The sequence below is a fragment of the Heterodontus francisci genome, chromosome 40 (assembly GCF_036365525.1).
Source record: "Heterodontus francisci isolate sHetFra1 chromosome 40, sHetFra1.hap1, whole genome shotgun sequence".
NCBI lineage: Eukaryota > Metazoa > Chordata > Chondrichthyes > Heterodontiformes > Heterodontidae > Heterodontus > Heterodontus francisci.
The window spans coordinates 12,354,829-12,499,007 of record NC_090410.1 but is presented as its reverse complement, the minus strand read 5'-3'; the positions used below and the strand labels follow the sequence as shown (position 1 = coordinate 12,499,007).

The window sequence follows — 144,179 nt, the reverse complement described above, 5'->3', positions numbered from 1 at the left end:
GGGCCTGTTTCCGTGCTGTATCTCGAAACTAAAACTAAACTACTGAACCCTGGGGAACTTCACGATGAACAACCATTCACCACAACTATTTTTTTATCCCTTAACCAATTTTGTATCCATCCTGCTACTGCCCCTTTTAGCCCCGTGGGCTAAAACTTTGCCAACAAGACTAATATGTGGTGTTTTATCAAACACTTTTGGAAAGTCCATATGCACAACATCAACTGCACTGCCCTCATCCACTCTCTCTGTTACCTCATCAAAAACTCAATCAAATTAATCAAACGTGATTTGTCCATAACAAATCCTTGCCGTCTCTCCGTTACTAGTCCACGCTTGTCCAAGTGGCTGTTAATTTTCTCCAGGATTATTGTTTCTAAAAGCTTCCCCACCCCCGATTTGCTGGCCTGTAATTACCAGATTTATCTTCCCTTTTTTCGAACAAGGGTGTAACATTTGCAATCCTCCAGTCCTCTGGCACCACCCCTGTGTCCAAGTTGGATTGGAAGATTGTGACCAGCACCGCAGCAATTTCCACCCTTACTTCCCTCAGAAAACTAGGGTGCATCCCATCCAGAGTAGGTGACTTATCCACTTTAAAAACTGTCAGTCTTTCTAGTGCCTCCTTTTTATATATTTATACCTCATCCAGTATCCCAACAACATCCTGATTTACCGTAGCTTTGACAAAGTCCTCTTCCTTTTTAAACAGCGATGCAAAATACTCATTTAGTATCTCAGTCGTGCCTTCTGCCTCCAGCAATAGATCTCCTGCTTCTCCTACTCTTCAGAATTTTTGAGAACGGAAATCGCGACTGATGCACCAGAGCCACAGTTTCTGGGTACGGTAGCACGTGTTAATATGAGAGTTTAAGTGCTTGTTCTGAATCATCAGATTCTTGGTAATCCAGGGAGCTCTGGCTTTGGATGCCCTCCCTTTCCCCCCTTGTGTGAATGTACCTAGACTACACCATAACCAGTTCCTCCTTAAAAACTGTCCATTGCTCCATTACATTTCTGCCTGACAGTCTTTGATTCCAATTTACCAAGATCCCTCCTCAGTTCTCTGCAATTAGCCCTCCTCTAGATTGCTCCTTCTCCTGAACTAACCTAAATCTTACGATAAGATCACTCTTCCCAAGATGCTCCCCGACTGTGAAATTCTCCACTTGACCCACTTCATTCCCTAGATCTAGATCCAGCAATGCCTCCTTCATCATTTGGCAAGAAACATACTTATCAAGAAAATTCTCCTGCACGCATTTCTGAAATTCCTCTTCTTTTCTGTCCTTAACACAAATCACTACCCCATTCAATATTGGGGTAGTTAAGATCTTCCATTATCACAACTCTATCGTTCTTCTACCTCCCAGTAATTTCTCCTCTCACTCCTTCCCATTATGTGTTGCTTGAGGGATAAATATTGGCCGGGACACCTTGGAGAATCCCCCTGCTTGACTTTGAATTGTATCATGGGATCTTTTGCATCCACCTGAGAGGGAGGATGGGGCCCCGGTTTATCCGAAAGACACCACCTCCAACAGTGCAGCACTCCCTCAGTACTGCACTGGAGTGTCAACCCTAATAATGTGCTCGAGCCCCCGGAGTGGGACTTGAATGCACAATTTTCTGACTGGGGTGAGTGTTCGACCCACTGAGCTACAACTGACTAGAAGTATCAAATAGACTGAAAGAAAGAACTCGCATTTATGTAGCACCTTTCACGACCTCAGAATGTTTCAAAGTGCTTATGAAGTGTAGGAAACACGGCAGCCAATTTGATCATAGCAAGCTCCCACAAACAGGGATGAGGGAGAAGGAGGAAATGGAGGGGTCCAGCTCAGGAGAAATAGAGAGCGAGGAAGACAAACAGAGCAGTCAGACACAAACTCATGCTTGTTTTTCACAGTCACTCAGTTTACTCAGCTATACACACTGGGTCTCCCACTGGTTTCACATTGTTGACCTCAGTCCTCTCATTCCTTATTTTTGATTTTCCACAATGATGTAATCCTTTGTGGCTGGTGAGATAATACAGGCTGTTGGAGAGCTCGAAGGAGTTGGAAAAAGATTAGTGTGTTGTCCTGACGTGTGGTAGCACAGTGGGTGGCGATGGTATGTTGGCCAAAATCCAGAAGCGTTTAGTGGTTTGTTTCGCAGTCTCTGTGAGCAGTCACTGTTCTGCTCCTGCAGCCCGTGTGAAGCAGTCGAGGGGAAACACAGTCACACTTCAGCGAATTGCACGTAAAGTGGGTCAGTGGCAGGTGTTAACTGCATGCCTCTGTGGACACTGACCTGTGAAAATTGACAACCGTTCATACTGGAGTAACTCTTGTACATGGGGGATGTTGACCGGGTACCTGACTGTTTCCCCATCATGGCCTCTACTCTGCCCATTTCATCTCCTTGCACAGCCCACATTCCTTAGAAACCTCCCCATGAACAGATTGAGGCACCTGCCTCTCCCCCGGTCACCCCGTCACTCTCACTACCTCTCAGCAGCCATATCAACAGCCTAAGCAGCAGAAGCCTGGGGATGAACTGCCTGGTCTACAGCACTGGGCACAGGTATGTAAACTGGGAGGCAAAGCCAACACGTGCAATGTGAAGAGTTTAGCTCAACTAAACACATACTGTTCTCTAGTGATAACAGGGAGCCATTGGAGTCCCTCGATGGGTGTGGAAAAAGGGGAGGCACCTCAACACTGTCCCATCAAACACTCCCAGGGCAGGTACAGCATGGGGTTAGATACAGAGTAAAGCTCCCTCTACACTGTCCCCCATCAAACACTCCCAGGACAGGTATAGCACTGGGTTGGCTGTTCTGTCAAAAAAAAAAAAACGGGGGTTAGATACAGAGAAAAGCTCCCTCTGCACTGTCCCATCAAACACTCCCAGGACAGGTACAGCATGGGGTTAGATACAGAGTAAAGCTCCCTCTACACTGTCCCATCAAACACTCCCAGGACAGGTACAGCACGGGGGTTAGATACAGAGAAAAGCTCCCTCTACACTGTCCCCATCAAACACTCCCAGGACAGGTACAGCATGGGGTTAGATACTGAGTCTCCCGATCGAGGAGGGCGTCTGTCGCTGGTGTGCGTCCGCACCCAGGCTGCGACTCTCCGCCTTCGGACCCTGCAGAGATACCTGTACGTCGAGCGTCCTCCCAGATGGTGTGCGCTGGCGACGTATTTTTTCCGCCAGTGTCACTGCCTTCAAGACGACACGCAGCTCCCGGTGGAGTCCGTTAGCCGCGCCTCTCTGAGGGAGTTGCCTGTCTTTTACCGGGATCTTTTCCGAGTCTGGAACATGGTCGCCTCCAGTCAGGGCGCTCCCCCGCCGGCGGAGGAGAGCGCCTCGGCTGTCCGGGCGGCCGACTCCGGGGACGGTCCGGCGGGCGGAGGAGTAGCCGAAACCCCCGGGACGCCCCTCACTGCGGGTGGCCAGGGGGCTCGGGAGTGCGGAGCGATCCCGGCCGAGCTGACCACTGCTCGGCCGGAACTGCTCATCAGACCCAGGCCCCGAAACCCTCCTCGGGAGCAGGACCCGCACAACCCGAGCCGCCTCTCGGAAATGCCCTCCGTGCCATTCCAATCGGCGCGGAGGGGTTTCCTGTACGGGCTGCTCCTGCACACTCTCCACTTCCTCGCCCTCGTCAGCCGGCCGGACACGCCCTGGCGGTCCGCGTTGCCATCTGGCGGCGAGGGGAAACCCCGATGGAGGTCTCTCTACGCGGGAGTCTTCCCCCTTTACATCGGGGACCTGGGGTGGAGGGTGCTGCACAGAGCAGTCCCGTGCAATAGGCTTTTAAGTAGGTTCACGGACTCCCAGGCCACCTGTACTTTCTGCGGCCTGGACGAGTCCGTGTTCCACATTTATACGGAGTGTGCGAGGTTGCAGCCCCTATTTGAGTATCTGAAGGGGCTGCTCCTCAAATTCTGGCTGCACTTCAGTCCCACGCTCCTGATCTTTGGGCACCCGGTGCGGAGGGGCTTGGGCCGGGAGGAGGATCTCCTCGTCGGTCTGCTCCTGGGCCTGGCCAAGGTGGCAATTCACAGGTCCAGGTTGCGGGCCGTCGGGGGGTCCGTCCTCCCCGATTGCCTGCCCCTCTTCCGCGGTTACGTTCGCGCCCGGGTGTCCCTGGAAAAGGAGCATGCGGTGTCCGCCGGTACGCTTGAGGCCTTCCGCGACCGGTGGGCACCGCAAGGACTGGAGTGCATCGTCGACGCCGAGAATGGCATTTTAATTTGAGTTTTTTGTTTATTTATCTGGTTTTAATAAAGTTATTTTAAAACTGTAAATATGTACATAAAGGGGGCCTGAGGAATAAAGGCCCCCTCGACGTGAAAAATATAAAAGGGGCCTGGGGTATAAAGGTCACCTTATATAAAAAAAAAAATGGGGTTAGATACTGAGTCTCCCGATCGAGGAGGGCGGTCAGTCGCTGGTGTGCGACATAAAAAAAAAGAAAAAAAAAAAAAATGGGGTTAGATACAGAGAAAAGCTCCCTCTGCACTGTCCCATCAAACACTTCCAGGACAGGTACAGCACTGGGATTGGCTGCTCACTGATTTGGGAGCCTGAGTGCATCAACGAGGTGCAGCTGACTGTGGCTGTGTGCACAGGTTGGAGGCTGCAGGCTGTGTGACTGCTGCAAGAGGGAGATTCAAACTGAAACAAAAGTTTGTTCCAAATTTCAACAAAGGAAGGAAGGCAGAGAACTGGAAGCTCTTTTGTGAGTTTGTTTTATCCTGAAGTCTTTTTCATTGATTGTTGGGGGTGGGGAAAGAAGAGACCTGAAGACCTTGGGTGGGGCTGCATTGTTCAATAGGGAGCTCCTGTGTTTAATATCTTTGGATAGGGAGCTCCCTCCCCATCCCAACTACTAAGCCTGGGACAGCTGGAGCTGCCCAGGTGAAGAGAATTCTCTTCTCTTTTCTCTTATCTGAACATCGAAGGAGGCGTGTGCCTTGGCAGCTTACAGCTGACCCAGGTGAAGACATCACCCCACCCTCCCAACTGGAAGACCAGCTACTTTAAAATACCAACAAAGACTGATTCCTCCTGGCCTTCCTCTCCCTCAGCCTCTTCCCCTGTGCTACATCCTTTAAATGTTGCTTTTTTGATTTATTGTATTTGCTGGGTTTTTTTTCTCTCAGCAAAGTGCCTGTAACTCTTCTACCCCATGACTTCTCAGTCCTCTCCGGTGGCGGGGCCCTCCTATGCTGCAGCAGCTGCGACAGCTGCTCCTGTGGCCCCGTCACCATTTAAAATCTTAACATCAAAGCATGGGGTGAAGAGTTACACTCATCCTAATATGACTATTGAGGCTTGTGTTAAGGCAATGGCTGTGTTTGTCGGTCCCTCGGCCATTGTTGCAGCCTCAAAGATGTATGGGAAGGCTGTGTTCTTCCTGAAGACCGAGCGGGCTGTGTCCCTCGCCCTAAGTACGGGGCTCACAGTGGGTGGGATTTTCCTGCCAGTGGACCCTCTGGGGGCCACTGCACATCGGGTAACCTTGTCGAACGTCCCACCCTTCATTCCTGATGAGCTCCTCCTCCCCCACCTACACCATCTGGGGGAGGTGAGGTCAGGGATCACCCCAGTCCCGCTCGGTCTTCGGGAGCACAGCCTCCGACATGTGTACTCCTTCCACCGCCAGCTATTCATGCAGCTGGCGCGGGAGGAGGTCTTGGAGGGCCACTTCGGTATAGAGTTTCAGGGGATGGCCTACTGTGTCTTCTGGACATCGGATGGGGCACGGTGCCACGTCTGCAAGGGGGTGGAGCATGTTCGTAAGAACTGCCCCAACCTCCCGGCCGCCAGCTCCACCTCGGCGGCCCAGAGTGGTTCCACAGCACCTCCTCCCACTCCCCCCACACATCCACTAGACGCCGCTCAGTCGGTTCCGGAGGCTGTGGTTTTCACAGCCTCAGGCGGGGAGGGGAGCGTCCGTCCGAGCAGAAGGAAGACGCGGGGAAAAAAGAAACATCATGAGGCGCGCCCCCTGGACACTTTGACTCAACCCGAGCCTGAGCTCAGCCCAAAGCCCATTCCCATGGAATCCACCTGTCCCAGGGCTGGGCTCAGGCCCAGGGTGACTAAAAAGGAAAAAAAGGGTGCGGAGGCGGAGGCCTCTGATGACATGGAGGTCTCTGAGCCTCCGCGCCCTAGTGGGAAAAAGAGAAGGCACCCCTCCACAGAAATAACACAGGGCCATGAGGTGCAGGGCTCATCTGTTGGAGGGGAGCTGTCACCTGTTTCGGATCCTCAGGTTCCCCCTACCGCCACCACCAAGGCTACAAAGTCCGGGCAGGAGCTCCCTATTCCTCAGGATGGAGGGGAGGGGAAGGCCCCGGTACATGAGGCCCCTCCTGAAGGAGTAAGTGGGGCCCTGCTTGTGGTGGGGGAGCCTGGGGACGCCGCCCATTCCGCCACTGCTACTGGGTCGGGTGCCCTGAATGAAGGGGAGGGCGACGCCCCAGAGGGTGAGCCCTCCCAGCCGGAGTCCACCACCAACCAGGAGACACCCGACCTGGCGAAAACTGAGAATGCTGCCCCATCTGCTGGACCTGTGGGTGCTGGCAGAGCGGGAGATGGCCTCCTCTCTCCGCCTCCGGTCTCGGCTCCGGCTGGATTTCCGGAGTCTGGATCTTATGTCTCCCCTGGACCACTCGTTGGCCTGGGGACGGAGGTTTGATTAGAGATACAGCACTGAAACAGGCCCTTCGGCCCACCGAGTCTGTGCCGAACATCAACCACCCATTTATACTAATCCTACACTAATCCCATATTCCTACCAAACATCCCCACCTGTCCCTATATTTCCCTACCACCTACCTATACTAGTGACAATTTAGAATGGTCAATTTACCTATCAATCTGCAAGTCTTTTGGCTTGTGGGAGGAAACCGGAGCACCCGGAGAAAACCCACGCAGACACAGGGAGAACTTGCAAACTCCACACAGGCAGTACCCGGAATCGAACCCGGGTCCCTGGAGCTATGAGGCTGCGGTGCTAACCACTGCATCACTGTGCCGCCCTCCAGGTGGAGGGGGGTCCTGGGCTGCTGGCGCCCACAGGCTCCAGTTTCACAGTAGAACCCAGAGAGGACTCCTACGCCATCGATCCTGGGGGTGGGATCGTGACGGAGGTGGGACCAGCTGGCGCGGCCGGGACATCCGCCCCACAGTGTGTGGTGGATGTGTCGGCCGCTGGCGGTGACGACCCGGAGGAGGATGGGGATTCGCTGTGGGGCACGGAGGATGATCTTGATTCCATCGCCAGTGAGGTGGTGGAGTCCCTCGTGCCTCCCACCGAATCTCCTCTCATCCCCAGGGCGGAACTCCGGGATTTCCTCGCGGTTTGCAGGGGCTGCCGCAATAAAGTTCAGCTGGCCCTCGACCGCTGGTTGAATCTGGCGCTGATCATCCAGTCCATCCGTGCTGCCCTGAAGATAACGGGCAAGTGCGCGGGCGTGAAACTGGTTGAGAGGCGCCGGTTTAATGTGTTCCTCAATGGGTTGCTGGGGGAGTGGAAGGCCAGGTGCACTTCCACTCCCTCCTCACAGTGAGCTGTTGGTGACGGGTTTTAAGTACCTTTGACATGAAGATAACCATAGCCAGCCTCAACATCAACGGCAGCAGGGGGGCTCACCGCAGATTTCACAATCTCTCAGTCCTTAGGGAAGGGAGATACGCGGTGAGCTTTCTTCAGGAAACCCACACCGTTCCGGGAGACGAAGCCACCTGGGTCCTGGAGTGGCAGGGTGGGGTCTACATGAGTCACCTCACCCCTATTTCTAGTGGGGTGGCTATCTTGTTGGCCCCAACTTTTCAGCCGGAGATCTTGGGGGTCAAGGAGCTAGTGCCGGGCCACTTGCTCCACCTTGCCGTTCGCCTGGGTAGCGTGCCGCTCCACTTTGTGAACGTGTACGCGCCCAGGCCCGGCGCTTTGCAAGCGCGCTTCTTTGAAGAAGTGTCCGCTCTCTTGAGCTCCATCGATAGCGGTGAGTGCATCATCCTCGGGGGGGATTTTAACTGCACCCTCGAGGTGGTGGATCGCTCCGGTCCCCAGCGCAGCCAAGCATCGGTGGAGAAGTTGAGGGGACCGATCAGCTCCCTTAACTTTGTTGATGTCTGGCGGAATCTCCATCCCGACTCCAGCGCCTTCACGTAGAGGTCTGGAGGAGGAGGGTCGCGTATCGACCGCCTCTACATTTCGCAGGCGTACGTCTCCCGCGTCTCGGCGGCCTCCATGCGGCTGGTGCCGTGCTCGGACCACCGCTTGGTGTGGGCGGAGTTCACTCTGCTCCGCACGCGGGCGGGGTCCGCGTACTGGCACTTTAACAACCGGCTGCTGGAGGACGAGCGATTTCGGGACTCATTCTGTCGATTCTGGGCCGACTGGAGAAGGAAGCAGGGGGGCTTCCCCTCCTTGAGGCTATGGTGGGATGTGGGCAAGACTCACATCCACGTCTTCTGTCAGGAGTATGCGAAGGGGTCGACCAAGAGGCGGGAAGCCGAGATCGGGCGCCTTGAGAGGGAGGTGCTCGACTTGGAGTCCCGCCTTGGCCATGCCGTCGTGGACCCGGCCCTGTGGCAGGCGTACAAAGAGAAGAAGGGCGCGCTGAGGGACCTGCAGCTCATAGGGTCCCGAGGCGTGTACGTGAGGTCGCGGATCCAGATCCTGGAAGATTTGGACCGCACCTCACGCTTCTTCTACTCGCTGGAAAAATGGCGGGGGGTCCGTAAGCAGCTCGTTGAGCTGCTGGCCGACGACGGATCCTCCATCACGGATCCGGAGGGAATGGGCCTCCTGGTCCGTACTTATTACAGTGCGTTGTTCTCTCCGGATCCGTCCAGCGAGGATGCGCGCAGAGTTTTGTGGGAGGACCTGCTGCAGGTCAGCCCGGAGGGCGCCGAAGGATTGGAGGCTCCGCTCACGTTGGCGGAGCTGACTGATGCCCTCCACCGGCTCTCTAGGGGCAAATCCCCAGGGCTGGATGGGTTGACCGTGGAGTTCCTCAGGGCGTTCTGGGACGTCCTGGGGGATGATTACGCACGGGTCCTGGGGGAAAGCCTGGCGACCGGGGAGATGCCCCTCTCGTGGCGCAGGGCGGTCATCGTCCTGCTGCCGAAGAGGGCGATCTCCGCCTGCTTAAAAACTGGCGTCAGGTCTCCCTCCTCAGCACGGATTATAAGATCTTTGCCCGGGCTATGTCTACCCGCCTGGGCTCCGTGCTGGCCCACATGATCCACCCCGACCAGTCCTACACGGTCCCGGGCCGGTCCATACAGGACAACATCCACCTGGTCCGGGACCTGATCCATCTTTTCCAGAGGACTGGTCAGTCGGTCGCCTTTCTCTCCCTCGATCAGGAGAAGGCGTTCAACAGGGTGGATCACGATTACCTTTTCGGGACTCTGCGCGCTTTCAGACTCGGGCCGCATTTTGTGGCCCGGGTCCGACTTTTATACGCCGCCGCAGAGTGTCTAGTCAAAGTTAACGGGTCTTTGACGGCGCCCCTTCGCTTTGGGAGAGGAGTGCATCAGGAATGCCCCATGTCCGGCCAATTGTATACCATCTGCGTGGAGCCCTTCCTGTGCCTGCTTCGCAGGAGGTTGACGGGATTGGCTCTGCGCGAGCCGTCCATGCGGGTCGTCCTCTCGGGTTACGCCGACGACGTGCTCCTCGCAATCACAGATCCCGTTGACTTGCGGAGGATGCGCGACTGCCAGCAGACCTTTTCTGCCGCGTCCTCCGCGAGGATCAATTGGGAGAAATGTTCTGGACTCCTGGTTGGTCAGTGGCGGGTGGACTCCCTGCCGGAAGAGATGACACCTTTTTCGTGGAGCACCACGCACCTCCTCTATCTGGGAGTCCACCTTAGCCCCGCTGAGGAAGCCTGGCCGGCAAACTGGCAGGAGTTGGAGGCGAAAGTCACCGCTCGGCTGGGGCGCTGGACAGGACTGCTCCGAGTGCTTTCCTACAGGGGCCGAGCGTTGGTCATAAACCAACTGGTGGCCTCCTTGTTGTGGTACCGGTTGGTCACTTTGGCCCCGCCCCCTGTATTTGCCACCAAGATCCAGAAGAAACTCGTCAATTTCTTCTGGGGCAAGAGGAAACACTGGGTCTCTGCCACGGTCCTGAGTCTCCCGATTGAGGAGGGCGGTCAGTCGCTGGTGTGCGTCCGCACCCAGGCTGCGACTCTCCGCCTTCGGACCCTGCAGAGATACTTGTATGTCGAGCGTCCTCCCAGATGGTGTGCGCTGGCGACGTATTTTTTCCGCCAGTGTCACTGCCTTCAAGACGACACGCAGCTCCCGGTGGAGTCCGTTAGCCGCGCCTGTCTTTTACCGGGATCTATTCCGAGTCTGGAACATGGTCACCTCCAGTCAGGGCGCTCCCCCGCCGGCGGAGGAGAGCGCCTCGGCTGTCCGACTCCGGGGACGGTCCGGCGGGCGGAGGAGTAGCCGAAACCCCCGGGACGCCCCTCACTGCGGGTGGCGAGGGGGCTCGGGAGTGCGGAGCGATCCCAGCCGAGCTGACGCCCGCTCGGCCGGAACTGCTCATCGGACCTAGGCCCCGAAACCCTCCTCGGGAGCCGGTCCCTCACAACCCGAGCCGCCCCTCGGAAATGCCCTCCGTGCCATTCCAATCGGTGCGGAGGGGTTTCCTGTACGGGCTGCTCCTGCACACTCTCCACTTCCTCGCCCTCGTCAGCCGGCCGGACACGCCCTGGCGGTCCGCGTTTCCATCTGGCGGCGAGGGGAAACCCCAATGGAGGTCTCTCTACGCGGGAGTCTTCCCCCTTTACATCGGGGACCTGGGGTGGAGGGTGCTGCACAGAGCAGTCCCGTGCAATAGACTTTTAAGTAGGTTCACGGACTCCCAGGCCGCCTGTACTTTCTGCGGCCTGGACGAGTCCGTGTTCCATGTTTATACGGAGTGTGCGAGGTTGCAGCCCCTCTTTGAGTATCTGAAGGGGCTGCTCCTCAAATTCTGGCTGCACTTCAGTCCCACGCTCCTGATCTTTGGGCACCCGGAGCGGAGGGGCTTGGGCCGGGAGGAGGATCTCCTCGTCAGTCTGCTCCTGGGCCTGGCCAAGGTGGCAATTCACAGGTCCAGGTTGCGGGCCGTCGGGGGTTCCGTCCTCCCCTATTGCCTGCCCCTCTTCCGCGGTTACGTTCGCGCCCGGGTGTCCCTGGAGAAGGAGCATGCGGTGTCCGCCGGTACGCTTGAGGCCTTCCGCGACCGGTGGGCACCGCAGGGACTGGAGTGCATCATTGACGCTGAAAATGGCATTTTAATTTGAGTTTTTGTTTATTTCTGTTTTTAATAAAGTTATTTTAAAAATATAAGTGTGTATATAAAGGGGGCCTGAGGAATAAAGGCCCCCTCGACATAAAATATATAAAAGGGGCCTGGGGTATAAAGGCCACCTAAAAAAAAAAAACGGGATTGGCTGGGCAGTTTGTGGAGCAATCAGGGGGAGCAGCTGCAACTGCAGAGTGGAGAAAAAAAAAGGGAAAAAATGGGTTAGATACAGAGTGAAGCTCTTCCTACACTGTTCCATTAATGCACCTCAATAACTGCAAAAGAATGGCCCCTCTAGTTCAGTGTGACGTTAAGATTTCCTATGCTATCTATTCCCGTAGCCTCTCCGAGAGAGAGAGAGAGAGAGAGAGTGATCGCTAATGACCAACCCTGAAACATAGCCTTCCAGTGTGTCGCTGCCTTCTGGCTGGAAAGGGTTCACAAGAAGGCCAGACACACCCAGTTCTCAGACATTGAATATGAACCCAAATAAAATATAAGCATGTTAATCTTCCAAGAATTGTATCTGAAACGTCCGCCAGTGGACGTTAGAGTGTTGAGGGGATATTAGGGATGATGGGCTGATGCAACATGGAAGTTGGAATGCCATCACTCCAGGATTGCCCTGGGGTCTCCAGGAATTAAAGACTAAACTCCTGCACACTGCAGCAAGCAAAACACAGGAGAAAAGTAGTAGAGGCTTTCGAAAATCTGTGCACGCTTCTCATTTGCTATGAACACTTTGGTTTGTCAGTTATAGAGATATTGGAAATGGGGAGGAAGGACTACTTGATCAGGAGGGGTGGTTGGAGATGGGAGGTCATGTGAAGAAACCTTTCAGAATGTGTCCAGAGTGTGTAACCCTATTTAAAATCATAGAATGAAATAGCTCAGAAGGCGGCCATTCGGCCCATCGTGCCTGTGCTGGTTCTTTGAAATACCTACCCAATTAGTTCCACTCCCCTTGCTCTTTCCCCAAAGTCCCACAGATTCACCCCCTTCCGGTATTCATCCAGTTCCTTTCAGAAAGTTGCTACTAAATCTGCTTTTACCCCCGCCCCCCCCTCTTTCAGGCAGCACATTCCTGAACACAACAACTCTTTGTCACCTCTAGTTCTTATGCCTGTGGGAGGCATCGCCAGACCATATTATGAAATAAAATGATTTCTCTGAATTGAGCAGTTTAAGTCTGAGCTAATTGAACACATTTAGCTGGATGAGGTATGACAGGAGCCTTAGCTCCTGTTCCTTGAGGCTAAGGTTGGACTTGTCCTGCGTGTGGTGAGATTAGGGGCCTCGTCATGAATTTTCCAGCTGGCATGCCCAGTTTAGGAGAGCCTAGGAAACAGTGCCAAAACGGCCAGGCCTTGCTGATGTGGTGAAAAGAATGGGCTTACTCCTGGCAGGTAAAGCAGGTAGGCCCAACATTCTCAGTACGTTTATTATGAATAGCCAGCATCTCCCGTAGCAACCAACTGAATGTAGAAGAAAACAGCCTGAACCACTACCCAGCTTTTGTTTCACATTTTCCTTCCCCGTGTGCATTTGTTCCAGTTATTAAACACAGTGCTGTCCACAAATAGACAGTCTGAGATTCCAGCTACAAGAATGTCTTGTCCTGAACATTATGTTAGAGGAGCCTTGTTGTGCGTTTCCCAAACTTCCTGGTGCCCATTGCTCCAGGTTGAGGGAGTTGTGCTGCTACCTGTAGGTCACCCTTTACCAATGACATTAGTACTTCCCAGAAAGGTGCTCCCCGTCAACATTTCTGTCAAATGAGGTTCCGACCTCTTCCACCAGGAAGTGTTGGCCAAGCTTGCAGCATTCCCTCTTAGTTGGACCATTGTGTGGCAACATTGGCAGATCAACAGCATTCAAAGAATGGGAGTGAACTGGTGATGGATGTTGATGTGGGTCAGTGGGTAACACTCTCACCCCCAAGTCAAACGGTTGTGGGTTCAAATCCCACTCCAGAGATATAAACACAAAAATCCAGGTTAACACTCCCTGTGCAGTAGTGAGGGAGTGCTGCATTGTCAGAAGTGCTATCTCAGATGATCCCTTAAACTGAAGTGCTATGTGCTCTGTCAAGTAGGCACAGAAAAGCAGATCTGAAGATTTTTTTTGCCTGGTGTGCTAGCCAACATTTATCCCTCGACCAACATCACTGGCTTATGTGGTGATTATCACGTTGCTATTTACCTCTTCACAGAGGAAACACACTTTGATTGACCTCATTTGCTCAGGTCTTTCATTGAACAATTAAACTCTGACTGACCTCACCTGCATCGTTCTTTTGTAGAACAATTAAACTTTGCTCGACTTCACCTATATAACTCTTTAGCTGAACAATTAAACTCTGAATAGCCGGAGGGTCTGCTTACTTAACAGCAAGGAAACTTTAAAGGGCCTCAACCTAGCAGCAGAATAATACCTTGTGATTGTATCATCTAATATTCTTTTCCTAACATAAACCGCATATCATCTGACTAACTGCAAGCAATGTCACAGGATATTCTCCAGAGTCTATGGTGATATATTAAATATCTTGCAACTGTTGGGTCACCTTTTTCATTACACCTTTGTCATCACTCTGGGAAGTAAAGCAGCCACCAATCAGAACTGAGAAGTAGAGTCATAATGGCACAGAAGGAGGCCATTTGGCCCATTGAGTCCATGCCGGCTCTCTGTGGGGCAATCCAGTCAGTTCCCTGCTCTATCCCCGTAGCCCTGCACGTTTATTTCCCTCCAGCGCCCATCCAATTTCCATTTGAAATCATTCATCGTCTTCAGTTCCACCACCCTCAGAGACAGCGGGTTCCAGGCCATTACCACTCGCTGCATAAAAAAGTTCTTCCTCGCATCCCCTCTGCATCTCTTGCCCAAAATCTTAAATCTGTGTTCCCCTAGGCCTTGTACCATCAGCTAATGGGAACAGCTTTTCTTTGTCTACCTTATCTAAACTTGCCACAACCTTGTACATCTCTATCAAATGTTCCCTCAACCTCCTTTGCTCCAAGGAGAACAACCCCAGCTTCTCCAACCTACCCTTGTAGCTAATCCTCCATCCCTGGAACCACCCTAGTAAATCTTTTCTGCACCTTCTCAAAGACCCTCACATCCTTCCTAAAGTATGGTGACCACAACTGGATGCAATACTCCAGTTGGGACCTAACCAGAGCTTTATACAAGTGCAACATAACTTCCCTGCTTTTGTACTCAATACCTCTATTTATGAAACCCAAGATCCCATATGCTTTACTAACCACTCTCTCAAAATGTCCTACCACCATTAAAGATCGATGCACACGCACCCCCAGGTCCCTCTGTTCCTACACAGTCTTTAGAACTGCGCCATTAAGTCTATGTTGCCTTTTGTTATCCCTTCTGCCAAAATGCATCATCTCAGTCGGGAATATGCAAATCAAAATCTACCAATGAGATGCTATGAATGAAATCAACCAATCCTGAATGACCAACCTGAAGACTCTTCATTAATTAATGGACACTGGATGTGTGCCAATGTTACCTGTATGGGCCGGTCAGTGAAACTATCCAGATTCCAGATATTTTCACATATCCCAGTGGTGGAACATTTGGCTGGATTGCAGAGAAGCTTTTCCCTACTTCCCACACATGAGTCAGGCAGGAACGGAAATCCTGCCTCTGGAGAAAGTGTGGGGGTAATGAATAAACCAGCAGCTTCTGGAAGATTCTCTTCTTAAATAATATTCTGACGTGCTTTAATAAATTATTGTTTATCCTGCATGCATTTCAAGGTCACCTACTTGATGTCTCCATTGGCACGATACTCACTCCCCTCACCTGGCAGCAACAGGCCACTAACAGCATCAAAATGGCGTCAGTGGCCTCACCACTCCGTTACCACCGGCGACGCTGCCTCTGCCATTTTGAAAGGGGCCTACCACCCGGGGTGTCCAACGTGCCTGCCTGTTTCAGGCGACCTGGACTTACATAGCCTCACAGCCTCTAGGATCGCCCCTGCACCCCTCTGCCCAGAACTATTATCTTCATGAACCTCGATGAGTTCCGCAGGTTCCCAGGCCAAAAGGACTCCAGATGCCCCAGGCTTTCCCCATAACTCTGTCCCCCAATGCTTGACATCATCTCATGGTTCCCTTCTGTCCTGCCCGCAATGTGACCATAACTGGATGCAGTACTGAAGTGTGGTCTGACCAAAGCACTCTACAGATAGGCTGTAGACTTCCGCTATTCCCGTAAGCTGCTGACCAACCTAAGCATTCAATGTGCCTTGTTAATACCAGCTCCTCTGTGATGGTCATTCTCCAGTATGAACTATATTAACACCCCTTGATTTCTTTAAATCCACACTCAGATATTTCAACACCTTTCATGGAAGCATAGGGCTTGCATTTTCCTTACCATGGTCACATCTGCCTGGATCAGATCCATACACATGGGCGTCAAGCTTTCTGTCGCTCGTTGGCTGTTATTCCAGGAATTGTCTGAACAGTTCAGCTCCGAGTTCCTACTGAGTAACAATTTTATAAGAAGCAATTAAATATGACACCCAACTTATTTTTCTGCACAATGTTCCTTTTCTGAGTTGCAATGAATGTTCTATTCATAGACTAAGCCAGTTACGAAAGCTACATTATATTCATTAATATCATCACTACATCGCAGTTCTGAATTCCAAATTGAAAACTTCAAAACATTTAATACACACACAAAGATGCTCACACATGTAGAATTACATATAATATATTAATGACTTGGATGTGAATGTAAGGGGCATGATTAGTAAGTTTGCAGATGACACCAAAATTGGTGGTATAGTGGACAGTGAAGAAGGTTGTCTAAGGTTACAACAGGATATAGATCAACTGGGAAAGTGGGCAAGGGATTGGCAAATGGAATATAACGCAGACTAGTATGAAGTGATGCATTTTGGGAAGTTAAACCAGGGCAGGACATATACAGTGAATGGCAGGGCCCTGGGGAGTGTTGTTGAGCAGAGGGACCTTGGGGTGCAAGTACATAGTTCCCCGAAAGTGGCAACACAAGTAGACAGGGTGGTGAAGAAGGCGTATGGCATGCTTGCCTTCATCGGCCGAGGCATTGAGTACAAGAGTTGGGACATCATGTTACAGTTGTACATAACATTGGTTAGGCCGCATTTGGAGTACTGTGTGCAGCTCTGGTCGCCGCACTACAGGAAGAATGTGATTAAGCTAGAGAGGGTGCAGAAAAGATTCACAAGGATGTTGCCTGGTTTGGAGGGCTTGAGTTATAAAGAGAGATTGGATAGGCTGGGTCTGTTTTCCCTGGAGCAAAGGAGGCTGAGAGGGGACATGATAGAGGTATATAAAATTATGAGAGGCATAGATAGGGTAGATAGCCAGAGTCTGTTTCCCATGGTAGGGGTGACTAAAACTAGAGGGCATAGATTTAAGGTGAGAGGGAGGAGGTTTAAAGGGGATCAAAGGGGTAAATTTTTCACACAAAGAATAGTGGGTATCTGGAATGAGCTGCCTGAGGAGGTGGTGGAGGCAGGAACAGTAGCGACATTTAAGAGGCATCTGGACAGGTACTTGAATGAGCAAGGTATAGAGGGATATGGAATTAATGCAGGCAGGTGGGATTAGTATAGATAGGCATTATGGTCGGCATGGACGCGGTGGGCTGAAGGGCCTGTTTCTATGTTGTACGCCTCTATGACTCGATATACAGCACAGAAACAGGCCATTCAGCCCAATCAGCTTTTATGCTGTACTCAAGCCTCCTCCTATCCTTCCTCATTTAACTCTTTTAGCATAACCTTCTATCCCTTTCTCCCTCATGTGCAACTCTAGGTTCTCCTTAAAAGCATCTGAACCATTCCCTTTGGTAGCGAGTTCCACATTCTCAGCCATCTCTGGGTAAACAACAACAACTTATATTTATATAGCACCTTTAACATAACAAAATATCTCAAGGCACGTCACAGGAGCATTATAAAACAAAATATTACACTGAGCCACATACGGAGATATTAGGACAGATGACCAAGAGCTTGGTCAAAGAGGTTTCAAGAAGAGTCTGAAATGAGGAAAGTGAGGTAGAGAGGCGGAGGGAATTTCAGAGTTTGGGGCCCAGGCAGCTGAAGGCACGGCCGCTAATGGTGGTGCGATTAAAATCGGGGATGCGTAAGAGTCCAGAATTAGAGGAGCCCAGATATTGTTTAGAGATACAGCACTGAAACAGGCCCTTCGGCCCACTGAGTCTGTGCCGACCATCAACCACCCATTTATACTAATCCTACATTCCTACCACATCCCCACCTGTCCCTATATTTCCCTACCACCTACCTATACTAGGGGCAATTTATAATGGCCAATTAACCTATCAACCTGCAAGTCTTTGGCATGTGGGAGGAAACCGGAGCACCCGGAGGAAACCCACGCAGACACAGGGAGAACTTGCAAACTCCACACAGGCAGTACCCAGAATTGAACCCGGGTCGCTGGAGCTGAGTGGCTGCGGTGCTAACCACTGCGCCACTGTGCCGCCCTATATCTCGGAGGATTGTGGGGCTGGAGGAGATCACAGAGATAGGGAAGGGGATGAGGCCATGGAGGAATTTGAAAACAAGGACGAGAAATTTAAAATCAAGAAATTGCTTGACCGGGATTTAAGAAATGGGCAGCAAATTTTTGGATGACCTCAAGTTTACGGAGGGCAGAATGTGGGAGACCAGCCAGGAGTTGGAATAGTCAAGTCTAAAGGTAATGAAGGCAAGAATGAGGGTTTCAGCAGCAGGTGAGCTGAGGCAGGGGCAGAGTCGGGCGATTCTATAGAGGTGATGGTGCAGATAGAAGGTCGGAAGCTCATCTCAGGGTCAAACGTCACACCAAGGTTGCAAACAGACTGGCTTAATCTCAGGCTGTTGCCGGGGAGAGGGAAGGAGTCGGTAGCTAGGGAACAGAGTTTGGAGCGGGGACCGAAAACGATGGCTTCAGTCTTCCTAATATTTAATTGGTGGAAATTTCTGCTCATCCAGTGGTGGATGTCAGATAATCAATCTGATAGTTTAGCAACAGTGGAGGAGTCGAGAGAGGCGGGGGTGAGGTCGAGCTGGCTGTCACCAGCGCACATGTGAAAACTAACACTATGCTTTTGGATGATGTCGCCGAGGGACAGCACGTAGATGAGAAATGGGAGGGGGCCAAGGATGACCCTTAGGGGACACCAGAGGTAACAGTGCAGGAGCAGGAAGGGAAGCCATTGCAAGTGATTCCCTGGCTACGATTAGACAGACAAGAATGGAACCAGGTGAGAGTAGTCCCACCCAGCTGTTAGACAGTGGAGAGGCATTGGAGCAGGATGGTGTGGTCAGCTGTGTCAAAGGTTGCAGACAGAACCTTCTTCTGAATTCCTTATTTGATTTCTCGGTGTCTCTCCTATCAAAACCTTTCATAATTTTAAAGCCCTCTATATGGTCACCCCTCAGCCTTCTCTTTTAAAGAGAAAAGTGACTTAGCTTGTTCATTCTTTCTTGATCTGTATAACCTCGCATTTCTGGTATCATCCTTTTCAATTGTTTTTGCATCCACTTCAGGGCGTCTATATCCTTTTTATAATATGGCGACGCAGTCTTTCAAGACTCGATACAAGTTCAGCATAACTTCCTTACTTTTCAATTCTATCCCTCTACAAATAAAGCCGAGTGCTTGGTTTGCTTTTGTCAAGGCCCTCCTTAACCATATCGCAACCGTTAGTGATCGCGTATTTGCATTCTTTGTTCCTCTTTCTCATTTAGATTCCTATTTTTCTTACCAATATGTAATACCTCACACTTATGCATGTTGAAATTGATCTTCCAATTATATGCCCATTCTGCAAGGGTCTTAATGCCTTCTTGTAACTTGTTGCAGTCACAGAGTCATTACAACACGGAAGGGGGCCATTCAGCCCATCGGGTCCGTGCTGGCTCTCTGTAAAGCAATCCAGTCACTCCTATTCTCCCACTCTATCTCCGCAGCCCTGCAAGTTTATTTCCCTCAAGTGCCCATCCAATTCCCTTTTGAAAGCATTGTGTCTGCTTCCACCACCCACGTAGGCAGTGATTTCTTCCTCACATACCCCTGTACCTCTTTCTGTAAACCTATAATCAGTGTCCCCTAGTCCTTGTACCATCAGCTAATGAAAACAACTTTCTTTGTCTGCCTTATCTAAACCAGTCCAAATCTTGTACATCTCTATCAAATCTCCCCTCACAATCTCCTTTGCCCCAGAGAGAACAACCCCAGCTTCTCCAACCTAACCTAGTAGTTAAAATCCCCCATCCCTGAAACCATTCTGTTAACTCTCCTCTGCACCCTCTTAAGGACCCCTCACATCCTTCCGAAAGCACTGAACACAATACTGCGGTTGGGGCCTAACCAGAACTTTATAAAGGTTCAGCATAACTTCCCTGCTTTTGTACTCAATGCCTCTATTTATGAAGCCCAAGATCCCACATGCTTTGCTAACTACTCTCTCAATATGTACAGTCACCTTGAAAGATGGGTGCACATGAACTCCCAGGTCCCTCTGTCCCTGCACACTCTTTAGAACTGTGCCATTTAGTCTATATTGCCTCTCCCTATGCCTCTGCCAAAATGCATCACCTCACACTTCTCTGTATTAAATTCCAGCTGCCACTTGTCTGCCCACTCTGCCAGCCTATCTATGTCCTGTTGCAGTCAACTGGTATTTCCACTGTCGGCCACACCTACAAGTTTATCACCAGCAGATTTTGAACAGTCCTGCTCAGTATTGATTATTGTCCCCAATTTGGTGTCGTCTGCGAATTTAGAAATAATGTTTTTGATTCCCAAGTCTATATCATTAATATAAATTGTGGACAGCAGTACTGATCCTTGTGGAACATCACTGCCCACCTTCTGCCACTCTAAATAACTACCCTTTACCCTTACTCTCTGCTTTCTGCCTTGAAGCCACAATTCGGCTGCACGTCCCCAGACTCTGCATGTTCTGACCTTATTCATTAGTTTGTTATGTGCTTCAGGTAGATGGAGCTCATTAGCAATGGTTGGCAGTCCATCTACGAGAGGGAAAACTCTGAGTTCAAACCGACCTGTGCCTCCGGGTGGGGCGTTTTAGCCAGAGGCTTGGGGAAGGAAACTCCAATGGAAAACCTACAGCTTTGTGGTTGCCACGGTCACCTCAGCCCCGCTGAGCCACTGCGGAGAAACCCTTAGCCTGAAGCGTGAGATCAGTCAGCGCTAGCTGCTCTTCACTTTAAACCAACTAAGCGCAGGCGGGAAGAATAAGGCCCATAGCGATGGGGGAGAAGCAATGATGGCAGGTGTAAGATGGTACTGGCAGACGCAGATTCAATCCTGCATGGAGGTGGCTCAGAAGCATGGGTGTCGCCTGACTGTTGACCTGGAGACATCATCATCATTCGGTGGCACTCCAAGCGACCAAGCAGCCATTTCTAGGGATCGCTCTGCTTGCTCCAAATGCAGATGAGTCTAGAAAAGGTAACCCAAATATTTGCTCAAGAGCTTGCAGATCTAGAATTGGACTGTTTAGCCACCAGCCAGTGTGGCAGTAGCCATACATAGCCCACTCTTCCCTTGATCTTCGTCTGTGAAGAACTACCAATTATCATTATGTGGTACCTTATCGAAGGCCTTTTGAAAATAGAGACACTCACACTCACACACACATGGAGACACATGCAGACACGCACACACATAGACACAAATCATAGACGGCCCATTTACAATTCTCATCCTCATGTTTAAATCTCTTCCAGCCCTCACCTCTCCCTGTCCCTGCAGTCTCCGTCAGCCCGACAAGCCTCCGAACCCTCCATTCCTTTGATCCTGACCTCTTGTGCATCCTCTGCCTTCACCCCAGCATTGGCAGTCGTTAAAGGCCGGCTCGGGTCTGCAAATGAAACTGATTGCTCCATCTTGGAGACCCACAACTGTAGTTGAGCGGGGAAAGGTGAAGGAACTGCTTGCCCTCGAGTCAGGACCGCATGTGCTCAGAGCATGTCCCCCAGCTGATTGGCAAAGGGCAAACGCAAGAAACTGCCATGTGTATAATCATAGGCACAACTCCAGTTCACCATGACATAGTCTTGATCATCTGGAGTAGGAAAGTAATTGTGGTGTTGTTCAAATTGGCAGTACGGTAGTCACACTCACCAACAGGTTCAGGTGACGCCTAAATGTGTATACATTTAGTCCTTTCATTTTTTCCCACGCCCAACCCAACCCGACCATCAGTTATCCGAGCTTCCGTTTTTCACTTTGTTTCTTATCTGCACAAGCTTAAAAAAAAAACTGTTCGTAAACCACCTTCCAAGTCCAAAAAATACTTTAACATTGGAGCCACTTACCGGAGGTGGGGATAGAGGGTGTCCGATCCGATCCGATCCGAGCCCGAATGCCGGACCCGGAAGAGCGACCCAACGGGACCCGAACCCGATACGTTATCGGGTCCCGTCGGGTTCGGGTCGGGTAGCCATGCTTTAGCAGCTGTGCAGCTTTTGTCTCCTTATTTAAGGATGTAAATGTGTTGGAGGCAGTTCAGAGGAGGTTTACTAGATTGATACCTGGAATGAGCGGGTTGTCTTAAGAGGAAAGGTTGGACAGACCGGGCTCGTTTTCACTGGAGTTTAGATGAGTGAGGGGAGACTTGATTGACGTTTATAAGATCTTGAACGGTCTTGACAAGGTGGATGTAGAATGGATGTTTCCTCTTGTGGGGGAGTCCAGAACTGGGGGGCACTGTTTTAAAATTAGGGGTCGCCCTTTTAGGACAGAGATGAGAATTTTTTTTTCTCAGAGGGTTGTGCGACTTTGGAACTCTCTGCCTCAGAAGCTGGTGGAGGTGGGGTCATTGAATATTTTTAAGACTGAGGCAGATAGATTTTTGTTAAGCATGGGAATCAAAGGTTATTGGGAAGGTAGATGGGAGTGTGGAATTTGAGACACACACAGATCAGCCATGATCTTATTGAATGACGGGGCAGGCTCAAGGGGCCGAATGGCCTATTTCTGCTCCTAATTCATATGTTCGTATGTGTCTTCAGTTGTCTGGAACCTGAGAGAGCAGACCACAGCCTCAGGGTCTCATCTGAAAGACGGCACCTCCAACAGTGCAGCACTCCCTTAGTATCGCACTGGAAGTGTCGATCTGGGTTTTGTGCTCAGGTCTCTGGAGTGGGATTTGAACACACGACCGTCTGGCTCAGAGGTAAGACTGCCACCCACAGCTGACACAAAACAGGAAAGTATGGGCCCCGGCTTTTAAACTCACCCCCACTTCCAATAAGAAACAGGAAGAAGGAATAAAGAAAAACACCTGCATTGAAATAGCGCCTTACAGCAAATGAGGCACTTTTGCAGTGTAGTAACTGTTGTCATGTTGGAAACGTGGCAGACACTTTGTGCACAGCAAGCTCCCACAAACAGCAATGCGACAATGATCAAATAATCAGTTTTTGTGATGTTGACTGAGGGGTAAATATTGGCCAGGACACCGGGGAGAATTCCCCTGCTCTTCTTCAAAATAGTGCCATGGGATCTTTTACATCCACCTGAGAGAGCAGACGGGGCCTCAGTATAACATCTCTTTCAAAAGATGGCACCTCTGACAGTGCTGCACTCCCTCAGTACTGCATTGGAGTGTCAGCCTTGATTTTTCTGCTCAAGTCCTGAACTGGGACTTGAACCCAAAAATTGCATGACTTAAAAGTAAGAGAGCCACCCACCGAGCCACGATGAAAAAGTGAAAGGTTGAAAAAAAGGTAAGTTAGATAGAAAAATGGGATAAAAATTTATATTAAATAAATGCATGGGGGATTGCTCCAAAGGAGTTTAAACAGGGCTAAATTTGAATGAACTTTCTACCTGAACAGGTCTGCCCTGGAACAGTTGTAGCTGGGTTTGAACCATCTGTTCCTTTGCTATTTCTGAATGCTGGATTCATGTAGAACTAATCAGCTTTGTTTCAAGCGCAGTTTCAAGTTATGAGGAGACTATCAACATCCAGTTACAGATTGTTCAATTCTTGGGCTTTTGCTCCTCTCGATCGTTGCGCATCCCATAATTCCAGTTGCCCTCATGCAATAAGTCCCAGCTCCCCTGCTTCCAGGGAGATTAACACCAAGTGTGCCCCCAGTCCCAATTATATTAGAGAAAAAGTTGCAGGACTGTGGGGAAAGGGTGGAGGAGTGTGATCAATTGGATAGCTCTTCCAAAGAGCACAGGCAGGATGGGCTGAAAGGCCTCCTTCTGTGCCGTATGAATCTATAATTCTTGGCTTGTCTAAGACAATACCCATATTCTACAGCTTATGAGCTGGTTCATATCCAGGACTGTAAAGTTGCTCAACTTACAAGCATTCTGGGAATTTTTGGTTTGACTTATTTCCAGGTTAGCTCAGTCAGTGATTCCTCAGAACTGGGGCCTGGCCTCTGACTAACTATAGAGGGCAAATTAAATTGTTCCTCTCACAGCCCGAATCAGGCTGTCTCATTCTTTCAAGTCTCTGCTAATAGTGTTTTTTTTAAATTCTTTTTCATGGGATGTGGGCGTCACTGGCAAGGCCAGCATTTGTTGCCCATATCTAATTGCCCTCCAACTGAGTGGCTTGCCCGGCCATTTCAGAGGGTAGTTAAGAGTCAACCACATTGCTGTGGGTCTGGAGTCACATGTAGGCCAGATCAGGTAAAGACGGCAGATTTCCTTCCTTAAAGGGCATTGGTGAACCAGATGGGTTTTTACCAGGTTTTATCCAGGCCAAGAATCGATGATAGACTCATGGCACCATTACTGAGACTGGCTTTCAATTCCACATTTAAAAAAATTAATTAATTGAATTTATATTCCACCAGCTGGCGTGGTGGGATTTGACCTCATGCCCCCAGGGCATTAGCCTGCAGATCTGGATTACTAGCTCAGTGACATTAACCCTGCACCACCATCTGCCCCGCAGGGAGTAACGCTTCACTAACTCCCATCGGTTAATGGTTCCCTGACCTGATGTTTAGACTCTGAAGATTGGAACCAGTTTCCATCCTGAGAAGAGCAGAACAAGTCCTTTCCCTCGACTTCTCCAAAAAAAAACTAATTTAACCCTGAGTCTGCCGAGAGCAACTTCGTTTCTCCGCACAGCTGAGGTCCCAGAAGCAGTGGAGAGACTACGGTTAAATGACGTGAGAATCCTCCACACGCCCAGGAATGGTGTAAATCCGACAATGGACTGGGTCCAACAGCCCGAGACGTGCAAAGTGTACCCACTCCAAACGAAAATAAGAGCGTGTGTTACAACTTGTAATTATACAGCACAGTTAATGTAGTCCAAACAACCCAGGAGCATTGCCAAAGTATGATATTGAGCCACATAAGGAGGTATTGGGGCCGATGACCAAAATGTCGGTCAAAGAGGTTTTAAGGTGCATCTTAAAGGAGTGAGATAGAGAGGCGGAGGGATTTAGGGAGGGAATTCCAGAGCTTCGGGTCCAGGCTGTTGAAGGCACAGCCGCCAATGGTGGAGCAATCAAAACCGGGGATGCGCAAGAGGCCAGAATTGGAGAAGAACAGATATCTCAGAGGGTTGTGGGGGCTGGGTGAGATTACGGAGATAGGGAAAGGGGATGAGGCCATGGAGGGATCGGAAAATGAGGATGAGAATTTTTAAATCGCGGCATTGCTTAACCAGGAGCCAATATAGGTCAGTGAGCATAGGGGTGATGGGTGAAAGGGACTTGGTGCGAGTTAAGACGGCAGTGGTTACTCACCACTTCCTGACCAGCTGATGTGGGCCCATCTGATACAGGTGCAATGAGCATCTGTCATGGTGGTTGGGGTGCACCGTTGTGGTCGTATTGACCTGGGAAGATTAACAAATCAGTCAGTCTGAACTCCCTCGCTGGATCTCTCTATGTCATCAATAACTAAGCAACACATCATTGCACATTGACCAGAAGCATCCTCAGCAACAAGGACCGCAGTGGACTTAAGGAGTAGGCTCACCAACTCCTTCTCAGGGCAACGAGGGATGGGTAATCAACACCTGCCTTGCCAGTGACACCTAGAGCCCGAGAATGAATTTTTAAAAATGGCTTCAGGTAACCTATAAGGAAGTTTGAGATCCTGTTTCCCCTTCCTGCTCTTAGTTCCTCTTTCCTCTGTTACCCTCTCTCTGTCTGTCTCAGTCTCTGTATTTGTCTCATTCTTTACCTGTCTGTCTCTCCCTACCTTTCTTTTAATATTCGTTCCTGGGATGTGGGCATAATTGGCAAGGCCAGCATTTATTGCCTTTCCCTAATTGCCCTTGAGAAGGTGGTGGTGAGCTGCCTTCTTGAATCACTGCTGTCCTTGGGGTGTAGGTACGCCCACAGTGCTGTTAGGAAGGGAGTTCCAGGATTTTGACCCAGCGACAGTGAAGGAACGGTGATTATAGTTCCAAGTCAGGATGGTGTGTGGCTTGCAGGGGAACACGCAGGTGGTGGTGTTCCCATGCTTCTGCTGCCCTTGTCCTTTTAGGTGGTAGAGGTCGCGGGCTTGGAAGGGGAGCCTTTGTGAGTTGCTGCAGCGTATCTTGTAGATGGTACACACTGCTGCCACTGTGCGTCGGTGGTGGAGGGAGTGAATGTTTAAGATTGTAGATGGGGTGCCAATCAAGTCTCTCTTTGTGTCTATCTGTCCCCCTCTTTCTCCGTCTGCCTGTCTCTCTGTCTATCTGGTGTCTGTCTCTCCCTGTCTCTGTACATCTCCCTGTCTGTCTCTATCTCTGTTTCTCTGTCTGCTGTCTCTCCTAATATCTGTCCCTCTATCTGTCTCTCTCTGTCTGCTATCTGTTTCTCACTTTATTTGTCTCTCTGTGTTTCTGTCTGTCTTTCACTTTCTTTCTCTCTTTCACTCTTCCTAACTCTCTCCTTCAATTGACCTTGAAAATCAGGCAAACACATAAACCCTGAACATCAACTGTATAAAACGCTGGTTAGGCCACAGCTGGAGTATTGCGTACAGTTCTGGTCACCACATTACAGGAAGGACTGTGGGGTGGCACAGTGGCGCAGTGGTTAGCACCGCAGCCTCACAGCTCTAGGGTTCGATTCTGGGTACTGCCTGTGCAGAGTTTGCAAGTTCTCCCTGTAACAGCATGGGTTTTCGCCGGGTGCTCCAGTTTCCTCCCACAGCCAAAGACTTGCAGGTGATAGGTAAATTGCCCATTGTAAATTGCCCCTAGTGTAGGTAGGTGATCGGGAATATGGGATTACTGTAGGGTTAGTATAAATGGGTGGTTGTTGGTCGGCACAGACTCGGTGGGCCGAAGGGCCTGTTTCAGTGCTGTATCTCTAAAATAAAAGAAAATAATAATTGCTCAGGAGAGAGTACAGAGGAGATTTACAAGAATGTTGCCAGGGCTTGAAAATTACAACTATGAGAAAGGATTGGATAGGCTAGGGTTGTTTTCCTTAGAACAGAGGAGGCTGAGTGGTGACTTAATTGAGGTGTACAAAATAATGAGGGGCCTAGATAGACAGGAAGGAGCTGTTTCCCCTCGCAAAGAGATCAATTACCGGGGGCACAGATTTAAGGTGATTGGTAGAAGGATTAGAGGGGACATGAGGAAAAACTTTTTCACCCAGAGGGTGGTGGGTGTCTGGAATTCACTGCCCAGATTGGTGGTGGAGGCAGAAACCCTCAACTCATTTAAGAGTTACCTGAACATGCATCTGAAGTGCTGTAACCGGCAAGGCTATCGACCAGGTACTGGAAGGTGAGATTAGATTGGACGGCTAGTTTTTCAGCCAGCGCAGACAGGATGGGCTGAATGGCCTCTTTCTGTGCCGTAACTTTTCTATGGTTCTATCCAGGGGTGTAACTCAGTGGCTGCACCTCCACTGGAGTTTGCCGGGTGTGTGCACAGTGCCTAATTTGCATGGGTCCCCAAGTCTCAAGCACTATAGAAACGCATCTAAAGCACTCGCCTGCCACATGCAACAGGGAAATTCCATGCGTTCCTGCAGCAGGGGAGGTGTTGATCAACTTTTCCCCAGGCTCCACTGACGCCCCCTTCACCCACAAGGGCCGATCAAGAAATCCTACAAGTTCGAGGGTTCGACCCTTGCCTGGAGCACCTATTTCTTCCCCCATCCCTGGGCGGAGGCCCACCTTGAGCCGGTACACTTCATCCCGCTCAGCCCCGGTACCGCACTGAGCCAGACTGAGCCGGAGAAGCAGGGATTAGCGAGGGAATCCCCATCCCAGCCTCTGTGCCCTATTCATCCCTTATATGGTGTGACTGAAAATCCCATTGAGGCTCTGGTTCTGTGGCCCTGGACTCCGGCTAGTCCTCTAGTTGGGCCTGTGGCTGGGCCTTGAGGCGTTTGTTTCCACAGTAGAATAAACACTGAAGACTGAACAACATGAAAATGTCACAAACAGGTACAAAAAATATTCAAAAAAGGCAAATGGAATACTGATCTTTATACTTAAAGAACTTGAATACAAAGAGGTAGACGTCATGCTTCAGCTATACAAAGCCCTGGTTAGACCACATCTGGAGTTGCTGAGCAGTTCTGGAAGGATATAAGGGCCTTGGAGGGAGTGCAGTGTAGATTTACCACAATACCTGGGACTCCAAAGGTTAAATTATGAGCAGAGATTACACAAACTAGACTGGTGTGCTCTGGAATTTAGAAGATTAAGAGGTAATTTGATCAAATTTTTCAGGATGTTAAGGGGAACAGATAGGGTAGATGGAGAGAAACTATTTTCACTATTTGGGGAGTCTAGGATTAGAGGGCATAGTCTAATAATTAGAGCCAGACCTTACAAGAATGAAATTAGGAAACACTTCTACACATGAAAGGTGGTAGAAGTTTGGAACTCTCTTCATACAAATGGTGCTAGATCAATTGTTAAATTTAAATCAGAGATTGGTGGATTTTTGTTCACCAGAGGTATTAAGGGATATGGGCAAAGGTGGGGATCTGGAATCAGGTTGCAGATCAAGCCTAGTTGATTGAATGGTGGAACAGGCTGAAGGGGCTGAATGGTCTGTTCCTCTATCAGTGCCTGGCATGACTTTTAACAGAAACACAACGCTAAAACAAACTACATCACCTTTAGCAACATGTTAACAGCTGCGCTGAGTGTTCGGGCATTATTCTGGGGCCTGGCATTGGAAAGCAGATGTAAGTCATCAAATTAAGTGACAGGAAACTGAGGCAGGAAATTAAACTGGGATATCAGCAGCATGTTTAACATTAGGATCAAGTTCCATGCTCAATCATTTCCTGCTGTTTGGCAGGTTGCAGAGGATGTTTGACACTGATATTTATTAAGATTAAACTATCTTTTACAAGCCTTTCAACAGAAGAGCATGAGAAATACCAGGCCTTCAGTCCTTGGAAGCTTATGCCTCCAGCTCCCTCATTATCTCTTCATAGCCACAACTTGCATTTATGTAGCGCCTTTCTCGTAGTAAAACATCCCAAGGCGCTTCACGGGAGCGTTATCAAAGAACATTTGATGCCAAGCCATTTAAGAGATATTAGGACAGGTCGTTTAAAGAGGTAGGTTTTAATTTCTTTTATTCTTTCATGGGATGTGGGCGTCGCTGGCCAGGCCAGCATTTATTGCCCATCCCTAATTGCCCTCGAGAAGGTGGTGGTGAGCTGCCTTCTTGAACTGCTGCAGTCCATGTGGGGTAGGTACACTTGCAGTGCTGTTAGGGAGGGAGTTCCAGGACTTTGACCCAGCGACAGTGAAGGAACGGCGATGTGGTTCCAAGTCAGGATGGTGTGTGACTTGGAGGGGAACTTACAGGTGGTGGTGTTCCCATGCATTTGTTGCCCTTGTCCTTCTAGTTGGTAGAGGTCGCGGGTTTGGAAGGTGCTGTCGAAGGAGCCTTGGTGAGTTTCTGCAGTGCATCTTGCAGATGGTACACACTGCTGCCACTGTGCGTCAGCGGTGGAGGGAGTGAATGCTGAAGAAGGTGGACAGGGTGCCAATCAAGCGGGCTTCTTTGTCCTGGATGATGTTGAGCTTCTTGAGTGTTGTTGGAGCTGCACCCATCCAGGCAAGTGGGGAGTATTCCATCACACTCCTGACTTGTGTCTTGTAGATGGTGGACAGGCTTTGGGGAGTCAGGTGGTGAGTTACTCGCCATAGAATTCCCAGCCTCTGACCTGTTCTTGTAGCTACGGTATTTATGTGGCTGGTCCAGTTAAGTTTCTGACCAATGGTAACCCCCAGGATGTTGATGATGGGAGGAATCAGTGATGGTAATGCTGTTTAATGTCGAGGGGAGATGGTCACTTGAGTGTCTTAAAGGAAGAGAGAGGTGGACAGGCAGAGAAGTTTAGAGAATAAATTCAGAGCTACGGGCCCAAGCAGCTGAAGGCACAGCTGCCAATGGTGGGATGAAGGAAATCGGGGATGCGCAAGAGCCCAGAATTGGAGCAGCACAAAGTTCTCGGATGGTCGAAGGGCTGGAGGATGTTACAGAGATAGGGAGGGGAGAGGATATGGAGGAATTTGAAAACAAGAATGAGCATTTTAAAATTGAGACATTGCTGGATCCGGGAGATGACTGTGTAACCCAGGTTGAGTATATTTTACCTTCTTGACAATGGTGACAGTGGGGGTTAGGAAGGGTATTCAAGAGTTTAGGGCCAAGGAGGCTGAAAGCAGAGCCACCAACGGCATTCAGCCTGAATCTTTGGGTTTAACTTTGTCCTGGATTACCCTCAGTTTAAGTGTTGGAAGTTTTTTAGTGCTTTGGTTCACATCCTACTATTCTGCTCCTTTTTAATCACTTTACAAAGAGGAGCAGGGGAGCTTTCCTAGTGCCCTGGGCAGAGATAGGCAGTTAATAGCTCGAGTGACTGGCGAACAGACATGATTCAGTGACCATAAAACACTCCATCCTTTATTAAAATGCTTTTAAAGGTTAACGTGCGGGACCTCACTTGCTTCCTCCCATTTATTTGGGATGTCACCTTCTCAAACATGTTAGCCAGGAAAACCGTGTCCGGGATATCCTTGGTGTTCCCGCACCGCTTAGCAAATCTCTTCTTTCACCGCTCTCAGTATTCTAGGCATTACTCCAGCGGTCATGGGGTTTTTTTCATGTCTTCTGCCGATCTAAACCTTCTGGTGTTTTAACATCACCGTCCCGGAGCGCATAAGACACACTTTTGATTTGCATGGTGCAATTGAGTTAAGTATTACCACGAGGCAGTCAGTTAACCATTTGCGTGCATCCTCATGTTTCGGTTCAGTTCTGGGTTTAGCTTTGTCTTGGATTATTTGTCTTTTTGTTTGAGTGTTGGAAGTTCTTCACCTTTACACAATATACCAGCTGCTGTGCCTTCCCAATTTTCTCATTGCCCCTAAATAATTTTTTCACTTACATTTGTACACGGCCTTCTCCCTATAACTATCACCTATTCTCCCCTTTAATTTTCCCTAGTGAACCATTTAGCTTCCTTTGCTTTCGGTATGCTCAGCGTATATTGGACCTGCTTGCACCATGCAATATGTTTCAAGGACGTCCATTTATCCATGGACAGATTTATTCTTGTTTTAGGGTCACCCGTCTATATTGCTAAGCCAGAAGAGCTCAGGCTTACACTGAGGTGAGATATTGAATTGGTTGGTTAGCACTGACACCACTGTAGATCGAATCGCAACCTCAACGTTAGGTACTTAATAGCTCCTTGGCAGGAGGTCAGGGCAGTCCCTGCCAGATCACCCAGAATCAGGGACATATATGTGTGAGGGGAACTAGGGTAGCAGGCATACGGGGACACCACCATCTGCAAGTTCCCCTCCAAACCACACACCATCCTGACTTGCAACCACATCGCCGTTCCTTGACTGTCGCTGGGTCAAAATCCAGGAACTCCCTTCCCACCAGCACTGTGGGTGTACCTTACCCCAACACGGGCTGCAGCAGTTCAAGAAGGCGGCTCACCACCACCTTAAGGGCAACTAGGGACGGGCAAGAAATGCTGGCGTTGCCAGCGATGCCCACATCCAGCGAACAAGCACAATTTATAAAAGAGGGAGGAGTCCCACCAGATGGAAAATATGCACCAAATACAAAACCGTGGACGGTCTGAGGTCCGTCCTCTAGATCCACCTGCCCGACATATTGTTCCCTTTGTGTATGACGTTTTCACCAGTTGGCTCAACTCATGTTGGACTCTGAGCCAATGCCTCCTCTCCAATTCCAGCTACTGGAATTGTATAGTCAGTAATTGAAATGTTACTGCAATCAAGAGCTTTGTGGTCAGCTTGGCCCCTTCACACATGACCCTGCTGAATTTCCTGGATTATGCAACATGATCCATGGATGATGCCTCAACCACGATCACCCAGAAACCAGCCATGTCGCCGAGCCTACATCATCAACATTCTGGGCAGAGCTGACTCTGACAAGATGAACAAGGCACTTGTTGACCTTCCCTAGTTGGCACACTCACTGAACGAATGTATTCTGTGAATATCCTGACCGTAGCTGGAACAAACAGAAGTTTGATTCATTTTAGTGGGATGTGTGCAGTTCAGTCGAGAACCCAGTTCTGTCAATTTACCACTCACCTCACCATAAAGCACTCTTATTGAGCAAAGGAGAGAAAGACTTACATTTCTATAGCGCCTTTCATGGCCTCAAGACGTCCCAAAGCACTTTACAGCCAATGAAGTACTTTTTCTTTTCAAAGTGTAGTCACTGTTGTAAGGTAGGAAAGGCAGCAGCCAATTTGCGCACAGCAAGATCCCACAAACAGCAGTGTGATAACAACCAGATCATCCAGTTTTGCGATGGTGATTGAGGGATAAATATTGGCCAGGACGCCATGGAGAACTCTCCTGCTCGTCTTCAAAGTAGTGCCATGGGATCTTTGGTGTCCAGCTGACAGGGGCCTCTCGGTTTAATATCGCTTTCAGAGGACAGCACCTCCGACAGTGCAGCACTCCCTCAGTACTGCACTGCACTGCGAGTTTCAGCTTTGAGCTTTGTGTTTAAGTCTCTGGAGTAGGGCTTGAACTTCCAACCTTCAGACTCAGAGGCAAGAGTGCTACCCATTGAGCTGCAGCTAACACAAGGCATCAAAAAACCTGATAGAAACTTCTTTATCCAGCAAACTCGCTACCACCTGGAGTAGTTAAGATGAATCATTTAGAAGCATTTAAGGGAAAGCTGGATTAGTACATGCGGGAGAAGGGAATAGAAAGTGATGCTAAGGTTGGATAAAAAAAAGGTGGAAGGAAGCTTGTGTGGAGCATAAACATCAGCATGGACTTGTTGGGCCGAATGGCCTGTTTCTGTGCCGTACATTTTATGTAATTCGCTGCTGTTAATAATCTTTCACATTTGCTTGGCTTGTCACTGTTACAGTCAGAGAAGTCCTCAAGCAGCTGTTCCACCATGGCGTGCAGCACCTGGATGGGGCAGGGTTAATGGGCCTGCTCGCCTTTTCTCACCCGTCTATTGTCTGTTTGCATTCATCAGTGCGCGGCTGAATTAGGAATTCATAGCTAGCCCTGCGGATTTGGGAAACCGACTAAAATCATTAATAAAGGACAGAATAATTTGCAGAGCGCTGGTTAATTCTCTGAGAGAGGGGCTGCTGAGAAGGTGATGCTCACAGAGGGTCATACCTGGTCTCCGTGTAACTGATGGCATGAAGCCAATGGAAGTAAAATGCAGGGGAGATGTAAAACAGATTGCAATTCACTGCTGGCTGACTTACACTATTGAACAAAGTCAAGATCTACCCCTTTGTGTGAATTATGAGTTGACATTTTGACTGTACAGTGATGTTCTACCTCCTGACTGGCCCTATTGAAGTGAAGTTTCAACATCAACTACTCCTTCACAAACACACTAGTGGAAATCTGGGCCTCGCACCTTAGGAAGGATACACTACCTGGAGGGAGTGCAGTGCAGATTTACCAGAAAGATACCTGGACTCTAAGGGTTAAATTACAAGGAAAGATTCCACAAACTCGGGTTGCACTTCCTGGAATTTAGAAGGCTAAGGGGTGATCTGATTGAATTTTTCAAGATATTAAGGGGAACAAATAGGGTAAATAAAGAGGAAATATTTCTGCTGGTTGAGGAGTCTAGGATTAGGTGGGGGGGATAGCCTAAAAGCTACAACCAGACCTTTCCGGAGTGAAATTAGGAAATACACAAAGGGTGCTAGAAGTTTGTTTATTTTAAATCTGGGATCTGTAGATTTTTGTTAACCAAAGGTATTAAGTGATATGGGGTAAAGGCAGGTTTATGGAGTTAGGTCGCAGATCAGCCACGATCTCATTGGATGATGGAACAGGCTTGAGGGGCTGAATGGCCTCCTCCTGTTGCAATGTTCTGATGGAACTCTCTCCTTCAAAAGGCTTGTACGGCTTAAAGGGTTAAATTGAGAAAACAGGTTGGAGAAACGATGGGGTAGATGCGATTTCCTGTGGTGGAGGAGTGCAGAACAAGGGGACCCAATATTAAAATCAGAGCCAGGCCGTTCAAGGGTGACGTCAGGAAGCACCTCCTCACATAAAGGGTAGTGGAAATCAAGAAATCTATTCCCCCGCCAGCCCCCCCCACCCAAAAAAAAAATTATGAAGTATTACAAAATACGTAAAGCACAGAAACAGGCCATTGAACCCAACAAGTACAGCCAGTGTTTATGCTGCCTCACTCTGGTCTTGCCCACAATCTTTTCCATACCCTTCCCTATCAAACCCTTTCATAACTTGGAAGACCTCTATCAGTTGACAGCTCAGTCTTCTCTTTTCCTAATATGTATAACCTCTCAGTTCTGCTTGTGGACCAATTGGCTGGGGCAATTGAACATTTTAAGACTGGCATCTATAGATTTTTGTTAAGTCAAGTTCTTAAAGAAACATAGAAAATAGGGCAGGAGTAGGCCATTCAGCCCTTCAGGCCATGCTCCGCCATTCAAAAAAGATCATGGCCGATCATCTAATTCAGTACCCTGTTCCCGCTTTCTCCCCATATCCCTTGATCCCTTTGGCATTAAGAAATATATCTATCTCCTTCTTGAATATATTTAATGACTTGGCCTCCACTGCCTTCTGCGGTAGAGAATTCCACAGGTTCACCATCCTCTGAGTGAAGAAATTTCTCCTCATCTCGGTTCTAAATGGCATACCCCGTATCCTAAGATTGTGACCCCTGGTTCTGGACTCCCCAGCCATCGGCAACATCCTACCTGCATCTAGTCTGTCTAGTCCTGTTAGAATTTTATAGGTTTCTATGAGATCCCCTCTCATTCTTCTAAACTCTAGTGAATATAGGCCTAGTCAACCCAATCTCTCCTCATACATCAATCTTGCCATCCCAGGAATCAGCCTAGTAAATCATCTTTGCACTCCCTCCATGGCAAAAAACATCCTTCCTCAGATAAGGAGACCAAAACTGCATACAATACTCTAGATGTGGTCTCACCAAGGCTCTGCATAACTGCAGTAAGACATCCTTGCTCCTGTACTCAAATCCTCTTGCAATGAAGGCCAACATACCATTCGCCTTCCTAACTACTTGAATATGGAGTGAAGTTGGAGTTGAGGTACAGATCAGTCATGATCTTACTGAATGGCAGAATGCCAGACCTGTTTACAGTTTTGATCTCCTCACCAAAGTAAGGATATACCTGCCTTGGAGGGAGTGCATGAAGGTTCACTGGACTGACTCCTGGGATGAGAGGGCTGTCCCTTATGAGGACAGATTGAGTAGAATGGGCCTATATTCTCCAGAGTTTAGAAAAATGAGAGATGATCTCATTGAAATGTAAAAAATTCTTGAGAGCTAGAGTAGATGCTGACAGTCTCTGTTTCCCCTGACTGCAGAGTCCAGAACTAGGGGTTAGAGACTCAGGGTGGGAGGTCAGCCATTTTAGACTATGAAAAGAAATATCTTCACTCAGTGGTTTGCCAATCTTTGGAATTCTCTACCCGAGGGGGCTACGGCTCAGTCACTGACTATATTCAAGACTGAGTGACAGATTTTTGGGCATGATGTGACTTGAGGCATCTGGGGATAGGGCATGAAAGTGGAGGTGAAATAGGTCAGCCATGTTCTCATTGAATGACGGAGTAGGCCCGAGGGGCTGTATGGCCTGTTCTACTTCCTATTTCCTATGTTCTTACCACCAGGTTGGAGGGGCTGAATGGACTCCCCCCTGTTTCTGTTGTTCTGAAAGGTGGACTTTGTAACATGATTACGTTTTTAAAAATTGTGAGTTTTAAAAGTTTAAGATGGAGTCTGGAAGATCAGGTGACCTCATATCCAATCTGCTAAAGGACAAGATAGATCAAAGCCTTTTTTTTGGAAAAAAAAGAGACGGCAGGGGTAACACCTGAAGAACAATGGGTTTCGCCCTCCCAGACTTTCAGGTCAGAAAACTAGGAGTCAGTGATTCTGAAGATGTAAATGTACTGGGCAGCTGTTAACACTTGGGAACAATGGAAGGCCCAGGCGGCTCTGTGAAACCAGACTTCTGGGCTTTGCATATTGGAACAGGACAATAAGTTATTGGCTTTTGAGTCCAAATAAATTTAACAGACTTTCTGAAGGCAGACAGGCTGTAAGAAAGACAACCAACAGCTGCACCCTCAAGAGCGAAAGAGGGGGGGGCTACCTGCTCTCGGAAGCCTGATACAGCAAAAGGCTGCAAAGATTTGAACCTGTTTGAAAGTTGAAGCTTGCGGAGCTTGCTACAATTGTACAGAGCCTTGGTGAGATTGTACCTGGAGTAGTGTGTACAGTTTTGGTCTCCTTATCCAAGGAAGGATATACTTGCCATAGAAGGAATGCAACAGAGGTTCACCAGACTAATCCCTGGGATGGTGGGATTGTCTTGAGAGATTGAGGAAACTGGTTCGGTATTCTCTAGAGTTTCGAAGAATGAGAGCTGATCTCACTGAAACTTATAAAGTTCTTACAGGGCGGGATTAGGTGGACGTAGATAGGATGTTTCCCTTGGCTGGTGAGTCTAGAACCAGGGGACACAGTCTCCAGAATAAGGGGTAGACCATTTAAGACTGAGATGAGGAGGAATATCTACCCCAGAGGGCTGTGGAAGCTCAATCACTGAGCACGTTCAAGACAGAAATCGCTAGATATCTGGATACTAATGACATCAAGGGATATCAGGATAACGCGGGAAAGTGGCATTGAGGTAGATGATCAGTCATGATATAATTGAACAGTACAGCAGGCTCGATGGGCTGAATGGCCTATCGCTCCTAAGTTCCGATGTGAGGTAGAAGACAGGATGACCACCGGGAATCACCTTATTCGGGGACGTCCAGGTCGAAAGTGCTCGGAGAAGTAAGCAAAGAGGACACTGATTTTTTGAAAAGGTCTGGGAGATCCAACCCATTGCAACTGGGAGGAGTTTGGGACTTTTAACCGCAAAGGATTTCACCATCAGAAAGGACTATGAACGTATAATTGTGGTGTGAGGTTTTGAAGTAATTTCATAAGTAAAGAAAATACCTTTCTTTGTCATCTGGGGTGTCAGCTACTTATAAAGTGCTATTTAGTTAATAGAGATGTATTTTTGTTTAGTCGTTATAATAAAGATTGTAAAATGTGAAATCTTGTGTAATTCTTTAAATTGGTCTCGGGTTTCATATCCTGTGTTTTAACTTTAATGATCTCACTGAGGTCGTAACACTGTAGAACCACTGAGAAAAGCAGCATAACTCCCAAGTACCAACCTGATTTCCAACCCTCCACAGAGATTTACCAGAAAGACACCAGGGATGAGGGTTTTCAGTCACGTGAAGCGACTGGAGAGGGCGGGGTTGTTTTCCTAAGAACAAAGATCAAGAGATGGTTTAATAGAGGTGTTCAAAACCATGAATGGTTTTGATAGCATAAATAAGGAGAAACTGTTTCCAGTGGCAGAAGTGTTGGTAACCAGGGTAGTCGGCAAAAGAACCAGAGGGGACAGGAGGAAACCTTTTTTTTTAAACAGTGAATTATGATCTGGAATGCATTGCCTAAAAGGAAGCAGATTCAACAGTAACTTTCAAAAGGGATGCATTTTTAAAATTTGTTTTGTGGGCATCGCTGGCTAGGCCAGCATTTGTTGCCCATCCCTAAATGCCCTTGAAGTATGTGGCTTGCTAGGCCATTTCAAAGGGCAGTTAAGAGTCAACCACATTGCTGTGGGTCTGGAGTCACATGTAGGCCAGACCAGGTAAGGACGGCAGATTTCCTTCCCTGAAGAACAGTGACTGAACCAGATGGGTTTTTTACAACAAATGACAATGGTTTCATGGTCACCATTAAGCTAGCTTTTAAATTCCAGATTTATTAGTTGAATTCAAATTTCACCAGCTGCTGTGGTGGGATTCGAACCCATGTCCCCAGAGCATTGGCCTGGGCTCTGGATTACTAGTCCAGCGACATTACCACTATGCCACCACCTCCTGAGAAGGAAAGATTTGCAGGGTTGGAGGGAAAGAGCAGGGGAATAGGATTAATTGAATAGCTCTACCAAAGAGCCAGCACAGGCACGATGGGCTGCATGGCCTCCTTCAGTACTGTACGATTCTACAAGTCTGTAATAGCGAACTGCAAGAAGCCTGAGAGTCATATCGGTGTGAACTGTGTCATTTATTCAAGGGTTTGGGAATCTTAAGGAGGAGTGTCACACCGTTCAAAATGCTGGGCTTGATCAGCTGAATGTTGTTGAGTATGTTCCATTGTCACAGTTTGGGGCCACACACAGAAACTCTAACGGAGCAGGGCTCGGCATTCCAATCTGAAAGATGTTCCATCGCCTGGGGGGGCGGGGGGCGGGGGGATAAAGCATTCGGAAGCCCCTGTCACCGGGCACATGGGTGGCATGTTGCAACAGGCAATTCCAAATCATCCTGGCGTCTCACTTAACCAGTTGGCTTCAACTGAGTGAGACGATTAAGGCAAGGGAAAAATTCCGGCATCCTTAATTTACGAAGTAGGCATGTAATTTTTCTCACTTAATGATACCTTTAAGCAGGCTGAACAGGTTATTGAAATGCACAATAATTATGCAACCATAACTTATCAGTGCTTTGATACTCAGCCCAAGAGGTTTCAGTTAAGCTCCTGATGAGGCACCTTACTCGTATCAAAGACAGAAACTCCACTATCCAGGGATCTGTGAAAAAGCAAATAGTTCCTAAGAAACTTAGCTTTCCTGCTGTGTTCAACTTAACTGCTAGGCAGAGAAAGACCTGCATTTCTATAGCGCCTTTCACATCCTTAAGATGTCTCAAATTGTTTTACAGCCAAAGAAGTGCTTTTAAAATGTAGTCACTGTTGTAATGTAGGAAACACGACAGCCATTTTGTGCACCGCAAGCTCCCACAATGTGATATAAAAACAAGAAAGGCTGGAAATACTCAGCAAGTCTGGCAGCATCGGTGGAGAGAGAAGCAGAGTTAACGTTTCAGGCCAGTGACCCTTCATCAGAATTGAAGGAGGTCAGTGATGTAAATCAGCTGACTTACACCCCACCTATTTTCGGTTGGCAAACCATTGTAATTATATGTGCAGAGTACGGCAAGAGAGAGGGGATACAAAGCTCCTCGTTGCATTTGTTTTGGTGTAAATCAATGACAGGAGACTTTGTCGAGTCGTGCCAGGCTCGTCCCCGAGACCTATCCAAAGACAATCTGATGCCTCCGTATGAAGTTGGCAAAGTTTTAAGCCCGGTTGGTTCCGCAATCGGGTCTCAGAAAGTTCAGCCAGTGGCCACAATCCTGGGCTGCCTCGTGGAGGAAGCAGGATACAAGACCAACGTGCAAGACACAGCTTAGACCCTCTGAGCAGCAGAAAAACATTTTGCCAGCTTCTCACGCTCCTCTGTTGGTTGACGCTTTTCCCCCTCCTTTCCTGAAGGTGGTGGCTCTTACTGAGGTACAGCTCAGCGGGGTGCAAGCAATGTCCATCAGTGTCCATTCTTCCTTGGCCATCCCAGTGAAACCCAGAGTTTCCAATATTTCCAGTATTGCCACTTCCCAAATCTAGGTCCATTTTTCCCACTATTCATTCGAGCCTGCTCCACCATTCATGGCGGATCTGAGTGCAACCTCAACTCCACATTCCCGCTTACCCCAGATAACCTTTCACCACTTTGCTTATCAAGAATCTATCTCTGCCTTAATCTATTCAAAGACTCTGCTTCCACCACCTTTTGAGGAAGAGAGTTCCGAATACTCACGATCCTCTGAGAAAAAATTTCTCCTCATCTCTTCCTTAAATGGGCAACCCCTTATTTTTAAACAGCAACCCCCCCGTTCTAGATTCTCCCACAAGAGAAAACACCCCCTTTCCACATCTACCCTGTCAAGAACCCTCAGGATTTTATATGTTTCAATCAAGTCATCTCTTGCTCTTCGCTAACATCATACCAGAAATGTTGGGGAACACAGGGTTTAGTGAGAGGGAGGAATGGAAGGAAATCAGTATTAGTGGGGAAATTGATGGGATTGAAGGGCGATAAATCCCCAGGGCCTGATAATCTACATCCCAGAGTACTTAAGGAAGTGGCCCTAGAAATTGGTGGTCATCTTCCAAGATTCTATTGACTCTGGAACAGTTCCCACAGATTGGAGGGTAGCTAATGTAACCCCACTATTTAAAAAGGAGGTAGAGAGAAAACGGGGAATTATAGACCAGTCAGCTTGATGTCAGTAGTGGGGAAAATTCTAGAGTCCATTATCAATGATTTTATAGCAGAGCACTTAGAGAACAGTAGTAGAATCGGATAGAGTCAGCATGGATTTACGAAAGGGAAATCATGCTTGACAAATCTACTAGAATTCTTTGAGGATGTAACTAGTAGAGTTGATGAGGGGGAGCCAGTGGATGTGGTTTATTTGGACTTTCAGAAGGCTTTCGACAAAGTCCCACATAAGAGGTTAGTGTGTAAAATTAAAGCACATGGGATTGGGGGTAGTGTATTGCGATGGATAGAAAATTGGTTGGCAGACAAGAAACAAAGAGGACGACTAAATGGGTCTTTTTCTGAATGGCAGGCAGTGACTAGTGGGGTACCACAGGGATCGGTGCTAGGACCCCAGCTATTCACAATATATATTAATGATTTAGATGAGGGGGAACTATATGTAATATCTCCAAATTTGCAGGTGACATAAAACTGTGTGGGAGAGTGAGTTGTGAGGAAGATGCAGAGAGGCTTCAGGGTGATTTGGAAAAGTTGAGTGAGTGGGCAAATGCAGGGCAGATGCAGTATAATATGGATAAAAGTGAGGTTATCCACTTTGGTAGCAAAAACAGGAAGGCAGGTTATCTGAATAACTATAAACTGAGAGGGGAATATGCAACGAGACCTGGGTGTTCTCGTACACCAGTCACTGAAGGTAAGCATGCAGGTGTAACAGGCAGTAAAAAAGGCAAATGGTATGTTGGCCTAATAGCGAGAGGATTAGAGTACAGGAGCAGGGATGTCTTACTGCAATTATACAGGGCCTTGGTGAGGCCACACCTGGAATAGTGCACGCAGTTTTGGTCTCTTTATCTGAGGAAGGATGTTCTTGCTATGGAGGGAGTGCAGCGAAGGTTTACCAGACTGATTCCTGGGATGGAGGGACCGACATATGAGGAGAGATGGAGTCAGTTAGGATTATATTCACTGGAGTTCAGAAGAGTGAGGGGGAATCTCATAGAAACCTATAAAATTCTAACGGGACTTGACAGGGTAGATGCAGGAAGGATATTCCCGATGGTGGGGGAGTCCAGAACCAGGGGTCATAGTCTAAAGATACGGGGTAAGTCTTTCAGGACTGAGATGAGGAGAAATTACTTCACTCAGAGAGTGGTGAGCCTGTGGAATTCGCTACCACAGAAAGCAGTTGAGGCCAAAACATTGTATGTTTTCAAGAAGGAGCTAGATATAGCTCTTGGGGCGAAATGGATCAAAGGATATGGGGGGGGAAAGTGGGAACAGGTTACAGAGTTGGATGATCAGCCATGATCATAATGAATGGCGGAGCAGGCTCGAAGGGCCGAATGGCCTACTCCTGCTCTAAACTCCAGCAGATACAAGCCTAGCCTGTCCAACCTTTCCTCATAAGACAACCCGCGCATTCCAGGCATTTGTCTTGTAAAACCTGCTTCGAACTCCTTCCAATACATTTACATTCTTCCTTAAATACGGTGACCAATACTGTACACAGTGCTCCAGATGTGGTGTCACCAATGCCCTGTTTAACTGAAGCATAACTTCCCTACTTTTGTATTCAATTCCCCTCGCAATAAACGATAACATTCTATTAGCTTTCATAATTACTTGCTGTACCTGTATACTAACCTTTTGCAATTCACACACGAGGGACACCCAGATCCCTCTGCACCTCAGAGCTCTGCAATCTCTCACCATTTCGATAATATGCTTCTTTTTTATTCTTCCTGCCAAAATGGACAATTTCACATTTTCCCACTTATGCTCCATTTGCCAGATCTTTGCACTCACTTAACCTATCTATATTTCTTTGTAGCCTCCTTATGTGCTCATCACAAATTACTGTCCTACCTATCTTTGTGTCATCAGCAAATTTAGCAACCATACCTTTGGTCCCTTCATCCAAGTCATTTATAGAAAATTGTAAAAAGTTGAAGCCCCAGCACAGATCCCTGCAGCACACCACTTGTTACATCTTGCCAACAAGAAAATTACCCATTTATGCCTACTCTGTTTCCTGTGAGCTAGCCAAACTTCTATCCATGCCAAAATGTTACCCCAGTCCACCACAAGCTTTTATTTTCCAGAATAACTTTTGATGTGCACCTTATCAAATGCTTTCTGGAAATCCAAATACAGTACATCCACCAGTTCCCCTTTATCCACAGCACATGTTACTTCTTCAATGAATTCCAATAAATTGGTCAAACATGATTTCCCTTTTACAAAACCATGTTGACTCTACCAGATTACCTTGAATTTTTCCAAGTGCCCTGCTATAACATCTTTTAACAATAGCTTCTATGACAGATTCCATATATAAATCTCTCCAGCCAAGTTTCCATCCCTGCTGCAGCACTGAAACACCCCTAAATTACATCAGCTGTGACTGTGACCAGGGTGGGTATTCCCTCCCCATCTTGCTCGACGGCTTTTGACTTGTTTGGCCACATCAACCTCCTCCAGCATGTCCTTCCTTCTCTAACTCAATGGAATGGCCCTCATTTGTTTAGTTTAGAGATACAGCACTGAAACAGGCCCTTCGGCCCACCAAGTCTGTGCCGACCATCAACCACCCATTTATACTAATCCTACATTAATCCCATATTCCTACCACATCCCCACCTGTCCCTATATTTCCCGACCACCTACCTATTTTAGGGGCAATTTATAATGGCCAATTTACCTACCAACCTGCAAGTCTTTTGGCTTGTGGGAGGAAACCGGAGCACCCGAAGAAAACCCATGCAGACACAGGGAGAACTTGCAAACTCCACACAGGCAGTACCCAGAATTGAACCCGGGTCGCTGGAGCTGTGAGGCTGCGGTGCTAACCACTGCACCGCCCTACTTTTTGGTTCCACTTTTACCCATCAGTGATAGAATCTCCAGCAATGACATCTCTTCCTGACCCAGTAATATTATCTCTGGAGTCCCTCAAGGATTTATTCTTGGCCCTCTCTACTTCTTCCTTTACTTGTTTGGCGACATTATCTGAAGGCATGACTTCAGGTTCCACAGGTATGCTGACAACAGCCAGCTTGATCTCTACACCACCTTGTGACCCCCTCCACTGCTTTGGTCCAACAGAACATCTTTACAACTACAATGTCCTCCATTTAAATATTAGGAACATAGGAACAGGAGGCCACTCAGCCCCTCGAACCTGTTCTGCCCCCATTCAGATCAGTCATGTCCTATCTGCATCTTAACTCTATCTACCCAGCCGTGGTTCTGTAACCCTTAATACCTTTACCCAATAAACATCTATCAATCCCAGTTTTAAAAGTTTCAATTGACCACCCAGACTCCACTGGCTTTTTGGGGCAAAGAGAGTTCTAGATTTCCACTAACCTTTGTGTGATGAAGTGCTTTCTGACATCACCCCTGAACAGCCTGTCTCTAATTTTAAGGTTTAAGCTTCTAACCCATTTCCTCTCCTTCACAAAGACCACCTACTTCCATCACCTGCTCTGTAAAGTTGGGAGTGAGAGAGAGAGAGAGAGTCAGGAGGTCCCAGAGCAAGACAGCAAATTGTGGCATGTATAAGCGGAGAAAGAAACCATCAGCAGAACGGGAAGTGTGTGTCTGGGGATGTTCTTTCTGTCGAGTTCAGAGTACAATGCAGGACAGATGTAGATCTGCCACTGCGCATCACAAACACAACAGACTAGGGGTATCAACGCTCGAGGATTGGTTGGGAAGCTCAACACAGTTGGCTCAACGTCACCTCCTCTTTATCCTTTCATTGTATATTGTGATCAGACATAGTTTGTCATTGCCCTCTGTAATAATGCGCCCACACTGCCCTCTGGTGTCATAGTTTCTGCCACAAAATCGCAGCCTTTGGGGACATCTAGTGGTCATCTGTTACCTGACTTCTGATCAACCTGCACCAGGCAGATTTCAGTTCCCATGTTCCTGATGTTTAAATGGAGGACATTGTAGTTGTGAAGATGTCCTGTTGGTCAAAGGCAGTGGAGGGAGTCACGAGGTGGTGTAGAGATAAAGCTGGTTGTTGTCAGCATACGTGTGGAACCTGAAGTCATGCACAGGTTTGTGCATTTTAGCGATGAAGCCTTGAAGCAAGTGTTTTGACTCCCCCTTTTCCTCAATGTCTAAAGTTCCTCACCGGCATAAGATGAAGCTGAAGTAAGCATCCCAGCGTCCAGGACAACAGCATTAGCCAGGCTTCTCATTTGGTACTGGGCATGTCCACTCTCTGGTTGCCAACCCTCCAGGGAGTGGGGGAAAAGGCTAACTGACCGACAGTCAAGAATCATCCAATCACAATGAAGAGTCTAATCACTTTCCAATTGGCGGGGTGCCACGAGGATGGATGCGTTGGGCGACCAATGGCGGGAGTGTGGGTGAGGGGCAGTTGGAGGCACGAGGTCAAGTGATGACATCACCAGGCAAAGGTGCAACCAAAGTTGGCAACACTAACATCCATTGAACTGTGGGGACAGATCTCTGGCTAGCAGGCAAGTGATTGTTTGCCCCTGGGTTTTCTCAATCTAACCTCCCAGAATATTGATGTTGGACAAGCAGATTGGAGTCCACAGCCTCTAGAACAGCAACGTTGGATTCAGTGAGATGCTCACAGTGGAATCAGGACTGGTGGCAATGAAAGAATACAGCAAGGCACCATTCGCACTCATTACTTTTCCCGAGCCCCCGCACACACATTATAGATGATTTAGATCATGACAGAGGGTGGGACTTTGGATTCAATAATTCAGAGAAACTATGAACCGCAGAGAGTTGGGTGTCCAGATACCTTAATCACTGGACTGGAACACAAAGGAGAGGAAGTTAAGTTTCAGCTGTACAGAGCCTTGGTCAGACACCATCTGGTGTATTATGTTTAGCCCCAAGCACTGCACCTTAGGAAGGATATACTGGTCACAGCCCATGGATCATAGGAGGGTAAACGGAGTCGAGATACAGAGCAGCCATCATCTAACCGAATGGCGAAACAGGCTCTTCCTGCTCCTATACACTGACTGCAACACAGTGAGAACCAAGTAACTAAGCCCAGTCTCTGCCAGTCATGGATGAGCTGGATGTACAGCCAACAAAATTGGAACTCAGTGATGCCATTGATTCTCTAGCCAGCAAAAAAGCTGCTAGGAAGGACGGCAATACCCCTGAAATTATCAAGAGTGCCAAGCCTGCTATACTTTCAGCACTGCACGAACTGCTTTGCCAGTGCTGGGACGAGGGAGCAGTACCACAGGACATGCGCGATGCCAATATCATCACCCTCGAGAAGAACAAGGGTGACCGCGGTGATTGCAACAACTACCGTGGAATCTCCCTGCTCAGCACAGTGGGGAAAGTCTTCGCTCGAGTCGCTTTAAACAGGCTCCAGAAGCTGGCCGTGCGCGTCTACCCTGTGGCACAGTGTGGCTTTCGAGCAGAGAGATCCACCATTGACATGTTGTTCTCCCTTCGCCAGCTACAGGAGAAATGCCGTGAACAACAGATGCCCCTCTACGTTGCTTTCATTGATCTCACCAAAGCCTTTGACCTCATCAGCAGACGTGGTCTCTTCAGACTACTAGAAAAGATTGGATGCCCACCAAAGCTACTAAGTATCATCACCTCATTCCATGACAATATGAAAGGCACAATTCAGCATAGCGGCACCTTATCAGACCCCTTTCCTATCCTGAGTGGCGTGAAACAGGGCTGTGTTCTCGCACCTACACTGTTTGGGATCTTCTTCTCCCTGCTGCTCTCACACGCGTTCAAGTCTTCAGAAGAAGGAATTTTCCTCCACACAAGATCAGGTGGCAGGTTGTTCAACCTTGCCCGTCTAAGAGCGAAGACCAAAGTACAGAAAGTCCTCATCAGGGAACTCCTCTTTGCTGACGATGCTGCATTAACATCTCACACTGAAGAGTGTCTGCAGAGTCTCATCAACAGGTTTGCGGCTGCCTGCACCGAATTTGGCCTAACCATCAGCCTCAAGAAAATGAACATCATGGGACAGGACATCAGAAATGCCCCATCCATAAATATTGGCAACCACACTCTGGAAGTGGTTCAAGAGTTCACCTACCTAGGCTCAACTATTATCACCTGTCTCTCGATGCAGAATTCAACAAGTGCATGGGAAAGGTTTCCTCTGCTAAGTCCAGACTGGCCAAGAGAGTGCGGGAAAATGGCGCACTGACAGAACACAAAAGTCCGAGTGTATCAAGCCTGTGTCCTCAGTACCTTGCTCTACGGCAGCGAGGCCTGGACAATGCACGTCAGCCAAGAGCGACATCTCAATTCATTCCATCGTCGCTGCCTCTGGAGAATCCTTGGCATCAGGTGGTAGGACCGTATGTCCAACACAGAAGTCCTCGAGGCGGCCAACATCCCCAGCATATACACCCTACTGAGCCAGAGGCGCCTGAGATGGCCATGTGAGCCGCATGGAAGATGGCAGGATCCCCAAGGACACATTGTACAGCGAGTTAGTCACTGGTATCAGACCCACTGACCGTCCTTGTCTCCGCTTTAAAGACGTCTGCAAACGCAACATGAAATCCTGTAACATTGATCACAAGTCGTGGGAGTCAGTTGCCAGTGATCGCCAGAGCTGGCGGGCAACCATAAAGGCGGGGCTAAAGTGTGGCAAGTCGAAGAGACTTAGCAGTTGGCAGGAAAAAAGACAGAAGCGCAAGGAGAGAGCCAACTGTGTAACAGCCCCGAAAACCAATTTTATCTGCAGCACCTGTGGAAGAGTCTGTCACTCTAGAATTGGCGTTTATAGCCACTCCAGGCGCTGCTTCACAAACCACTGACCACTTCCAGGCGCTTACCCATTGTCTCTCGAGACAAGGAGGCCAAAAACAATACTGACTGCATCACAGTGAGAACTAAGTAACATTCATGCCACACAAGTGCCAGGCAATGACCGTCTCAAACAAGAGGATCTAACCATCTCCTCTTGATGTTCAATGGCTGAATCCCCCACTATTAACATCCTGGGGGTTACTATTGACTGAACTGGGCTAGCCACATAAATACTGTGGCTACAAGAGCAGGCTGGGAATTCTGCAGCAAGTAACTCACCTCCTGACTCCCAAATGCCTATTCACCATCTACAAGGCACAAGTCAGGAGTGTGGTGGAATACTCTCCACTTGCCTGGATGGGTGCAGCTCCAACAATACTCAAGAAGCTCAACACCATCCAGGACAAAGCATCCCGCTCGATTGGCACCCCACCCACCAACATTCACTCCCTCCACCACTGATGCACAGTGGCAGCAGTGTGTACCATCTACAAGATACACTGCAGCAGCCCACCAAAGATCTTTCGACAGCACCTTCCAAACCCGCGACCTCTACCACCTAAAGGACCAGAACAGCAGACATATGGGAACACCACCACCTGCAAGTTCCCCTCCAAACCACACACCATTCCTTCACTGTCGCTGGGTCAAAATCCTAGAACTCCCTTCCTAACAGCACTATGGATGTACCTACATCCCAAGGACTGCAGTGGTTCAAGAAGGTAGCTCACCACCGCCTTCCCAGGGCAATAAATGCCGGCCTCACCAGAGACGCTCACAACCCATGAACGAATAAAAAAAAAGTGTTGGCGTTAGCTGAGGAATGGGTATCTATTGCCCAGGCAGATTCAAGATCACAGGGCCTGCTTATATAAGATGTCTACAAGTCATTTGGATCGAAATTAAATACCCTTCGAAGTCTGAAGAGTGTGGAAGAGTCCATTAGCAGAATCATAGATGATCAGTAAGCTGCACCACATTCTCCCCAAGGGTATGGGGCCACTCCCATGTAAACTTCAGTGGCACCTGTCCTAATCCCAATGAAATTATCTCACTGCTCCAATCCACAAGAGAGCAACTTTAATATTCTCGGAGATGAAATTGAGAGAATCCAAGAGCAAGGATTTGCCAAATACTGCAATCTATGTGAAACAGGGAACTACAGGCCAGTAAGTTGTTGGAAAGATTCTGGAATCCATTGAGAAACTGGTAAAAGTGCACTTAGAAAACATGATTAGGCACAGCCACTATGGTTCTATGAAAGAGACATCATGTCTTGTACATCTATTAGAGCTTTTTCAGGATATAGCTAACAGTAGATAAGGGGGACCCAGTGAATGTAGTATATTTGGATTTTCAAAAGGCATTCGGTAAGTGCCACACAAAAAGTTGCACAAGATAAAGGTTTACGGAGTTGGAGGATAATATATTCGCATGGATAGAGGATTGGTTAAAGAACAAAAAAAAGAGGAAAACTGGTCAGAGTTATGCAGCACAAACAGGCCCTTCGGCCCACCGTGTCCACGCCGGACATCAACCTTATCTATTGTAATCTCATTTTCCAGCACTTGGCCCTTAGCCTTGTATGCTATAGCATTTCAGGTGCTCATCTAAATACTTCTTAAATGTTGTGAGGGTTCCTGCCTCTACCACCCCTTCAGGTAGTGTGTTCCAGTTTCCAACCACCCTCTGGGTGAAAAGATTCCTCCTCAAATCCCTTCTGAACCTTACCTTAAATCGATATCTCCTGGTTATTGACACCTCCGCTAAAGAAAAATTTTCAGGTTGGCAGGCTGTTTAGTGGGGTGCTGCAAGGATCAGTGCTGGGCTTCAACTATTTACAATCTATATTAATGGCTTAGATGAAGGGACAGATGTGTAATGCATCCAACTTTGATGATACAAAGCTAGGTAGAACAGTAAGCTGTGAGGTGGACACAAAGGGATATAGACAGGTTAAGTGAGTGAGCTAGAAGGTGGCATATGGAATATAATGTGGGGAAATCGGAGGTTATTCACTTTGGCAAGAATAGAAAATAATTTTTTTTAAATGGTGAGAAACTATTAAATGTAGGTATTGAGGGATTTTTTTTTGGGGGGGGGGGGGAGGGGTGGGGGTGGTCCTTGTACAAGAAACACAAAGTTAACATGCAGGTACAGCAAGCAATTTGGAAGACAGATGATAGGTTGGCCTTTATTGCAAGGGGGTTGAAGTACAAGATTAAGGAAGGGCTTTGGTGAGAACACACCTGGAATGGAATGTACAATTTTGGTCTCTGTACCAAAGGATGCACATACCTAAGAAGGGGTACAACAAAGGTTGATTGATTCCTGGGATCAGAGGGCTGTCCTATGAGGAGAGATCGAGCAGATTGGGTCTATACTCTGTGGAGTATAGAATGAGAGGTGAACTCATTGAAACATGGATTCCAAGGGGAATTGACAGGGTAAATGCGGAGAGGCTGTTGCCCCTGGTTAGAGAGTCTAGAACTAGGAGGGGCAGTCTCAGGATAAGGGATCAGTCATTTAGGACTGAGATGAGAAGAAATTTCTTCACTCAGAGGGTTGTGAATCTTTGGAATTCCCTACCCTCATGTGCTGTGGCTGCTCAGCTGTTGAGCATATTCAAGAGTGAGATGAACAGATTTTTGGATTCTAAGGGATGTGATATGAGGATAGGGCAGGAAAATGGACTTGAGGTTGAGGAACAGCCATGATTTGGTTAAATGGTGGAGCAGGGGCCATATGGCCTATTCCTGCTCCTATTTCCTGCAAGACTCTCCCACAGGCAGGGAATTCTGAGTGATGACAGAATGGAAATATATGTCCATGGTGAATGACTTGGAGGTTCCAGTCCAGCAACGCCTGACATTTAAGCTCTCAAGTTCAAATACCTCCATGGCCTCGCCATCACCATCTCAGTAACTTCTGCAAGCCCTACAACTCCAAGAACACTGCGCTCTTCCATTTCAGTCCCCTTGTGCATCCCCGATTTCCTTTCCCTTGGTGGTCCTGCCTTCAGTTGTTTAAACTCTAACCTCAAATTCCTTCCCTGAACCCCTCTAACCCCTTGCTGCTCTTTCAAGATGCTCCTTAAAACCTAAGCTTTTGGTCACCTGTCTGAATGTATCGGTGTTAAATTATATACAACATAGCTGTGACGAGCCACGTGACATTGTTAAAGTTTGATGATGATACCCCTTATACACCTCATGCCTGTTCTTCTCGGTGGCAGAGATGGCACTCTTGCAAGGTGCTTTTGAAGAAACCTCAGCACCCTGTAGAGGACACACATGGCAGTCATGGTACATCAGTGGTAGTAGAGTGGGTCACAAATCAGGGTAAGCAAGTGAGCAATTGCATCTGGAGCTGCATCACAATTAGGGTGACCAGTGAGGTATCAGCACTCAACCCCAGAGGGCTTTATTGTTTATAGAACAGTGGAACAATTTGAACTTGGGAAACAAAACAGAAGCTGAAACAAAACTGGGGGAGCACAAATGGAGAAAACTGGAGAATAATATGGATGAATAAGAGATTGAAAGCGGGGGAAAATAAACGTTAAATCAATCATTCAGAAGGCACAACGCAGGAGAGTAATCTGGCAAGCCTATTGGATGGAGCGCTGAAGCTAATCAGCAGTGTGGCATTGGTAAAGAGTGACCAAACGTGAGCTGCAGTGTCAAGAGTACAAGTTCCAGGAGCAATACAGAGTTCGCACATGAATCAGTCAAGGTTTTCTTTTCCACTATGTAGTGGTTATGTTACACCGCTAGTCATCCAAAGGCCTGGCTTACTAATTCTGTGAACATGAGTCCAAATCCCACCTTAGCAGTTTGAGAATTTGATCTTTTTTTAAATAAAATCTGGCAATAAAATGCTGGTATCAGTAAAAGTGACCATGAAGTTGTTGGATTGTCATAAATTAAAACCCAACTGGTTCATTAATGTCCTTTAGGAAAGGATATCTGCCGTCCTCATCCATTCTGGGCCTCTACGTGACTCCACTCCCACACCAACGTGGCTGATTAACTCTTAACTGCCGGCCAAGTAAACCACTCAGTTGCAACGCTCCCTCCAATTCTCCTTCATCGTGCTCGGCCTATTTATTGTACAGTGGAGTACATTCAGATTGCTAGGCACCCTCGCTGCTTACAGGGAAAATGGCTCAGTTGTACCAAACTACCAGCCCATCGCCACTTTCACAAGGGCAACTAGAGGTGGACAAGAAATGCCAGCTTTGCCAACGATGCCCACATCCCGAATACGGGGAAAAAAAAAATCCTCCAGTAACTCCAACCCCAATCATTTTAGGATTCCAAACTGTGCGGCCCAAATCAAGCTATGGCACTGAATCGAAGAATTTGCTGAAATGTAACTGGGAGCCTGCCTTGTACAACTCCATTAGATCTTTGTGAAAGCCCAACCTCTTCCAGCTGGATGTAGGCACACTCACTGAGAGCTACAACTTCACTGAGCCTTGGGTGGGGAGTGGAGACTCTTGAGAAGACACCACAACCAAACATTGGAGCAGTGAGGTTTCACTAAAATTCACTTTTTTTTTATTTAAAAATCATTGCATTCAGAAATTTTACATTGAGTGTCTTTTTTTTTTATACGTTTTAAACATAATTTAAGAGGAGCTGCCTGATAGAGAAACATGTTCAGGAACCAGCTCTCCAACAGAAAAAAAGTCACGATTTGTGTGTTACCACAAACACATTTTCTGTAAGGGGGGGGGGGGGAAAAGAAAAAAAAAAAAAGATTAAAATGACACACTGTTTTGATAAACTCCAGGCTGTTCAAACTTTTCTGTTCCTCTGCCCTCAATGCTGTTGGCATATATTCAGAATCTCTTTCCCCTCAAAACATAGCAAAGATGCACTAACAAATACAGGATATTGTTCCCTACAAGCTATCTCACCAAGTTGCATTCAGTAAAACATTAGCCTCACACAAATCAGGACACAACAGCTCCAATTCATTATTAGAAAAAAAAAGTAACAGGAAACTGGAGTATACTCAGTAAAGAATTGAGAGAAGGTGGGCAGTGAGCACATCAAAACAAATCTTTAAAAAAAATTAAGAAAAAACACTTTACATATCCACATCATTCAAAATTACATTTTCATGATTCCAATTGTGTTGCCTGGAACAGAATGCACCCCCCACCCTCCCCAAATTGTTCAATGGGTTGGGTTGTGGGAAGGGAGTGAAGACGGCAGGGGTGGGGGTTGGAGGAAGAGTGGGGCGGTTGGTAAGGGATTGGGGGAGTTAGGCAAACCTGCCAGGGAAATGTTGCAGTCATCCAGTGATAGGCCGCATTGATCCAGTTATGGAAGGCTATCCAAGGTGACGGCGAGAGTGTGTATCGGCTTGTAGTGATTTGGTTTGAAGATCTTGTACAGCCTTCCCCCACTCCCACACCCCTCAAAGTACAAATCACATAGTAAATCCTTGCTCCCCCATGTCTTCCGCACTTTGACCTGTACAAATTTTTATTTAAGTGCGAAGAGGCGGGAAGGGAAAAGATGCAAAGGAATACAAAACCAATCTGAACAGTGGGCTTGTTGAACAGTTAATACAACACGAATCATACAGTGCCTTGAAGGCCTACCCTCTCCCCGATTCAACTCAGCTGCCAACAACCATGGCATTACAACAGTCAGTACATGTTAAAGTGTCAAACTGTTTTATAATCTGAAACCCTCAAAAGACAAGTGTGGGTTCAACACGCTACACTTCAGCAGGTCCTATTCCAGTAGGGAGCTATCACGGTACTTGCGTCACACTGAGGAGATACACAACTACTTTCAAGAGAAACCTTCTTGGAAAAAAAACAAAAGTCATAAATACAGTTATGGATACAGGCCCACTCTGATCAGCAGGCACTAAGAGCAAATTACTGCGGATGCTGGAACTCTGAAATGAGAACAGAAAGTGCCGGAAATGTTCAGCAGGTCTGGCAGCATCTGTGTAAAGAGAAACAGAGTTGACATCAGAATTAATGAAGGGTCACAGACCTGAAACGTTAACTCTGTTTCTCTGGACACAGATGCTGCCAGACCTGCTGAGTTTTTCCCAGCACTTTCTGTTCTGATCAGCAGGCAGCTGGTTTATTACATGTTTTGGGAGAGGGGGGTGGTGTTGGGAGGGTCTCAGGGCATTTAGTGGTGTTTTGACATTCTGTCCATTTCATGTTGGCCTTGCCAATCCACGACAGCTTATACAACAAGTGCAAAACCCCAGGCACATAGTGCTGAGATAAATGATACTGGCACAGTGCAGCCGTGTTACAATTGACAACACTGCACCCAAGACCAGGTATTTCAATCAATGCATTAGAATATCATGGAGAGTCTGCTGCCTCCAGAGAGGCTTTTCGCCCCATGGTTTGGAAGGAGTGATCATTACAGGCAATAGGTTTGTGCACTGCCCTGCCGAGCCAGACTAGCCCCTTGGAGCTCACTGGGGAAACGGGAGAACAGAGGAAGAAGGCATGGAGACAAGGTCCAGGTGAGCTCAGTCCCCAAAAATAGCTGAAGGAGCAATTGACAGAGCCTATAGTATAAGACCACCAGAAAATGACTATTAACAGACTAGAGCAACAGACCAGACCATTGTTAGTAATCTAGGTCACTGCTAGCATTATGAATCAGCACCTGGTAGTAAACATGACTTTGGCCTCTGCGACAACCAAGCCTCGTTCTTGCTTCTCTGTCAAGCTCCAGATTACTCTGATTGGATCCATGATAGAACAGCTATTGTGTGGTGTGAATGAAGATTGGAGCCATTACATGCACCAGTTCTGGGCTATTTCCCAAAGCAAACCCTAGGAGTCTAACTGGTGATGTTGGGAGCACAAATATCTAAATAGCTGTGCCAGGCACCCTGGTATGTTCTCCAGAAGGCAACATGTGGTCAGTTCCCTGCCCTCTCAAAGCTAGAGCCCTTTCACATCATTTCCAATCTCCACGTGTTCAGCGAAGGACACTTTAGAAGAGGTAATAGGCATTTGTGTACTTTTTTCCTACATTACAAAGGACATGGTCATTTGTTCAATCAAGGCCTCAAATAAGTGGTCCTCAAATTAGTATTAGGATTGGAGGGTGGGCAAGAGGACACGAGGGGAGAACCAAGAGACATTAACCAGAGGTCTCACCGATCAATAGTCAAAGAACTGCCGGCTCTTCTCATTGTAAAAGTTTTAGTAACTGTGTACAAGAGGGGCGACTAGAAGTTACATCAGGTCTTTCGCATAATTATCTGAACATATTTCAATGCAAAAGACACAGTACACCCCTGTTGGATTCTATATTAACTGCATTTCCAAACAACCAGAGTTAGTGCAGTTGACTGCTGTTGGGAGGGGTGGTGGGAGGATAGAACATTGGAGATAACGGGACTCTCAGTTGGGAGACCCAAGCAACGACCTCAGTGTTGAATAGCATGAAAATCCTGGGTTCCTTCAGGTCAAAGGGGGGAAAGTGGGGGGCAAAGAAAAAGGGCAAGAGACACAGGAAGTAAAAGAAATATTAGCAATTCACCCCTTCCCACATGCCCCATAAACTCATCACTTGAGCATTTCACTAAGGTGGTGTACTAACAGCACCTGTGTCTGATTGGGCAGTTGCTATTGGGGTGCAGGTGGGAAAAACAGCAGTGGTGACTTGCCCACCTTCTTAACTCGTTGTGCAGGTGCGAATTTCTTTCTGGGGAGAAGCAGCAAAGAAGAAATATAACTAACGAAAAATAAGAGGATGGTGAGGGGGGATGGGCATAGGAGAAGAGGCCATGTGGCAAGGTGCAGGAGGAGCCCCAGAACTGGACTTGTAGGTGATTCGATCTTGTCTGTTTTGACATACAGGATGAGCTTCTCTCAGCTCTAAGTGTCATTGGGCAGAGTACTCCTGGTCCAGGATTACTACTGTTACACAATTTGAAGGTTCTGAATCACACTTGTTTTTAAGAAACATCGTTTCAGTCTATAAATGTCCTATATTAGAAATTACTAACGATTTTTTTTTTTGAGTGCTCCCAAAAGAAAAACAAATTTTAACAAACAGTATTAAAAAGGAAAACAAACCATTGCTTCCCGGAGCTGGGACTCCATATTCCTCAATGAAAAGCACTGGAGAATCACCATTAAATGATGCTTAAAAATGCCACCTTCCATAAATTGCCAATAGCAAAATGGTATCTTGCGAGCACCAGATCATGAGTATGCCTTTCATGCATACGTCCCCAAATTGGAGGCATCTCGAACTCACTCCCACTCCTTCCAACATGGCCTTCCCTGCCTCATCCAGCCACCAGTGACTGGCTCAACCCAGTGGATTCCCATTAGGTTCTCGACTTGGGTCAGTACTGGTAGAGCTGTCCCTGCTCTTGTGGTCGCTGGTGCAGCCCATCTGGTTACAAGGCCTCTATTCAAATAGACCCAGGTCCACAGTGCAACAGAGGAACAGGCCTTCTAACTCCAGGAGGCTGCCCTTTTGGCCAGTTCTGGTCTCAAAAGAGTGGGAGGTGATTAATACAGGGTATGTACAAGTCAAAGATTGGGGGAGGGAGGCAGGGGATGCGGGGTTGGGAGTCTGAGCCTCCGGGTCTGCCATCCCACCCTCGTGTTATCAAAGTTCTTGCACCCTTCCATCTCTGGAGAGCTTCGCTCGTCTTTGCTTGACTTGGACTTTGAGGTCTCTGCACATTCTAAATGTACATCTGTAAGTTCGGGGTTCAATAAGAACACAAAACCCTCATCGCCCTTCACATTATCAGAAGTGAGTATGACTGGCAGACAGGTTTCCGCTTGTCCCCAGCACGCCCCAAACCCAATCATTAGTTCATTAGTATGTACCAATTCTTTTCAATAAAATCTGCTTTAACACTGTTGACTTCTTGACTAATTCACTACAGTACCTTCAATAAATATTGTTCCGTACCTAACACAGAACAAACAAAATTAACATTGAACAGTCCCCACGCATTTACTAAGCTGCTGCTAGTTAATATCCTCACAATCAACAACCCCCCCCCCACCCCAAAAACCCCAGAGTACAGCCCACAGCCAATTTTCTGCCTCACAGTAACAGATGTGCCAGGTACCCTGGCATGACTGAAAGCACAGACCAAGCTTTGAAAACCTTCAAATGGTTACCAGCCCCTAAATTTCACTGCCATTCCAGGAACCAAATGTGGTTTCCTGGAACTGGGAGTTTTCTTTCCAGGGCACCCCTGATGAAATCTGATGACAAACTAGGTCAATTAGTTCCAGGTATTTGGATAGCAAATCAGCAGCTCAAAGAATCAATTGGGGTTCCAATCAACTGCCAACTTCCTAAGCTTCATTGCCGATTGCTCCTGATCGTGAGGAATTCATGCAGATCTTAAGAGTTTACTTTCACGTCTGGCTCATGAAGTGTCTGCAGATGTCCAAACACGCCCATAAACAGATGTGGGCCCCGATCAGTCAGATCACAGTCACAATACTGAGAAAGCCACTGAGCCCCTCTGAGTCAGCCTTGAAGGTGCGAGTTACAGAGCTCTTTTACACATGGGTAAAGAAACATCTATGTTCACCCTCAGGGTGTTGGCTGAAGGGTTGACTCTCGTTTACATACAAACTTATTTTCTATCCCAGCCAAATGTGTGAAATGTCACTGGCTAAAAATCTGCCAGATGTTAGCAAGACAGAGCCTGTGCAAGTGTCAGTAATGCTGGTTACTAACTATACTCACAAAGTGAGGGCAAGAGCTTGACCAAATGGGGGACATTTTTATATGAAACTTATGTAACTAAAACCCCCAGTATTGGGTTATGTTTCACTACAGTAGGGATTTGGCATCATTTATATTAAAATGTTGTTAGAGTTACATTTAGCTGACAAAAGGGGTTAAAATTCAGACAGGTCAGAGCAATTGGGGCAAAAGGGGAGAAAAAAAATAGTTAGAGTTCTCCTGAACAATAAAAGCCAGCCATGAAAGGCCATTATATCTAATGCTCTCAGACAATAGGCGAATTGTCATATTTATAATACTTTGAGGGATTTGCACAGGATGTCAGGAGGGACCAAGTTAAGTCATACGTTGGCTGGAACCCATATCTCTATTGGGGTGGGATAGATGGCAGTTGGTGTAATTGGTAACCCTGATGGGAAAGCTCCAGAAAGAGGGGGCTGGGAGAAAGGTCAGAGGTCAAGCAACTGGCTTCTGGCCCAGCCAAGGAAAGAAAAAGGGACAATCGGCCTTAATAGTTAAAGGCTAGTTGGGGTTAGCAGGGGAGTGAGGCACAGGGAGCGAGAAACTTCTCGTTCAGTTCATTGCTGACCAGTTTCATATTCAAATAAAAACATTTAGCTCACTACCGGGGACAGCGTGGTATCTATATTGAAGGCGGCATGCTGAATTTAATGTGTGGCTTCACGCCGCTCGTTCGTCTAGAGACTGCAAAATAAACAGAGCTGTGTAACATTTGAGCACGTGAATCAGCCTGTCTTTTGCAGAGAATTGAGAGACACACACGTGGAAGGACCTGGACAATTACAGTATCCAGTTCAGTTAACCAGGGGATTTCCAACCATGACATTATGGGTTGCATATTACTGTGAGACTAGCTATGCAGCAAATAACTGATCGTAAGGGTTGGGTGGCAGGAGGGGGGTAATACAACATAATGCTCAGCCCAAGCATAGAACTCAAATTTGTAACAGTTATAATATAGTTAGGTTATTCGGCATGTGATAAGATGGTTTTGTATTCTGCAACGAGAGCATACAAATTGGCCATTGTAACAATGGGGTTCCACTGCTTCGCACTCACTGCAGTCAATATGGGTACAGACCGTTCTGGAAACCTGGCAGATGTTTGGATGAAGACTTCCCTGAGGAAGGATATGTTCCTCTCATCTCCCTTGGCACACGAGCTGTGACCACTGCCAGGCCTTCACGGGACTTTGTAGCTGTAGCGCCGCTAGTGCCCAATCGCGGCTGGCACGAGGAGCGGACTGGTCCACGTACGCGGGACACCAGACCCCTAATCCCTAATGCACCAGCCCAGCAGGCACAAGGCAGCTCACTGGCAGTGTACGGGGGATTTCACGATTGTCAGAACGTTAACACCAACATTTAATTTTTTTAAAACTCGGCTGAACTGTTCGCAACCAAGCGTTGGTCTACTCTATGGTGTCACCGGGAACGTTCATTTTGTAAAAAAATATAACCAATTGGAAGTTCACCTGCCAGCCTAACCAGAGCAGTAACACTGCAGCAAAATATGATTTTCCCCTCTCTAAACTTCAGCCGTGTCTTCCCCCCCCCCCCCCCCCCCCACTCTATTTAACCCAGAGCTGATCCTGGAGTTGAACCAGTGATCTCTGCTCTGGGTCATTCACTCACCGACTTTAACACCTGAGCCACAGTGCAGTTGCTAGGGGAAAAAAAAAATTCTGACTTCCCGTCAACAGCAATATTAACAGCACTGCTCGATCTCCCTGCCAACTTGAGCTGTAGAGGGCCCAGGCTGCCTGATCCACAAACGCTATTGGCTGCAGGCTGCAACAGTGAGAGAATAAAATGGCAGAAATACCTGGGGGGCCAATCATTAAATCTACAATCTCTATCTTGCACTGATATAGAAATGAACTGCAATATCCAGGATCCCTCTCCACCCCACCAACAGCACTACTCTTTCAACTCTCCAACAAAGTAGTGCCGGCCAAATATTTAGCCTTAACTCTGCCATTTGTTCAAACCACTTTTGGTGTGCGTACGTGCCTGCGAAGAGTGCACCCGTCGGATATCTGTGTGCGTCTGCCAGCACCCAAATGATTTTTGTGTGTGTCTCCAATGGAACAATAAGACGATATAGAAATTATTCTTTAAAAAAAAGTGAAACGTGACGTGAAGCGAGCGGTGTCAGCAGTCCGTGACCTCACTCTGCATGGATGGCACTGGGTGAGGGGAGGCCCACCCTCACTGTACAGATGTCTCTTTAAAATATGCACAAACGTCCCAAGCCGTGGCTTTTACAGCAGTGGAACAATCACTGCGAGTTTGTTGTTTGCTATGTACATATTATATAAAAAACCCAATTTCTAGAATGAAAGTGAACCGGTAGTGAAATTCCAAACAGCGGTGCCTGCAGATCCTGGGAGTCCGAGTTTGCAGCTGAAGACCGATGATGGAAAAGGGTGGAGTTTTGGGATAATGTGGAATTGTCTTCTCCGGATCAGGAAGAGAAAGTCCTGGGTGTTTTATTCTTTTTGGTATCATTGCAGGGTTTATTCTCGCACGCTTGCTGAGTAAGAGAACTGGGGAAAGTGTGCTTTCTGATCACTCTCCATCAGGTCCAAGTTATCAACTGTAGAGAGAGAGAAAAGAAAAACTGTCAGCGACGACGAGGGGAAAGCGACAGAGCACGTACGGGAGAGAATGCTTCTGGGCCCTCAATCATGCTATCGGCCTGAATGTGGCCAGGGACCATCTCCGAGCCCCGTGGCAAATAGATAACTGCCGGCTGCGATATGACTGATCATGGAATATGTGGCCTGAGAGCCACTGGGAGTTCCAAATAAACCACAGGTTTAGAAACTGGCAGTGTGGTAGAGTTGGGGTCCTCCTCCGCAAACTCAGCACCACATCCTGAAGCCAATTCGACAAACATAACCTCTGCTCACTCGAGTTGAGTTTTGAATATGTTTTAAAGATCTTGGGTATTGCTTGAACTTATATTTCAGTGGAAAGTTCAAATTTAAATCTGGTTATAACGCCTCATTTAAATGCGTCAACATTTCATTGCAGCATTTTGACACTTTGTTGAACCAACTGAATCACAAGCAGCATTTTTTTCCTCTCAGTAACTGATTTTTCTGATGTCCAAAATAAGTTTTTAAAACAAAAATAACGCTTAAAAAAAGTTCACATTCCGCAATACGATTTAATTTGTCTGAACAGTAACTTCTGCCTTTCAAATACCTTCCTTGTAAAGTTTTTACTTCAAGGCCTCAGTTTATCTCAACAACCTCCACTATCAAAAAGAAATTTCAACTAATCTGCATTAAAGAGTCAGGTGCCCTCCCCCTGTGAGGATCTGAAAAGGTTATTTGGATTCCCCCCGCAAGGAACTTTCAAAACAAACTCGTGACTGAATTCAACAACTTTCACCTGAGGCAAGACATTTATTTAAAAATGCATTTTTCTACCACGATGACCAGATCATCGACAGAAAACATCCGATTCGCAGTTTCTACTATTGCGGCTGCTCAGTTTTTCTTTATCAATAGAGAGATTGCTTATTGAGAATAGATTATATTTTAAATCTATCTCCTTTATTTCAGATGAAAAATTCAAGGTAATAATGCATCTTATGAGGACAAAATAATCCAGGCAGGGGCAATCACCTAAAAGGAAAATGAAATATCTGGGGGTCTTTGTATATGAGCAAACAATAATGGTTCTGCACCCCCACTCATCGTTCCAGCTGGCCAGAACCACAACCCCAACCCTCCAAATGGTTCTGGTTTTGCTTTTGCCTTTATAAAGAGCTAATCTAGAGGAAGAACCTCAAAACAGAAATGGAACAAATCAAACTGTTCCTTGCTCATCCACATGGGACTTTAATACTCACATTTATCTGGGGGGGTGACCGTTATCGACTCTGCTGTGAATTCATCATCAAAATATCGCGTATCTGTCTCAGAGGACACTTGGGGTTTGAACGGGGGCACAAGCTGTTGCACAGAAAGGGAATGGAGGACAGAGGAATTAGCTTAGTCCCAATACAATCACTGCACCATCCAAACTCCCTCTTCGTTCGAAGCAGGAGATCAGAATAAGCTCTACCCTGGGTTACACCGGCCCACAGATACCTCATCCACCCGCCCAGGTTGTTGGCAGCTGCCCACACCAATGACACCCGCCCCCCCCCCCCACCCCGACCCCAGGCAGTGCACCACCACTCCCCCAACCACCATGTCCTGGGCTGCACCCACTCTCACATACCCTGCATCATGTTCCCTCCACCACAATGGGTGGAAACTGACTGCACCCCTGCGCATTTCTTGGGTGGCACCCGTCCTGCATCTGTAACCCCAAGCAGCATTCACCCATACCCTGGTAGCACCCACCCACATATATTGCACCACTCTTATCACCCCCCCGCCCCCACAACCCCTATCCTGTGGAGCAATCACCAGTGCTATTGGCAAGATTTAGTGGTGTACAGATTAGTTGCCTGAACGTCAAAGCAATCCAGTTGAGCGTGAAGTGCTTTGAGATGCTGGTGTGACAGTATTAGGCACTGTGGAGCACATTACTGGTAAGTAAAACTGGTGAGAAAGATCCCATTCAGACTGTTCCAAAGCAGCTCTTGTCCATCCTGTTTTTTTTTTTTAAAAACGAGCTATTTCTTAACAATAAATGAGGTCCGTCAAATACTTTGGTTCTCTCACCCGCTTCTCTACGACATCCTGCCAGTTAACCGGGACAAAGAATTTGTGGTGCATGACTTCCTTGGCATCTTCAGGACCACCGCCCAACCTTGAGATGAGAGCAGAGGTGAATAAAACACTGACTATCCAATCCACACCAAGAACCGCTCCCCCCTTCATCCTCTCCAGCTCCCTAACCCCCAACGTGGCAATTTCAGAATCCTTGCCCTCAGCTTTTAAGTCATTCCTCCCAAGGGATCATCCATTCTGACCTCTGCAACCTGTTTCAGCCTCGTTTCGATACACATCTCTGCTCTTCCGAGTGGCCTCCATTGCAGCCCCTCCCTTCCTCTTTTCACTACTTGGACTTCGTCCTTGGTGGACAAATCAGAACATCTTATGAACCCCTCTCCCTGGCTACAACTCTCTCCTCCTTCTCAATACTTCTCTTTGGTCACCTACCTTGAACCCTTCTCCCAGCTCTGTTCAGTGTCTGGTTATTTCTACCAGTGTTTTGGATGCTTTATTTCATTGAAAGGCTAAAGGCAAAGCATTGTTGCTAGAGAAGATTTCCAACAGAGTTGGTGGAACACGTAACCATCTGACACTATATGAAGGGCGAGGACCTCAAAAAGCAAACCTCGAAAGACACGATATATGACAAATTGGGGGGGGGCGGGGGTAGGGCAGCATGCTTGAGAGCGAGGGGTGATCTTTGACCAATGCTTCCCAAAGCTCTCCACCACTGGGGGGTTTTCCTCACCACGTCAGGGACTAACTGATAAGAGATTGATTGGAATGATAGCCCACAACTCCCTTAGCCTCGTATTATCCGACTACAAAGATGGTGCAAGGCAAACTAGTTGGAAGTTTGTCTTTCTTCCCGTTGAAATTCATATATGCACATTGCCAACATTTTTACACCACGTCCATAGACTGACGACTCCACCTGCACTTACTGACTGGGTCCCTGTAAGAATGTCTTTAGCTTACTGCCTGAACACTGACGGTGCAAGGGGAAACTCAGACCTATTGCTGGAATTAAATTCTTATTAGCACATACAGCAGGATTGAGATCGACTCTTTTCATCTACATAAAACAGGCAGTTTCCCCGATGACAAAGTACCAGCACAGCCTCTGTACTGAGAGACACAATCAGTGATCATCAGTACACTGCATTTGATGCACCTTTGATTGCTTGCTCTTCATAGCAGGCCTCCCTTCAAATACTTTATCAGCTGGATTTCTGGGTACCCAGATAGGACCACCTGACCCACTGTGGGAAGAACCTCAGCCCCAAGGCCGATTCCTCCAGGTTTAACCTGGTCAATCATCAATGGAATACCGCAGACCAATCGGGCTTGTGCATTGCATAACCGAGCCTGCCACACAGATTTGGCTCAGTTCCAATTTCTCCATCGCCAAGTCCATCATCCTGCAGCCTCAGTAACCGGACTTAACCCCACCTCCCGTGGGAGATAATTATTTGGTTGTGAGGCAGTTGGCAGTAGAGAGTCGAAGCGCTCACCACATAGACAGCAGGTGCCAGGAACATCGGAACAGAAGTAGGCCAATTAGCCCAATAAGCCTGCACTGCCATTCAATGAGATCATGGCTGATCTGCAAACTAATTCCATACCCTAACCCTTAACCACCATATGGGCCTTTTCCCCATATCTCTCAATATCTAAAGCTATCAAACTCAGTCTCAATTGCCAGCTGTGGCAGACAGTGCCAAACGTCTACCACCCTGTGTGTAGAAGTGTTTCCAAACTTCGTTCTTGAAAGGCCAGCTCTAATTTCTAAACTATGCTCCCGAGCCCTGGACTTCCCGGCCATCAGAAAAAGTTTCTCTCTATTCAATCAGTCCCCCTTATTATCTTGAAAACGTCAACCAAATCACCCTTAACCTTCTGAACTCGAGAATATAAACCCTAGTTTGTGCGACCTTGCCTTGTAATTTAACCTACAGTTCTTCACAAAATAGGCCCGTACTTCACCATCCTCCTGCCCACATTCGGACACACCCCACCCATTTATCCAACACTAGCCCCACCAGTTGCACACAGGAACACGAATAGCAACTGCCCATCTAACTGCAACCCAACTTGGGACCACTAAATGATAATAAAAGGTACTACTAGCCCATCCAAGCAATTCCTTTTCAAAAAAAAAAAACAGTCCAAGGATCTGCCACGTCCCGTGGTGGTAAAGCTGAACACTCCCAGACCAGATGCAGCATGGACAAGTACAAAGCAAAGGTCCCTCTAGTTTGCCCCAAGAACCAGCACCATTGAAATCTTGCTGAGTGAGACAAATATCAAGCAAGGTTAGCTTTGTGCAATGGGCCAACTGTCATCAGGAAATCGTGCACCCTCTCTACACAGTTGAATAGTCAGTGGCTAGCCCTCCCTCCCAGCAGTCTGACTGGATTACAGTCCATACTGGAGAAGTGCATAGTATCTAATCCACTGCAACTCCGTTTTCCCACCCTCTGCTCCATCTCAAAGGCACTGATTGATTCCATGGATATTGGCCACCTTTCACTGGAGAGTTCAGACAGTGTCGGAGGCCCCTCACCCAGAGGGGACTGGTAATCATAACTGTATTTTTCCCTAGTGCTGCCTGAAGGAATCAATTGATTCACCAATGACCAGCGGTCAAACCTGGGACCATCCTGGTCCACGGAGAGTCAGTCATTAGGGCAATAAAGAGGCCATTCGGCCCATCGAATTCATGCTGGGGCATAATTCAGCTTACAGCCTTAATTGCACGAGCCACTCATTATTTCTTGGACACTTGGCATGCAATTAGGCAGCGATGTTAACAATTTGCAATTATACAGTGCCTTTAACATAGTCGAAAGTTACAAGGCACTTCACAGGAGTGTCTTAAAGGAGGAGAGAGGTGGCGAGGTTCAGGGAGGGAATTCCAGAGTTTAGGGCCTAGACGGTTGAAGGCATGGCCACCAATGGTGGAGCAAAGGAAATGGGGGAAGTGCATGAGATTTCAATCCCGCACCAGGAAAAGGCATCAAGGCACAGCCAATCAGCAAGCACAAGATAAAAAGAAACTACGGCAGGTCACAGTAATGAAAAAAGATTAGTCTCACTATTGTGAGCGAGTTCCCCATTAAAATTAAAAGAACAAATGGTGCAATACTGGAATGATGACAATGCTGGCCATAATTCCCTTTTAACCGTTCCCTCATAATGCAGTGCTGCTCCAGACTTGTTTTTGTGAATTTAGTTTTGTGCAGAATGGAGAAGAGGGAAGGTGCAGGCAGAGGTAGGGGGTGAAGGGGAGGGGGGGGGGGGGGGGGAGAAAGAGGAGAAAGAATGAGCAAGAACAGCTTACTTCAACAAACTTCACATGGCAGGGTTGGTTTCACTGAGCTGGGGCCTTGGAGTGGTTGGGGGATGAGATTTGAAAGGCATTCACTCGAGCGACTTAGCATGTCTTACCTCTGTTTGGGATCTTTCTTTAAGAGTCCCGAGAGAAGGGATTTGGCTTCGGGAGACAAGGTGCGAGGAAACCGAATTTCTTCCATGAGGATCAGCTCAAACAGTTTCTCGTGGTCCTGGTTGTAGAAGGGCAGTCGCCCGCACATCATCTCGTACATCACAACGCCGAGGCCCCACCAGTCTACAGCTCGGCCATAGTCATTGTCCTCCAGCACCTGGCGTGCGACAAGAGCAGCAATCAGGGTAATGCTGGGTCAGTCCCCGTTCAAAAAACACCAAGTAAATTCACTCCACCCACTGCCACCGTGGCCTAGTGGATTACTAAATACTGGGTATGGAAGAGCCTGCACGGTCTCACCACTTCTCAACACTGCAGCTATTTCCACGCATGGTTAGCTCCAGTGATCAAGAATATTTACAACCACCCAACTTGCAACCCAAGTCAGCAAAGGCCAGAGAACATTCCCTTTCTTGATATGGTACAGCTAGGGGCTGTGCTCTTAGTCTGCTCCTTAAAGAACTGAAAGATTGCATTTGGACGGAGGAGATTGTGCAGCAGTGCTGTGGAGGGAGGGGAGAAAGAAAGACCACCATCACTCCATACCCCATCCCCACCAAGTTCAAAAGCCATGAATCTCCTGCCTCAAGGGGTCAGGGCCTACGGACAGAAGCCACTCTGCAGATGGCGTAGCTGGTCAAAGCGCAAATCAGCAGCCTCACAAATTCAACCAGTGTGCTGCAGCACTGGCAGGAGGCCAGCTATCCTCAAGGATAAAGGGTGGTGGAATCGGAAAGAGTTCCTCCACTGGTCATCTATAAACCCTCACCACACTCTGCCACAAGAGACCCTTGGGGGCAGGAAGGCCAAATAAGAGCACAATGTGTCTGAGGTGAAAAGAATCAGCAAATGAGCAAAGAGTCAGAGAATAGCAAGCACCTGAAAAAAAAAATTAACCAAGATCTTTTTACGAATGTCATTCCAATTTTGTGGCATGTTCTATTATGTTTCATAAGATTTATCGCTGACAGAAAATGAGAGGTTGGAAATACTCACCTCAGGTGCCAGATACTCTGGGGTCCCACAGAAGGTCTTCATAGTGGCTCCATCTGTTATCCCCTCTTTACAAAGGCCAAAGTCCGTGATCTTGATATGTCCATCTTTATCCAACATGAGGTTTTCCAGCTGAAATGTAAACAAGGGGTTTCCCCAGAATTCAATGCTGGTGTTAATATTGTCATCACTTTGTCATAGGTGGCCATACCTTCAACTGTCTGGGCCCTAAGCTCTGGAATTCCTGTCCTAAACCTCTCTGTCTCTCTCCTCCTTTAAGACACTCCTTAAAACGCTCCTTTGATCAAGCTTCTTGGTCACCCCTCCTAATTTTTCCATTTGCTCAGTGTTCAACTTTGTTCCTTTGGCCCCCGTGAAGGGCTTTGAAGAGTTTTTCCAAGTTAAAAGATTAAGGGATACAGGGAGAAAGCGGGATCAGGGTACTGAGTTTGGATGATCAGCCATGATCATATTGAATGGCAAAGCAGGCTCGAAGGGCCGAATGGCCTACTCCTGCTCCTATGTTTCTATGTAAAGATGACCTCAATTCCTCCTCACTCCGTCCCCTCATCCAAACTCCCAACTATTTGCACAGAATGGAAACTCTGGTGAATCGGAAGCTGCTGCACCCCATGGCCAAATACCAACCTTCAGATCTCTGTAGACTACGTTCTTATCATGGAGGTAATCCAGAGCGGATACAATCTCAGCCCCGTAAAAGCGTGCGCGATCCTCGGTAAAAACACGCTCTCTCGAAAGGTGGAAGAAGAGCTGGGGAAGAAGCAAGAGGGGGAGCGTAAGCATCAGATATACACAGGAACAGGAGGAGGCCATTCAGCCCCTCAAGTCTATTCCAATCAATTATTCTAAAATCCATTTACCCGGCATGGTTTCAGAACACAAGTGCCCTTGCCTAACAAAAATCCATCAATCTTAACTTTGAAATATTCAACTGACCTCTGGCCTCAACAACCTCTTATGGTAGAATGTTCGAGATTTCCACTACTCCGTGTGAAGTGCTTCCTGACATCACCCCTGAATGGCCCAGCTCTAATTTTAAGGTTGTTCTGGACTCCCCCACCACAACAAATAGGATTTGATAGGGTAGATAGAGAGAAATTATCATTTTAAGCACTTCAATTAGATTACCCCTCAATCTTCCAAATAAGTGAATAAAAGCCTAATCTATGCAAGCTGTCCTCAATTTAACCAGTTTAGTTCCAGTATCTTTCTGGTGAATTGACATTGCTAATCTATTCTTCCTGAGATGTAGTGGTGCCCAGAACTAATGTGGGTTAAAGGAAATGCCGAGCATTTCCCCAGGTAACACTTTCCCCGTCCAGCCCCTCACCAGACCATTGGTATAAAAATAGCTGTTACTTCTATAACATGCCACTGGAGGCCCCAGGGAGGAGTTCCCTACAGCACAAAAGGGGTCCAAGGCACAGGGGCATGTGTAAGAACCATCATTGAGGGTGGTGGGGTGGGAGGTGGGGTCTCCCTCTCATTTCCCCTCCCCATGCAGGGAAGCACAGCGACTGTAGGTAATTCTCAGAGGCCAGGGAAGGGACACAAACCAATGAAACCTTCGGGCTCCCCAGTTTGAGCCCCGAGTCAGTGCCAAGTTATGTGATCTCAGCTCTCTAGTCCTGGAAGGGCAGGGTGGAAACATGCCACAGCACTAAATATACACAGAAATTTAGAGGCCCCAGGTTCAATCACCCTCTCTGCTGAGAAAGCTGATCTCAGTCGGCATGACAACAGAGTGGCTCTAGCAGGTGCTTCAGCAAGACCTCTCAGTCAACCACCCAGCGTGTGGGACGGGCGTCACAAGTGGGTCAGACTGGCTCAGGGAGGTAACTGCGGGCCAGTTTACGTTTTTATAACAATCCAGCAGTTTGAGGTAATTATATTCTGGTGCCCGCCCACAGATTACTAGATTTATTCCATGCAAATTCACAACCTGACGTCGTGGGATGTGAACTCTCAACCTTTGGGTTGCTCATCCAGTCGTCATCACCACGCACTACTTTACACACAGCTGGGAGGAGAGGGGTGCGACAACTAGCCTCAGTGCCCCGAGCTAGAACTGAGCCCAGATTCCTGCCCCTGACCGCTGTACGGAGAATCCAAATGGAAAGTTCAACTGCGTGGACGAGGAATGAGACCAGGTATGGGCTACTTAGCGGAAGAGTCAGCTGCCCTACACGCAGTTGAGGGAACAAGAGGAGACGACACTTGGGCAAGATATCAGAGACTGATGGCACTGGAACAACAATCCAGCCCGACAGAGCAGCTTCAGCCAAGGACAGGTACCGCCGACACCAGCCAAACAGAGGGGAGAAAACAACAAACCTACCTCTCCACCATTCGCATACTCCATGACAAAGCATAATCGATCACTTGTCTGAAACGCATACTTTAATGTCTGTGGGGAGGGAGAAGAGGAATCATTGCAAAATATTACTGAAAACATGCCCAGGAACCAGCATCTTCAATAGAAAAAAAACATAAGGACTTGCATTTATTAGCGCCTTTTATGACCACTGGACTTCTCAAAGCACTTTGGTGAATGAAGTAATTTTGAAATGTAGTCACTGTTACAATGTCGGAAACATGGCAACCAATTTGTGCACAGCAAGCTCCCACAAACAGCAATGTGACGACTAGATAACCTGTTTTCGCGATGTTGATTAAGATATAAATATTGGTCAGTACACCAGGGATAACTCCCCTTGTTCTTCTTTGAAATAGTGCCATGGGATCTTTTACATCGACCCGGTATTTAACATCCAAAAGACAGCACTTCAGACAGTGCAGCAGTCCAGATTTTTTTGAACTCAAGTCCTGGAGTGGGACTTGAACCCAGAACCTTTTGATTCAGAAACAAGACTGCTAACAACTGACTCACAGCTGACAATAGTACAGATCAGAAAAAAAAAAGCAGTTCATGTGTATATGGACGTTCAAAAGGTGTTTGATAAAGTATAGACTTGTTAGCAAAGAGGAAGCCCATGGGATTAAAGTGGCAGTGACAGAGTGGATATGAAACTGGCTCAGAGACAGAAAGCCAAGAATAGTGACGAATGGTTGATCTTTTAGACTGGACGGAAGAATACATTGGTGCCCCCCCACAGGGATCTTTGATAAACATTAGTGAACCGGACTTGGGCACATTTGAATATACAATTGCAAAGTTTGCCGACAACACAGAACTTGGAATTGTAGTAAACAGTGAGGACAACTTCAGGTTGCCAGAATGGCTGGCGAAATAGGCAGACATGTGGCAGCCGAAACTTAATGCAGAGAAGTGTGAAGTGATGCATTTTGGAAGAATGAGGAGAAGCAATATAAATTAAATGGCACAATTTTAAAGTAGACAGAGACACCTGGGAGTTCACAAATATAAATCTTGAAAGGTGGCAGGACAACGTGAGAAGGTCGTTAAAAATGCATATGGGATCCTGGACTTTATAAACAGAGGCATAGAGTACAAAAGCAAGGAAGTCATGCCAAGTTTTAAAAAAAAAAATCACTAGTCAGACCTCAACTGGAGTGTGCGACTAGTTCTGGCCAGCACACTTTGTGAAGGATGTCAAGACCTTGGAGATTTACTAAAATGGTACCAGGGATGAGGGACCTCAGTTATGTGCAGAGACTGGAGAAGTTGGGTTGTTCTCCTTAGGAGAAAAGGTTAAGGGGAGATTTAAAAGAGGTGTTCAAAATCAGGAATGGTAAATGAGAAACTGTTTCCACTACGAGGACTGTTAGTAACCAGAGGACACAGATTTAGGGTAATCGGCAAACAAACCAGAGGGTAGGTGAGAATTTTTTTTTTTAATCCAAGCGAGTTATGTTCTGGAATGCACTGTCTGAAAGGGCGGTGGAAGCAGATTCAATAGTAACTTTCAGAAGGAAACTGGATAAATATTTGAAAAGGAAAGACTTCCAGGTTATGGGGAAAGAGGGGGAATGGGATTAATTACATAGCTCTTTCAAAGAGCCTGCACAGGCATGATGGGCTGAATGGCCTCTTTCTGTGCTGTATGATTCCATGACTCTGACAACTTGTTCCAATGTTAATAGTCTTGATAAAACACTACAAAATATATAAAAGACGTACGGTGTCGAAAGTTGTTACCTAATTGGGGGTATATCTGATAATTTGGAAGACTGCACCAAAATACAGCAAGATTCAACCAGGTTTGCACAGAGTGGGCAGATAAATGGCAAATTAAATTCAATATACAGAAGTGTGAGGGCATTCATTTCAGTAAGAATACAGAGGCCTGAAATTCCATGGAAAGCAAGAAACTAAATGGGGTAGAGGAGCAACTAGAATGCAGATACATAAATCATCAAAAGCAGCTCGAGAAGGCTGTACTGGGGTTCATTTCTAAAGAAATAGAATACAACAGTAAAATGCAAATGTTAAATATATATTAGAACCTTGGTTAGACCAGACTTGGATTACAGTGTACAGCTCTGGTTTAGAAAAAGGATTTTGAAGCATTGAGAAACGTGCAGGCAAGATTTACAAGGATATTATCAGGATTGAGGGGATAGGCTATCAGGAAAGATTGAGCAGCTGGGGCTCTTTTCCAGAGAAGACAGCCTCAGAGTGGGGGACTGAGAGGTCTTTAAAATTATGAAGCAGTTCTATTGGGTGGATGTGGAGAAACTGTTTCCACTTGTGGATGAGTCCAAAACAATGAGGCACAAATAGAAGAGCCACTAACTGAACAAATAAAGTATTTGGGAAGAATATCTTTATGCAAATTTAAAAAAAGATTTGCATTTATAAAGCGCTTTTTAAGACCAGATGTCTCAAAGCGCTTTACAGCCAATGTGGTACTTTTGAAGTGCAGTCATTAGTGTAATGTAGGAAACGCTAATTTACACACGGCAAGTTCCCACAAACACCAATCATATTGACCAGATAATCTCTTTTGTGATGTTGATTGAGGGATAAATATTAGCCAGGAGACTAGGGAGAACTCCCCTGCTCTTCTTTGAAATAGTACCATGGGCTCTTTCACATTCACCCGAGAAGGCAGACAGGGCCTCGGTTTAATGTCTCATCCAAAAGACGGCACCACTGACAGTGCGTTGCACTGGAGTGTCAGCCTTGATTTTTTTGTGCTCAAGTCCAGGAGTGGGACTTGAAGCTACAACCTTCTGACTCAGAGGCGAGAGTGCTACTAGATGAGCCACGGCTGAAATAAATGAGAATGCGCAACTCACTGCCAAATAGAGTGACTGAAGCAAATTGCATTGATGCATATAAGGGGAGGCTTGATACGTACACGAGGGAGTAGGTAATAGAGGGACATTGGGAAGAGTGGGAAGAGGTCATTTAAGGGGGCGCAGGATCTTGTAGAGTATAAACACTGGAACAGAGGAGGTGGGGGGGGGGGCGAATAGCCTGTTTGTGCTATAAATTCTACGTAATGCCAAATATCAGGCAGACAACACTGCCCCCGATGAATTTCATTGAGCAGCATAAATCCCACATGTCCTCTGATTGTGAGAGTTCCACCTGCATAAGCAGCAAGGCTGAGGTAATGTTCGAGTCACATTACATGTAATCTAATGCCGTGTTTTAGTGACCTGCAAGATCCTTTGACACAGTATAAACAAGCTGAAGGGCTTCACACATGGTATTGCAATCTGGAAAGCAATGCAGAGTCAGGGCTTCAGTCGATACCAGAAAAGGTGCTGCATGGAACAGGCCGAGACAGTGAAAGGAGAAATCAGCAAGCAATGGCAACTGCAAGGACAAGATAGGCGTCTTCAATCCTGAAAGCGCCAACTCTCATGTCGTACAGCTCCCTGGGCAAGGGTAGAAAAAGAGGAGACTTGCAAACCTATAGTACCTTTCATGGCCTCGTGACATCCCAAAGCACTTTACAGATGAAATACTTTGAGAAGTGCAGTCACTGTTGTAATGTGGGATAGAGCATAGCTACCCGACCTGAACCTGACTGGGCCCGTGACATGTGTCGGGTTCGGGTTGGGTCAGGTCGCTCTTCCGGGTCCAGCATTCAGGCTCGGATCGGACACACTATCACCACCTCCGATACGTGGCTCCAATCTTAATGTACTTTTCAAAACAACCTTTCATGTCCAGTTACAGTTTTTGTTGCTGATCTACACAAGCTTAAGTAGTGAAAAACAGAAGCTAGGTTAACTGAATGCTCCGGGGGTCGGGTCGAGAAAAAATGAAAAGACTCGAGCCGGGTCAGATGTGGTTCTGTCGGGCTTGGGTCGGAATTCATTTGCAGACCCAAGCAAGCCTTTATTGTAGGAAATACGGCAGCCAATTTGCACACAGCAAGCTCCCACAAGTAGCAATGCAATAATCGTCAGATAACATGCTGTGTTTTTTGTTCAGTGATGCTGGTTGAGAGATAAATATTGGCCTGGACATCGGGGAGAACTCCCTTGCTTCTCTTTGAAATAGCATTATGGGATCTTTTACATCCACTGTCGGGGTGAAAACAGGGCCTCACTAACATCTCACATGAAAGATGGCACGCCTAAGAGTGCAGAATTCCCTTAGGGCTTCACTGGGAGCGTCAGCCTGGATTTTGTAACAAGGGAACTGAAAAATCTTCTATCGGCACGTAAATAGTCAGCGGCTAGTAAGAGGCAGGGTGGGTCCTATTTGGGACAAAGAGGGTGATGCATGTTTAGAGATGCAGGACAAGGCTAGAATACGTAATGAGTACTTTGTATCGGTGTTTACCAAGGAAAAGGATGCTGACAAAATATTGGTAAAAGCGGAGGTGGTAACGAATGGGATGAAAATTGTACTGGATGTACTGGAAAGGCTGGCTATGCTTAAAGTGGATAAGTCACCTGGTCCGAAAGGCTTGCATCCCAGTTTGCTAAAGAAGTGGGAATGGAGATAGCAGAAGGGCTTGCCATAATCTTCCAGTCTTTCCAGATATAGGGGAAGTGACAGATGATTGGAAAATAGCAAATGTGACCCCCCCTTATTCAAAGGTGTAAGGATATTCCTTGCCAACTACAGACCAGTCAATTTAACATCAATGGTGGTAAAGTTTTAGAAATAAATCAGCAAAAAAAGTCAACAGGCACTTGGAGGGGTTTGAGTGAATTAAGGACAGCTAGCACGGATTTATAAAAGGAAGACCATGCTTGACTAATCTAATTGAATTTTTTGATGAAGTAAGGGCGAAGGTTGATGAAGGGAATGCAGTGGATGTTGAGATGGACTTTAAGAAAGACAGTGGCGTTGCCCACGATTCAGTGCTAGGACTGGATATTGGAATGCAGAATAAAATTTCAAAATATGCTGATGACACCCAACTTGGAGGTGTGGCAGACAGTGAGGATATTAGTAAACTGCAACAGGACACAGACTAGCAAAATGGGCAGACAAGTAGATGAAATTTAATACAGAGAAGTGTGAGCTGATGTGTTTTGGCAAAAGGGATAGGGAGAGACAATATTGAGTAAATGGCACAATTCGAAAGAATGTGCAGGAACAGAGGGTCCTGGGGGTTCATGTGCACAGATCTTAAAAGGTGACAGGACATATTGAGAGAGTAGTTAGCAAAACATATGGAATCTTGGGCTTCAAAAACTCAAGTATTGAGTTCAGAGCAGGAGGTTATGCTGAACCTTTATAAAGCTCTGGTTAAGCCCCAACTAGAGTACTGCATCCAGCGCTGGTTACCAGACTTTAGGAAGGATGTGAAGGTCCTAGAAGGTGCATCGGAGATTTACCAGAATGGTTCCAGCAATAAGGGATTTTAGCTACAAAGTTAGGTTGCAGAAGCTGGGTTGTTCTCCTTGGAGCAAAGGAGATTGAGGGGAGACTTGATAAGAGGTGTAAAAATGATGACAGGTTTAGATAAGGTAGACAAAGAAAAGCTGTTCCCATTAGCTGACGGCACAAGGACTAGGGGACACAGATTTAAGGTTTTGAGCAAGAGATGCAGGGGGATGTGAGGAAGAACTTTTTTACGCAGCGAGTGGTAATGACCTGGAACTCGCTGCCTATGAGGGTGGTGGAAGCGGAGACAATCAACGATTTCAAAAGGAAATTGGATGGGCAGTTGAGGGAAACAAGCTTACAGGGCTACGAGGATAGAGTGGGGGAATGGGACAGACTGGATTGCTCTACAGAGTGCCAGCATGGATTTGATGAGCTAAATGACCTCATTCAGTGCTGTGATGACTATGACACTAAGTCTGCAGCAGGATTTGAACCCACAATCTTCTGACTCAGAGGCAAGAGTGGTATCCACTGAGCCATGAGCGACATGACTCCACTACTTTCCCAGGCTGCCATTATTCCTGCTCCAGCTTAAACAGCAAGGGCCATGGACTGTTCATCTGATCAGAGCATTACAGAAATCTGACCAACGTTGCGCCTCTTCCCTGACCCAACCATCATCTGACTGAACTCAGACGGAGGGGGCGACGCTGGGGAGCTCTGCTCTGAACAGTAAAGCTACACACTTCAACCAAGCCTCTGGGTGGAGATGGCACACCCTTTACCAGTAGTGACTAAGCAAACATCTACTCACTGAAATGGCCAGCATAGAGTGGGAAAAAAAAACTAAACCATCCCATCACATGGGAGCTGCTTTTACTGTAAATACCGCACTGCCCTGTGCCAAATATATATTTTCGTATAAACAGAAAGCCACACAGGACAGACCTGTACCCAGGATATTATAGATTAAGTCAAACTCAAGCCAACGCTTCAGCACTTACTGTTAAAAATGGATGTCGTGTGTTCTGCAAGACTCTGCTCTCTGTAACGGTATGGGCTACTTCATCCTGCAATAAGCAAGAAACAAGGATTCATGTTTAGGTAAAGTTCCTATTTTCTCCAGCGGGCACCGACTCTCCCTGGGGCACTGAGGACAGAAATTTAAGATCACTGGCAAAAAAGCCAGCGTGGAGATGGCGATTTTTTTTCTTTCAAAAAAGTGAATCGTTACCATCTGGAATGCACTGCCTGAAAGGGAGATGTTAGCAGATCCAATAATAGCTTACAAAAGGGAATTGGATAAATAATTGAAGAAAAATCTGCAGGGCAATGGTGAAAGGGCAGAGGAGTGGGAATAACTGGAGAGCTTTTTCAAAGGGCCAGCATAGGCATGATAGGCTGAACGGTCTCCTTCTGCGCTTTAATGTATGATTTTAAACATTGAATGTAGATTATGTTTGTGACATTGGCAAAGCATCAACGAGTGAAGGAAGAAACCTTCACGCAGTCTGACTGCCATTCGAAAAAATCATGGGGGCATTATTGAACATTTTGGTTTACTAGTTATAGAAATATTGGACATGGGGGAGAAAAGGCAGTTTGACTGATAGCCAAGAACCATCTAAGCTGGCACTGAAGAGTCTGCACACTTTCCGATTGGCAGGGATGGACGTGTCAGGTGACGAATGGGATGAGTGTGACGGTGGGGCGAGTGGGATAAGGAGGTCGAGTGATGACACTTCCAGGAATCTATGCCCAGAGTCGGCAACCCTGGTTGTGGGGAGAGGAGGTGGAAGGAAAGGGACAAAGAGAGCAGTGGGTTGAACAAAAATCTGACTTTTCTGTCTACGTAGGCGTGAAATGACATGGAGCCAACCACTGAGACACAATGATAGAAACGGCCAAAGCTTTCTTCACTAAATGAACCTCAAAAGCAAATAAATACTCACTTTAGCGATAATTACTTCTTTCCGTAGAATTTTCATGGCATAATACCGCCCCGTGGCCTTCTCTTTAACCAGGATAACTTTGCCGAAGGTGCCCTTCCCCAGTAACTTTAAATAGTCAAAATCATTCATAGTCTGGAATCAGAAAAGGAGAGCAACTAATTTAGTCACATCATTTATTCATTCAGATGCCAGGAGGTGAGATTGAACCCAATGGGGGCCTGGACTAAAGTTCAAACGGTGACATTATGTTTAACCAGCCCTGTAACATGAAACCATCTTCGCCATTCGGTAATGGCACTGCAACCTCTGCAGAACTAAACAGCATGAAAGAGATGGCACAGGTTATTCCTGTGCCAATGGGCGCCTTGGCACGTGGCAAAACAGTGACGCGGACACACTTTCCCAGTTGGCATTGCCCAATTCTGCCGCGGTTACAAAGCAGATATCATTCAATCATCCCTGCTCCCAATCCCAGGAGCACCAGCAATACACAAAATCCCATTTGATTGGAAATGCAAATCTTAAACCAAATATTTAGATCTGAAGAATCCAAATTGGACTGTATGTCATGAACTAAAAATGAGGGGGGGGGGGGGGGGCGGGGGGGGCCACTGGCGGCTCAGAGCATGAAGCCTCATCTTGAGTGGAAAAAAAGCACGACACACACCATTCCCAATGCGTTTAGGCATTCCTCTGCCAAATGAGTCCTCGTACTAACCACTTTATTCCTTGACTTCAAAATCGACACCTCCATCGCTTCCATGCCCGAGCTGTCACTGGGTGAGCCACACTTGACGTCCATAGCATCATCGCCTGGCTCCTGGTGTTTTAAACTGTTTGCAACAGTCTGGATGGCTCTTGTCCACTCCTCCCTAGAAAGTGACATGTATGGTCAGTGACAGCTGTCCTTTTGCAGTCAGAACCTACCCAGCCTGCAGGAAGAAATGTGGTTCATTTCTTTCATGACTGAACACCCAACTGGATTGAGGCTCACAAGTGAAACTGTGAAAGCCCAGAGTAGCATTCCCCTTTAAAGGTAATGCCACCCCAATTAAAGGGCTTGTTCTGAACAGATGGGCTTCTACTCAGCTGGATCCTTCATGCTTTTTTTTTTTAGGAAAACGAAGAAACCAGTCATCTCACTGATTTGCAGTTAGATACATCTTTTCCCACAAAGGGTAGTGGAACAAAGGAAATTCACCCCACCCCCCAAACCCAGTTGAGGTTGGGGGGTCAATTTAAATGGTCAATGCTGAAATTGTTAGGCGAGGGTATTATGGGGATATGGAATCAAAGCAGGTAGATGGAGTAAAGATACAAATTAGTCATGATCCAACAGACTTGACAGGTTGAATGGCCTCCTCCTGTTCCTGTAGGCTGCTCCATGTCAAGTTCCATCGAACATTCGTGCCTCACAAGTGCCAGGAAATGACAATCTCCAAAAACGGAGAATCTAACATCTCCCCTTGACATTCAAAGGCATTACCATCGCTGACTCCCCCACCATCAACATCCTGGGGGTTACCATTGACCAGAAACTTAACTGGACCAGCCATATAAATAGTGTGGCTACAAGAGCAGGTCAGAGGCTGGGGATTCTGCAGTGAGTAACTCACCTCCTGACTCCCCCAAGCCATCGATAAGGCACAAGTCAGGAGTGTGATGGAATACTCTCCACTTGACTGGATGGATGCAGCGCCAACACTCAAGAAGCACAACACCATCCAAGACAAAGCAGCCCGCTTGATTGGCAACCCATCCACGAACATTCACTCCCTCCACCACCAGTGCACAGTAGCAGCAGTGTGTACCATCTACCAGATGCACTGCAGCAGTTCACTAAGGCTCCTCTGGCAGCAACTTCCAAATCCGCAACCTCCACCACTGAGAAGGACAAGGGAAACAGACGCATGATGGGTCCACCACCACCTGCAAGTTCTCCCTCAAGCCACATACCATCATAACTTGGAAATACATCACTGTTCCTTCACTGTCGCTGCGTCAAAAGCCTGGAACTCCCTCCCTAACACTGTGGGTGTACCTACACCACACGGACTGCAACAGTTCAAGGTGGTGGCTCAACATCATCTTCTCAAGGACAATTAGGGATGGGCAACAAATGCTGGCTTTGCCAGTGATGCCCACATCCCATGAAAAAAGCCTGACACTCTACACTAATGTTAGCAGGCACTGGATTCAGATGTGAACACCTGTACGCTCTCATGCTCCATCCTGGAGCTTCGCCCACCTTGGGTGGACCTTATGAGGAAACCACTGATCAAAGACCACGGATTAAAGACAAGACATTCCCCAAATAGCACAAGTGGCCTCCTGGTTTAGGGTCATTTTAAGTGTGGACACAAGATTCTACCAGACAGTTGGAAAATCTATCCTGAAATTAGAATTAGAATTAGAACATTACAGCGCAGTACAGGCCCTTCGGCCCTCGATGTTGCGCCGACCTGTGAAACCATCTGACCTACACTATTCCATTTTCATCCATATGTCTATCCAATGACCACTTAAATGCCCTTAAAGTTGGCGAGTCTACTACTGTTGCAGGCTGGGCGTTCCACGCCCCTACTACTCTCTGAGTAAAGAAACTACCTCTAACATCTGTCCTATATCTATCACCCCTCAACTTAATGCTATGTCCCCTCGTGTTTGCCATCACCATCCGAGGAAAAAGACTCTCACTATCCACCCTATCCAACCCTCTGATTATCTTATATGTCTCTATTAAGTCACCTCTCCTCCTCCTTCTCTCCAACGAAAACAACCTCAAGTCCCTCAGCCTTTCCTCGTAAGACTTTCCCTCAATACCAGGCAACATCCTAGTAAATCTCCTCTGCACCCTTTCCATGGCTTATGACTGCAAAATGGAAAAATAGTAAAACAATGAATAGGAAAGTAACGGGATACTGTATCAAATTCCACTTACTTTTTATAATGAGGTCAGAGACTGACAGCTGCTGTGGGATCCATGCTGCTTTCTTGGCCGACAGTGCCTGCACGAAACTTCATCACAGCCCACCATGCCCTCACTCAATAGAACTGGCTGCTGTCTGGTTGAAATGTGCTTTCACTAGAGTGGCATGTGGGTATCATCCACAGTGCCAAAGGCTACAAAGGCGGACGGCCATTTACTGGGACGAGCAGGGAAAACATCAACACAGCTTCCCACCAGCTGTCCATCCATACGGGGCTCCTGCCCCTTCCTGCTGCACAGTGGATAGTCACTTACACAAGGAGCACCCCTCTCCCGTACACCCAGTAAAAGGGGCAGGGTGCCAGGTCAAGCAGGGCAAATTCAACCCCCTTCCCGCCCCCCGACCGCTATTGTTGCATCTTGAAGGAGCCAAGGGGTCCAGCAGAAAGTGAGCTGTGCCCCTGCAAAGCACATCATTAAACCAAGTTTTCCCCACTCTCCCCACAGCACCAGCCTCACCTTTCATCTGGTGTATCAACGTGGAAGGTCCTCTCAATCACCGTCGTCCACTGCAGGCACCGAATGATAAATGTGTTGGGCCTTGGCCGCTCAGTCTTCATTAGCTGGCATTCTAGTCGGAAGGGAGAAACGGAGAGAATTTACAGTCCGCAGGAGGATTCAATATTCCATAAAATACACAGCACAGAAACAGGCCATTCAGCACAACCTGCCCATGCTGGCGTTTATGCTCCACACTTTACCTCATCTCACTATCAGCATATCCTTCAATTTCTTGTGTTTATCTAGCTTCCTCTTAAATGCATCTATGCTATTCGCCTCAGCCACTCCATATGACAGCAAGCACCACATTATCACCACTCTCCGGGAAAAGTTCCTCCTGAATTCCCTCTTGGATTTATTAGTGATTATCTTACATTAATGACCTCTAGTTCTAGTCTCTCCTCCAAGTGGAAATGTTATCTCTAATTTTACTTCACCAAACTCCTTCATAATTTTGAAGATCTCTCGAGAAAAAGAGTTCCAGCCTGTTCAGTCTTTTCCTGATTGTTATAACCGGTCAGTATAATCCCCTTGCTCAGAGACGTGCCATATTTTTGTCCCCCCTCTCTCCTGGAGGGTCCAATTCTACACCTTCCCCATTCTATATACATGCACTGATACAGCGAGCACTGGAAAGATATTTGACTGGAGAGATGATCACTGCACAGCTCAGCCCTAATCTCCCCAGGCACTTCCCAGCACTGGACCATTACCAAGGCCAAGAATTGTTGACCAATTCATTTTCCCCCTCCTCCATCCCAAAGGATAACTGGAGTGGCCCCAAATCACTGCAATCACAGCAGAGACTAGGGAACACAGGGTGTCCCTGGTCTGTATGATTCATTTACTTGCTGGGGCGAATGACTAACCCTTGATTCTTGAAAGTATCTGACATTAAGTCACGAAGAATGAACTTGCATTCGTACTGCACCTTTCATGAAGGGCGGCACAGTGGCGAGCACCGCAGCCTCACTGTTGTAATGTAGGAAACAGCAGCCAAGTGGTGTACAGCAAGCTCCTACAAACAGCAGAGTGATAGTGGCTAGATAATGTGTTCTTACCGGCTTGCTTTTCTACTCCTGTGGGTAATTCGGCTGCTCTAAGAGTACAAAAGCAAGCTGATAAGAACAGATAATCTGGTCATTAAATCGCATTGCTGTTTGCTGGAGCTCACTATGCTTAAATTGGCTGCCGCATTTCTCACATTACAACAGTGATTACACTTCAAAAGTACTTCATCAGCCACAAATCGCTTTGAAATGCCCCGAGATCATGAAAGGTGCTATAGTAGTGCAAGTTCGTTCTTTCTTTACTTCCCGTCTGTATGTTGCCACAGAACATGACTCACAGGGTTAATTTTAAGGGAGCCATTTCCCAAATGCTCCCCTGTCCTTGCTTAATGCTACATCAAGCCTGAAACGAGTTTAGAGGCCAAAATCTTTCCACAAGAACAATGAAAATTTGACATTCACATGGACTGGAAGGCACCCCAGTCAGGAATCGGCTACATCAAGCCCTTGTGCTGATTGACCACAGTGCAGAAGGGCACGACAAGATGACCACTGGAACACAAGGAGAGCAGGAAGAGACGAGATGGCCACCGAAAAAGACTCATGCCATTTGACACTCAACAAATGGCTGGGGTTCACCAGTGGGACTGCAAATCACAGCAGAATTACTGAGGAAACTTACAAGTCAAAATCCAGCAGTTTGATAAAACTCTGAAGGAGATTCCACTCTTTAAGACCTGGGACTGTAGGACCCAGAGACAAAAAAAAATTAAACTTCTGGGAGAGAAGGGTTCGGGGTGGAAAATGAAGCCGTGATTTGAATAAAAGGTCAATTGGATGGAGTGCAGCACAAAGAACCCATCCCTCAGAGCATTCTGGAGGGTCAGATTGTCCAAGTCATATTCATCACAAGGTAAACGAATATTCGGTTTGTGGATACTGGAAGAATTGTGGAAATCACAGCACACGGAGGCCATTCAGCCCATCGTGCTTGTGCCGCTGCTAGCTCTTGAATGGAAGTGATTCATTAAATCCACTCCTTAACCTTTCATATTCTTTTAGCGAGAATAATCCATCACTCTACAGCCCTGCAGATTCAGTCTGCTTTAACCTTCTCTAATGGATAGATACACAATATAGCATTTTATAAATGGTGAGAAACTAAATATTGGTGCTCAGAGAAATTTGGACGTCTTTGTGCACAAAACAAAGTAACGTGCATGTGCAGCAAGCAATTAGGAAGCCAAATAACATGTTGACCTTTTTTGCAATGGGACTGGAATACAAGAATAAGGAAGTCTTGCTGCAATTGTACAAAGCTTTGGTGAGACTATACCTGGAGTACTGTGTACAGTTTTGGTCTCTATCAAAGGAAGGGTGCTTTGCCTCGAGACAGTGCAACATGGGATGAAAGGATTGTCTGATGAGGAGAGACAGAGTAGAATGGGCCCACATACTCTAGAGTTTAGCAGAGAGGTGATCTCATTGAAATGTACAAAATTCTCAGAGCTTGAAAAGGTAGAGGCTGAAAGGTCGTTTCCCCTGGCTGGATAATCTAGAATTAGGGGTCATAGTTTCAGGATAAGGGGTCGGCCATTTAGGAGGGTTTTGTCAGGATTGCGAATCTTGTGAATTCGCTACCCTGGACAGCCGCGGATGCTCAGTTGTCGAGTATATCCAGGACTAAGATCGATAGATTTTTGGATGCTAAGGGAATCAAGAGCTAAGAGCAGGGCAGGTAAGTGGAGTTGAGGCTGAAAATCAGCCATAATTTTACTTGCAGAGTGGACTTGAGGGACTTCAAGGCCTACTTCTATTTATGTTCTTCTGGTAAGTTTTTAATTTTTTGAGCCTCACCCATCACCTCTGATTCCTGGCATGACTTACAAATCCTAGTTGTCCCCTCATACAAATTAGGAGTAGGAGTAGGCCACTCAGCCCATCCAGCCTGGGTGATCTGATTGCAGCCTCAACTCCACATTTGCGCCTATCCCCAATAACCTTTCACCCCCTTGCTCATCAAGAATCTACCTACCTCTGCCTTAAAAATAGTCAAAGATTCTGCTTCCACCACCTTTTGAGGAAGAGAATTCCAAAGACTCACGACCCTCAGAGAAACAATTTCTCATCTGTGTTAAATGGGTGACCCCTTATTTTTAAACAGTGACCCCTAGTTCTAGATTCTCCCAAGAGTAAACGTCCTTTCCGCATTCATCCTGGCAAGACCCCTCAGGATCTTATATGTTTCCATCAAGTCACCTCTTACTCTTCTAAACTCCAGCGGATACAAGCCTAACCTGTCCAACCTTTCCTCTTAAGAAAACCCACCCATTCCAATTATTAGTCTAGTAAACCTCTCTGAACTGCTTCCAATGCTTTTACATCCTTCCTTAAAGACTAATACTGTACACAGTACTTCAGTTGTGTTCTCAACAATGCCCTGCATAACGGAAGCATAACCTCCCTACTTGTGTATTCAATTCCCCTCGCAATAAACAACATTCTATTAGCCTTCCTAATTACTAGCCCTCACAATGGCTCTAATGTCCTGCTTATAATCGAGTGCCAGACCCGCATGCAACACTCAAACTGTAGTCTAACCAATATCTTGTATTAATTTCTTGCTTTTGTATTCAATGCCCCAGCTTCCTATCTGCCTTTTCATGGCCTTTTCCACCTGCACCTCCATCTCTAAAGACCTCTATTTTATATCTGTGATCTCTCTGCCTCGCCATTAAGAATTGGATAGAACCATGGAATCTTACAACACAGAAGACCATTCGCCCAACCTGCCTTTTCCCACTCCCCTCGTCCTTTCCAAATAGTCCTGAAAAATTGCCCCCTTTAAGTATTTGTTAAATTTTCTTAAGTATATGAAGGTATTTTACTTTTTGCTGGTCTTTTTCTCAAAATGTACCACTACACATTTCTCCACATTGAACTGCATCTGTCGCCTATCTGCTCACTTCAGAAACAGATGGCCTGTGCAATTCAAGCATAAAGCCAGAGCGGCCAAACCACACAGCGATTTCGGAAGCTCCTGATTTGAGCAAACCACCCCATACTGGAGCACCTCTAGAAGATTTTTAGTCCCAGCACTATGCTGGGCAGTAGAGGATATGGTCCAAAGGCATCGAGAAACTTTAGATGTCCCAGTCATGCGCAGGGGATAACTATGTAGTTTGTTCAGGAAATTTCAGACAGTTATTAGTGTTGGCAAAAACCCATAACAAGTCCATGAAACTGCATCCACCAAAGTGACTGGGGTGCCTTTATAAAAATTTACGCTCAGGGTGGGTAGCGGATTTCTCTAGCAAGGGCAGCATTTGTAGCCCATCCCCAGTTGCCCTACAGAAGGTGGCAGTGAGTCGCCTTCTTGAACCACTGGAGTAGGTCTCCTACAGTGCTGTTAAGGGAGGGAGTTCCAGGTTTTTGACCCAGTGACGATGAAGGGACAGCTGATATATTTCTAAGTTAGGATGGTCTGTGGCCTGGAGTGGAACGCAGGAGGTGATGCTCCCCCCATGCAGCAGCTGCCCTTGTCCATACAGGTGGGAGGTGTTGCAGGTTTGGGAAGTACTGCTGAAGAAACCTTGGTGAGTTGCTCTCACAGCAATGTTAGAGCGTTCCAGGTCCAGTAACCAAGAAGGGAGGGCAATATATTATGAAGTTAGGGTGGTATTTGACTGAGGGGAACATATGTATATTAGAGGCGGACACTTCAACTAATGTGTCATTTCTCCCAAAGACTCACCTGCTACAGAGAAGTTGTTTAATGGCGGCAAACCGTGATCTGGGCTCTCAGGCTTCTCTTTATAGCCAATAAAAGAACCATCTGACTTAAGCAGGAAGTACCTTGGCCTCCATGTTTTAATATATTCACCTGCAAGCAACAAAGAGCATGAGTAAGCAAAGTTAGGAGAGCATTCATTCCTCAGGGTCAAAAGGCCATGCTCAGTGGTCCCAGGGGAAATGACGCATTGAGATTTGGAAAGACACAACTTCTCTCCACCTACCCTATAGCTTACAAGAAGTCCATGCACGTGCACATACATGCAGAGCACCACCAGAAAAGGGTTACAGTCCACTTGAGAGAAGGTTGCCATTTTGGAAAGATCTACCCATCACCCAGAGACTGGCACAGAAAGTCCAGCATCCCTTGTAAGCTCCCCAAATACATGAACCAAGGAATTGATTTTTTTTTTTTTTTAAACAGAGATGGGCACAGTTGATGAACAGTTCTCTTTTGTTGGGTACATCTAATGAACAAGTCTGGAACGTCAACCAAAACAAGAGTTTAGCATGCATCCATAAACAAAGTGAACGTCACCACTGTCCCGTTGTCGTCACTGCTCTGTATCGGAGTTTGATAAGAGTGGGAAATCTCAGAGAGGTAAAGAAAAGCTTTAAATGGGACTGAAAGGAGAGTTTTAACACTTTGGTCAACAGCTTTGTATTTCAGCTCAAGTCCCACATAACTACAAAAGTAAGTTGAATTTTTTTTTTAAAACATGACTCTAGGCTTTATAAATAGAGGCATAGACCACAAAAGTTATGCTAAACCTTTATAAATGACTAGCTGGAATAGTGTCCCCAATTCTGGACAAACTTTAGAAAAAATGAAGAAGCTTACATCTGGGGTTGACTGGGAAAGGAGTGAGGGTGCGGGGTGGGGGGGGGTTGGTGATGGGGGTGGGTTGGAAGAACACATTGTTCTGGGAGGGAGTAAAAGGGGAGCTGTGTCTGGGCCAAGGGTTAGGGGGCAATGGGCAGGTTTGCTGCACAGCGAGTCAGGCTAGAAGCACTGAACAATCCCAAGTTAAGCACATAACCAAGTCAGGCGTGAACCAATCATGAGAGATTTACATCATATGGTTCACAGACATCCGATTGCAGGGCACAACTGACATTTCTCCCCCGGACTTCCAATGGCACCCAAACTCATCCTTGATCAGTTCTGTACACCTACTCCCACCAGCCTGCCTCCATAACCATCAAATCACCAATCATCATACATTTACATCGGTGAATGAAATGGCATGCACAGAACAACAGGAGAGATCAATTAGCATGAGCAACAACTCTTATTTAAATAGCACCTTTAGCAAAGTAAAACATCCCAATGCACTTCACAGGAGCATGACCAGACAAAATTTGAGACCGAGTCACATAAGGAGATATTAGGACAGATGACCAAAAGCTTGGTCAAAGAGGTAGGTAATAAAAGGAATGTCTTTAAGGAAAGAGGGGTAGAGGAGTTTAGGGAGGGAAGTCCAGAATTAGCACCTAGGTAGCAGGTAGCTGAAGGCAGAACTACTAATGACAGGGTGAAGGAAATAGTGGATGCTCAAGAGGCCAGAATTGGAAGTTAGCAGAGTACACAATAAATCCTTAATAAGTACTGCAGCATAGAACAGACTTTTAAAAATGAGGTAAATTGATAGATTTTTTTTTTAAAGCACAGGATCCCAGGTTTATAGAGCACAAGCGATAATGTTAAACCTGTACAAGTCATTGACACAGATGCAGCTCAAATATTTAATGCAAGCGCTGGGCAACATCCTTCAGGAAGGACATCAAAGACAGATAGTAAGTACAGAGGTTCACTGAGGTGATACCAGAGATCAGAATCTTTAGCTAGGTGTCATCTCATTGAAATACAGGATATGGGGAGATCCGACTGGAGTGTTCAATATAAGGGTTTTAAGATGATCGGGGAAAACTATTTCCAGTAGCTTGAGAGTGTGTTTTTAATTAAAAACATGGAGTAATAAACATGAACACTAGACAAAGAATTGACAATGGGTTCTCAAATTGAAAGCACTCCTATGTTTCATTATTCTGGACATAAATTGCCTTAAGCCCTTGATTAAGTTTCAGCCTGTGACTCACACTTGGTTATCTACTGTATATTCATTCTGTATATAAACCATTTGAACCTTTAGATTTGATTCCAGTCAGTAACTCGCAACAATTTGTATCTCAGCCAAATTAAAAAGGAGCTTATCTTATGATAGAACAGTCAGAATGTGATAGGAGGTGATGGAGCTTCCTTATAGTGAACAGGTATTCCCTGCTACTTAGCAATGATGTTACTGCCCTGGGGCAACTCAGTGCCAAATTCTCCACACAACAGTCAGTTATAATAAAACTACTGGGTTATCTCTCATTCACACCTCTTTCCACCAGCTGACAGGAGTCAAAATATTGTGGAATAGCCTCTCTGATGTGGGCAATTATTTTAATTTATTCATTCTTGTGATGTGTGTCGCCAGAAAGGCTGGCCATCCCTAGTTGCCCTCGAGGTGCTGATGGTGAGCTGTCTTTTGAACCCCTGCAGTTATGTGGTGAAGGTATTCCCACAGGGCAGTTAGGTAGGTAATTCCAGGATTTTGACTCAGGATGCAGGAACGGCCGATATAGTTCCAAATCAGGTTGGTGACTTGGAGGGAAATTTGGAGGCGATGGTGTTCCCATGTGCCTGCTGACCTTGTACTTCCAGGTGTTCGAGGTCACAGGTTGGGGAGATGTTGTCGATGAAGCAGAAGCGTTGATAGGTAAATTGGCCATTATAAATTGCCCTTAGTATAGGTAGGTGGTAGGGGAATATAGGGACAGGTGAGGATGTGGTGGGAATATGGGATTAGAGTAGGATTAGTATAAATGGGTGGTTAATGGTCGGCACAGACTCGGTGGGCCGAAGGGCCTGTTTCAGTGCTGTATCTCTAAATCTACAATCTAAATCTAAATAAATAGTTAACAAACATTTGGTGGCATCACTGGGTCAGACTTCACACTCACCTCTTTTATGAAGCCATCCCTCCTTTACAACCGACACTTCATTCATATTGGTACCAAAATGTTCGAGGAAAACCACAGATTCACTTAAAGATGCAGGGGAGGCACCTGCCTGACCCCAGTGACAGGATCCTCAGCAACTCGCCCCTCTTCCCAAACACAGCACGGAATCTGTGGCAAGAGAAATTGTAAAGAGTTGGCAGAGTGAGGAACACACACATAGACAGCTGGTAGCGTGCAGCACACACGTTTTATTTAATTGTAAACAGAAATTGAGTTTTGCACCCGGCAAGAACAAAATGATGGGTAAACTGACCACTTGAGACATCCCCACAAACAGTTGGCATGAAGCCCAGGTCATTCTATTGGGCTTCAACCTCAACTGTAGAAGAGAAACACAGGACCTTTGTCCCTCTAATTTCTTTGGGCTGTGCACGACCTGTTCATTTCAGTGCGCGGTACATTTAATCTTTTTTCCCCACAGACGTGTACATGCAGTATCTTCAAGAGGGCAACTTGGGAATGGCCTGCGTTGTAACGTCCAGGTTGCTGCGCAACTGCACATGCGCACAGCTTACAGAGAACACTGCCCAGGACGCATACAAACATAGGAAATTGAGGGCAGCAAAAGACCAGCTGGTCCACTCCATAATGACCAGTGACCATTGTAACTAAACACTTCATCCCTCCCAGGTACCCTGCAGCCATCTCCTAGGAAAGGCAAAAAGAACAGAAATAAAGCATGGCCAATAAGGGATAAAATATGGTGAAAAATTCCTCTGACAACCATAAACTATTAAAATCGCTCTATTCATGATACGAGTGGTCGCCTGGAGGGAGACCGGCAATGTAGGGCAAGTCCCAGGTCACTATAACTGCACTGGGACAGCTCAATCCCATTTCACCTAGGACCTTGCACGCAGAGACTGTTGGCCCCAGCATCTGGGGCTGGACTGGAGGCTTGGCTCCTACAAGTCAGTGAAAGGCTGCTGCTTCACTTGCTGAAAGGCTTCGTTACAAAATGAAATGCAATTCAGGTTACTTGGGTCATTCAAAAGAACAGCAATCCACAAAAAAAAGAGCTGTAACGAAAAACGCTCATTAAAACCCCCAAGACACATTCCATTCAAAGAAGCTCTGTCTGCTCTCAGGTGGACGTGAAAGATCCCATGGAACTATTTCAAAGAGTAGCTGGGGAGCTCTCTTGGTGCCCTGGCCAATATTTATCCCTCAAACAGAGATAGATTATCTGGTCACTATCGCATTGTTGTTTGTGGGAGCTTGCTGTGAGCAAATTGGCTGCTGTGTTTCCTACATTACAACAGTGACTACACTTCAAAAGTATTTAATTGGTTGCAAAGCACTCTGGGACATCCTAAGGTTGCAAAAGGCATTACGTAAATGCTTATAAAGTCTCTTGCATCAATATTTGGCCAGCTCACTGTTGGACCCTCGAAGCTCCAAATACTCCAAAATTAGACGCTCACTCTCGAAGGCTGAATTCACACTCACTTTTCCAGGACCTCTAAACTGTGGAGACTCCACCTCCTTCAGTCAAGGAGCTGAAGAGGGGAGGAGCAAGAGATTGACTAAGCGATTGGAGACCCCGCAATAAATTGGCTGTCATTACAAGCTGGCCGAGAGGTGCTGCTGTTTGTTTTTGCCAAGCCTCAGCAGTACTGATCCCCAGCTCTTGCCCATGAGTGTTGGCATGTTGAAGATCCATGGTCTAGAGCGCCAATTAATACAATTTAAGCTCACTGACTGACATCAGTGAGCTTGGAGAGGTCATTAAATAGGTCACAGTTTTCAAAGGACAGAAGGAGCAACAGGATATTGTGAAATGTTGTCCACAAACACTGAACTTTGAGACAATAACATGACAATGGAAAGTCTGATTTGGAGCAATTTGGGAGAGTTCTCATTATGGATCCAGAGACAGGGCTGGCAGGGGCTGCTCGGAAACCTTCCCAAGAGATCCACGCCTCTCACCACACTCCCAGATTTAAAAGTACGGGAATGTGCTGTCATGAACCGGCAGGTGACGGAACTGCTGGGTGATGTGACTGGGATAGCAGAATGTATCCTAATCTGTGTAATCATTAGGGTTTCAGTTAGAGGCTTAACAGGAGCCCATGTGAACTTTAACGCCGTGTCCACTTAAACTAAAAACACCCAAAGATCCAGTTTATAGCCCAAGAGGTCATCTGGCCTGTTTGTGGGAGCTTGCTGTGCACAAACTGGCTGCCGCATTTCCTACAACAGTGACTACACTTCACAAAAGTACTTCATAGGATGTCCCAAAGTGCTTCAGCCAGAGGTAGTGAACGGTGCTATATAAATGCACATCTTTCTTTTCTTGTCTGTCCGGGATTTATCCGATTGCCTTTGGGTTTGGGGGGTGGGGGGGGGGTGGAGTCAAAGGGCAATTTGCGACAGTTCCCTGGGTCTCTGGCTTTCTTTATCTCTCGGGAGGTGTGTGGGGGCAGTGGAGGTAGGGAGTAGGGGTCAGGGGAAATGGATGATTAGGGATTAATCCAGTAAGAAATGGGGGAGGGGCTTAACACTGCTCTAACAATGCTGCACATGAAAGATTCAGCTAACTTTCTTACTGATCATTTTAAACTACTGATTCCCTCGTCACCAACCTCCCAGAGGAAACAGTCTTTCCTGTCAGTGTTAAAACTTCTAAACTCACTCCAAAATATGCTCATGAAAAAAAGAAATTTTGAATTTAAGCGGATGACACAATTATTCCGCAACATTTAGGTGCATTAACCTAAACACAATGATCCGACTGTTATTAGTACCAACAACTGAGTAAGCTGCTGCCTGTACCCACAACTGCACTGACAAATCCCAGAGTGTGGAATTATTTTGGTTTAGTCTAGTAGAGTTCAGCTTTACCTTGCCCCCTGCATGTAAATCCACTATAAGCAAATCTGGGTTTGAAAAGCATGGTTGCAAGCTTTATGCACACTGCTAAAAATAGAAGTACCTTTTCTGCTTTAATAATGACTCACTCTTCACTGTAACATGTTCCTCTTACATAGAATTCAACCACAGTTTGCAGTTCAAATTCAAAATGCACAATTCAGACCGATTTGTTTTAAAACAGGAAAAAGACTTGCATTTATATAGTGCCTTGCGCGACCTCAAGACATCCCAAAGCACCTCATAGCCGATGGGGTACTTTTGAAAATGTTGTTACTGTTGTAGTGTAGGAAATGCGGCAACTAATTTGCGCACAGCAAGCTCCCACAAATAACAATGAGATCACGATCAGATGATCTGTGTTTTTTTTTTTAAAAACAGCGATGGTGGTTGACACACAAACATTGACCAGAGCGCCAGGCAGAATTCCACCACTCGGATTCAAAACAGTGTCGCGGGATCTTTCACGTCGGTGATGCGCAAACTGGTGCCCGCAGACCCCTAGGGCCCACAGAGATGTTCCTGTGTGTGAAATAATCAGTAACGTTGCAGGGCTTTTTGCTGAGCATATTTTACAAAAGTAGCGGAGGGACATCTGACAACAACTTGCATTTATATAGCACCTCTTACGTAGCAGAACATTCCGAGATGCTTCATAGGAGCTGCTTATAGCAAATATTTGACACCAAGCCATTTAAGGAGATATTAGTGCAGATGACCAAAGAGGTAGTTTCTAAGGAGCAGCTTAGAGGAAAGAGAGGAAAGGTTTTGAGGGGGAATTTTAAAACTTAGGCACAAAGATCACCAAGTGCTGGGCACCAAAAGTTTGACTGACAATAGCGTACTGTCTCTACCCTCTGTTCTCCAGTTTTGAGCTGAGATGGGGGAAATGGTAGAATTCTAGGCCTTTTGGTGGGGTAAGTTTTTTAGGCCATATTAGTCCAAAATTTACTGGGCTATGAGAACGTAGCATTATTTAGATGGGGGGGTGGGGGAGGGGAGGGGGAGATGGGGCTTGAGATTACAAATCCATTTGAAAAGGGGTGCTTCAATCAAAAAGTTTTGAGAACCAGTTTTACATCCACCTGAGGGGGGCCTCGGTCAACATCTCATCTGAAGGTCGGCACCTCCGACAGTGCAGCATTCCCCCAGTGCTACACTGAAGACTCCACCTAGATAATCTGCTCAAGTCCCTAGAGTGGGAGTTGAATCCACAGTCTTCTGACTCAGGGGGGGCGAGCCGGATTGGGCAAAGGCTGGAACTGCACTAAACGTGCCTCAGTAACGTTCCAACATTTCATTCAATAGCCTGCCTCTCTCGTGTTTACCAAGCTTAACTGCCAACTGCAGAACGTGGTTGGAAATTGAACAGGTACATCTTGGAATAATTGCGCATAAGGTAGTGTCATGCAGTGAGTTATGCCTCTTGGTTAGCAAACCAGAGGTCATGAGATCCAACCCCATCATTGAGAGACTGAATTCACTGAATCTAGTAATTAATGTGAAAAATAAATGACCATGAAAGCTGCTGTTGGACTAAACACCTCATGGAGAAGAGTGGATAGATTTAGAGTCAGTGTCATTTATGGCACTGAAGGAAGCCATTTGGCCCATTGAGTCCACACCGGATGATTTATTCAGCCACACTGTTCTGCCAGACAATACCTTTGTAAAGCAGGTGATTAAGTGTTAGATAGTGAATATTGTGTTGTAGACGCTCAACTGCTTCTGGAAAGGGAACCTGTCCAGTCTGGGACAATACCTTCCTTCCTCCACTGGCGGCACACCACAACCACAGTGTGTACAATCTATAGGATTCACTGCAGCAACTCACCTAAGCTACTTCGACAGCAACTCCCAAACCTACGACCTCCACCACCTAGAAGGACAATGGCAGCTGATGCATGATAACACCACCACCTCCAGATTTCAGTCCAAGTCACATGCCGTCCTGACTTTGAGGTTCCTTCATTATCAGGAGGTCACTGTGGGTGTCCCTACCCCACATGGACTGCAGTGGTTCAAGAAGGCAGCTCACCACCACCTTCTCAAGGGCAATTAGGGATGGGCAATAAATGCTGGCATAGCCAGTGACGCCCACATCCCATGAATGAATTTTTTAAAAACTCGGTCATTTGGGATGGGCAATGAATCCAGAATCATCAGAATTTCTAGAACAAAAAGAAAACTTCACCTAGAAATCAGCACCACAAGACAGACCTGGCTCCAATGCCGGTGACAAGTACTGCACAATACAAACTTACATGAATGAGAATGCCCTACCTTCTGGAAGCCTTGTGATCTTTTCAGACGAAGGGAAGTCACATCATTTATGCTTCCCTTTCAATTGAGTAATGAGCAGCACAGTGGTTAGCACCACAGCCTCACAGCTCCAGCGACCCGGGTTCAATTCTGGGTATTGCCTGTGCGGAGTTTGCAAGTTCTCCCTGTGACCGCGTGGGTTTCTGCCGGGTGCTCCAGTTTCCTCCCACAGCCAAAGACTTGCAGGTTGTTAGGTAAATTGGCCATTATAAATTGCCCCTAGTGTAGGTAGGTGGTAGGGGAATTGAGGGGATGTGGTAAGAATATGGGATTAATGTAGGATTAGTATAAATGGGTGGTTGATGGTCGGCACAGACTCGGTGGGCCAAAGGGCCTGTTTCACTGCTGTATCTCTAAATAAAATAAAGAAAGAAAACAATCTTCCAGCCTTGTACTTAGACTGGTGGCACAGTCTGTTCCTCACAAGGGACCTTTGACAATCACTCCATGTCACAACCAGACCAGAACCACTAAGCAAGATATCTCTCAGCGTTAGCAAAGTGGCCACTTGCTCCACATTACCTCCGAACAGAACGAGACCATATGAATGAGTTAGTAAAAGAACAAATTGCATTTATGCAGTGTCTTTCACAAGCTTAGGGCACCCCAAAGTGCTTTACAGCCAATTAAGTACTCTGGAAGTTTTTTTTAATTATTCGTTCCCGGGATGTGGGCATCACTGACTAGGCCAGCATTTATTGTCTATGTTGATAGAGGGGGATTCAGCGATCATAATGCCATTGAATGTCAAGGGGAGATGGTTAGATTCTCTCTTGTTGTAGATGGTCATTGCCTGGCACTTGTGTGGTGGGAATGTTATTTACCACATAGCTGCCCAAGCCTGGATATTGTTCAGGTCTTGCTGCTTTTCTACACAGACTGCTTCAGTATCGGAGGAATCACGAATGATGCTGAACATTTGAGCAATCAGCAACTAACATCCCCACTTCTGACCTTATGATTGAAGGAAGGTCATTGATGGTGAAACCCAAACTGAGCGTTACTGAGTAAATTACTAAGCAAGTGTGGCTTGATCGCACTGTTGATGACACCTTCCATCACTTTACTGATGATTGAGAGCAGACTGATGGGGTGGTAATTGACCAGGTTGGACTTGTCCTATTTTTTGTGTACAGGACATACCTGGGCAATTTTCCACATTGCCGGGTAGATGCCAGTGTTGTAGCTGTACTGGAACTGCTTGGCTGCGGCAAGTTCTGGAGCACAGGTCTTCAGTACTATTACCGGAATGTTGTCGAGGCCCAAAGCCTTTGCAATATCCAGTGCGTTCAGCCGTTTCTTGATATCATGCGAAGTGAATCGAATTGGCTGAACACTGGCATCCGTGATGCTGGGGACTTCAGGAGGAGGCTGAGATGGATCATCAACTCGGCACTTCTGGCTGAAGATTGTTGCAAATGCTTGGCACAATCCATCACTTTTAACATTCAAGTCTATGGTTAGCAGGGAGCAAAGCAAGAAGAAAGGGAGGTATTATGTTAAGAAAATTGCCCTTTTGAGAAAAAGAACTTCCGGTGAGAGCTTTTGGCCATATGCCTTGCAACTAGTAGTGCAGATCAATGTAGCTCAGCTTCCGACATGCAGAGGCCCATTGAGCACCGCGTGTTTACGCAGGCCACTACTGAGAGTTGTTTACGTGGCCCTGCTGCGTGCGCAGTGTTTAATACAGCCCCATCCGTGCAGTGCTTTTTATAGCAAGCTTTTTTTGCAATGTTTGATGCGTTAAATCCAGGAACTGCATAGGATGTGGTGACTTGTTAGAAAATGAAAACACTGCATTTCCTCTTTTGTGTGTGTAGAGGACTAGAGCTCTTGTTGAAAACTCAGACGGAGTTGTGTTTTGGAGCATTTGTTCCAATGGACATTCCAGCTATCTAGCCACTGAAGATTGCAGGGATTATGTTTGTGCTGTGAACAGAACTTACTAAGGAGATGCTTCCAGCTTTGCCAGTTGTCTGAGACTGTCTGTGGGATGCTTGGACTGAGGGCTGCCAAGGTTTTGCACTGTGGAGCAGTGTCTTCTCTCTTCTGCCCCTTGCAGAGCATTGACATTCTTCCCGCCTTCCCTCACACAACTTCCACCCCTCCTTGATGCTCGTTATAACTTTAGGAATATTTGGCTTCCAGGAAATGATTTCAACTCTGTGAGCGTGCCATCCAGGACCTCAAATGCTGGTTTCTCCAGAATGGCTTGGCCAATTAATGCAGGATTTCTCAGTGTATCTGAATCCCGCATTGCGTCAGCCCCTGGTTCAAGTGCAAAAGGATTGTTAGTTTTTCTTCATTGCTGCTGTGTTTGGAAGTGCTCCTTGTATTCAGGGCCTGATTAAAGAGGTTTTCTGTTCTCAAAGGGGATGTGTGTTTGAGGTTTAGGTGTCTGTGTGACACTTTCACCTCTGAATCAGCAGACCATGGGTTCAAGTCCCACGCCAGAGACTTGAGCACAAATCCAAACCATTCAAAAGTGCAGCACTGAGGCATGTTGCACTTTTGGACATGCCTTTTTTCCGATGAGACTTTAAACTGAAAGCCTATCTTTCCTCCCCCGCCCCTGGAGTGGACAAGGATCTAGAGGCACTATTTTGAAGAAAAGCAGGGGGGGTTGCCCCAGTGTCCTGGCCATCATCAATCCCTCAACCATCATCTTAGAACAGACTGTTTGAGCATTATCACATCACTGTTTGTGTGAGCTAACCGTGCAAAGATTGGCTACCGAGTTTCCTATGTTACAGCAATGACGACACTTCAACATCCTGGGGGTTACCACTGGCCAAAAACTGAACTGGAGTAGCCACATAAATATCGTGGCTACAAGAGCAAGTCAGAGGCTAGGAATCCTGCGGCGAGTAACTCACTTCCTGACTCCCCAATGCCTGTCCACCATCTACAAGGCACAAGTCAGGAGTGTGATGGAATACTCTCCACTTGCCTGGATAGGTGCAGCTCCAACGTCACTCAACAAGTTCAACACCATGCAGGACCAATCAGCCCGCTTGATTGTTTGTGGACAAGATGACATTCACTCCCTCCACCACCAATGCACAGTGGCAATGTGTACAATCTACAAGATGCACTGCAGCAACTCACCAAGTCTCCTTAGACAGCATCTTTCAAATCCGTGACTTCTGCCACTTAGAAGGGCAAGGGCAGCAGATGCATGGGAACCTGCAAGTTCCCCTCCAAGCCACACACATCATCCTGATTTGGGAATATATCATGCCATTCCTTCTCAGTCACTGGGTCAAAATCCTGGAACTCCCTTCCGAACAGCATTGTGGGTGTACCTACCTCACATGGACTGCAGCGGGTCAAGAAGGCAGCTCACCACCACCTTCTCAAGGGTAATTAGGGATGGGCAATAAATGCTGTCCTAGCCAGCGACGCCCACGTCCCATTAATGAATAAAAAAGGAGCTTGTATTCAGTCACCACTTCAAGACTTGCAACCCACTGCTAGGCTTGGTGAATCAAACTCAAAAATACCATATCAAACCACTCCATCAGAAACCACCAAGCAGAACGTCCCGCTGCCTGTACATTCCCACTCAGTGCGGCAGGGTATATTTGGCTGGAATCTTGCTACAGATCATGTGCATTTGAACCTCCCATTTTTGATCCAGATCTGGGTCCAAATGTCTGGTCTCAGCCAAGACTACGTGGACCTTGCTCGAAGTCACCATCCACCCATCAGCATGGACTCGACGGGCTAAATGGCCTCCTTCTGTGCTGCAACCATCCTATGATCTGTGCCTGAGCGTGTATGTGATGCCCACACTGTCAAATAGCCCAGCACTCACCATACAGGCAAAGCAACACAGGACAACAGGCAGCCAAAAAACAGCAAGAATCTGCACCTTCCAACTGAGTGAGAGGACACGGGAAAGACACTAATCAGAACAGGTGAACAACAGTCTGACAAATATTTTCACTTGGGCCTGGACAGAACAGCTCATATACCAGCAAGCGCCATGACCTTTACTACAACAACTGATCATACAATCATACAGTACAAAGGAGAACATGTGGCCCATCGAGCCTGGTCTGCCTCTTGGAAAGAGCTCTCCAATTAGTCCCACTCCCCTGATCTTTCCTCATATCCCTGTAATTTTTCCTTTTCAGGTATTTATCCAATTCCCTTTTGAAAGTTACTATTGAATCTGCTTGCACCGCCCTTTCAGGCAGCGTGTTCCAGATCATAAGCCGCTACGTAAAAAAATTCTTCTCATCGCACCTCGTCCTTTAGCCAACTACTTTAAACCTGTGACCTCTTGTTACTGACCCTCCCGCTAGTGGAATCAGTTGCTTAATTTCTCCTAACAAAACCCTCATTGTGAACACCTCTATTAAATCTCCCCCTTACTGTTTAAGGGAGGAAAAATCCTAATAAGTAACCACAGCAACTCCTGTCTCCTGGAGGGTACGAATTGGAAAGGCAGGTGGGTGCACTAGTGCGAGGGGAAGGGAAGGAGCTACTGCTGGGGTTCTGAATGGGGAGGTGCTGGGGGCACTCCCCATCGGTACCCTAGTACTGACTTACTCCCTCCTTCGCCACTGCAGCCTGCATAACTCAGTTAGGTCTTCACGCTCCCCTTCTCCAGGTAGGCTAACCGCTGTTTGAATCATTCGCACAGCAAGCTTTCCTGTACATGCCTCCTAGTCCATTAATTTCTCTCATCTTGGCTCCTTTCCTCTCCCACTATTAGCCGCTAAGCACCTCCTGTACCCCACCCAGTCACTTTACAGCACGTGTTCTCTTGTTTTTAATTTTCCTCTGACTGTTGACTTATAAGCAGCTCATCGGCAACATTATCGAATTCCGATGAAGGGTCATGTCTGAGGTGATCATATTTTCCTTTTTGTAAGAGACAGTGCCTGACCGTGGAACGCTTCCAGCATTTTCCGTTTTCTTCTTACGGACTTCCAGCACCTGCGGCATTTTGGGGTTTTTTTTGTTACACAACACAGTCCATTTCAAAATTGGACTTCCAAAAAGAGAACTGTGATCATGTTTAGGAAAATAGATTTCAGTAAAAATTACATCTTTATCGGGGCAATATGCCCCAATCGCAAATACACAAGGAGTCAATTCACACATACTGCTAATGCATAAGGCAGTGACTAGCCTGGTTACTGCATCCCTACTGATGTTAATCCACCCTCACACACAACTTACATATGCAAGAACATAAGAAACGGAAGCAGCAGTAAGCCTATGGCATCTTGAGATAGCATTCAATTAAATCATGGCTGATCATCTGCCTCAACTCCACTTTCTTGCATGATCCCCGATTTCCTTATTGGCCGGTCTTGCATATATTCAATGACTGAGCATCCACAGCCCTCTGGTGTAGAGAATTCCAAAGGTTCACAACTCTGAGTTAACAAATTTCTCATCTCAGTCCTAAATGGCTGACCCCTTACCCTGAGACTATAGCCCCTGGTTCTACACTCTCCAGCCAGGAGAAATGGAGTCAGCATCTACCGTCTAGTATTATTTAAATAATGGCTTTAACATGCAGAACATCCCAAGGTGCTTCCCCAGCAGTATAATCAGATACAATTTGACACCAAGCCACATAAGGAGATATTAGAGCAGGTTAAGAGGTAGATTTTAAGGAGTCTTAAAATACAAAAGTGAGATAGAGGCACAGAAATTTAAGGGAGGCAATTCCAGAGCTTAGGACCCAAGCAGCTGAAGGAACAACAACAACATGCAAATATATATAGCACCTTCAACTTAGCAACATATCCCAAGGCGCTTCACAGGAGTGCTGCCAAAATTTGATAAGCTGTACGAAAGAATGACTTGCATTTCTATAGCACCTTCCATGGCCTCAAGACACCCCAAAGCGTTTTGCAGCCAAACACGAAGAGTAATTGCTGCTGTAATGTAGGAAATGTGGCCGCTAATTTGCACACAGCAAGATCCCACAATCAGCAATGAAATGATGACCAGATTATCTGTTTTGAGTGATTGAGGGATAAATATTGGCCAGCATTGGGTTAACTCCCCAGTTCCTCTTCAAACTGGTCCTAGGGGATCTTTTACATTAACCAGAGAAGGGGCCTCAGTTTAATGCCTCATCTGAAAGATGGCACCTCTGGCAGCTCCGCACTCTGTCAGTACCGCACTGCGAGTGTCAGCCTAAATTTGTCTATTCAAATCTCGAGTGGGAATTGAACTCACAACCTTCTGACTCAGGAGAGTGTGCTACCCACCTCAGCCACAACTGACATTAGGACTGCTGGCCAAAAGCTTGGTCAAAGAGGTACCTTTTAAGAAGCATCTTAAAAGGAGAAAGGGGCAAGACCAATTAGTACCAAGCTTCTCTCCACTGTCGTCGACCCAATGTGCTTGTAGGCTTTGTAAACTTTGTACAACTCTTGCAGGTCAGTTTACAAGCTGTGCTGGGCTCAGGATTACTGACAGCAATAGCCGGTGTTATTGTCTGCCCTGCCGACTGACTGACAGCCAGTTCGCTCACGACATTGGGCTCTAACCCCTAGAACACAGTCCCCCCTCTTGAACAATGAGTGAAGAAAAAAGATTCAACTCATCAGCTGAAACAAAGGTGGAAATCAGTAATAACCGCAAAGGAATAGGTGCAGGACATCCAGTCCCCATGTCTGTTCCACCATTATATCATGGCTGATCTGTATCTTAAATGATCAGTAATAATCCTATCAAATGGTGAGGGGCAGCATTGAGTCATAAATTCAGTCACTTATGGCACAGGTGGTGGTCATTTGGCCCATCAAGTCCATGCCAGCTCTCCATGGAGCTATGCAGTCAGTCCCACTCCCCAGCTCGATCCCCGTATCCCTGGAAGTCTATTTCTCATGTGGCCACCCAACTCCCTCTTGAAGTCATTGATTGTCTCCGCTTCCACCATCCCCGTGGGCAGCGAGTTCCAGATCATTACCACCCATTGCATATAAAGTGCTTCCTCAAATTGCCCCTGCATCTTTTGCCCAAAACTTTCAATGTGTCCCCTAGTCCTTGTACCATTTACTAATTGGAACAGTCTTTCCTTGTCTAACTTATCTAAGCCTGTCATAATCTTAAACACCTCTATCAAATCTCCCCTCAATCTCCTTTGTTCTAAAGAGAACAAACCAGCTTTTCCAACCTAACCTTATAACTAAAATCCCCCCCATCTCCTCTGCACCCTCTCAAGGACCCTCACCTCCTTCCTAAAGCGTGGAGACCAGAACTGGATGCAATACTCCAGTGGGTCTAACCAGAGCTTTATAAAGGTTCAGCATAACCTCCTGCTTTTATACTCAATGCCTCTAGTTATAAAGCCCAAGATCCCATAGGCTTTACTAACCACTCTCTCAATATATCTAAGATCTGAGGAACTGCTTTAAATAAGGACAAGCAGAAATTATAAAAATGCAAACAGGAATTGAGTAGAAATGAAAAATTAGAAATGTATAACCTAATTTTTTTTATTGAAGCACTTGGAGAGGGGAAAATAATTATACAGGCTTCCAGAGCAGGCCACTGGCTGGAGAGCTCGGGCACGGTCAGCTTTCAGATGCAGGATTCTTCATACAAGGACTGGGAGAGTCAAATCACATCACCTCTCTCCCATTATCCACCAGAATTGCGCTCTTTTCACTCAGCATAGAAAAACAACTACTGCCAGAGGCACCTTCATCTCTGTCAGTGAGCTACCGGGACAGTCCTCTGTTAGTGAGTGTGCCTCTCTCTCTCCACTACCACTCTCCCTTACATCATGCCACCGCCACCCCCCCCCCCCCACCCCACTCCACCCCAGCGTAATACTAAGTTATACTGTCCATAAAATCTTCAGTCCCATTTCCAGTCTGTGCAGTAGGCCAGGATGGTGCTGGACGCAGCCCATATCGACAGATTGTACCCCGGGGCTGGGTACACATCGAGGATAAGATTGGGGGTCGGGGGTGGGGGGGGGCAGGTGGGAAAGAGAAGGGTGTGCAAGGGAAGGGAAAAAATTGCTACAAAGCAATCGCGTTTTGCACGTCATTTCTCCATGTCCAATGACTCCAACAGCATGGACACACTTTGGATGGACTTACCAAGGAGAGGAGAGGAACCTCACTCACTGCTGATAGTTTAAACAGGTATAATACTTTGAGAGGATGGATCAAAGCAGTGAATGCAGCTCGGAAGATCAAATCTGTATCCTGAATGGAGATTGGAAGCAGCCTCATATAAAGCATTGTTGGGGATGGGGGGAGGTCGGGCGGGGGGGGGGGGGGGGGGCGGGGGAAAGAGAACACAAGGACAAGGGAATTGCAGGATTTGAAGTGGGAACCATGTGGACCAAGGGGTGCTTACAACACAAGGGCTCAGCAGAGTGAATATTTCTCTGCGAGATAAGGGAAGGTCCTGCACATCTCTGGCAGAGTGTGGGGTCAGGGAATTGCTGCTAGTTTGTGGCCTTGTTGGGGAGGGAAGTGATTACTGCCTCTCTAAGGCTAAGGAAAGGAGAGTTCCTGCCTATTTATGACTGAGGGTGGGGAAAGGTCCTGCTAGTCTATGACCTGGGGCAGCATGCCTGCGTGTCTGTGTACAGAGGATGGAAGTGCAGACTCAACTTCCCAGTTTACAAAAAAACAAACACTGGGACAGTCCAGAGAGCTGCCATTCTCTCTCTCTGCAACCCCCGCCCAGTGTCCCTCTGCCTCACTCTTATTTACACAGCACAGGGTCACTGGATTATAGTGAGTTGCGCTGCCAGGTTGTGTTTCACTCAGCCACAGGTCACTCAATTAAAGAGACCACTTTAACAAAGTCTAAAGGGAACTGAGCCCTGAAGTGCACCATGATCCCAAATCTGCTTATATTTGGCTTAACAGTGAATGGCCAAAAAGTATCAACTGCTTCATAATACAAAGGGCGGCGGGGGACAGCTATAGAAATGAGGGAGGGCGATTGCTACATAACTTGACTTGTCATACAACATCTGAAATACAAGACTCAATGCAAACCTGTGCTTCCTCAGTCAGCCAGACGTGCACCGATCTGGAGCCAAGCACTGGTGTCGTCTCTCTTTCCCCCCCATCCCGGGTGGCAGCTTTGGCTCGACAGAACAGCCTCGCAAGCAAGCGGCTCCCACTGCAAATGCTCAGAGCCAGACCCCTGGCCAGGCAAACAAGCAACACTCAAAGCAAACACTGGGTCGGACACGAGGACGCTTGAGAGAGCAAACAAGAGGCAGCAGCACAGCCAGCCTGCTCTCTGTTGCTGCTTTCAAATATTTACCTCCCTGTCGAGAAAGAAAAATCGATGCAGCCGGGGGAGTTGCCCAGCATCTCCTTCCCCTCTCCGCCTACGCACCATCAAGCCTGAAATCACCGGTGCAGTCCTGCAGACCGAGGCTCATCCCAGCTGAGGCAACATACAAGGTGCGACAATTTGCCTGGGGGAGGGGATGGAGAGGGGCCAAATGTCAGCTCAGTGGGCAGCACTCTCACTTCAGTTCAAGGCTCACTCCAGAGACTCCAGCACAAAACTCCAGGCCGACACCAGTGTCAGTACTAAGGAAGTGCTGCAGTGCCGGAGATGCTGTCTTTCGGATGAGACATTAATGGTGGACATCAAAGGTCACATTTCAAAGAGAAGCAGAGAGTGTTCTCCCCGGTGTTGTGGCCCTGCACTCAAAATAAAGTCACGGGACTTGAGAAAGGCACGTGCAGGGGTTGCACTGCAACACTTAGTCATGGAAACTCTCCAATCAAAGGAGACAAATTTGGTGGCGAGTGCCATGGAGGGCACCTTTACATTCTCGTATCCTGTGGTCTGACCCAGCCACGTAACAAATATCCTACTGTATATGAAGGGGATTTCCCCACTTGGCTGTCACTGTGTAAATACAGTTTTATCTCCTTTAATGCACCAAGGCACTTCAAAGAATTACAGCACAGGATGGGCCATTCGGCTCAACTGGTCCATGCTGGAGTTTATGCTCCACACGAGCCTCCTCCCACCCTTATCCTTCTATTCCTTTCTCCCCTCATGAAGCTTCCCCTTAAATGAATCTCCTGCTACTCACCTCAACCACTCCATGTTTCGCAGACAAATTATGGAGGTGCAGCATCAATGGAAGCCTTTCACCGATCAAAAGCTAGATCAGTGCTGTTATGGATTTATCTAGGATGCTGGGCACAGACTAGCCAGGGTACGCCTTTCCTTTCTCCCTCAAATAAAAAGTCTAAGAAATGGACAACAAGCAACAGGAGGTGTAGCTGAAAGCCCAATCAAAGAGATTGGCTTTGATAGGATTGAGACTGCCTTCATTTGGCCCCACACTTGCCTATCCAATTAGAGTCACAGTCAGAGAGATACAGGACTGAAACAGGCCCTTCGGCCCACCGAGTCTGTGCCGACCATTCTCCTACCACCTACCTACACTAGGGGCAATTTACAATGGCCAATTTACCTATCAACCTGCACGGCTGTGGGAGGAAACCGGAGCACCCAGCAGAAACCCACAGGGTCACAGGGAGAGCTTGCAAACTCCGCACAGGCAGTACCCAGAACCAAACCCGGGTCGCTGCAGCTGTGAGTCTGCGGTGCTAACCACTGCGCCGCCCCATGCTTGTAGCTAGAGCATCTCCAGCAATAGCTTCCCAAACTTATTGCTGGAGTCCTTCCAAAGGTCTGTTCTTGAGCTCTCCTATTTCTCATTGACATGCTGCCCCTCTGACAATACCTGAAGACATGGGGTTAGTTTCCATGCTCACAGACAACACCTAGTTCTACCTGTGTACCATGCTTCAGTGACTCCTCCACTCCATCTGTGTTAGACTGCTTGCCCAGCATCCAGACCTGGACAAGCTATTGCCTCTAGCGAAACATTAAGACTGAAGCGATCATCTTCTGCCCCCGCCACAAAGTCAGTACCCTCGCTACTGATTCCAACCCCCTTCTAGGCCACTGTCCCAGCTTGAATCAAACTATTCACAACCTCAACAGCCTGTTCAACTCCCAAGGTGAGCTTCTGATCTCATACCCGTCCCATCGCAAAGCCTACCTATTTTCATCTTTGCAACGTCCCCCGCCTCGGCACAACTGCTACTGAAACTCACATTCACTGGACTAATGGGGTCACTGTCACATTCAGAGGACTAATGGACATTGTCACCTGCACTGGGCTAATGGGGTCATTGCCGCATTCAGAGGACTAATGGACACTGTCACATTCACTGGGTTAATGGACACTGTCACATTCACTGGGCTAATGGATACTGTCACATTCACTGGGCGAATAGGCATTGTCCCATTCACTGGGATAATGGACACTGTCACATTCACTGGGCTAATAGGCATTGTCACATTCACTGGGCTACAAGATGCACTGCAGCAATGTACGAAAACTCCTTCGACAGCACCTTCCAAACCCACGACCTCTACCAACAAGGACAAGTGCAGCAAATACATAGGAAAAACCACCTGCAAGGTCCCCTCCAAGTCACACACCATCCTGATTTGGAACTAAATTGCCGTTCCTTCACTGTCGCTGGGTCAAAATCCTGGAACTCCCTAACAGCACTGTGGGTATACCTACCCCAAATCGACTGCAGCGGTTCAAGGCAGCAAGTTCACCACCTTCTCAAGGGCAATTAGGGATGGGCAATAAATGCTGGCATTGCCAGCGACGCCCACATCCAATGAATGAATAAAAAAGTTACTCTAATACTGGCTGAGGGAGTTCCTCAACACTTCCGGAAATTCAGAACTCGGTAGCTCACCATGTGTTTGATACTCTCCTGTAGCCACTTCTTCACAGAAGTGAACTTCCTCAGGAAGGACTCCCAGGACTGATTCTCTATTTTGCATCCGTGGCGTTTGAGCATTCCCTATCTATCCTGAACGCGTGGACACAGGGCGAGGGTGGGATCGGGCTGGACCACAATGGCTCCCACACAGTCAAAATGCCTACCATGTTCAGTGCCATTGCTCTCACATAACTGGCCATTCAGGAAAGGTCCAGTGGGAGACTGCCCATTGAACTGCACCTTTACAAGGAAGTGATGCCTTCAGAGGGAAAGGAGAAAAGTGCCAGGAAAAGGTGGAACAAAGCCCTTCCGATGATCCTTAAACCAGACCACCTCCCATGTTCCTTGCATCTGAGCCTCACTACCTTCACTAACTACCCCAACCCCACCATCAGATCAGAGTAATAAAGAATCACTTTTTTTTTTGCCTCGGTAATAATTATGTAACAGGCACATTGTGCCATCTTACAAAAGTCCAGCACGCTGCAGATAGAATCAGAGTCATCACGACACAGGAGGTGGCCTGTCAGACTACAGAGACCATGCTGGGTCTCTGTGGAGCAATCCAGTCAGTCCCATTCCCCCGCTCTATCCCCGTAGCTCTGCAAGTTTATTTTCCTCAAGTGCCCATTCAATTTCTTTTTGAAATCATTGATTGTCTCTGCTTCTACCACCCTCGTAGGTGATGAGTTGCAGATTATCATACGCTGTAAAAAAGATCTTCCTCACATTCCCCCCCCCCCGCATCTCTTACCCAAAACCTTAAACCTATGTCCCCGAGTCCTTGTACAATCAGTTAATGGGAATAGCTTTTCTTTGTCTACCGTATCTAAGACAGTCACAATCTTGTACACCTCGATTAAATCTCCCCTAAATCTCCTTTGCTCCAAGGAGAATCACCCCAGCTTCTCCAACCTAACCTCATAGCTAAAATCCCTCATCCCTGAAACCATTCTGGTAAATCTCCTCTATACCCTCTCATAAACCCTCACATCCTTCCTAAAGTGTGATGACCAGAACTGGACGCAACACTCAAGATGTGGCCTAACCAGAGCTTTATAAAGGTTCAGCATAACTTCTCTGCTTCTGTATCCAATACCTCTAGTTATGAACCCCCAAGATCCCATTTGCTTTTCTGACTACTCTCTCAATATGCCCTGCCACCTTAAAGTTCTATGCACACTCCTGATCCCTCTATCCCTGTACACTAATTAGCACTGTGCTATTTAGTCTATATTGCCTCTCACTATCCCTTCTGCCAAAATGCACTACCTCACACTTCTCTGTATTAAATTCCTTCTGCCACTTGTCTGCCCAATCTGCTAGCCTATCTACGTCCTCTTGCAGTTGACTGGCATTATCCTCACTGTCCTCCACAGCTCCAAGTTTGGCATGACAAATTTTGAAATTTTACAATGTATTCCAATATCCAATCCATTTAGATATAATCAAAAAAGCAATGGTCCTAGCACTGAACCCTTGGGAACACCACTGTTCACCCTCCAGTCTGGAAAACTCTGTTCTGTCCTCAAGCCAATGTTTTATCCAAACTGACACTGACCCTCCTATTCCATGAGTCTCAATATTGTTAACCAGCTTTTTGTGTTAATTTGTCAAACGCTTTCTTAAAATTCACAGACAACATCCATTGTTTTCTCATCACCAACCCTCTGTTACTTCATCAGAAAATTCAATTAGATTAGTTAAGCATGATCTGCCTTTTACAAATCCTTGCTCTCCTTAATAAACTCCCCATAGGCCTGTTAATTTTTTCCCGTTTGTTTCTGAAAAGATGCTGGCAATGCAGAATCAGAGAATGTTGCAACACAGAATGGCCACTCGGCCCTTCGATTCTGAATGACAATATTTCGCCCAGTCACCTAGGCTAATCCCCCATTACACCCCCCACCCCCCCCAATAGCAGGACCTTGCTATGTGCAAATTAGCAGCCGTGTTTCCTATATTACAACAGGTGACTTCATTAGCTGTAAAGCGTTTTGGGATACTCTGAAGTTGTGATGGGTGCTGTATAATTGTCCCTTTTCAACCTTGGTGGTCACCTGCAATGGAGCAGAGTGGCTCTTTCACCTGGCTTCTCATCTTTTCAGCAATAATGTAAACACGACAAGGCAAACATATCAGTCAGTCAGATAGAGCATTCGTCTCCCCTTTTGACATCACAGCACAAGCTTCACGATGCAAAAACAAAATCACACCACAGCTCATGAGGCACAAACAAATTGCTCAGCTTCCTTCCCAAGGTAAAAGCCCAGATAAGGGGCAATGTAATCGAGCTCGGGAACAAGGGGTTAGCCCTCTAATCTACCCTTCAAACCTCCCATCAGTTCCCTTACTGTTGCTCTGAGACTATAATGTGTGTCCATTCATTCTCAAATCCTGGGCCAAGAACTTTCCTCAATCGGAGTTCTCCATACCCAGGAAAACCTTAATTCCTTCAAGTTCTAACCCTGCCACTGCCCCTAGAATTGAAGTGCCCTAGGCTAAGCAATATTTCGTCTAGTTTATCCCAAGATCAGGAAACAGGCACAACAAACCAATAAAGTTTCTTTAACCTTGGAGACGAATGCTACTCAGACACAGGATGAGGACCGCTTGCTATCAGGTCCCTGGGTAGCTGGAGGAGCCTCACTGGTTCCTACCAGCCTCAGCCCATGGCTTCAAACGGCAAATGCCCAACAACAAAAAGACGGTCACACTGGAAACAAAGACCCTGGAATCATTTTGATGTGGATGCGCTGATGAATTGGGGAAGAGCGGGAGGAAGGAAGACACTGTATGAATGATAATTATAGGCCTTATCCATATCCACAGTCTGGGTTCAAAATGGGCCTAAGTGACTTGCAGGACATGTAGTCACATCCTGAGCCAGGCAAAGATGACGGCTGCCAGCCTTGGCCAAACAACTGAGAGGAGGAATAACAGAGAAGGGTGCTCACTTACCTTCACGGGGCCGAGCTCAGGAGCATTTGCCCACCCTTTCCGTCCAGAGTCTTGGGTGATGCGGACAAACCTAAAGAACAAAAGAAAAATCACTTACAAATCTGGGACAATCTCTTAATACTCCAATTTTCACCTATAGGTGTAGACTCCAGCTGTGGTACAGTTCTGGGGATGCCAGGGATTCGACACTAGCTGTCCATGTGTGAATATGACCAGTGAATGCCAGACTATTGGTCTGCGTGGGGCATCTCTCAAACACAATTATATCCTCATCGACCATTTTGGAGGGTGGCAGCAGTGCAAAGATACCAAGGTGAACTGAAGTATCCCAATAAATCGTTACTATGATCAGCTCACCTAAACTCTGCAGAGTCTACAAGTTGAAGGTGGGGCTTCTGGCCCACTTCACTTGGTACCACAATGGATGATGCCCTACCCAATAAACCGTTGGGGAGCTCAGGATGAAAGACACTCCCAGTGCTGTTCTGAGGGAATCCTTTTCTCGCATGAGAAATTAAACCAAGGCACCATCTGCCCTCTCAGGTGGGCAGAAAAGATCACATGGCACTATTCCAAAAAATAACAGGGGCGTTCTCCCGGTGTCCAGGCCGATACTTATCCCTCAATCAACATCACTAAAAATACATGATCTGGTCATTATTTCGTTGTTGTTTGAGGGAGCATGCGGTTTCCAATTTTACAACAGTAACCCCACTCCAAAAATATTTTATTGACAGAACAGGGCGCTGTGCGGACGTGAAAGGCTTCATATAAATGCAAGCCTCTCTCTTTATGCACGTTTTATACTTAAGGTGATCTGGTTCTTCAAGTGCAATTGAAGGTTGGCAAACAGCCAGTAGGTTGCATGTCGGTGCTTTAGATGCACAGCTCTACACAAGAGTCCGCACTGTCAAGGCTCTCCTGGTGGCTGAGTGAGCTTATCCAGCAAGTTCCTGAGCCAGAGAGCAAAACATTCCCAAGTTCCAGCCCTGGTGTGTTCTGATTGCAGCCGGTGCAGTAATCAGGCGCTACAGTGGGCCGCAGCCCTAATCACCACCTAATGACCGCCGCAGGAAAGGGTTACACTACGTAGATATCAGGTGAGGGCTCAATCAGGGTCAGCAGTGCTGCCTCTCATGGCTGAAGAGCCAGCCAACGCCCAGTGTCTGGACTGAGGATGAGGCGCCAGAGGAGCACTGGTGCTTGTGGAACAGCCAGAACAAGCAAAACTGGTAAAAAAAAAAACAAAAAAGGGGAAAAAAGAAAAAACACACAGTTCTGAGAAAGAGTAGAATAGCTCGCGGCTGGTTAATTGTTTGTGCAGGCTTCTTCTAAAAGAGCAGACAGCTTGACACCAAGTCCGGTAAATAACCCACAAGAGAAACAGAAAGGTACACCGCACAGTCACATGTGACCTAGACCTGTTTACACAGAACACTTACTCAAAATAAGCTGAGTGAGAGAGGAAGCGGCAGTGGCTGCATCACTGAGTGAGGGCAGGGGGTGGTGCTGGGGGAAGAGGAGGAATGCCACATCCCTCCCCTCCTCCTGTACAGCAGTCTGCAAACTCCCCCTCCCTTCACCTCTTCTGGCAGGCTCAGTGCTGTACTTCCCACTTTGTTCAGGAAATGCCCTGTGTTATGAATTCTCTTCTGGATTCTGTACAAGAAACCCAGAAATGCAAGGAGGAACGGATAAATATCAATACCCGGAATCGAATACCCTGGAAGCGCAGTGCTGCCCAGAGGGGATCTGGAGCTTTCATCCGCACTCGAGGTTGCGAATACGACTGCCTGTTGCTGAAGCTGCTGGGCAACACCCCAAATCGAAGGGTTTAACCTGCAGATAACCATCTCATCAGTAATGCAACTCGCCACTCTAACCTTTGTGCACATGATTCTTTCATCTCAACACCAGACTTCCTTTCCTATTAGTTTAGCCTTTAGATTCACAATTTCTGCTCCCCAGCAGAGCCATTTCCTATTTAAAGCACTTATGACCTTCCGAAGGGTAAACCTCATCGCCCAATGGCAAAGGACCAAGCAGACGAACCTCACCCCTCCCCACAACCACCCCACCCCCCCAGCTCACAGTCAGCAGATTCCAGATTATCCCACCCCCACTCCCAACTACCACTTCCCCCATTTAGAAACAACTATCCAGCTTCCATTTATAGTGGGCAAAAGCTTCACTCAAAATGCTCAGTGGAGAAGCGCCAAGACATACTGAGCATTGCCGGATCAAAACAGCAAAATTCACAGACCCACTGGTTCCAGCTCCCAACCCGGCCACTCACTCGAGCTGAACCTAACAGTGTGAAATCCTTGGGTCCTCAAGGTCCCCTTTCAAACCCACATCCTGTCCACCAGGGCTCAAACTTGCATCTTCACAACCCTGCCCCACCTTCATCTCTAGTTCAGCACCTAATGCTCTAGCCCAGTGCTGTCACATATAAGTTGCTGGCTAGCTACAGGTGCGTCCATGGTGACACCATACACAGAGTGCAGCTAAGTGTACTTCACATGTGTACGCCACACACAGTACAGTTAAGTGTATTTCACATGTATGTTACTTAACATCCACCATTCGCTATCCGAGGTAGTTAAGCACTCAATGGTCAAAACACACTCGCATCTGGATTCCCAATTAGCCAGATGGGAAACTGGGAATTTCCCAAAGGGCGGACTAATGTATTGGACAACACTTCTCCGGACTTGATTTTCCAATGCCCTCCGATCTGACTGGTTGATCAACTTGTCCGAAACCTAGCCACCTATATCCTGCCCCACGGCGAGACCAACTCGCCAATCACCCACACTCTCCCACGGCTACACTGGCTCCCTGACCCCAAACATACTGAACTTGCTAACTCATTCAATGGGCAAGGCCAAGGATGGATTTGAACACAAGGTTGAGGGAACCACAGTCAACAGTTTTAGTCTCGCCTGCGCTGGAGAAAACTGCAGCTCGCACAAGACTGGACGTCAGGCAAAGGGGCCGACAACAAAAGGCAGTGGAAGGGGCGAAGATGGGTGGTGGGGAGGGAGAAATGGGTATTGTCAGCAATCATGTGGAAGCTGACCCTGCAGATGCAGGGCAGGGTGAAGAAGAGTTCCAGATTTCCACTACCCTTTGTGTGAAGAAATGCTACCTCATCACTCCTGAATGGCCTGGCTCTAATTTTAAGGTTGTATCCCTGCTTCCCTTATTCTGGATTCCCCCCATTCTTCAGATGTGTGGAGGATGTTGAATGAGTAGTGGACCCAACAAGTCCCATCATATCCATCACATCCTTCTCTCCCCAGAAGGACACTCGATTGTTCATTGATCTCACTTATATTGTGCACATCAACATCCTTCCTGCCAATTTAATCCTGAGTGAGAAACTTCAATCTCATTTCACTTATAGTCCTGAAGTTAAACTTATCGCCATTCGAATTTGAACACTTCGACAGAGTGAAGTTTCCTTGGTTTTATCAATTTCCTTCATAATCTTCAAAACTTCGATTAGGTCCTTCAGAATTTCTTCTTTTCAAATAAAGAAACCCAACTACCTGAATCCTACCTACTAATTTTAACACTAATCTGGATTCAAAGCCAACTGATTCAGCCATACAACTCATATTGATATAGTGCCTTTAATGTAGAAGATCCCAAGGCACCTCACAGGGACTTAATCAGACTAAATGTGAAACCTAGTCACAAAGGTATCAATACAGGTGACTGGAAGCTTGGCCAAAGAGGTAGGTTTTAGAGGAACTATCTCCACCCATGCCAGTTTAACTAGTGAATTACGCAGGGCTGTGGGGTCAAGGCCCCACTCCAGGATGCGATCACATGATCTCAGCTGGCGTGGGACTGAGGGAGTGCTGCACTGTCAGAGATGTTAAAGCAAGGCCTCACCTGCAAGTTGAAGTGGACGCAAAAGATAGGTGGCACTTTCAAAAAGCAGGGAACTCTCCCAGCATCCTGTACTCCTCACACTACGTCAATATCAAAAAGAGATTCCCATTTGTGCCACATTTTCTCACATAACAAGGACAGTAAGTACTTCATTGGTTGTGCAGCACGTTGGGATATCCTGAGAAATAAGGTACTTTACAAATTAAAGTTCCCTTTACCGTTTGAACTGTAAGTAGGGACTGCTATAGGCGGTCTTCAGTCACTATATGTTGATACTATGTTCAAAACTTTACTTCTGTACACACCTCATGTGTACAAAACATTAGAACCATAGAAAAATTACGGCACAGAAAGAGGCCATTCAGCCCATCATGTCCGTGCCGGGTGAAAAAACCAGCCACCCAATCTAATTCCACCTTCCAGCACCTGGTCCATAGTCTTGCTGGTTACAGCACTTCAGGTACATTTTAAAAGAATTGAGGGTTTCTGCCTCCACCACCATTCCTGGCAGTGAATTCCAGACACCCACCACCCTCCGGGTGAAAAAGATTGTCCTCATGTCGCCTCTAATCCTTCTACCAATCACCTTAAAATCAGCACCCCCTGGTAATCGACCTCTCCGCTAGGGGAAACAGATCAAAGAACAAAGAACAAAAGAACAGTACAGCACAGGAACAGGCCATTCGGCCCTCCAAGCCTGCGCCGATCATGATGCTCGTCGAAACTAAAACCTTCTGCATTTCCGGGGTCCGTATCCCTCTATTCCCATCCTATTCATGTATTTGTCAAGATGCCATTTAAACGTCGCTATCGTCCCTGCTTCCACCACCTCCCCCGGCAGCAAGTTCCAGGCACTCACCACCCTCTGTGTAAAGAACTTGCCTCGCATATCCCCTCTAAACTTTGCCCCTCGCACGTTAAACCTATGTCCCCTAGGAACTGACTCTTCCACCCTGGGAAAAAGCTTCTGACTACCCACTCTGTCCATGCCACTCATAACTTTGTAAACCTCTTTCATTTTGCCCCTCCACCGCCATCGTTCCAGTGAAAACACTCCGAGTTTATCCAACCTCTCCTCATAGCGAATAGTCTCCAGACCAGGCAACATCCTGGTAAACTTCTTCTGCATCCTCTCCAAAGCCTCCACATCCTTTTGGTAGTGTGGCGACCAGAATTGCACACAATATTCTAAGTGTGGCCTAACTAAGGTTCTGTACAGCTGCAGCATGACTTGCCAATTTTTATACTCTATGCCCCAACCAATGAAGGCAAGCATGCCGTATGCCTTCTTGACTACCTTTATCCACCTGCGTTGCCACTTTGTGACCTGTGGACCTGTACGCCCAGATCTCTCTGCCTGTCAATACCCCTATGGGTTCGGCCATTTACTTATACTTCCCACCTGTATTAGACCTTCCAAAATGCATTACTTCACATTTGCATACTCCTGCTCCTATTTTCTATGTTCCTATGAAACAGACACAAAGGCACAAGGGATCGTACTTTCATTCATCAATCGGGCTTTCAAAATCAACAGTCGGTCACAGCGGGAAACCCAGCTCCAGCCCCCATCTCTCATGTTTTCCACCAATGCACCCCCTCCTCTCCCCCTCCAGCTCCCTTTCTCCCACCTCCCCTCACTCCCCCCTCCATTACCCCTACCCTCCACCTCCCATCTCCACTGCACATCCCCTCCATCGCACTCCCCTTCCCTTCTACCCCCTCCCCTTCTTTCCCCTTCCCTGTCCCTCTCACCCCACCCCTCCCCTTCTTCCCCCTCTGCCTTCTTACCCCTCCCCCTCCTCCCCCCCCCCCCCGCCCCCATCCCCCTCCTCTCCTCTTCGCCCCCCCCTTCTCTCCCCGCCCACCCTCTTTCCCCTCCCCTTCGAGTCAGAGTCGAACAGCATAGAAACAGGCCCTTTGGCCCACCGCGTCCATGCCGACCATAATGCCTATCTATACTAATCCCACTTGCCTGCATTAATTCCATATCCCTCTATGCCTTGCTCATTCAAGTACCTGTCCAGATGCCTCTTAAATGTTGCTACTGTTCCTGCCTCCACCACCTCCTCTGGCAGCTCATTCCAGATACCCACTATTCTTTGTGAAAAACTTACCCCTTTGATCCCCTTTAAACCTCCTACCTCTCACCTTAAATCTATGCCCTCTAGTTTTAGTCACCCCTACCATGGGAAACAGACTCTGGCTATCTACCCTATCTATGCCTCTCATAATTTTATATACCTCTATCATGTCCCCTCTCAGCCTCCTTCGCTCCAGGGAAAACAGGCCCAGCCTATCCAATCTCTCTTTATAACTCAAGCCCTCCAAACCAGGCAACATCCTTGTGAATCTTTTCTGCACCCTCTCTAGCTTAATCACATCTTTCCTGTAGTACGGCTACCAGAACTGCACACAGTACTCCAATAGCGCCTAACCAATGTTATGTACAACTGTAACATGACCTCCCAACTCTTGCACTCAATGCCTCGGCCAATGAAGGCAAGCATGCCAATCTGTGTTGCCACTTTCAGGGAACTATGTACTTAACCCCAAGGTCTCTCTGCTCAACAACACTCCCCAGGGCCCTGCCATTCACTGTATATGTTCTGTCCTGGTTTAACTTCCCAAAATGCATCACTTCACACTTGTCTGCATTAAATTCCATTTGCCAATCCCTTGCCCACTTTCCCAGTTGATCTATATCCTGTTGGAACCTTAGACAACCTTCTTCACTGTCCACTATACCATCAATTTTGCTGTCATCTGCAAACTTATTAATCATGCCCCTTACATTCACATCCAAGTCATTAATATATGTGACAAACAGAGGGCCCAACATAGATCCCTGCGGCACACCACTGGTCACCGGCTTCCAATCTGAAAAACAATTCTCCACTACCACCCTCTGCCTCCTGTCACCAAGCCAACTTTGTATCCAATTGGCTAGCTCACCCTGAATCCCATGTGTTCGAACCTTCTGGACCAGCCTACCATGCGGGACCTTGTCAAAGGCCTTGCTAAAGTTCATGTAGACAACGTCCATCGCCCTGCCCTCATCAATCCTCTTGGTCCCCTCCTCAAAAAACTCAATCAAATTCGTGAGACATGATTTCCCCACGCCTTTCCAAATGTATATAAATCCTGTCTCTCAGAATCCCATCCAATAACTTTCCCACCACTGATGTAAGGCTCACCAGCCTATAGTTCCCTTGCTTCCCATAACATCCGAGGATACACCTGGTCATGCCCTGGGGATTTATCCACCTTAATGCGCTTCAAAATCTCCAACACCTCCTCCTTTGTAATGTTGATATGCTCCAGGATATCGTTGTTCACTCCCTTGAACTCACTAGCTTCCATGACCTCGCCCATTTCCCATGGCTCCACATATAGATTACCACACTGATCCTTAAGGGGACCTACTCTCTCCCTAGCTACCCTTTTTACTCTTAATATACTTATAGAATCTTTTAGGATTCTCCTTTATCTTATCTGCCAGGGAAATCTCATGGCCCCTTTTCGCCCTCCTAATTTCCTCCTTGTGTACTCCTACATCCCCTGTACTCCTCGAGATCCTTCCTGTCTACTCTATCTAGGCTCCTCATAATTTTGTACACTTCAATTAAGTCACCCCTCAGCCTCCTCTGTTCTAAGGAAAACAACCCTAGCCTATCCAATCTTTCCTCCTAGCTATAACTTCCAAACACTGGCAACATTCTTGCAAATCCCCTCTGTACTCTCTCCTGAGCATTCCCATTACATTTTTTGCATCAAATTTTCCAATGATAAATTCATACGTCCACATTCAGAAATTTGTGCAGTACCGGGTACAGTAGCATAGTGGCTATGTTACTGGACTATTGCTCCAGAGACACGAGTTCAAATTCTATCACAGCAGTTCGGGAATTTAAATTCAGTTAAATAAATCTGGAATAAAAAGCTAGCATTAGTAATGGTGACCATGAAACTACCGGATTGTCATAAAGACCGATTTGGCTCACAAATGCTCTTTCAGGAAGGAAATCTGCCACCCTTACCTGGTCTGGTCCATATGTGACACCCGACCCAAAGCAATGTGGTTCATTCTTAGCTGCCCTTTGGAATGGCCTAGCAAGCCACTCGGTTGCATCCATGGTGGCTCATCACCACCTTCTCAAGGGCAATTAGATGGGCAACAAATGCTGGCCTTTCCAGCGACATTCCCATCCTGAGAGTGATTAAAAAAATTGTGCCCTCCAGTCAGTGGTGCCTCAATTTCACACCTCCTGCTCCTCTGTCTGTTGTGCAGGAAAATCGGCTCTACTCCAACCAACCCTACCCTCTCTGCTTCCAAAATCACGAAGATTTGTTGTTTTAACTCTAAACAATAACATAAAACCACAGTATTATATAAAAATTGGTGCAGGAGGCAAAATAGGATGCTTGCGTGCCCTAGCCCAAATAGTTAGGGACTTACCCAAAACTATATTTGTCCAAAACTCCGTGTGCAACACCACACATTATTGACTGGCGTCTAGTAAATTTCATGTTAGATACAGAGCACGAGAAAGGCACTAAAGGCGAGGACATGGACTCCAATACTGAAAATCAGGCATGGACGCCTGACCTGACAGTGATTCTCCCTGTTCAGAATTTACAGCTTGGCGATTAGTGTAGGATTAGTATAAATGGGTGGTTGATGGTCGGCACAGACCCGGCGGGCCATAGGGCCTGTTTCAGTGCTGTATCTCTAAACTAAACTTAGATGCCAGCCTTAACTCAGAGGTAGCACGCTCACCACTGGGTCAGAAGGCTGTGGGTTCCATTCCAAATGCAGAGACTTCAGCTCATAAATCTAGGCAGACACTGTTAGCGCAGTACTGAGGGAGTGCTGCACTGTCAAAGGTGCCATCATTTGGATGAGCCGTTAAACCAAGGTACCATCTGACATTTCAGGTGGACATAAAAGATGCCATGGCACTATTCAAAGGACAGCACGGGAGACCTGGCCAACATTTATCCCTCAAGCATCACTAAAGACAGTATCTGGTCACTTGCACCTTGCTGTACACAAATTGTGCCGCAGCGGTTTCAACATTACAACAGAGGCTACACTTGATTGGCTGTAAAGCACTTGGGCCATGCTGAGATAGTGAAAGGGGCTTTATAAATGTATTCCTTTTCTTTTAACTCGAACTCACTCCTGAACTTATATTCCAAATCTCAAATTGACAAACAACTGAACTGAATATCTTCGCCGTTAATAAGACAGAAGGAGCAGGAGAAGCATTTTTAGAATCTGCAAACTGCTCATGGTACCTCAGGAAATAACTGATGCCCCGATACTCCTCTAGCTCCTGCGCGCCAGTTAAGAGATTTTGGCTCCAAATGGGGCGATGTGTTGAGCATAAAGGACATCGAACCCGACAGCTACAGGTCTAGCATTCATTGTGTGGGGTTGGTTTTTCCCAGTTGTTGAGCGAGTCAAGTTACACCACTTACAGATCCAGACAAGCACACAACTTCCTCGTGGGCTTATAAACCTCCGTGCTCTTATTCCTGTTCCTGAGGGGATGTGCCGGCAGGTTTGAGAAAGCCACAGTGTTGCAGTGAGTAGAGAACGCCACAGGAAAAGGAATCATGTGGAAGAGGAAGCTGAATTTTTATTTAAATAAATGTTTGGTTTTATTTACTGTAATGTCAGGTTGACTAACTCCTCCCTAGCCAGCACCCCTGAGGTTCTCCTGACAATATTTATGCTTAAACAGAGAGAGCAAAGATAGGTTTTGTTTCCAAACAGAGGTGTGTTTGATTTTTTTTTAATGAAATACGCACTAAAGGGGCAACAGGTACAAAGTCACACCTAGAATTCCACTGCACCTCAAGAATAAACAGGCAGATTCTGTGGTGGAATTTAGATTCTGTAGCAAGTCAATGTGGCCTGGAGCAGGGACTCAGCTACAAGGGTCACAGGCTCCGTCTTCATGTCCTAGTACAGGACACTGCTGCAAAGATCAGTACAGCACAGGAACAGGCCATTCAGCCCTCCAAGCCTGCGCCAATCTTGATGCCTGCCTAAACTAAAACCTTCTGCACTTCCGGGGTCCGTATCTTTCTATTCCATTCCTATTCATGCAGAAAGCACAAAAACATTCAGCACCAAACATCAGAGGACAATAGTACAAATGTTGCCATTTTTAAAAGGGCTGCAGGAAGACAGACCTTTGGGTGTACATACACAAATCGTTTAAGGTGGTAGGACAAAGTTGAGAAGGCCGTTTAAAGAAACCTACAGGATTCTTGGGCTTTATAAACAGGGGCAGAGAGTACAAAAGCAAGGACGTCATGCTGAATCTTTATAAATCATTGTTTACGCCTCAGCTGGAGTAGCACTCTCAATTCTGGGCACCACCAGATATCAAGGCCTTTGAAAGGGTGCAAGAGATTTGTTAGAATGGTACCAGGGATGCAGGACTTCAGTTATGTGAAGGGATTAGAGAAGCTAGGGTTGCTCTCCTTAGAGAGAAGGGTATTGGGAGGATTAATGAGGTATTCAAAATTATGACAGGTTTTGGATAAGAGTAAATAAGGAGAAACTGTTTCTATTGGCAGGAGCGTCGGTAACCAGAGGACACAGATTTCAGGTAATTGGCAAAAGAACCAGAGGGGAGATAAACAGAAAGTCGTTTGACACAGTTATGATGATCTGCAATGCACTGCCTGAAAGGGCGGTCGAGGCAGCTTCAATAGTAACTTTCAAAAGGGAATTGGATAAATACTTGAAAAGGCAAGATTTTGTAGGGCTATGGGGGAAGAGCAGGGGAGTGGGACTAATTGAATAGCTCTTTCAAGGAGCCAGCACAGGTATGATGGGTCAAATGGCCTCCCCTTGCTGTATGATTCCATGAATCTATGGCATGGAGGCAGGTTCTATTGCAGGAAGGGATTCCGTAAGGAATCTCCATGATTTAAGGCTGATGGGGATAGGTACATCTATTCATCTGCGGAGAGGGGCCTCTGCTGTGGTTGAGAGTCCCTGTCCACTGTGTGCACCGTGAGAGACTGCAGGACGTATAGTCAGCAGGTACAGCTTGCAGAGGGACAGCTGCATGCTGCTGATGTGAGAGGTGGCCAAAGATTTGGTGAAAGAGATGCTTTCTAAAAAGAGGGATGAAAGAGAATGATGGTTGGGGGGGCGTGGGGATGGCGAGTGATGGCAGCTACAGTGAGGAAGGGGGAATCTCAAAATCATACAGCCAGAACTGGGCAGTTGACGGCTCTGCCACTGAAGTGGGAGCAGAGGTGGGAGGGATGCAAGATACAGAGGAGGATGGAAGCGTGGGGTACCTTAATGGTACATGCCTGCCAGGTGGGGTCACCCTTTATATAGGTGCCTGCTGAAGCAGGTTGCCCTAACTAAATAGGCAATACACACATTCCCAATCTCCCTCACAGCCTCTTCTCACGTGGCAGCGGTACAACTTAATTTGATAACAGCAAAATAATTACTTCATCTACGTTCATGCCAAGTCTTTTTTTTTTTTGCATTGTGATCAGATCAAGACCCCCTAGAGCTGACAGCAACAAAGGCGGAGGGGATGGCCCATCAGCTCAAAACTGCTGGCACCTCAGGATTACGATTCTACATTCATTTACAATAAGAACCAAAAGAGCTGTAAAGTGGACAAAGGAATGCAGAAAGCAAGGAGCAGCAGCACAGCAAGGACCCTGCCCCAGTTCTAACCAGAGTTATCAAGCTTCAGATAGCTTTACCTGGCTGTTTGAGACACGATGCCATAAGCTAAGGCGTCATCTCCAGTTCTTCGGGCCACGTGTATGGAATCCCGAGGTAGGGCAACCAACTCATGGACTCCAAATTACACATGGGGTCGGGAGGCAGACTCTCCGTGTCTCTCAAACTTCAGCTTCTCCTCAGCTCTCCAGCTATTTGCTTTGTCCAATCTTTGAAATACAATGCTGCTATTTTCCGATTTTACACGGAATTAAATAGAACATACAGCACAGAAACGGACCATTCAGCCCAACCAGTCCACGCGCATTTATGCTCCAATTGAGCCTCCTCCCATTCTTCCTCATTCAGCTCCATCAGCATAATCCTCCATTCCCTTCTCCCTCATACGCTTGTCTAGCTTCCCTTTAAAAGTATCTACACTATTCGCTTCGACCAATCTTGTGGTAGCGAGTTCCACATTCTCACCACTCTCTGGGCAAAGACATTTCTTCTGAATATCCTACTTGATGTCATGGTGACTAATATGAATGGCCTCAAGTCTTGCTCTTCCGCACAAGTGGATACACTCAATCTAAACGAACAAAACTTTTCAGAATTTTGAAGACCTCAGTTAAGCAAAATGTAAAGCTCAGTTATTCAGAGTGGCAGAAGCTTTGGAGTGGACTCTCAAGGATCAGTGCTGAGGCCACTGCTGGTCACATTATTAACTATTTAAACTTTGGAATCAAAAACAATTTCTAAATTTGCAGGCAACACCCAAATTTGGGGGAGGGACTACAAAAAATACTAAGAGGACAGTAATAAACTTGCAAAAAGGGCATATAATTGGCAAATTAATTTCAACAAGTGTGAAGGATGTTTTGATCAGAAAAATAAAGTCATATATTACTTAGAAAATAATAATCTAAATGGGGAAGAGGAGCAAAAATACACAAATCACTAAACGTTGTGCTACAAGTCAATGTGGCCACAAAAAAGCAAACCAAAAACTAGGGCTAATCTCTACAGGGATAGAATTGAAAAGTAGAGAATTTTTGCTTTTATCAAGCCTCGGAGTAGTGCGCACAGTTCTATCATAATTATATATTATAATTTACAATCCTATAGTTTCTCTCATCTAATCACTAATTTGAAACCCCAGATTACCGTCGTGTAACTATTAATTTATAACTCCAATTTAGTCTGTACCCAATAACTAATTGAGAATCATCTATTACTCTTCCCAATCCCGTCGATGCCTCAACCCTTCATCTGGGTTTCTCAGTGAGAGCAGACACCACCCCTCCGCCAACCTTGCTCCCCACAAACGTTGGTAACCAGACATCAAAAGTCAACAGCTAAATGTCTGCTCACTGTTTAAAAAAAAAAAATTAAATCTGCACCTGCAAGGCACAAAGCAGAGCAAATAGTTAGAAAAGGGAATGAGCAAACAGCCCCATCCTGTAACAGGCACAGACTGTTGACTCATGGGTCAACCTTAAACTCCATGGTCAGGCTTTGAGTAAAGATCAGCCTCCAAATCTTGGGGACTTGGCAGGTCAATGTTCTAACTCGGCTCCTTTTTCAAACTGGTTGAGATTGAGAATCCAGGTAGAAATTTACGGCAGAGGTGGTCATTCAGCCCATCGTGCCTGTGCCAGCTCTATGAAAGAGCTCTCCAACCATTGCTATTCCTCTGGCCTTGGTCCACAGTCGCTCAAATAACAATCTCGTTTCCATTTGAAAACTATTACGGATTCTGATATCCTCTTGACTAACCCCAATTAGGCATTGCATGTCCTGCTTGAATAAAAATTCTCCCTACTTCTCCCATTGTTTTTCTGGTGGTGATTTCAAATTGATGCCCTCTAGTTGCTAACTCAGCGACCAGTAAATATAGTGTTTGCATTTACATCATTGAAACCCTCCAGAATTTTGAAGTCTGAAGTATTAAGACCACTATTGAGTTGACGTATAGAAGAGAAATATAAATAAGACTCGAACATAGAGACAGAACTCCACCTTATTTGTTTTAAAAAAGCAGCTGTGTCCTTTAGACTCCATTACATGGAAGAGTTTTCATGAACAAAAACAGCTTGCCTTTTTAGTGTCTTATTATGCCCTCAGGATGTCCCAAGACACTTCCCAGTCACTAGGTTACTTTGAAGTGCACTCACTGCTACTTTGTGTTCAATTCAAATCCACAGCAAGGTCCCACAAACAGCAATGTGACAATGGATCATCTGTTTTAGTCATGCTGGTTCAGGGATAAATATTGGCCAGGATACCGGGGAGAACTCCCCTGCTCTTCACAATAGCGCTGTGGGATCTTTTACGTCCACCCAAGAGGGCAACGGGGCCTCTGTTTTATATCTTGTCTGAAAAACAACACCTCCGACAGTGCAACATGCCCTCTGTATTGCACTATGGTGTCAGCCTAGACTTTATCCCTGGAGTGGGACTTGAAGCCACAACTTGATTCAGAGGCAAGAATATTCCAACTAAGCCATGGCTGACACCCTGTTGATTGGTGCCAAGCCTGTCCTATTCAGGCTTACACTGGGGAAACCTCAGTGTTTGACGAGAGGGAAGTATGCAAGAAACTGCATTTAGTTTCAGGGCTCCAAGGGGTCTCCTGAATATACGTAACACTCTTCAAATTTTTTTTATGCCACAGCCTACTTGCATTCAAAGAGGCCAATGTTCCCTCTAATTTTTTTTGTTGTACGCGACCTGTTCATTTAAGTGCGTATGCCCTTTAATTTTTTTTTCACAGCCACGCACACATGGTAACTTAAAAGGAGCCGACTGTGCTCGGCCTGTGTGGGAACCTCTGGGCTGCTAAATGGCTGTGCAGCTTCGAGGCAACATTGGCCACTACTACCCTCAGAATATGTTTCCACTTATGGAGACCAAAGCTACGGACCATAATTATGAGATGGTCACTAATAAATCCAACAGGGAATTCAGGAGAAACTCCTTTACCCAGTGAACGGTTAAAATGTGGAACTCACTACTACAGAGTGTAGTTGATGTGAATAGTATAGATGCATTTGAGGGGAAACTGGATATACATGCGAGGGAGAAAGGAATAGAAAGATATACTGGTCGGGTTAGATGAAGTCAGGCACGAGGAGATTCATGTGGAGCACAAACACCAGCATATCTTTGCTGGACATAAAGGCTAGTTTCTAGGCAATTCAACGTAGCATACATTGCCGACCGCACTACTGTTACAGAAAAGCAGAACTCACCACAAGCCCAAAAACCATCACATTACTGAAATTTCAGCACAGTCATGAGTTCTGGTGAATCACAAAGGAAAGGTTTGAAAGCAACAGGGTTCGGTCTGCACCAAATAGTTTTTCCTCAGTTTTTGATGAAGCCAGTCTACTGCAGCACATCTGGAGAGCTGCTGAAATGGGTACTGTACTTCCTTAATGACAGAGACTTTCGTTCATAATAAGTGGATATTTGCCATCACATTGCAACACTTACACATGGCACCCTCGGGATGTGCTCAGCCCCACCCAATTTTTCCATCTTTATCAATGGGAAAAGTCAGAGCATCATCGGGCAAATTAGTCAATCTGGTGAGCTAACAAATATAAACAATCTGGTGTAGGAACTAAGCTATATGGACCAGGACGCCCCCAGGCCTAATTCTTGGTCTGTCTGGAGTTAACTCGTTTTACAATAAATAAAAAGGAAAGTAGCAGAGACGCTATTTAAGCTAAAGTACCACCAGGACCTGATGAGTTTTCATCCAAGGATCTGAGGGAAATTGGGGTAGAAACAGCTTAGGCCCTAGAAATCCCCTCTCAGGATTGCATTGAAAGTGGATGCAAGTCAAAGGGCTGTAATGGGCCAATGTGATATCCAGGAACAGGTGTAAGCCGTTTAGCAGCTTGAGCCTGTTCCAGTGAAACAACTGACCTGTGACCTAACTCCACATATCTACCTTTGCCCCATATCACTGAATACCTTTGGTTAACAATCTCAGATTTAAAATCAACTGCCATTGCGGAAGGGACATCTACCACTTTCTGCATGCAGAAATTTCCTAACTTCACTCAAGAACACAAGAAATAGGAGTAGACCACATGGCCCATCGAGCCAGCTCCGCCATTCGATACGATCATGGCTGATCTTCAGCTTCAATTCCACTTTCCCGGCCACTCACCATATCCCGTGATTCCCTGAAAGACCAAAAATCTATCACATCCCAAAATGGATTCAACGATGGAGCATTCACAACCTTCTGGGGTAGAAAATTCCAAAGATTCATTACCCTGAGTGAAGTAACTTCTCCTCATTTCAGTCCTAAATGATCGGCCCCTTATCCTGAGACTGTGCTCCCATGTTTTAGATTCCTCTACCAGTGGAAACAATCTCTCAGCATCTATCCTAACCAGCCCCTTTAGAATATTGTATGTTTCAACGAGATCACCTCTCAGTCTTCTAAACTCCAGAGTGTCTCGGCCCAATTTACTCAGCCCATCATAGGACAACACCCTCACCCCAGGGACCAATTTAGTGAACTTTTGCTGTACTGCCTCCAAACATCCTTCCTTAAAATGTGAAGACCAAAACTGCACAGTATTTCAGATGTGGTCTCACCAAAACCCGGTACAACTGTAGCAAGACTACTTTATGCCTGTACTCCAATCTCCTTGTAATGAAGGCCAATATGCCATTTGCCTTCCTAATTGCTTGCTGTACCTGCATGATAACTTTCTGCGTTCCTTGTACAAGCACACCCACGTCTCTGATCAACACTCAAGTTTCACACCTTTTAAAAAATATTCTGCTTTTCTATTCTTACGACCAAGTGAATAATTTCACACTTCTACATCATACTCCATCTGCCATCTTGATGTCCACTCAACTTAACTTGTTTACATCTCTTTGCAGGCTCTCTCGGTCCTCCCCATAGCTTAACTTTCCACCTACCTTTGGATCATCAAACTTAAAAACATTACTCTGTTTCTTCATCTAAGTCATTGATATAGATTATAATTAGCTGAGGCCCCAGCACTGATCCTTACAGCACTCCACTATTCACAGCACTACCAACTTGAAAATGTCCTGTTTATGCCCACTCTGCTTCCTGTCCAATAACAGCACTTTATCAAATGCCTTTTGGAAATCCAGGTATACTACATCTACTGGTTCCCCTTTATCTACCCTACTAGTTAAATCCTCAAAAAACTAATACATTTGTCAAACAGAATTTCCCTTTAGTAAAACCATGTTGACTTGTTCTAATCATACTGTGCTTTTCTAAGTGCATTAAGACTTCCTTAATAGATTCTAGCATTTTCCAACGACTGATGTTAGGCTAACTGGCCTGTAGTTCCCTGCTTTCTCTCTCCCTCCTTTCTTGAAAAGACTAACACTTGCAAGGCCTGGCTTTAATATTTTGGTTATAGACTCCTCAAACAGAATAGTTTCAAATGAAGGCAGAGCTAACCCAGGTAATTACAGACCAGTTTTTTTTGCATAACATCTGTGGTGGTGAACATTTTAAAATCTTTAATTTAAAATTAAATTGTCAAAAATCTAGTTGACGAAAAAATAATTTCAAACAGTCAAACCCGATTTCAATGGGGAAGATTGTGCTCGACAAAGCTCACTGAATTCTTTGAGGCGACGAATATGGTGAATGGGGGAATGCAGCGGATGTGGCGTACCTGGACTTTCAGAAAAGCCTCTGACAACTAACCACACAGGAGACTATTAGAGATTAAGGAGCAATGGGTTAGGAAAGGATAACAACTTGGATTAAAACCAATTAGGAGGGGAGAATAAAAGTAGGAGTAAAAGGTAACTTGAGTATTTGGAATTGGATAGTAGAATCCCAAAGCTCTGCTCCAAGTCACTTCTGTTCACTGTGTACATTAATTTGGATCTAGGGCAAGAGGGAGTGATGTCCAAATGATACTAGAATAGGAAGCATAGTAAATAGTTGTGAGGACCAAAGGAAGCTACAAGGAGATAGTGATAGAACGGGCAAAAATAGGCAGATGGAGATCAATGTCAGTTTTTAGCACAAAAAAAAAATGGAAAAAAATAATTATGCCAACACCAAAAGGAGTTGGTCTGGTCGTTTCTCAGATTACTATTTGTGGGAGCTTGCTGTGCACATATTTGCTGCCACATATCCTAAATGACAACAGTGACTACCCTTCCAAAGTACTGCATTGGTTACAAAGCACTTTGGGAAGTCCTGAGCTTATGAAAGGTGCTATATAAATGAAGACTACTTTTACTTTGAATGGGGGCAGGGCAGAGAGAAAGAAGGTTGAGTAATGTGGAAGTACAAAAGAATTTGGGTTCAGAAGACACTAAAAGCAGCACGTTAAGTGGATAGCATCTAAGAAAGTTAACACAACACTGGTATAGTATATAAAAGTTGAAGTACTGTGTGCAGTTTTGGACTCTATACTATAGGAAGGATGTTGAGGCAATAGAGAGTGCAGCGCAGATTCAGTAGGATGCTGCCTCACATGAGGAAACACAACTATGAAGAAAGACTTGAATAATTGGAGCTGTTTTTTGCTGGAAGGGTAGAGTGATTTATAGAAATGTTTAAAATTATGAAGAACAGGTCGAGAGTAGGTCGAGACCATTTCTAGTGAGGGGCCTTGAACAAGGGACATAAGATACAAGGCTAAGGGAGATTTGGGACGGAGAAACTTTTTATCACATACTCAGATGGTTGAGAGGCTGTGGAATGCACTGTTAGCAACGGAAGGAGAGACCAGGTCAATATTTAAGAATGTGTTGGATAGGTGGGTGTAGGAAAGGGGGAATAAAAGGTACATGGGGACAAGATAAGACTGCTATTCACGTGGAGGATAAAGTCTAACACTGAGTGGATGGGCCAAATGGCCTCTTTTTGTTTTGCGATGATACTCTCAGCTGGGTAAACAGTTGGCCTCAGCACCCTGAATATTCACTGAGTTGGCACAATTAGGTGCATGATCCCTTGGTGACAACTCATGTTGAGATTCTCTGGTGTTTACTTCAATCTCATGTCAAGGTGCGCATTGTAGGAAGTTACCACCAACATTTATCCCACAACCAACATCACTAAAAGCAGATTACCTGGTCATGGTCACACTGCCGTTTGTAGAACCTTGCTGTGCACAGATTGGCTGCTGCAGGTCCTATATTAACTTCAAAAGTACATCATTAGCTGGAAAGTGCTTTGGAACATCCCGAATTTGTGAAATGTACTGTATAAATGCAAGTCTTTAACTGGTACGGGAGTGTCACAATTGACTGATTCACTGCTAAACTAACTTAGTACCCAGATAGGCTGCTGCAATTGAGGTGTTGGCAATCTCAGTCCTTTGTTGTGGTTTGCAAGAGCTATGAGGCAATGAACAAGTCGATGAGAGTTGTCCTTCTATGCCTACCTGTGAATAAGCCGGGCATTGGTACCGGTCAATTGGATACGGTCCGTTGACAGTACAGGACAGTTGGGCTACAACTCCAAACAGGCAGTCAAGTATCAGTGACTCAAACACCACCCCTGACCAACTGCGCATCTTATGCCACCCATCAAGAATGCACCAAGGGAACCTTCCGCTGTATCTGAGCTGCAGAGAGCAGTACTATGATTGACAACATTTTAGGAGGAACAAGACATTTTGGGAAATATCCCGAAGATTGCAACAGACCCTGCAGATACAAATTATGAAAGGATTCGATAGAGTAGATAGGGAGAAACTATTTTCACTGGCAGGAGGGTCAGTAATCAGAGGATACAGATTAATTGGATAACGGATTAACTGAAAAATTGATTAAAAAAAGCCGGGTGTGGGGGTGGGTATTTTTTTAAAATGTAAATGCTGCAGGTTATGATGATCTGAAATGTCTAAGGGTAGATGAAGCAGATTCAATGGTAACTTAAAAAAGGGATTGGATATATACTGGAAAAGAAAGAAATTACAGGGCTATGGGGAATGAGTGCAATTAATTGGATAGCTGTTTGGCCCATCATACCTGTACTGTCTCTCTCAAATGGCCTCACTCTGTGCTGTAAGATTTTATCTCCGGCTCCCCAGTTTTCAGTGATATTGCCACTGTTATTCAGACTTTTCTTACAATCTTGCAAGTAACTAAACGTTCTGCATGGAGAGACATCACTATTCCCAGCTAGAATGGAGGTACTGGGTGATTTTCCCCCAATCACTGCTGTTAATGACTGGGATTGAGTCCACACATATCATTTGTATTTCACAGGTATCCTCTGCACTGCATTTTGGCAGAGAAATAACCTTGCTCTTGTCGGGCGACATTGCTATAGTTCGGATCATGAGTTCTGTTTGCTGTTGTTGGTAGAGACTCTTTCTATTTAGACTCTGTAGACTGTTGTAGGGCACTGCTCAAATAAACAGCTGAGTAAACAAACTTTGTCCGCTATAAAATAGCTTGCTGTAAGTCCCATCCTGACACAATGGCGCCAACAGACACTCTGAACTAAGTGTGCATTTTAAAACAAAGCACATTAGTCAGGCTGACACGACAGTGGGGAGGGAGTGCTGCACTGTTAGAGGCAGCGCCCTTTGGACGAGACATTAAACCAAGGCCTCAACTGCTTGCTCAGTGAACAGAAAAGGCTTCATATAGCTGTTCAAAGATGGAAGCTCTCCAGGTGCCCTGACCAACAGCTATCCCCCAATTAACAAACACAAGAATATCAAGTCATTCATCTAAATGCAGCTTCGATTTTAACCGCTCTACCGTTGGTGACTGTGCCTTCAGTTGCGTAGACCCCAAGCTCTGGAATTCCCACCGTACACCTCTCGACCTCACTTTCCTCCTCTAAGACGCTCCTTAAAACCTAACTCTTTGACCAAGCTTTTGGTCATCTGACCCAATATCTCCTTTGTGGCTCAGTGTCATTCTGTTTTATAATGAAGCACCGTGGATTGTTGTTATGTTACAGATGCTCTACACGTTGTTGCTATGCACAATTGACTGCTGTCCTTGAAAACACTTCAAAGGGGCTTCATTGGGTGCGGAGTGCTTTGGGACATCAAGGACGTGAAAAGCTCTGTATAAAAGCAAGCTTCCCTCCTTAATTTATCTCCAAGGGCCTCTTGTAAAAATTGATGAACATTCTGGTCTGTGCATCTGTGGGGATTTAAAATCAACCGAGAGATAGAAATTCCCCACAGGGTCATAATGCAGAAATGATTTAATGGATCTACTAAATTTCTGCAAATAGAGCCTGTCAAACATCACTCAATGCTACTGCTTTCCAGTAATAAACAATGCAGAGGAAACACTGTACAAACAACAGATATCGTCTATATTTACAACACCCCACATGTATACGGTAACTGCTGAGGCTAGTTCCAGCCTGTCAAAGTCTGATGCTCATGAGATAATGTCTATATATATATATGCAGGCACACATCCTCCTCCCTAAACACCTCAAACAGCAACCCCCCCACCCCCCCCCCCGCCACCCAACGACACACACTCTACAAATAAGGCCACAGAACCCCTCAACACCAAAGGCTGAAATGATCACTGTCAGCTAAACAAATATTTTCACACCAGTGCAGCTTATACTCCAGTATATACAGTGTGGACTTTGGGGCAGCTTGTGTATCAGGAGCACACTGCAGCCATCCACTGTGACTGGTCTGAATCAGTCAGACTTCCACCTTGCTACATGCTTATATCTAAAGGGACAGTGCTAACCCAAAATTCCACTTACTAGAACTTCTAGTCCTACTCTATGGCCTCATGGAATCACAGCATTGGAGGCCATTCAGCCCATCACACCTGTGCTGGTGCTAGGCCTGCATGCTGGAACTGTTTGCTTTAATCCCATTTCCCATATCTTTTTCCATTCTTCCTTTACTGATACTTATCTAATTCCCCTTTAAAGGTTACAGCCTCTGTCTTAATAGCGAATCATGCTGAAGCATTTCACATTCGAAACCATATTTCTACTGTTAATCCTGCCTGCGGCTCCTTGTTACCAATTTACCAGAGGAAACAATCTCACCAATTGCCCTCTCAAAACCTTGATTAATACTTTAAATGCGATTAACAGATTTTTGCTAGGCAACAGTATGAAAGGATATGGCAGCAAGACAGGTGGATGGATGGAATTAAGATAAAGATCAGCTACGATCTACTGAATGGCAAAACAGAGTCGAGGGGGCGAAATGGCCTACTCCTGTTCCAACAATTATAAGATAAAGTAATTACAGATAAGGAAGGCCGTTAAGCCCATCTTCGATATTTTGACCCTAAATTCCACTATTGCAGCATCCCAGAAGATCTGTAGTTTGCCCCTCTCTTCCATCTTTATTCATTAAGAAAATCCCCAATTCCTTTGAACTTTTCTTCATATCCACCTTTACTGGCCCCTCTCATTGGCCTAATCCTTCCTATATTGGAGGTGCCCAGACCTGCACGCAATACTTCATCTGTGGTCTAACCAATGTCTTGCACTAATTCAGCATCACTTCCGTGGTTTTAAATTCACTGCCACAAGGTGCACAACCCAGAATCCTGTTTTATGAGCATTCAAAAAGATAAAGGTCTCTGTATTTGCAGTCCCAGATCTCGCTGCTCTGCCACTCGGAAAAACTTTACTCAAGCGCATACTTCCCTTCAACTTTATTTGCAACATGCACTTCTCCATAAAACGGCACCAGCCACAACTCTGAACATTAATAGTCGCATTCCACTTCCCTTTTCATCAGATTCAACATTTTACAGACACGTTCTTGTATGCTCAGTGTGAGAGGGGTTTGTGAAAACCAAACCAATTTCCATTTTGACCTCGGCTTGCAAATACCCACAGCAGTAATACAACACGGGCTGAGATAGAGTAAAGCTCCCTTTACACTGTCCCATCAAACACTCACAGGGCTGGTACAGCAGAGGTTAGATAGAGTAAAACTCCCTCTACACAGTCCCATCAAAGCACCACAGTCCAAATCCAACAGCAACAATTCCCACACTGCCTCTCAGTAGGATCGCCAGTTTAGTGCCAAGTTATAGGCTGCTTTGTGCTGTGGGCTCATGACCATTGGGATCTGGTTCAAGACTGCCCACACTCGTTACCCGAGTAAGGAAGTTGGGGGAAAGCTGTGCAACAGAGGGCCTGTAGTTGAACAGAAATATTGCACGCCAAAAACAGAAAAGGTCTATTCTCTCATCGCAATAAACACAAACTCACCTCATCACAGATAGAAACTTGAGCACCACCAGGCCGGGCTGGAATCGAACCCAAGTCTCAAGAGATTAATGTTGGTATGTAACTCCATGGATCACCCAGGACTTTTGTTGCAGGACTTCTGCCAATGCAATACACAAGCACTGGGCATAAACCTTCCCTCTTTGTTTTTCTGGAGTGCACGGGTGATCGATTTAAGTGCCCACCCCCTTTAAATCCTTTTGCACAGCCGCGCACATGCAGTAAGTTACAGGGGCCAACTTGCGCACAGCAGGCACAGGGACTTTTGAGTTGCTGCACAGCCACACAGCTTACAGGGAACATTGCTGGGCACTCCCTCCCACAGGAAAATTAGTTTAAACACTAGGAAAATAGCACTGGAGAGCAGCATTGCACTGCAGCACCATCATTGGTGGGAGGATGTGACAAGTTTACACAGACACTTCTGAATATATAAGTGACAGAATGCATGGCTTTAAAATAGGAACTGAATTATTCCACAGGCGCTGGTCTAAACTCCCTGGCCCTCAAGTCCCACTTCAACTCAACCCCTCCCAGTCTGCAATGCATGGGGAAAATCAACTAGCATCCCTTTAAAATTTTTCCTGTTCTAATATTTATCTTTTTAATTCTTATATACGGAGGTGGAGAACAGTGAAAAGCAGCAAAAAAGCAGCTACATTTGGTCCAGAGCCGTTTCCTCTGTAGCAGCTCCAGATTCGGCAGCCTGTTTGCAAAGGTTGCTGCTGATTACATAGATAAATTAATCTTGCTCACCACACAAAGAAAGTCGGCATATGGATACACAGCTTCAGTAATATCCTGGGAACCAAATCTAGGAGCACGCTGTACGGCAAAAATGACAGTGAGGGCAGCAGCCACACAAGTCTGCGCACAGCTATTCAGACATCTACTGCTCATCTCCAAAGCCAAAAGTCTTGGGTTCATGTCCCAGTCCAGTGACTCGAGCACATAATCTGGGTTGACACTGCAGTTCAGTACTGAGGGAGTGCTGCACTGTCAGTGGTGCCATCTTTTAGATGGTACATTAATCCATCTGCCATCCCAGGTAGGTGTAGAAGATCCCCCGGCAGAGTAAGGGATCCCTCCTCAGTGCCCCGGCCAATATTTATCCTCCAACTATCACTAAAAACAGACATTCTGTTCGTTATCACACTATTTTTTGGGAGCTTGCTTTGCACAAATTGGTTGTCACACTTCCTACGTTACAACAGTCAAAAGTACTTTATTAGCTGTAAAGCACTTTGGGGACATCCAGAGGTCATGAAAACGGTTATAGAAATGCAAACTCTTTCTCTTTTAAAGGAACAGGACGTGGCAGAGGCTCACTCCAAGAAATGTCGAACTAGAGAGAGACACATCACTAAAGCTTCATCCGGGCCCTTAGCCTCCCTGTCAAGTGAATCTATTACAAGGTATAATCAGTTCCCAATTATGCACAAGACACCGCCACTGAGTAAAGTGCTGGTGGGGGAAACTGATGTGCTCTTTGTTCCAAAGTCCCATACCGGGGACATAAAATAAATCATTAAACAGGCTACTGAAGAACGCAAGGTGACAAAAGCTGGGAAACTGTTCAAACCTTAACCTAGCACATTCCCAGGGAAATTGAGCAAACCCTAAAATGTGTTGTTATTCCTCCTTTGAAACAGCAGCATGGGAGAGAGATTTAAGACGCCAACCGGTTAACCGTTCAAGTAACTTCCTCTTTCTAAAAAATATTTGGTCCCTTCCCATTCTTGCTCACAAGGCACCCATGTACACCACCCATGCCCAGCCGGATCGTGATCTGATCCCAGGGCCTTGCTATCTAGATCAGACACATCTGGGAGTGCATTTTATTCTCAGATAGGATTTACCCTCCAGATCTTTTGCCAATTATTTTTAATCTATGATCTCTGGTTGCCAACCCACTTGCCAGAGGAAAAACAAATGTTTCCCCCATAATTTTGGATACCTCTGTTCAGCTCCCCCCAGCATCTCTGCTCAATTCCAGCTTCTCCAACATATCTGGAGATTGAGCCAGAGGAAGGTGTATCTCAAAGACTTGATGGCAAACAGGCAGTCTGATCATAGAGGCCAGCGAGGTAGAGTTGAGCGTTTAAAAGAAATATTCATTTATGAAGTGCTTTGCAGAACTTCAGGATGTCCCAAAGCACTTCCACAGCCGATAAAATATTTTTGTTGACGTGTAGTCACTATTGTCATGTAGGAAACACAGCAGCCAATTTGTACACAGCAAGCTCCCACAAACAGCAGTTAATCTGTTTTAGTGGTGTTGGTTGAGGGGCAAATACTGGCCAAGACAAGGATCAGAACTCCCAACTTGTCTTCAAATAGTACACGATGTTGTACATCGAGCAGAGGGGGCTTCTGCTTAATGTCTCACCTGAAAGATAACACCTCCAATAGTACAGCACTCCCTGGGCACTACACTAGAAGTGTAAACTTGCCAACAAATATAACATGTGGAGAAGTGGGATGTGGATCACTCTTCAGGACCGCAGAGGGACGCTGCAAGGGAAGAGAATCCATTGCTGTGGCTACCCTGAGATAGGTAGCAATAGAACCCAACCAAGTGCAGATCGATGGAGTTGGACAAGAGGCATTTGAGGACGCACGTCCAACTGCAGAGATTGAGAACAAGGAGGAATAATGCATTACAGACATAGTCACAGTCACACAAGGCATCATGACCTTAGCTAGGGCTAGTTCGGTGCTGGGAGATGGGCGGAAGCTGGATTTAAAAATACATTTTGGGAGGGATCCACACAGAGTTTGGAGCTGTTGGCACATTCAAGGACCAGACAGGGGATAGGAAGGTTGGAGACAGAGATGAAAGCTGGAGATGGCAGACGGGTTGAAGGTAATTCCATTTTAAGAGGGAAGTGTTGGAATCAAATATGCAATGATTAGAAAGCTACACCCTCTGTGATGCACCCAATGACCTAACACTGCTGATGCAGGCATGAAACAGTAAAGGAAACAAGTCGGACGCTCACAGGTGGCCTGAACCTACTAGAATATTACTTCCACACCTGACACCACTCCTCCAATCCTTGCACCATCAGAACACTTTGCACTGCAACAGTGGCCCGAGTTTACTCGGCTGCAGAATCCAGCTCTGTCTCAATGTCCTGCAGCAGAAATATCATTATGCGGACCATGTCAGGAATGCTCAAGTTCACTTCAACCAAGTGGCTCTGGGCCCCCCAATGCACCCACTTGCCATTCACCACAACACCATCATGCTCAGTGAGATGAAAAAAAATCATGAACAACACTAGCCTATCCATTCACAAAGATGTGAAAAACCCACCAAGAGAGCACTTACAATTGTACCAACCAGCGTGGGAAACAGCAGCTAATATTCATGCAGTTATCAACCCACTATCCAGATAGATAGAATTGAAGGCCACATGTAGCATAAAGAACCAATACTTCATCACTCACCCAATAGCAGAGGTCTTTGGTTTCGACCTCCTAGACGCAACTGAATTCCCACAAGACATTGAGGATGCAGTCACCTGCTCTACAAGTAGATGAGGGAAAACCCGAACTGCGATCGTGGCCATGAGTCCCAAACCATGGAACACATCACATTAGCCTGCATAGGAACAGGAGGAGGCCATTTAGTCCCTCAAGTCTGTTCCTCCATTCAATGAGACCATGGCTAATCTGCAACCTAATTCCATATACCCGCCTTTGCTGTACACCCCGAATACCTTGGGTTAACAAAAATCTTGCAATTTCAGATTTATATCAATTGATTGAGCATCAACTGGCATTTGAGGAAGAGAATTCCAATCTTCTACCGCCCTTTGTGTATAGAGACATTTTCCAATTTCACTCCTGAAAGGTCTGGCTCTAATTTTTTAACTACGTCACCATGTTTTAGACTGCCCAAAAAGCAGAAATAGGTTAGGTACAGAGAAAGTATCTGTTCCCCTTAATAGCTTGAAAATTTGAATCAAGTCACTCGTTAACCTTCTAAACTTCAGGGAACACAACCCTAGTCTGCGTAATCTCTCCTTGTAATTTAACCTTTGGAGTTCAGGTATCATACCGACATTGCATGCCCAAGGCCAATATATCCTTCCTAAGATGCCCAGAACTGCTCACAGTACTGCAAATGTGGTCTAACCAGGGCTTCGCTACCACTATACATGACTTGCGCTCCTTTGTGTTCTCGTCTAAGTATAAAAGCCAGCATTCCATTAGCCTTTTAATGTGGGAGACCCCTCATTTCTCCACTCGGCATCTCAAGAGGCTATCGAATGAATAGCCACACTAGACATCCCATTATAAGCTTTTCCAGTCCCATGAAAGAATGAAAGACGTAGTTGCCAATCTGCCCTGGTGGCCCAAAAGAAGTGTGCTTTAACTAGAGGAATTCGATGTGGTCACTGAGGTTGCATAATACTTCGATACCAAGGAAAATCTTACTTGCCTACAATGTTACGTGATACATTCCTTGTTTGATACCCTTAAGATATCTCTTCAAATCTATCCCACCAGTGACAGCCTATACCAAACACCCTATCCCTCACCTCAGAGAACTCAACTTCTGTCCAACATTGCATTGGAAGGGACTGATCTATAATTATAGTGCTGGGTGTTTTTTCACAGTTCAAGTGTGCAGTCTACAAAAAAGTTCACACTTGTCACGCCCACCAATTACTGTAATCACCTTCAACTGAAATCCAAATGACAGCAGTAAAATTAACTTTGCTGAGACTCTAGGATCAGTACAGGGAATGTCTTCACATGACGGAGAACGCAAAGTCTTGTATGTATACAGCCCATTGTCTCTGGGAAATGTACCAAATAACATACATGTAACGAAGCACAATCCTGGTGTGCAGGTGAAAGACAGCCACCGTGCACAGCAGGATCCCACAAACAGCAATTGGCTGAGTGACTATTAACCTATTTCTGATGGAAGTGCATTGGTCCGATACCAGGAGAGTTTACATCTCTACTTCAAATAGTGAGACGGGGTATTTAATAACTAACTCAACCGCAGGATAAGGCAGGCAGATTAACGTCTCTTCCAAAGTACGCACATCTCAGCAGTGCACCACTCCCCACAGTACGCCAGGTATTATGTACTCAAGTCCTGGAGTGGGACTTGGATGCTCAGCCTCCTGACTCCGCCAAGAATGCAACCCACTGAAGTCAATCGAATGAAGACCAACAACTTGTATTTATGTAGCACCTTGAACACATTTCAAGGCATTTCACAGCAGCGTTAAAACAATATGACATTGGCCATAATATCTGTTTATGTGGCTCAATGAACAAAAGCTTGTTCAGAGAGGTACGTTTTGAGGATTGTCTTAAAGGAATACAGAGCGGTAGAGGAGGAGAAATTTAGCGAGGGAATTTCAGAGCTTAGGGCCACGGCCAAAGTTGGAGTGATTAAAATCGGAGATGTTCAAGAGGTCAGAATTGGAGCAGCACAGATATCAGAGGTTTGTAGGGCTCGAGGAGTTTACAGGGGCAGGTGGGTGATGAGGCCATGGAAGGATTTGAAAACAAGGGTAAGAATTTTAAAGTCAAGGCATTGCTTAACTGGGAGCCAATGTAGGTCAGCAAACACAGGGGCCATGGGTTAATGGGACTTGATACACGTTATGACACAGGCAGCAGAGTTTTGGATGAGCTCAAATTTACAGTGGGTAGAACGTGGGAGGCCAGCCAGGAATACACTGGAAGTCTAGAGGTTACAAAAACATGGATGAAGCTTTCAGCAGATGAGCTGAGGCAGAGGGGCAGAGTCGGGCGATGTTATGGAGGTGGAAATAAGTGGTCTTACTTACAGAGTGGTGATGTGGTCGGAAGCTCATCGCAGGGTTCATTAAGACAAGGTTATGAACAGTCTGGTTCAGCCTCAGCTAGTTGCCAGGGAGAGGGATGGAATCGATAGCTAGGAAATGGAGTATTTGGCGAGGACACAAGATAAAACTCAATAAACCAGTTACTGGAAGGATTACAGTTAAAGCGCAAGTACTGATTTGAGACCAGTAACCGGTTTACAGGCCCACAGAGCTGGCAGTAATGAGTTACACCGATCGCTCTGTGCTCACTTCTCTAGGTAAAAATTTTAAAATTACTCGCATTTTTCAATTTTCTCCATTTTAAATTCCTACATCTACAACTCTAATGAAAACTGGCTACCTAAACTGTAATTACACCTTCCCTACGCTGCCACCACTGGCAGGAGGGTGTAATTACAATGTGACAAGTTTACATGGAGAGTTGCTATTGTAACTATAGACAGGATTTATAATGGAAATGAGCAGGTCCTGAATTGAATGGGAGCCCTGGTCCAATTATTTCCTGGCCCTTCTAACCCCACTTCACCTAAAATCTACACACTTGGCCTTGACTGGGTGCAATTAGTCACAGTAAAAAAACAAGTCAAAATGAAGTTTCAAAAGTTTTTTTTTTTTAAAAAGGAGCCCAATGCACCAGCTTGGAAGTATTGGATGTTTTTTGTGCACCAGATGCACACACAGCACTTGCCAAAATGCAAAGCACAGAAGTTTGACAACTTCACACTCAGCTACATCAATGCAAAGCAGCTTCTGCCCTCGGTGACCTTTAACCAAAAACATGAACGAGCCCCTCAAAGATCATCCCTGCACCCCAGCTTCAAATTCAAGCAAGGCTCACAGAAATGAAAATTCCCCTCTCTCTGCCAACCTCCAATATGGCAATAGGCCTCAGACAGGGTTGCAGAACAGCAGGTGCAGGAGACCCAAGACACGACACGATTGCAAGAGGAGAGTTGCACGTTCAGTGATCAAAGCAAGCCAGAGGGAGCTTTCCTCTGCATCTAGTCCCAAGCTAAGCCAGACGTGGGGAGTCCCAAACAGAAATCGTTCCCGACGCCCTCCCCCCCCACCAACACTGACCTTGGATCAACGAGGAACGTACAGAAAGAAAAGTTATGTCAGGGCAGAGCTTTACAGAAAGATCATCTCACAATCCGTACAGGACTTTCTAGGACACGGTCATTCCCCACTTAGTACTACCTTTGGAAATCCTTCAGAAGCTCCACTTCACTGAAGAGTCGACCTGCTGTCAGTTGCCAATACATACAATCTCCTCAGTGCAGTAGGCAGTTGGACAAGAATCCTCCTTATTTTCCGCCACCACTGGTCCAGAAAAAAAACTCCTGCAGAACATGACCACCCCCGCCAAGCGAGAATCTCACGCCCTCTCTCAGCCTGCCAAGATGCTGCAGTCATGCCATGTAGGTAGATAACACATCCTGACAGGCAAAGAAGGACTTTTTCCTCCTCTTCCTACTGCTCCATCCTCCCCTTCCTCCACTCCCTCCTGACTTCATCCCACTCCTACAGCCTTCACCCTCCCAGCCTTTCTTCCCCACCCCTCCTCCGCCTTCCTTCCTGCACCCATACCCCTTCCCCGATGAAATGTTTTCTGTGGTTGATTTTGCCCCAAGCCAATAATTCATCCACTGGGATCGCCTCAACAACTTGGGGACCCTACAACTATACCGCAGCAAAATTAAAGAGACACGATCAAGGAATCCCCAGCAGGCCAAAGCCAACTTTATCCGCACAATCTCTGCACCGAACTCAGCATCATCCCTGCAGCTTTGGGAAACGGTTAAACCAACAGGGGATGCAACAAGTAATAGGAGAATCGCCTGAACTCTCCTTTTCTATCCGAGTTGCAAACAGTTCCTCTCCATCACACCGCCCCCTCCTCTACCTCAAGCTTTCCCACATTCTCAAAACATTGGAACTCCTTACCATCCCAGGTCTTGCTTTGCTCCAGTGTTCCAGGTTTTTAAAAATCAAAAGCAGCGTTGTCTACTAGTTCCTGACTTACCTTGCTACCATACTGATGTCCTGCACTGTGGGCACTGGCCCTTCACCTGAGCTCAATACAAAATATGAGACGCTCATCACAATGGCACCTCTGCGGGACCCCACCCACACTGGAGTCAGCTAGTGCCTCATAGCCAACGAGGACCAATTGCTGTTGCTGGCATATGACCTAGTTTCATTCCTCCCTGAGTAGGCTGTGTAGTGATGTCCCGCAGATCGGAACTGCCTTATTTGATGAACACCTGCCAACTCTCCAACTGAGGGCCAATAGCATCTCTGCTCACAGGAATCACTTGCGATGCCTTTTAGAAAGGAGAGCTGCTGCATGTTCTGTCACCTCCACATCAGTCACACTGCAGTACAAGTGACAATTTAACACCACAACCATCAACAGCATCTGATGCCAACACTTTGAGCTGGAGCAGTGGTAGGAGCAATCTAACTACCTTCTGCCATGAGCATTGAACATGACAGAGTATGAGGCCTCCCAAGGCCCATCAGCGCCAGAACCCGACAACTTGGATCTTCTGTTTTTGTTGTTCACTGTTAAAAATCAAGACACCTGCCATACTTAGAAGCACATCCCTGTTAAACATTGCAATTAATGGCCAGTCTCAATTCCATAATCAGCATATGCAGTGGTTAACTCCTCTCTCAGCCAGTCACAGACATCAACCCAGCGATATCCAACCATCTTACAGGAAAATAGCTCACTGAATTGGAACCAGTCTTGAAAAAAGTAACTGTGGGCATCTTCTGTGGATGCTCATGGGCTCCACTGCCAGTCTGAGAGCAGACAGGTTATTTCGGCTCGACACTTTACAAATGGAAAGCCTTTGATATCTTATTCCAATTTCACAAATGAGGGGAGCAGATTCCCATTCCCCCGCCACCTAAAAAGGGGGGCAAATCCCCATCCCCCCTCAACCTAAGGAGGGGGCGAATCCCCATCCCCCCTCAACCTAAGGAGGGGGCGAATCCCCATCCCCCCTCAACCTAAGGAGGGGGCGAATCCCCATCCCCCCTCAACCTACGGAGGGGGCGAATCCCCATTCCCCCCTCAACCTACGGAGGGGGCGAATCCCCATCCCCCCTCAACCTACGGAGGGGGCGAATCCCCATCCCCCCCCTCCACCGAAAGAAGGGGGTCGAATCCCCATCCCCCCCCTCCACCTAAAGAAGGGGGTCGAATCCCCATTCCCCCCTCCACCTAAAGAAGGGGGTCGAATCCCCATTCCCCCCTCCACCTAAAGGGGGTCGAATCCCCATTCCCCCCTCCACCTAAAGGGGGTCAAATCCCCAATACCCCCTCCACCTAAAGGGGGTCGAATCCCCAATCACCCCTCCACCTAAAAAAGGGGGTCGAATCCCCAATCCCCCCTCCACCTAAAGAAGGGGGTCGAATCCCCATTCCCCCCTCCACCTAAAGAAGGAGGTCGAATCCCCATACCCCCCTCCACCTAAAGAAGGGGGTCGAATCCCCATTCCCCCCTCCACCTAAAGAAGGGGGTCGAATCCCCATTCCCCCCTCCACCTAAAGAAGGGGGTCGAATCCCCATTCCCCCCTCCACCTAAAGAAGGGGGTCGAATCCCCATTCCCCCCTCCACCTAAAGAAGGGGGTCGAATCCCCATTCCCCCCTCCACCTAAAGGGTCGAATCCCCATTCCCCCTCCACCTAAAGAAGGGGGTTGAATCCCCATTCCCCCTTCCACCTAAAAAAGGGGGTCGAATCCCCATTCCCCCCTCCACCTAAAAAAGCAGGGCGAATCCCCATCCACCTAAAAAAGGGGAGGCGAAGCCCCATCCCCACTCCACCTAAAAAAGGGGAGCGAAACCCCATCCCCCATCCACCTAAAAAAGGGCAGGCGAAGCCCCATCCCCCCTCCACCTAAAAAAAGGGGAGGCGAAGCCCCATCCCTCCTCCACCTAAAAAAGGGGAGGCGAAGCCCCATCCCCCCTCCACCTAAAAAAGGGGAGGTGAAGCCCCATCCCCCTCTCCACCTAAAAAAGGGAGCGAAGCCCTATCCCCCTCCACCTAAAAAAGGGGGCTAATCCCCATTCCCCCCTCCACCTACAAAAGGGGGCGAATCCCCATCCCCCCTCCACCTAAAAAAGGGGGCGAATCCCCATCCCCCCTCCACCTAAAAAAGCAGGGCGAATCCCAACTCCACCTAAAAAAGGGGGAGCGAAACCCCATTCCCCCTCCACCTAAAAAAGCAGGGCGAATCCCCTCCACCTAAAAAAGGCGAGGCGAAGCCCCATCCCCCTCTCCACCTAAAAAAGGGAGCGAAGCCCTATCCCCCTCTCCACCTAAAAAAGGGGGGCGAATCCCCATTTCCCCCTCTCCACCTAAAAAAGGGGGCCGAATCCCCATCCCCCCTCCACCTAAAAAAGGGGGCCGAATCCCCATTCCCCCTCCACCTAAAAAAGGGGGCCGAATCCCCATCCCCCCTCCACCTAAAAAAGGGGGCGAATCCCCATCCCCGCCTAAAAAAGCAGGGCGAATCCCCATCCCCGCCTAAAAAAAGGGGAGGCGAAGCCCCATCCCCCCTCCACCTAAAAAAGGGGGACCGAAACCCCATCCCCCCTCCACCTAAAAATGGCGAGGCGAAGCCCCATCCCCCCTCCACCTAAAAAAGGCGAGGCGAAGCCCCATCCCCCCCTCCACCTAAAAAAGGGAGCGAAGCCCCATCCCCCCTCCACCTAAAAAAGGCGAGGCGAAGCCCCATCCCCCCTCCACCTAAAAAAGGCGAGGCGAAGCCCCATTCCCCCCTCCACCTAAAAAAGGGAGCGAAGCCCTATCCCCCTCCACCTAAAAAAGGGGGCTAATCCCCATTCCCCCCTCCACCTAAAAAAGGGGCGAATCCCAATTCCCCCCTCCACCTAAAAAAGGGGGCGAATCCCCATTCCCCCCTCCACCCAAAAAAGGAGGCGAATCCCCATCCCCCCTCCACCTAAAAAAGGGGGCGAATCCCCATCCCCCCTCCACCTAAAAATGGGGGCAAATCCCCATCCCCCCTCCACCTAAAAAAGGGAGCGAAGCCCTATCCCCCACCACCTAAAAAAGGGGGCTAATCCCCATTCCCCCTCCACCTAAAAAAGGGAGCGAAGCCCTATCCCCCTCCACCTAAAAAAGGGGGTCGAATCCCCATTCCCCCCTCGACCTAAAAAAGGGGGTCGAATCCCCATTCCCCCCTCGACCTAAAAAAGGGGCGAATCCCCAATCACCCCTCCACCTAAAAAAGGGGGCGAATCCCCATTCCCCCCTCCACCTAAAAAAGGGGGCGAATCCCCATTCCCCCCTCCACCTAAAAAAGGGGGCGAATCCCCATTCCCCCCTCCACCTAAAAAAGGGGGGCAAATCCCACCTCCCCCTCTACCTAAAAAGGGGGGCAAATCCCACCTCCCTCCTCTACCTAAAAAGGGGGGCAAATCCCACCTCCCCCCTCTACCTAAAAAGGGGGGCAAATCCCACCTCCCCCCTCTACCTAAAAAGGGGGGCAAATCCCACCTCCCCCCTCTACCTAAAAAGGGGGGCAAATCCCACCTCCTCCCTCTACCTAAAAAGGGGGGCAAATCCCACCTCCCCCCTCTACCTAAAAAGGGGGGCAAATCCCACCTCCCCCCTCTACCTAAAGAGGGGGGCAAATCCCACCTCCCCCCTCTACCTAAAGAGGGGGGCAAATCCCACCTTCCCCCTCTACCTAAAGAGGGGGCAAATCCCACCTCCCCCCTCTACCTAAAGAGGGGGGCAAATCCCACCTCCCCCCTCTACCTAAAGAGGGGGCAAATCCCACCTCCCCCCTCTACCTAAAGAGGGGGGCAAATCCCACCTCCCCCCTCTACCTAAAGAGGGGGCAAATCCCACCTCCCCCCTCTACCTAAAGAGGGGGCAAATCCCACCTCCCCCCTCTACCTAAAGAGGGGGGCAAATCCCACCTCCCCCCTCTACCTAAAGAGGGGGGCAAATCCCACCTCACCAAAGCGGCTCTGGGAGGCCCAGTGCAGCGGTTCCCCTCCCCGCCCCCGGCAGTCTATCCCGCGCCCGATCCCGGCCGGTACCTACTACTGCCTCTGGCTACGTGGGAATGGGCTCGGCCTGGGCCCCGGCTCCGGCCTCTCTCAGGCGGCTCTGTCGCTCGCTCTCTCTCCCCGCGGGAAGGCCCAGCTCCCGGACATGACTCGGTGATTGCCGGAAGTGATCCGGCCAAGTGGGCGCACTGTATGGCGGGTAGCGACGCTCCAGCCAATCAGAACCCGTCTTGCTGCAGTCACCCCCGCAGCAGCCAATCAGCGGCCGGAGAAAAGCAACCAATAGTGAAGCGGGAAACTCAAGCAAATCAGAAGCAGGGTAAGTTGAGGTCATGAAATGTGGATAAACAGGCAACCATCCCATAACCAGGACCAACTCATCACCAGGCAACAACCCCATAACCAGGAAATAATCGCATAACCAGGCAACAATCCCATAACCAGGCAACAATCTCATAACCAGGACCAACTCATCACCAGGCAACAATCCCCTAACCAGGCAACAATCCCATAACCAGGCAACCATCCCATAACCAGGCAACAATCCCATAACCAGGACCAACCCATCACCGGGCAACCATCCCATAACCAGTCAACAATCTCATAACCAGGCAACAATCCCATAACCAGGACCAACCCATCACCGGGCAACCATCCCATAACCAGTCAACAATCTCATAACCAGGCAACAATCCCATAACCAGGACCAACTCATCACCAGGCAACAATCCCATAACCAGGCAATAATCGCATAACCAGGCACAATCTCATAACCAGGCAACAATCCCATAACCTGGGACCAACTCGTCAACAGACAACAACCTCATAACCAGACACCAACCCATCATAAAGAAACAATCCCATCACCGGGCAACCATCCCAGAACCAGGCAACAATCCCATAACCAGGCAACAATCCCATAACCAGGACCAACCCATCACCGGGCAACAATCCCATAACCAGGCAATAATCCCTTCACCAAGCAGCCATCCCATCACCAGGCAACAATCCCATAACCATCACCAGGCAACAATCCCATCACCAGGCAACAATCCCATAACCAGGACCAACCCATCACCAGGCAACAATCCCATAACCATCACCAGGCAACAATCCCATCACCAGGCAACCATCCTATGAGAGCAACAGTTTGTATTTTTATAGCACCTTTAACTTAGTAAAATGCCCTAAGATGCTTCACAGGAGCATTATCAGGACTGTCTTAAAGTTAAAAAGAGAGGTAGAGAGGTAAGGAAGGCTTTCCAGAGCTTAACCATTAACCAGCTTCATTTGATGATCCTTCTACCATATCATCTATCCTCAGCTATAATTGTTTCTTTATCGATAATGAGACCCCCTTTTTTATCCTCCTCTGTGTCACATCTGAAAACTCTGTAACCAGCAATTTTGAGCTGCCTTTCCTCTCCTCCTTTTAGTCATTTCTCAGTAATAGCTATAATATCCCACATGTCAATCTGTGCTCTCAACTCATCTGCCTTTTCTACCCTTTGTTTCCTCTGCCTTCCAAACTAAATTTCTACCTTCCACTTCCAACTTTTCTTCTCTCGCTTCCAAATCTACTCTCAGGTTCTCATTCCTCTGCCAAGATAGTTTAAACTCTCCCCAACAGCACCAGCAAAACCCCCTGTAAAGGCCTTGGCCCTGTTGAGGCACAACCCATCCGGCTTGTACAGGTCTCATCTTCCCCGGTAGAGGTCACAGTGCCTCAGGAATCTAAAGCCCTCCCTCCTGCACCATCTCTCCAGCCACATATTCATCAGCTCTATCTTCCTCTTTCCAAGCTCACTAGCATGTGGTACCGGGAGTAATCCGGAGAGATTACCACCTTTGAGGTCCTGCTTTTCAATCTGTCTTCTAAATCCCTAAACTCTGCCTTTCAGGACCTCACCCCTCCTTTCTGCCTATATCATTGGTGTCGATATGGACCACGACCTCTGGCTGTTCATCCTCCCCACTCAGAATATCCTGCAGCTGCTCAGTGACACCTTTGTCCCTGGCACCAGGGAGGCAACATACCATCCTGGAGTCAGGTCTGCAGCTGTATAGGTACTTGTCTGCTCCCCTTACTATCAAATCCCCTACCATTATTGCTGTTCCACTCTTCATACTCCCCCACCCCCCACAAATGCAGCTGAGCCATCCATGATGCCATGGACTTGGCTCTGACCTCACTCCCCAGAGGAGCCATCTTTCTCACCAGTATTCAGAACTGAATAACAATTGGGAGCGAGATGCACTCTTGGGGTCCTTGCCCTGCCTGTCTTGTCCTTCTAGCAGTCACCCATTCCCTCCCTGCCTGCACATTTTTAAGCTGCAGGGTGACCAGCTCCAAAAACATACTATCCACAAAGCTCTCAGCGTCGCAGATGCCTGTAGTAACTCCAGCCACCGCGCAAGCTCCGAAACCCAGAGCTCAGACTGCTCTAGCTGGCGACATTTCCTGCAAATGTGGTCATCCAGGCCATGAGAAGCGTTCAGGATTTCCCACATGGCACAGGATGCGCATTCCACAGGGCTGAGGTTTCCTGCCATGCCTTTACTTTCTAGACTATTATCTAGAAACACTTAACAGCTACTCACCAAGTCTCCCACTCAGACCTCCTTGTCTTGT

General features: G+C 46.9%; 1 protein-coding gene across 3 annotated transcripts; it reads right to left on the bottom strand.

The window, feature by feature from the left end:
* Positions 1-58,714: 58,714 nt before the first annotated feature.
* On the bottom strand, positions 58,715-141,716 carry LOC137353090 (RAC-beta serine/threonine-protein kinase). Of its 3 annotated transcripts, none has more exons than XM_068019070.1 (15): positions 141,578-141,716; positions 106,797-106,866; positions 86,794-86,961; positions 83,747-83,875; positions 78,941-79,052; positions 76,211-76,364; positions 75,493-75,624; positions 74,545-74,610; positions 68,153-68,221; positions 66,442-66,564; positions 65,797-65,925; positions 64,743-64,957; positions 61,299-61,386; positions 60,476-60,578; positions 58,715-59,209 (listed from the first exon to the last, which is right to left on the bottom strand). In XM_068019070.1, exons 3-15 carry the CDS (start codon positions 86,837-86,839, stop codon positions 59,130-59,132), a joined length of 1,446 nt encoding a protein of 481 aa, XP_067875171.1. In that variant the 5' UTR covers positions 86,840-86,961; positions 106,797-106,866; positions 141,578-141,716; the 3' UTR covers positions 58,715-59,129. The 3 variants fall into 3 exon arrangements, with proteins under 3 accessions (XP_067875171.1, XP_067875170.1, XP_067875172.1); XM_068019069.1 differs by having other exon boundaries at positions 141,582-141,716; XM_068019071.1 differs by lacking the exons at positions 106,797-106,866; positions 141,578-141,716 and adding an exon at positions 101,046-101,068.
* Positions 141,717-144,179: the final 2,463 nt, after the last annotated feature.

What these genes read in the sequence shown, in the direction of transcription:
- LOC137353090 (XM_068019070.1), bottom strand. Translation starts at nt 86,839, where the DNA reads ATGAATGAAGTGTCGGTTGTAAAGGAGGGATGGCTTCATAAAAGAG. An exon ending in GGGATGGCTTCATAAAAGAG is followed by an intron (nt 83,876 to 86,793) that starts GTGAGTGTGAAG and finishes TGTTGCTTGCAG; the next exon opens with GTGAATATATTAAAACATGG. An exon ending in GTTGATACACCAGATGAAAG is followed by an intron (nt 76,365 to 78,940) that starts GTGAGGCTGGTG and finishes GTCACTTTCTAG; the next exon opens with GGAGGAGTGGACAAGAGCCA.